Below are 121,896 nucleotides of genomic sequence, written 5' to 3' on the forward strand. Positions count from 1 at the left end.
ATCCATCAGCTTATGATGAGTTCCATTGGTTGTGTTCAGCTAGACCTTGTCTGTTAGTGTGGAGAGGAGACATCTAAAGATTTGGTTGGTGCTGATGCCTTTCAGAGGTTGAGATCTTCCTCCTCCAGAGGAGTCATTTGAGCGGCCCCTTTTTAAATGCTGCTGTAATTTGAATATAAACTGTGTTTCATATCCTCATGAGCATCTCGTTTTCTAGAGTGGTGCATACTTCTTGTGTTAATAGCATATATCAAGAAAATGGGAAATTGGGCTGTGCTGAAGCTCTAGAAACCAGATGGGTGATAGAAAGATTCAAATACACACTACTTTAGAAAAAATTGCACAGCTTATTTATAACTGTCCTGATTTAAGCCCTTACGTTTGATTAATGAATTTGTGGTTGGCAATACTGACATTTCCCTAAGTGCAAAATGTGTTGCTGAGTTCCCTATAGCTGCACATAGTAAAAAAAAAAAAAAAAATCCTGAGAAAAAAGGACAAGAATGCATTGTTTTTCCAACTGGCATTTAAAACCAACAGAGGGAACTTTAACATTTGCTCAAGATTTGGACTAGAGGGAGTGGTTTGGTCATTTAAACCAGCAATTGCTCTCAGCCAACATTTGGAAATCCAGCTGATTTGGCTTCTCCTCCAGTGCCAGCAGGGAGGCTGCATTTTGAGACTCTAGAATAACTTCATTGTTACATATAAACCAGAAAATAATGTAACATGATTCTTTAGTTATGTCAACCTGCCAGAGGCAGAGGCAGAGGCAGTGGCAGTAAAAGCCAGTGTTGGCCGAGTTTTGCAAGGAGAGTAATAAGCAGGAGTGTTTAAAGGTCATAGAGCATGTTTGGCTGAGCAGGAATGACTTTGTTCTATAGCTATTTGTCAGGGGGAAAAACCCAGATACTTTACATACACATTTATACACATTTGCTGTTTTCCTGAGGGAAAAAAAAAAGAAAAAAGAAAGCAATGTGTCTTGGAATCTTTCTTTTCATCTATTTTGCAAAGGGGACAGCACTGGATAGAGTTTTTACTTTGCTCAGTTATATTTACTCTTGCAAAGAGCAGACTGATATATATATATATATATATATATATATATATATAGATATATATATATATATCAGCAGTGGGATAATCCAAAATATAGTGAAGAGATATCTATGGCGTCTGGATCTGATTTTAAAAAGAAAAAAAAGAAGAGAACAGATCCATGAATTTGGTTCTTAACTGAGTTGTGCATTTGCTTGTGTTTTTGGTGGATGTAGTTGAAAGATTTGCCTACAGATGAGATGTGGATTCAAAGATTAAAATTCTGTGTGGAAAAGATTTTGCGGGGAGGATGGATAGAAGTTTTCACTCCCTTTGGTGCAAGAGGAGCTAGGCATTTGTTGTTGGTCTGCTGTGTGACACTTCAGGCATTTCTGTAAAACAGGAGCTTGTAGTCACCTCGTTGGGAGCTTGGGGTTGGATGTAACTTATAAAGAGCTTTCTGGCCATGGAAATCCTTTTCCTCTCTGATTTTGTCTTCTTATAAGATTCACAGGCAAGCCAGAATTCGATGTTTTCATCACTGTGTTCTGTCTGCAAGTAGGTCTTATAGATTATAGGCCCATCTGTAAATATTTCAGAAGCCAAATTTATATTGCCTGTGTACATGCATTACCTTTAGAGTGCTTTGGAGGTAATAGGGACACTTATAAAGTAGTGTCTCAGCCCTACACTTCAAACTTGCATTTTCCTGCACATCCAGGGCTCCCCAGTAAATCTAATCCCACAGTAAATCTAAGGTGCCTATGTTCCCTGAAGAGCTGCAAATCCACTGAGTTTAGAGTATCTGGCTTTTTATGTGAGTCCACATTTCCATTTTGGGTGTCATAAAGCTTTTAAATTAATTAAAATTTAATGAGTAGTGTTTTTAAGTGCAGTGAAGGAGGCATTTTAAGAAGGGCATCATTCTGACTACTGCTGGAAGCTTGAAGTGTTTTATTTAAAGCAAACTTTGTTGCTGTTGCAGCATTCTGGCCTTTCAAATTTCTGAAGATGTTGAGCACAGCCTGCCATCTGGCAGAGGTGGTGATCACATGTGTGCCTGCTGCTTCTGCTGTCATTTTGTCTCTTTGAACAGCTTTCTGTTGAGGAGTTTCTCCTTGTGCTGTAACATACTAGGTTGCTTAAGATTTTAATGGCAAAATCTTCTGTTACAAATGCTGTTAGTCTTCTTGTTCTTTGTAATTTTTCTGTAGTTTGAAAATAATGCCAGTCCTCAGGAGTAATTTTTAGAGGTTTGTGCTGTGACTTTTTCATCTCTATTTTAAAAAATGTAATTTAGCAGTGATGTTCTGGACTGATGCCCATATGAGAAATTTGGGAGAGCTCTGAGCCCTTTATGAACCAGAGGGGGATGGAGTGGGAAAGTTCAGAATTCCTGCTGCATCTACAGTTCTTCCCATCCCTGAATATTGGAGCTGCCTTCCATGGCATTCTCCTGAATAGATATGCCATTATATGGTCTCTATGGTGTACTCTTAAGTGGGGATGTGGCAGACATCATGCCTTCATGAGGCGTCTGTAAAGAAATTACCCATGATTGCAGAAATGGCAATTTTGGGAAAGCATTTGCAGCATGCTACGTTTATTTCCAGAGTGATGTGTGCTAGGCATGTCACAAAGTTGCTTTTCATTAGCTGTGTATAAGGCAGCATATATTATGGAGCATGAGTTTCTGATTTTGCTTTGTTGGAACTTTTCTCAGCAATCCATCTGGGAAACAAACACACAATTACTTACATTTGCTTGTTACCAGATTTTCAAAAAAATGGGACCACTATAGAACTTCCTCCAGAGACACCCTTTAGAAAAAAAGAGGTCATCATTGTAGGATTAGCTGTGGCTCAAAGTATAAAAAACCTAATTACCTTGTTGAAAATCTGTTCCCTAATTTAAATATGAGCTTTATGAATGTTACATTTTAAAAAGCTTTCTTGCATCTTCCAGAGCTTGTGCTTATTATGCCGAGACAAATATTTTTCTTGTTGTAACAAGTGCAGTTCCATTTCAAGGTGCTCCACGTAATTCCCCTAGAAATGGCATTCACTTATTTAAACTGTGCTTAGGAGAAACACAAGAAAAGTACTTCCTTTCTAGACAGCAACTTCTTTGGAGACAGGAATCATCATAGAATTCAGAAAATATTGACGTTTGTATTTAGTAGCAAAGTCTTTGGGGCACAAGATCTTACTGTAATATTTCAAGGCCATTAACATCAAAGTTGACTTATCACCTGAGAGCTGAATATAAGCTCCAAGAATAAGGTAAATAATGAAAGGTTAATACAATCTTAGCTGGAAGAGACTTCCATCTCTCATCAGTTGTTTACAATGCAGTGTGACACATTACTACTAATCTGCACAGCCCTCGGAAGTGGCTAAAGTCAGATTTTACTTTCGTGTTTGCTATTCTTAAACAGTAAGTTCATAAGCTTGTGGGAGTTTCATGCCTGATTCTGGGAAAGAGCATGGAAGTAGTGAGGTGAGAGACTAAACAATTTAAAGAAAAACAAATGTTGGAGGGCAGTATCTCCATTTAAGTGGACGTAGCTCTATTTACACCAACATATTTTCAAGCACTGCAGTTTTAGGACACCAAGGGTGGTAACCTGGAAGAGATGCTTATGCTTATGTTAGTAAAAGAAAGGACAAGGGGATGTATTCCACTGGGTGCTTCCATTATGCATCAGCCAAATTTGGAGTATGATCCCCTCTCACTGAGTATTTGCTTTTCATAGCAGGCATAATTTTGTCAACAACTGTTTAGTATCACAGGGCTTTTTAAAATTTAAATCAAAATTTGCTTTGATATGAGTGTTGCATGATGCTTTATAGATTTCTGCTGCAGTACAGCCATTACCTGCTCTGTAGCTTTTTTAATTGGTAATGATTTATAATTTATTTATAACTTGATACAATTCCCTCTTTCTCTGAAAAAGCACATGACTAGGCAATTATTTTCTCAGGCTTGTGATCAGTCTGGTCAAAGAAATATAGAGTAACAGAAATGCTACCACTATTGAACTGTGGTGTCAGTAACTCTCTAGTAACTCTTGCCACTAAAAGCTATTTTTTTCCTTCCTGTGAGCTATTAGCCTTTTCTCTGTAAAAGCTCATGAAGCAGGTGGTCATGGGGAGTGAGAATCTCTAGTTCTATGAATGATTTTTTGTTCTCCTTACAAACTACTTCTGAGTCATATTTGCTCTTCCTGATGGAGATAATTTTCCACGTGACACAGATAATTTTTCACCTATCAGCAACAGCACGTGTATAGAATGAGTGACAATCTTGTCTGTCTCACTGAACATCATCAGGAGAGCCATCTTATTTCTATTTCTGATTATTTGTCTTTAGCATTAATCTGTGAAGCAGTGCCGAGTTGCTGTCCGAGGTTTTTTCTCTACTCCCCCGGGCGGGGGAGGAGGCTGCACCGGCCGAGCTGTGGCACAGCAGCTGGCAGCCAGGCGGCACTGCCCAGATGCGCCGGGGGCGTCCGGGCAGCGCCTCGGCAGGAGGCAGCGCTATTCAGCAAGAAGGCGAAGTAGAAAAGAGGGACCCGAATCAGGGCAAAGTCCAGAGTTCTTTAGTATCTCCAGGGAACGCCAGCCGACTCGGGACCACGAGGCAGGGGTACAGCCGATTATAAAGGGACGGAACATACAACACTTCAACCAATGAGGGAGAACTCGGGAGGGAACAAACTCGTGACAAACATGCCGGCTCGCCAATAGGGAATGCGACAGGGAGGGACCCTTGTTCCCGATCCAGTCACCCACCGAGGAGGGGAGAACTTTCTGGAGATAGGGAAGGGGACAGTGTGTGATGGACAGGAACTCAGGGAGGGATTGACAGAGGGTAACCAGGGGAACAGGGGTGGAGACAAAAAACTGACACTCTCAAAAGGAGGGGTTGCCGGGCAGGGGGGGAACCCTAGGACCGAACCATTATAACTTCAGGGGGAAACAGAACAAACCAAATGAACCCTGCACCACAACAAAGCAGAAAAACCCTGGCTGATGGGGCAGCTGACACAGAGGAAAACCTTTTAACCTTTTTACTTTCTTTTAACAAGCAGGAAAATATGAAGAGCAGTAAGGGAATAGGCTATGATGATCTGAATTAATGCCCCTTTAGTAGCTGTTGTTCTGATAGTAAATGTCTTGCTCCACTGATTTACAACATGATTGAGTTTGCTGAAACAAATATATTACACTGAAAAAAAAAAAAACCTTCTCCAAAAATAACTAAGGCTTTATAGCTGGGACTCAAAAATTTAAATTGTAGTGTCCTGTGGAAGCTATTTCTCACTTATCATACACCCTCCACCGTGAATGTCTCCCCTCACCAACATGGTGTAGAAATCCTCATCCTGTAGTTGGAAACACTGTCTGGATTTCTGCTCCTGACTTCAGGGGTCGTCATGTGCTCCTTAGTATTGCCATGAGGGATGTGTCTCAATAAATCAGTTCTGTGTCTGATCTGATACCAGCAGAAAACATTTTGGATGGAAGCACTTCACCGCCCCAATGGGACATGTCCCCCAAAATTCCTGTCAGTGCTTGGCCCCCACGGAGCCTGGTGGCACCCGAGGACTTGTAGGAGCCACTTGGCCATGTTTCTTATGCACCGCATGAATATCAGCCTTTGCCAACAGCCTGAATTCTTTTAAAAGATGGACCCAAAATATTTGGGTTTTTAATTCCTCCCAGGTCCAAATCTGGACTTAATCCAGAGGTGAGTTTGGGCCTATGCCCGTGTAACATTAAGGGAGCTCCTGGTGGATATGCCATCATACATCTGTGTGCTGTTGAGGAAGGGGCTGCCCGAAGGTGCTTAAGCTTACAATGAAAACCTCCACTGTGAATTTTGAGGGGTTTTTTTCTCCTACTCAGCTGCATGGACTGCAGAACATAAGAATCTTATCCTTACTTACTTAGAACTGCTCACATTTTCTTCTGGTCTGAATATCTTGCAAAGCCAGCAAGTATTTGAACTCATTCTCCTAAACATGGAAAATACAAGAGTTTTGAATCTGTTGTGCTGAGCTGCAGCTTTCTTTAAAAACTTACAATTTATAAATATAGCAGTGCAATCAGTTCTAACAGTATTCTTATTTTGTACATCTGATCTTTATCTATGAGTCATTTCTGAAGCATTTGACAAAAAAAATTGTAAGATATGAAAACTTAAAAAAAAAAGGCAAATTACCAGACAGTCCAGTGGATGTCTCTCAGGGAAGAATAGAAATGTTAATAATTTTCCCTCTTTGCTTCTCCAGTTATGAAAGGAGATTGAAGGTTGACCCTGACCCAAAGCAGAATAAAAATTGAAGTATTTTTTTTCCCTGAATGCTCAGGGTGACCAGGATCAAAGATCAGAGCTCAATGTAAACTGGACAATGCTGAATAAGTTGTTAAGTGTCTGAGATTAACATTTATATTTGTCCAGCAGGTATCTCAAAGTTGATAAAAGTCATATAAAAATTGCCTTTATATAGATATGATATCCATAAGAGAGGGACTAGTTTATTAGGATGAGACAGTTGTAAATGTTTGTCTAAAAAAGACAAAATAAAAAAATCTCTTGTGACATGGGATATGTTTAGTGCTTCTCCTTTGGCTTTCAAGCAATGCCAAATGCTGAGTTTACGTTGGACTGTAGGTTTGTGTAGGCCTGCCTGAAATCAAAATAACCTTATTTATTTAAACTTGGAGTTTCTTTCAGATTTGGGGTTGACTGGCACATATTATACCTATGACCAATTTTTTCCTTCCAAATGAAGCACACAGCAAAACACAGGACAAGGTTCTATCTCCCAGCTTTCTGAAGCTGTGAAATGCTTCCTTTGCCGTTAGTGTTGTTTTCCTTGTCTCCCATGGGTCTATATTCAATTTTATATAAAACAAGGGTCTCGCCCAGTACCTGCAGGGTATTGAAACAACATAACTTTGCCCAGCTGCCACACTGCAACTCCTGCTCATATTCTCTGCAGCCCTGTAGGACTGCCAGTGGCTGCTGCCCGCTTCAGAATTCTCTCAACTGTGTTCTCTGTTAGGTCTCCATGATTTTTGAATTGTTCCACTAGAATTTACTCATCTCACTCTCTGCCGAAAAGCAGCTATTTAAAACTACACAATATTCCATATTTAAAATGAAATTATGCATTAAATTCTGGCATATGGTCATTATCTACCACCTTATTTTAGGCTATATTGCCCAATGCCCTCTATTTTGGGTGTTTTCATGTTGCAATCATTCATCTTCTATCCACTGAAATGTAAATGAAATGCAGCCGTTGTGGCTTTTTTGAAACCTGGAGAAATTAATGTAGGTTTCTTAGTATTCAGAGATTCTCAAGAAATATTAGATGAAGCAATATTAAGTAATCTAGTTCAGCTACTTCCATCTGAATTCAAAGTGCCAATTACTAATTTTTTCTTCAGGTGACAGCTGCATGAAGTGACTTTTGTGTAAGGATGTTGTGGTGTGTTTTTATTTTCTTTATTTGACATATTTTACTGCTTAATTTGTGGTTTTGAAATCCCTCTGTGTTTTTCCCTGCACTTGGAGTGACACAGGTTCCCCATTTTGTATCTTATGTCGCTAAATTTAGACGCATTCCCTCATTGTTACTCAGCTCGGTTAACTGTCAGTTCCTGTTTGTTGCCTCGCCACTCCCTGCCAAGTTGTCAATCCCTCCTGTTCCTACCTTTTTCCCTCCGAAAACCTCCCCTGCTCCTCCCCTCCTCAGATGTCAATCCTTCCCCAACCCGTCCCTTTCTTCCAGAACCTTCCCTGACAGTTTTGTATCCTTTGAAACCCCATTGGTTTACTTAAGCCTTTTCCCTCCCTTAAGGTCCTCTATTGGCTTACAGATTGTATTTCCCTGCCTTGTGTTTCACCCCCAGTTCTCCCTATTGGTTAAAAATTGTATCCTCCCCCAAGACTGCCCATGTTTATAAGCTGAGTGCCTGAGCTTGATTTAGGGTTTTGGGACCTTGGAGTTGGGGTGTGTGCTGTGTATTAAAGTCACCACAGCTCCTGACCTAAGACTTGTGCTGCTGCTTTTTGTTCATCTGTGCCGAACCTTCGCTGACAGCTGGAATTCTGCAAGGCCTGCCAAGGGGATCTGTTGTGCCCCTGTTGTCGCCATCACTGGAATGGGGGCTTAGAGCCCCCCTGCCGTGACATAAGGAAATCTTACTGTTCTGAGGAGCCATTTTAATGTGAGTTAGAAGCTTTAAACTTGTTGAGAACACACATTTTCCAAGCATACCCGTCCAGAGCTTTGTGGTTCTTCTTTTTAAGTCAGACTCATTTCCTAATATACCAAGTAACAGAGCATGCTGATTTTATCTTTACTAGTGCTGATTTGGAATGTTTTTCCACTGAGGCATAGTCTATGTTTCATTAGTCTGACACTGTGTGTTTCTGCTGACAATGGTCTTAACCCTAGAACAAGACAGGTGCAGTACAAAAGCTACAGCGCGCCCTAGCTGCGCTAGCAGGGTGCTAATTTTGGATCATCAGACTCCTGCAAGAGCAGCCTGTTACCTGTCACCGTATCCTATTAGTGCCCTGTCACCTGTTGTAAATGGTACATGGCATCTTAATTACTGCTTGCAGCTTTGCAGTGCTCACATAACTTGACTTGGATTGTGGAACTCTTCTCACCAAATATTTATGAGCCATAGTATTTTTTCGCTTTGTTTGTTCTAAGATATTATTGCAACACGGTAACAAGCTCTTTAATGTATAGGAGCTGTGTGTTTCCTGCAGGACTGATAGTCAAACAAAAAGCCACATGGCTACGACTCTTCTGCAGAAGGAATTGCCTGACTAGTGATAAATTAATCTAAGTGCTGGAGTTATTCATGTCTGTAAAACATATAAGCAGTGCTGATTTGGAAGTGACTGTTTCACTGTTTTTATATTTTATATTGGAGAAATATCAGGAAAACTGACTTGATACATCAAAAAAAAAATTTATTTACCTTTCAAATTACAATATACATTTTGATTTCTGAGTACCCTTATTCTGTGCCAATGAATCTGTAAACTACCAAATGCCATAGCTTTTAGTGCGCAACATAACTTGCATCAGAGAGATACTGCTATGTAAAAGTTCTGATTGCCCATGTAGTGTTCACACAGAATTCACAGAATCACTGAGTTGGAAGAGATCTTCAAGATCATAGAATCCAATCCATGCCCTAACACCTCAACTAAACCCTGGCACCCAGTGCCACATCCAGGCTTTTTTTAAACACATCCAGGAATGGTGCCTCCACCACCTCCCTGGGCAGCCATTCCAGAACTTTATAACTCTTTTAGTGAAAAACTTTTTCTTAATATCCAACCTATATTTCCCTTGGTGCCGCTTGAGGCTGTGTCCTCTGGTTCTGTCAGCACTGCCTGGAGAAAGAGACCAACCCCACCTGAGCACAGGCACCTTTCAGAGAGCTGCAGAGAGTGATGAGGTCATCTCTGAGTCTCTTTTGTCCAGGCTGAACACCCCCAGCTCCCTCAGTCATTCCTCATAGGACTTGTGTTCCAAGCCTCTCACCAGCCTCATTGCCTCCTCTGGATGTGCTCCAGCCTCTCAACGTCCTTTCCAAACTGAGGGGCCAGAACTGGACACAACACTTGAGGTGCGGCCTCACCAGTTATTCAGATCATGTTGCACTGACTATTACACAGTATATTCACCTATATAGGGCTAAAGGTGGGTGTATGTCAGAAACATTTCTAACATGAATGCCTTTGCAATGCTGAGAACTTTACATGCCAATAGAAAAAATGGGTGTTCCCCCACCTATGCTACATTTTCCTGATAATATTTCAAGGTACAAATCTCATATTTACAAAAACTTCTTTTGGGTTGTTTCCTTTGATTAAAAAGCTTCATTTAGTAGTTGCATTTGCCAGGGTAGCTTTCCAAATTTCTTGACCTGCTTTTTTGTTTAGTTATTTTCTCTTAGTGTGGGTGGTCTTAGTATCCCCTGTCCATGTCTGTGCTGCTCATAATAGTGCCTGACTCCTCTTTTATACATATCACAGGCAAACATTGGCTGTGGTTTCCATCAGAAAAAGCTCCTTTGGGCTCCAATGCTCCACTGATAGAGCCTGTTTACACTGAGATTATCTTGTCACCTCTACTGATCAGTAGTGACATGAAGCTGTACTTTACTTCATGGAAATCTTGCATGTATTGTCCGAGTCCTGTGACTGATGTTTTCCATTCCTTTATCAAGGTCCTTTTTATGAAATGTGCAGTCCATGTTGAAATGAGACAAAGAGCACGAGTACCCTTGCACTGAAACCAACTTTGTTCTTACAGACAGCATTATGACAGCACTCTGGAGTGCTCTGGGATAACCTTTTTCTGCTTGGACCCATCAGTGTCAAGCTTTTGTATGCTCCTATCTGCCCAACCTGCTACTGCACGGCATCTGAGGAATGTTAAAACTTTATAAACTTGTATGAGGTCCTCTATAATTTTTCTTACAGCTGTTGCCCAGGTTATGGCTTAATTTTCAGTTGGGACACATCTATGTTTTGCTCGTTCTTCTCTAGCCAAGTGTTTGAAAGGAGCCGTGCAGTGCAATAGCACTGAAGTTGCTGTTTGTCAGTGGAAGACTGATGTGACTGACAGGATTTACAGTGATGCTAGGGCTTTGAGAGTAGCACTGGCTCAGTTGCTTGCTGCAAGTTAGTCACAGCAGGGGATCTTTCTGGAGGGCTTTCTGTCGTTCCTGGGGTGGTGGTGACTTGGGATCTCTGGGAATTTGCCGTTGCCTACAAGGCACAGAGTGACCCTGTTGGGAGGGGAAGGTTGGTCATGTCCGTGCTCCCTCTGACAGCCCAGCTCTGTGCTGTGGTATCTTTCAATCTTCTCTCTCTGCTCTAGCTCATCTTTTTTTCCTCTTACAGAGCCTCCCAGGCAGAGCATGAACTGTGTAGGATTGGAACTTATACTGAGGTTTGAGTCTCCAACAATGCAGTACACTCATTTATTTTATTGCAGCTCACCCTACTGGTATACAGGCTTTGTGTGTGAGATGTGCATCCCTTATCCCACAGCACTGGCTCTCCTGGGGAGGAAATGTGTGTGGTGTGCTCACCTCCAGCAGAACTTGGTGACAGGGCAGCATCACACGAGACCTTGGCCTGTGCTTAGGGAAGGGCAAATATCACTGTGATCTCTTTCCTATTGATTGCTATTTCATTAAATCTCATTCTATATTCGTTGCAGCTTTACACAGGATTTTGGGGTATTTTGTTCCATTTCTCTAATGGGAATGGGCACGAGCAAATTAACTTGAGTTGATTGTTCAAATAATCACAACAGTGAGATGTTTCAAGTTCGTTCCGTGCCTCCTCATACTTCTAATGCTTCATATACAGGCAATTATATACTAACGCGTCTGGGGGCCAGAACTTGACATGTTAAAATATGTCTATAAAGAATCTCATTTGTAGAACTCCTTACTCTGGAATAAGTTACAGAATGAAAATCCCAATTATGTTAATAGTCTGTCATTATTTGTACCAGTATTTCACTATTTGATATATATATTTGAAAAATCCTTACATGGGCTTATGCACATTGTTTTTCAAGAGCCTAATTATATCTTATTTTTTACTCTAAACTTTATTTGCACTAAAGGAAAGGTCATCTAAAATCTTATTTTAAAATGAACAATAATGATCTATTTTGGTTTTTTTTCTACCAGCTGATGTTCAGGGGATCACATACAAGATCATATCTTTGTGAAGTTAAATTGTGCAGTGACTTAGAATCAGTAACCAATGACTTTGTGTTCAAACATTTTCTGTATTGCAGGCATTAAAAAGTGCTGTAATACTGCTTAAAATTGAAATAAACTCATCCTGGGATTTTCTTCCTAAGCTTGTTTTTACTATTAAACTGAAGAAAATACTTCTGCAAACCTCTGGTGCCTTATGCAAAGGGGGGTATTCAGGTGCAGGATTTGTTGCAAATTTCATAGTTTGTTGTATCCTTGACCATGCTCTAAAGAAAAATTTGAAGCTTAATGGGTTGCAAAAATGATTTAACAATATGCTTCTCTGTGTCAGCTCTTTCCACTATGATCTCTTATAGCTTGATACCAGAAAGTAACCCATCTACTTCCCTTTCCAGAATATTTGCAGCCCACAAGAGTGGGTGGTTTAGTTTTTAGCCAGGTGTGCTGCTGCACTGTAAAATTACATGATTTAACCTAAATCCCACCCTTCCGCCTATTGCATACAAATTCCACTAGATGTCATGAAGGAGAAGGTTTGAACCACCGTGTCCATCAGCCTCCCCCTGGGGAGGGTGAGTGTGGGTGCAGGCTCTGGGTGAGGACACTGCAGTGACACCTTTACAAATGGTCCCTTCTAGCTTGAACGACTCCTGGTGAGACTCTGAGACCTGCAGGTAACTTCTGATGGGGCCTTTTCCCTTTGGGTTCCTTGTGCTGCCAGGTGTAGGGCACAGAACAGCCCTAGGATCATGAAGGATGTGCTACACAGGAACCAGTTATTGCTTGGTTTATTCAGTGGTTTAGCTGGATGTACTTTTCCAGAAAGAAAATAAGGGAAATGGAGAAGTATCAAAATTGAGAAAATGCTTTCTTGCTATATATTTGAAAATAACCTGATAAAAAGTTAGGTTATGTGTGCAACAAAGCATCCTTTGCTCACAAGGATGCAGGGAACACTGTTCACAGCTTCAGTCTTTACAGTAGGTCAAAACAACCAATATGTTGTCTGCAGATATAGGGATGATGAAGTGATTTTTGTTTCTGGGTTGAAGTTGGCATTGCCTGCTAATAGTCACTGCCTGAGGAATTTTAATAATTTCTATATTCATGGCTTTAGGTTTTATCAGTAAGGCTGGAAAAATCTTACATTGTGACCCATTTCTGTAAACTCTGTTAACCATTGTCCGGCTGAGTGAGAGCAGACTGGAGTCTAGATAGCCCTTCTGGAAACCTGACCTCAGTTGTACTCTGTGATCTTTCTGTTTCTTTTTTTATTCCTAAAAACTGTTGTGTCATTGTGTTAGCCTGATGGTCTGCAGCCATCTCAGTAGGAAAGGAAATCATGCCACAAGATGGACTAGTTTTTACAGGAACTTTCACCCTACCCCTTCAGTCAGGCTTCTCAGAGGTGTGCTGTGGTTTGGATACAAAGCACTGTGTGCTGTGAGACACACTTCCACCAAAGCTCAGCAGTGAACAGGGCTTCTTACACCCCCTGCAGGTGTTTCCTTCTTTGGAAGATGCCAGTTCTTCATCTTGTCATAGTTCAGTGTCAAATTATTGATTATAGTGTGGGCCAAGTCAGAATGTTTGACTATGTTAGTCCAGGGCTCCCCTTTCGTCCAGATGTTTGCTCCAGTGCCTGGAGAGTTTCTGGCTGGACTTTGGGCTTTGTTTGAACACTCAGACTGTGTTCACGCTTTACTTTAGACTGACATAAGTGACGAGCATGTTGCCAAACTCATGGCTGGTCAAACTCTGTTCAATATTGGGTCTCTTCTATTTATCTAAAGCGGCCTTCTTGACCTTCATGATTGACAAACCATTTACCACAGTAAATACATTACAGACTTTTTCCATAGGTAGTATGGAAATTGTGGGGTACTGAGTTATTAGTGTTATGCAGAGAGTGTTTATCTTGTTTCATTTTTGAAGTTAGCCTTCTAATAGCAGAAACCTTCTGGCCACAGTGACTTGACAAAATCCCCAAACCTGTTGTGACTCCACTGATGACGAGTTTGTAGGCAGCTGCTGCGGACACTTCAGTACTTTGGCTGTGCCACAGATTTTGAAGAGAAGCATTGCTAATCTGCTCTGGTTTTTTTTCTCTCTGAACACAAGACTAGAATGGTCCTGAAAGGTTTACATTTCTGCATTTTGTGCTGTACTCAAGATATTTTTAACTTCATTAGTGAAAGGGACCATGTCACTTTCACAGGGCAGGTCACTGAAGTAGTTTATAGGAGTGCTTTAAAGCAGTGTGGTGCTTAGGCTGTGTTGTGCTTGAAGAAACTGAAGGAGAAGTGCTCAGCAGAATGTAAATGTTGATCATCTTTAGGGTCTTTCGAGAGGGTAATTTCTGGGGGTGTTTTGAGAAATGAGGGGGAATGAGTTTCTTTTAAAAATAGGCACATTGGTTCTTGATTTGTTTAAATCCCCTTTTAATGACTAAAACATTTGGGGCTTTATCTACCCAAGCAAAGCCAGGGGATAAACTTAAGTCCCCTCTGACTTTATTTCTGAGCATCCAAGACAATTTTTAATCATCCAATGAATATTAAGCAATAACTTGTTTTTCTGCCTCTGTTTAATGACTGAAGATTTCATTTCAAAAAGCCTCATCTGTAGACATTACACACTCTGATAAGACCAACTCATGTCTATGAAAGGAAGATGAGAGCATCTAATTTTGTCATGTTCTACTATCTGTTTTTTCTTTTCACAACCATAAAGAAGGTGACATGTGAAAAGCCTGTTGCTTAGGTGTGGGCTGGGAGGAGTGGCACTGAGGAGTCTATGGTGGTGAATTTGAACTGTTCATCGCGATCTCAGCATTAATTTCCTTCCTGTTTCACTGTTCATAATAATGCAGTGTTTCCCTGAGTGGCATGTTCAATATGTGGGAGAGATTTATACTATGCTATACCATATTTTTATTTAGGATAATATTAAAAATATCTATTTTGGTTAATTAAGTCTTCCAAATTGGAGAGTTCAAAGCTAGTCTGCTAACTACACATTCAGGGTCTGCTGGACTCTTGAGTCCTTCCATAAAGAAAACTGAAACAGAGAGAAGTTAATTCACTTCAAAAATGTACCTGAAGATGGCACAGTGATTGATTTTTCCACTGGAACATTAACAAACAATGAAAATGTTTTCTCAGGAGTAAGGTAGAATACTTAAAGAAAAGTCTGAGTCACTACAGTCAAATCTTAAAGCTTTCCATGTACTTCATCCTGTTTTCCTGTGCTGCTGTGTAGCTGATGGCCAGCCTGATTCAACTGTTTCTTTTAGAGACAGTGAACAGAACAGTGAATTTCCATTCTCTCATGGTATATCTTTTCCAAAGAGGCGAAGTGAAATCTAGTTTAAGAAAAAGGCCCAACCCACAGCTGTGAAACCAATGTGTGATGTTGGGGCTGTTCCTGAGCACGAGTGGAGGGAGATGAGTGCACCCACCTTGCACATGAGCCAAGGGTGACAGAAATCGCTGAGTCCTTTGATCTGTGTGTTCTGAGTCATCCACATCCCTCAGACCTTGTTAAAACAACCACTTTGGACAGGCCTGCTACAGCAACAGACACATAATCCCAGGCTTCCAGCATCCCAGAGCCAGGCCTGAATTTCTGCTGTTACTTGCTTGGTGAAATGTGGTCATGTTGTCAGGGGTGCTCAAGTGGGCTGGAATATCTCTGGAGTTAACAATCTGAGCAATTGACCTTTGCTGTTGCTATTAGGTTTGTATTGCTGATAAGGTGAGAGACTTGAAAATAGCCAAGGTTGTTGGGTTGTGAAGAGTGAAATACTTTCTTTTTGAAGAAGAAAAATATCTTTCTGCTCTTTCACTCTACCAAATTATGAAGTAGGGATAGATGCTTGTGGAAGAAAGTCAAAAGTCTGTTCTTCCCTTCTCAGAAACTCTGTTCTACCCTAACTGTGTAATACAGGTTGGTGCAATTGCTATGACAGTCTCCTCTCCTAGCAACAAGCCATTCAAAAATAAATTAAAATCCTACCTATCCATGCTATTAAATATGATTTTAGTCAGAAATTTCATATAGGTATGTTTGGCTAAATCATAGCAAAACTGTGAAACAGTGGGGAGCAGTGGAAGATCGGGGGCATAATAATTTGAGGGATTTACAGTCAAAAGAATAATGTTATTTGAATGCAGTGTCTGTTTAGAGGGTAGCTGATACTTCAGAGTTCTCTTTTATCTTCTGTGAGCTTGAAGTTCTGCAAACAGAGACATTTGGTCCATGTAAACGGTGTTAGAGCAAACATGGTGATGTACCTTGTGTGGGAGGCCTTGTTGTTATTCCTACTTCACAGCAATTAGATTTATTCCTAGTGATCCTGAAAAATGAATTCATGTAAGAGTGGCAACTGGAGACTGGTTTAGTTAATACAGGAGCATCCAAGTTTTGCAGTCAGACTCTCAGGAGCCTGTAACTTAAAAATGATACTGCAAGACTGGGGTCTTTTCTTCTGCATTTATTAGCTTTGAAAGGAAGATGGCATTTCCAATGGCTTCCAGCTATTACAGTAGGTGATAGTGGAGGTTGGCACTTTTCTATGTTCCTTCCAGCTGTTTTGCATATGACACAGATTTTGATTCTCCCTTGGAGGTCCAAAGTCCCCAAGGGTTGGCAATAAGAATATGGTCTGTTCTGGCCAAGAGGTGACGTCTCTGAATTTATAGCTTCTCCCTTTGGTACAGAACAGAGTGGAGCTCACAAAGCTCATGTTATTCTGGAAAAATGGGGAATTTGCATGGGTGAGATAAAATCTTGTATTGCCAACCATGTGATACCAGTGTCTCATGATGAGAACTCATAAAACCAAGGCATTCTTTGACTTATTTTCATTACAAGCTGTAATGTCACAAGGTCCCCAACACTGGAGTTTTGGGAGTGCTCTTGTTCTTAGGTACATATTTCAACCATAATCACAACTTTTCTTTTTTGGGGGTTGTGAGGATGGGTTTGTGTAAGTCAGTATGACCTGCTGCAGATATCTCAGATTATGATTGTATAAAATGGGCAAAAAGAAGGAGAAGTGGTGAAGGTAAAATTAGTATTTGAATATAGAGATGAGAAATAGTAGCACAGTGAGACTGAAAGAATTGCGTGCTTCAGTATTTCAGTAATCACAATGGAAAAATCACTTCAAATAAGATGTAAAACCACTATAAATCTTTATTTTGAACTGTATTTTAATGACGAGTTACTTATTATTTTTCAATAAATTAAACAGCAAAGATGCTACATACCTGTCTGTTGAATATCAACTTAATAAAAATACAGCTTATACAAATCTTACATAATTTAAACCATAGAGATTTTAAGACATACCAATTTAGAATATATTTACATAGCACAACAGCATTGTGGAACTCACACCTATTAACACTTCACATATTTTTAAAAGAGATGTCATTGTCTTGGCATTTTCTTGTTATGCCAAAAATTGTCAGTCATCCTCGTTCTTCTTCTGCACTTGATAATCTTTTCCCAATGCTCAGCTCACAAGTCTTGTGCTTCCTAACAATCAGCAGTACTCTGGGATCTAAGACATGGTTCAGTGTTCATAGTGCAGATCAAGCCTTGGTTTCCATGTCCTGCCTTGACTCCGTGGCGTGCGGGAGGAAGGCGTTTTCTCCCTGTGCTGCTCTCACCCTTATGACAGCATCACCCGCTTTTATCCTGCATCCTGTTGCCTGTGAAGCTGTTTGTATCTCTCTCATACTCTTCCTCCCAAGACAGGGATTTTCCTTGGCAAGATCCAACCACTGTGGAGGATCTCTTCACAGGATATTTGATAGAGTCTCCTTGGCTCTTCACGCCTCAGACACTTTATTTTGAAGTGTTGGTTTGCAGCTGGTTCAAAAGGTTCAGGTAGGATTTGGATTTTAAAAATCTTGGATATGAATCTCTTTCCATAAGGATGTACACTGTTTTCTGGGCTTCATCAAAACTTGTGTGAGTTGGGTCTTGAGCCTTTTTGGCTGTTGCTTCCCTCATCTGATAGTCAATATTGATCTGGAATATAAAAAAAATAAATGCGGTTTAAAACTTAACTTTGAATGTAGTCTCTTCTGTATATCTCTTTGTCAATACATGCATTTGCAGCCTTAGAACTCTGACAGCTCAGTGTCAGAACTGTAAGTTCGGGGAAATCAAATACCTGTATCCCAGTTAGGCACAAAATTTGTTGTTCACTATAGAAATGTAGTTTGTTCTGGAGTCAGAATTAATATAGCTCAAATTTGAGGAACAACCTCCAGTTACTAAAAGAAATCCTGTGTTGAATGTCTCCAGTTTAGATATGATCAATATACAGAACTTTAACTTTTCCAGAAGGTCAGCATATTTTAAAAGACAAGAAATGTTCTGTGGTGCTTCCACTCACAAACACAAAGATTCTTCAAAGACTATCAGCAATTCAAACTGGGCTGGCTCAAAGAAGAGCTTCATGTGCTGAGTCCTGCTGAGCTCTGCCGGGGGCTCTCCCAGCACTGGCCTGCTGCCTGTGACTGTTTCTGAGATTTCATAATGTTACCCTGCATGTAGCTGTGATTCAAGAAGGGACCTGAAAGTGTGTCTGTGTCTTCTTACGCCACTGAGTGAGTGTGTGAGCATCTCAGTGGAGCCATATTCTCCCTTCTAACTCTGCACAGGCTGGCTTTATACATACCTGCTTGATGGCATCTGACTGAACAAACTCCTCGTAAATCCTCTCTGCTTTGCCATGTAAGTGATCAAACTTGGTTTTCTTGTAATCCTCACAAGCCAGCCAGAACTCAATGTTTTCCTCACTGAACTCTGACTTCAGGAACTCCCGAAAGACACCTTGACCACCTAAAGCCAACACAAATAATTAATCTTTTACGGTATGATGCTTGTGACCAGGGAGGAGAAAATAAATAGCAGGATTTGTATTGAAATCTGATGTAAAATCTTGCCAAAATACACTCTTCTTCCCCTCTTCAATGTGCTACAGATATTCTAATATTAAGGCTGATGGGAGTCTTCCTAATTATGTTCAGTGTTTTTAGATCTAGACTCTGGGTCCTGATCCTATAACAATGGATTCTATTCCTTCCTAAATGGATTGTCTTGGGGTATAAGTGTAGAGAAAATTCCAGATTAAACTGATAATCCAAGGATTGAAGACTGTTTAAAATGAGCTATTTGGGGGTTAATAGCTATACTGAAAATGGAAAAAGACCTCAAAACCCAGTTTGGAAGCCAAACTGTAGCAGTGTCCAAGTTACACTAGAGCTGCAAAAAACTGAAGTGTACCTGTCCATTGTCTGACTGTATACAATTCTACAGCTTTGCCTGTTTGGTGAGATTAGATAAAACTTTGTTCTCAGAGTAAGAACTAAGTCATATTGAGGTAACAGACTTACTTTGGCTGGCCAAGAGCTTTTCCAAAGATTGTGACCACTGAATGACTTCCTCTGCAGAAAGCCTAAGGTGACAAGAAAAAGAAAAGGCTTTAGGGGAGAAACTATGGGGTTTTGTTTGCATGTCTGAAGGAGACAAAGTTTATAATTTATCATTATATTCCAGGAATATATGCCAGGTATTTTACTAAATTGACAGCTTTGTTATAATCTGAGATCCTGGAGACAGCCCACATCAAGAAAAATAATCAGAGATGGAAAAAATAGGGAACTATGATGTTATCTTGAATTCCATTCCCAGGAAAATAGTCTTTTACTGTAACTATGATAAAATTATTTTGTACCTGTACTTCTGTTTCCATATTTTTGTAATAAGAATGGTAATACCCTACTCCTCATTTAAGTGAGAAGCATTTTTTCTTGTAAAACTTGAGAGAACAGTTACAATGTCCCTCTGATAAAAATGGATTTAAGAGAAGTGTCTTCTCCCTCACTGTTTGATGCAAACATATCAAATCACTAATTGAAAATCCGTAATTCCATGAGTAGTTTCTAATTACTAATGTTCACCTCTCTCGTATTTTGGAAATTCTACATGATTTTACAATATTTGTTGTTCTAGAAGTAGTTTAGAAATTAAGTAATTTACTATATGGTAATCTAGCTATGATTGTATTTTATGACTTGGAGGGTTTCTGTACTTACATGACATTTCTAGAGCTGGAAGTCTTGATCCCAGATTCAATATGTGGCACCATGCACTTCAAATAACTTTTGAAATCTGCACCACTGAAACAAAGAACAGACATTTTTTAATCCATTAGAATTGCAGTAGCACTTAACTTCTTTTTAAATTTTCTTCAAACTTTCAGAGACAGCCCCATTCTATGACTGAAGTCTGGGAAATTGCATATCCAAGTAATTTTTTTAAAAAGTCTGAGGCCCCCCCCGTATCCAAATTCTGTTTTGGATTATTTAAAGTAATCAATTCATTGGTATGCCTCAGCTCAAGGTTTTTTAAATGATGTTGCAGTCCTGGGCTTTGAGCATGTTTTGTGCATTTAGACTGAACCGCAGCACTAATTCTTAATCTCCAAGATTGGTAGAGTGTTATTTTCACTTCTAATACATTAAGTTTTATACTAAGCTGTATATACTTACAAAGCCTTTTGCTTCTTTTTATGGACTTTGCCTTTTGCAAGCTTGCAATCTTCTTTCCCATTTAATTCAGTCATGTTGTTGTGGGAGAAAAAGAATCCAGGCATTTTCCTTGGCTTAAAGTGAAGCGCCCCTGGCCATGATGATCCTCCAGCCGCGAGTGACAGCTCCCTGCCTCTGCTGCCGCCTTTTATTGACGCAGGCAGCCCTGCGAGCTGGTGTGAGCAGAGCTGTTTATCATACATCTTCATCACAAACTCTGGAAGTTCCCCTTTCAGTGTTCAGTGACGTGAGTCTTTTTCGAGAAAGAAAACAGCAGTGTCTCGTGGTTGAGGTTATACCAGATGGGGCTGAATTGCTTTGGGGTTGTTATGTGTCACTCTGTATGTCTGTTACAAAAAAAAAAAAAAAAAAAACCAAAAAAAAACCACCACACCAACAAAACTCTTTAGAACTTTGAATTCTTGTCTCTTTCTGATGGGTGCTTGCAAGTCAGAAGTATTTTTTTGTTTGATCAATACAGCAGCAAATACTGCAGGTTTTTTCTTGACAAAATTCACTTGTTGCATGTCTGTGTCCTGCAATTTCATTCTTGTCAGTTGGTTAGGTGGGCTCAGCTGAAGACAAGGGGAAGGTACTTTAACATACCCCAGTAATAAAGTTCTATATGCAGCAAACTATTTGCAAGTCCCCTGTTGCTCTTCAGACTAGAGCATTACCTTAGACAGGTTTGTTTGGACAAGCTGTGTGAAAATATTAACTTGGTTAAATATTTGCAAGTCAGGTTGTTAGGAAGCACAATGCCATATTTCAGGAATACCTCCCTAATTTTTAGTGACTTGGCATGTATACATATTAATTAGGCTAGAGCTGTTGTTGTAAACAGTGTGAAAATTACAAGCTGTTTGAGGGAGGTGTGAGTTGTTTGTACATACTTAAGCTCCACTGCATAAAAGCAGCCATGGATATAAAGCAAGATAAAGAATTAAGCGTAACTCTCTTATCTGTCCAGGATGGTGATTTAGATGTTGAAATACTTAATCTGGCCCCTGAGCATCCCAATTTCTGCTAGTTTGCTTGAGTTCTTTTTGAATGTGATGTTTCAAAATTGTTGAGCTTTTGGGGTTTTTTTTGGTATTTTTTTTTTTTACTAAATAGCGTGATTACTTATGAATAGCTTGTGAAAGATTCATGCAGGGCTGCATATGACGGTGATAACTGCTGACACATCCCCAGCTGGGAGCCTGAGAGCCACCTGCAGACAGATGTGTGAGGACAGACAGTCAGCCTGGGGCTGGTTTTAACCACAGTGGGCTGCCGGTCCACTGAGTGCTGGCAGTGACACAAATGTGTCTGCAGGAAATATTTATCTCCAGGCTACCAGGCAAACACTGCCCTTTGTGCAGGGGCAGAGGTGTTTACTGACTGCTCTTACCCCTCTGAACAGGGCGCAAAAGAAAGGAAGGAAGAGATGTTATCAGTGCTGGATTTGTTTTCATATCTAACCTGCTCGTTTTGACGTTCTGCTCCCCTCAGCGTCTCATCCCGCTCCCTCAGTTAGGAGCTGTCCTCAGTGGGAGGTTCCATTGCTGGCAAGGTCAGAGGGATGATGCATCCAAACTATTCTTAGAGGAGGGCAACAAAAGGGTAAAAAACATCAGGGAAAATAATTTCCCATCTGATCTCCCAGAGCTCTGTAGCCTCCGGCTAAAAGTAGGGCAATGTCATGAACTTATAGCAGCTGGTAATTATAAGTAATCCACCAGTGAATTTCTGTGAGAGTGAGGGTACAGGATGACTTGCTTTTTTGTACCTGTTATCAATGACGGGCTGTTGACAGTTCATTTACAAGATGAGGAATGTCTTTTCTCCATTTAAAATTAAATTACTGTCTTTAACTTTGGGATTTGCTAAACATATCAATGCACGCAACCAGTGTTGAGTCAGACCTTGCTGTAGAAATGAATTCTCATTCTACTGAGTCTCATTGCACTTCACCTTCTTCCAATAAATATTGTCTAATAAAGAAAAAACAGCATTCTTGTCATTTACATCAGGGTAATGCTGCTCTTCCACAGCATTTGAATTGCTTTCTGGGTCATACAATACTTGATTTGCTTTCCAGGTACTTTATTTGGTGGAGGAGGCCAGTGGTAGTATGGGATAACTCTTAGGTGACTTGTTGCTTGCAGAGATACCATACCACTGGACCCTAGGGGAGGTGGTAAGATTTGCTTTGCAGTCTTGATGCTACTGGACTCAAATACAGTCAAAAGTGAAGTAGGAATAGGTTGAATACTATGAGGAAGTTGTGCCTGCCAAGCAGACAACCTGGAATTAGCTGATGTCCTTATGTTCTGCTGTTCTCATATCCCAAATTCATAGTGCTCTTAACACACTGGGGAGACCTTTCCAGTATTCCACATCACTAAACCCCAATCTCTTCATTGCTACTTGGGCTCATTATCCCTGGTCAAATTTGTTTAAAAAAAAACCAATCAGTGCTGCATGCCTGGTTCACCCTAATCCAGATCTATTTGTAAACTTGTGTAATAATTCATGCAAGAGAGTACATGTAGAAATGTACAAATGTAGAAAGAAGACTTGGAGTTTTGTCTGCTTTGGAGAAAGGATGAACATTTGGCGCATAGAGTCCTAGATTAGGGTCCTAGAAAGTGTAAAGACAATGTAAAGCCCCAATATCCTCCTGTCTTCCAGTAAATGCTGCTCAAACTCTGCATCCATTATCAGACATATCAGTCTGATATAATCATATGATTATCAGTCACTTTTTTCCTATATTGTGGACAAATCCTTTCTTCCTCTGAGTAACTTTGATCTTCTGGCATCCTTTTTTTTTCTCAATGGAATATTTCACTGACTCTGGTTCACTCTTTCTATGCAAGCCTACTCATCTTTAAGGTTTTACTTGTAAAGCCCAGTGCAAATTTCCCAATCTCAACAATGGGAAAAACTGTGTACGAGACTTAGGTACGTGTACAACTTGAAGTGAGAGGGAAAAGAGGAACTGTAAGATTCATAGGGCTGGCAAGAATATTTTTTTAACTGCTGGAGCAACATTCTACTTCTACAGACCACAGAAAAACCAGGAAGAGACCTGCATGGAGTTTCCTAAGTGAAAAATTCTTTGCTAACTCTGACTTCGGTTATTGTAAGCGGTTCTGCTTTATGAAAGAGTTGGACTAGATCCCACAGGTGGATTAGATGTTGACTCCCTACAGTTTTCATGATTCTATTGTCCTGAATACTCAGCCTTTACATTTCTAGTGATGAAAGTGATGCTTATTTGAACTTTAAACTTTAAAAATACGATGCTTCAAACCCATATGCATTAATCTACATTGAATATTGGGTCACTATCCTTCTTTCCTGTAGACAAAAATGTCTGGTGGGATTTAACATGATATCATAAGGAATAGTCATGTTCTGACACAGCAGAAAGCTCTTCACATAACTTCTTCACTCCTAATTTTCTGGATTTCTTTCAGTTTTATCCTGGGATGCTTGGTAACAGACCTGCCTTTTTCATCTCCCACAAACTTAATCTGCAAATATACTTTTCTCTATTTCATGCATGATAGCCAATTGCTGCTTGAAATACTTCCTCACTTAAAAACTCTTCTCTTTTCCTATTATTACAGGAAATTGCAAAAATATTTTAAGCCTTACAGTTTTAGGGTTTATCAGAATAATCCCATTATTTGATACAAAACCTTCTTTGTCTTAAGGTTGGCATTGTCTTAGTTGATTCTGTGCAGTAAAAGGACAGAGGAAAACTTCTTCCAGGAACAGCACCATAACTGGCTGTCACCAGCTGGTGTCTACTCTTTTCCAGATTTCTTCTAGGTTTGTGATGAGTAATTACTCCAATTTTATGTGCACAGAAGATGCTTAAAAATACTTGCTAATATTCAGCCTCTTTCCATGCATCATTTTCTATTCTTTCTGGAGACCACTTGGTAGAGTTCAAGTGAAAGAATTCTGAGAAAATTTCCAAGGTTACAACACTGGGCAGGTTCAGTTAAAGCAAAGAGGACAAAAAGTTCCGTAAACTCCAAGTCCCATTTGCTGGTCAAAATTATTTCTAGCTTCTGCTTCTGACTTCTTCTTTTCTGTTTCTTTTTGGTCACTCTTGTCTGGCCTTACCCTCACTCATTCTCCACTTCAGCCCCACTTTGTTTCTGAGTGTTCTGTTTTGGCTTAGGCAAGTTGTCTTCCATGGGTGGCCAATTTTCAGTTTTGCTGCACTCTTGCTGTTGAGCATAAACTTCCCTGGAGTTAATATGACCACATCTGTGCTGAGCTCGAGTGCCCAGTCAGGCAGTGCTGCCCCACTGCAGAACTCCCCTTGCCCGTCACATAGCTGAGCGTTAGCTTAGCTGTGAAAACAAGTGATTTCTCTGAAATGCGTCTGTCTCTTATGTGATCTAAAGAAATCAACTACTGATAATCCATCTCTCTAGCACTTAAGGGAAATAGAAACTACTTTCTGTGGGAGAGGAAATAGTCTGCATTAGAAAACAAAAGGGTGGTGGGTGCTTTTGAGCTGCAATGATATTATTTTGAAATGTTAACATTTTCTCTCACATTATGTAATCAGTCCATAACAGAGTAGTGGTAGCCATCATGAATTATTTTTAGAATTAATTTCTGCTACAAGCAGAAGTTTTCTGGAAAGAAATCCTGAAGCCACCAAGATCAAAATCTTGCTGCTGTTTTTAGTGGACTCATTTTTGATGTTGGACTGATTTGATTGAGAATTGGGTCTTTTTGAAGGCTGTTTGTTTGGGGTTTTTTTGAAGTTAAGAGGTTCCCCATGTTAGCTTTTGTTCCTGATTAATTCAGTGAGTTCTAATCTTGCAGCCAATAAGGCATGAGTGGGGCTGAATGGTATCCAGCTCCTCAAAATACAGAAGTAGTTCTGGATTTGAAAAATAAGTGGACCCTAATGCTAACCTGCATTGAGGAATACCACAAGCTAAACTTTGATTAATGATCCACCACTTGAGAGAGTCTTGTGGCATTGGATCTATGAGAGACCTGACTCTGAAGGACAAGGGACCAGAGCTTTCCTGAAATCTGTTTTTAGCTGCTTCAGTTCCTCACTATATAACGGCAACGCAGGAATGTTCCTGCAAAATTCCAGTCCAGCTCAAAATTGCCCCGTCTGTCTCTGAAGTATCTGCAGAATGTTTTTAGGGGACTTTTTTTTGTAGGGTTTCCCCTAGCTTCTGAGGGAACCTTGTGGAGTGTTGGCTTTTTTTTCTGTACCGAGACAGTGAAGAAGAAACCTGGCAGAAGCCAAGTCACTGTGGAGAGCACACAGTTGTGTTTTCCCTGGCTTTTTATGAATCACATGGGGATTAAAATACAGTCCAGTCCCTCCATCTGTTCTTGTAGGCCTACTGGCCCTGTAAGGAGATGACAACGGGTCTTTGCATTGTCTGTCTCAACCTCTAAATGTCTCCATGGGTGCTGTGTTCTCAGCATTTGTAACTTCAGTTGTGTCCCTGACCTCTCTGACTGCTTCACATGACTGTTGTAAGTCACAATTACCTACTGAAAGGCTTTGATTTGAAACTTTGTTGAACAAAATTGTCCTTATGGTTATTATTTTCTCTATGGCATCTTTGCAAACTTTCATGAATGGACTTTACAGAAAAATATTATCAATATTTTGTGATAAATATTGTTGGCATTAAGGGTTGTGTTGCTGTGTTTATATGACAGTCAGCGCAAGGAGTTAGATGTGTATTTCCTCACCATACTAAAGCACATTTCACTGACATGCATATCCAGTAATTCCCTCTTTTTTATGACCATTTCTTAATTCGACTGTAGCAAGCTTACACAGTTTATCAGAAACCTGATCATTTTCTTTCTGGGGTTTTCTATCTGAAATAAATTAACTGTTGAATTTCTGTGAAATCAGGGCATTTTTGGTTCTCAGCCATACTGGCTGACACCTGGGTGCAGAAAGAAAATAAAAAAGAGAAAAATCTGCAGTACAGTGGCTTCTGGGTGCCGAGGGCAATGCTTCCTGTATCTGCTGTTGAGTAGGGCAGGAAGCGTTCATCGCTCACCATCTGGGAAACGCACACGTTTCTCATTTTCTCCTCATGTTTTCGTGAGTCCCGCACTGCACTGAACCAGCACTTGGTTTCTCATCTGTTATTAAGCAAAACAGCCTGAGAGCAGGGCCTGTGGCACTGGGGTGTGAAGCAGTTTGCTGAGTTTCCACTGTCAGCATGGAAATGTGATATGTGAGCAAAATACAAGCTTAGCTTTCAAAGCTTGATAGTTTCAGTTTCATCTGAGTCTTAATGGAGGAAAATCAGATGCTTTTTCTCTGTGAGATGGTAAAATTCTGTGTCATTCAGTGTTATAGTAACAAACAATTTGATTGAACACAGCAAGCTGAAACTCAAGGTATCAATTTAAAAAAATGTTTTTAAGAACTTTTAAACAGTAAAATATTACTTGAAGCTTTTAGTGGAGTTATGCTAATAAAGAATTCTCTGAAGAATTGCACTTTTAAGTGTCTGTTTCATACTTGGTGTTATGAATTTCCTGGTTGAATTTTCACTTCAGTGCCAGCCCAGATATGGCCCTCTCTAACAAAAAAAATACCATCACAAGGCTGCATTCATACAAAGATTGCCTTTTTACTGGAAACCATTCAAGACACAAGGAGGATCTGTCCTGACACTCAGGAGAACAAGCAGATGTATCAGGAGACAATCTTGGCTAAGCAAGGAACTCATGATGGTCTCAGATGTAAAAATAAAAACAAAAAACCAAAAACCAAACAACAACAAAAAAACCCAAAAAACAAAACCCTCAAGCAAACAGACAAACAAAAAAAAGTACAAAAAAACCCCACACAACAAAAATACTCCACCCAAAAACAACACCAAAAGCCCCCAAAACAAAAAAACACGCCGAACAAAAAAAATCTTATTCAAACACCAACCAAAAAACCCAACAGCATACAGGGAGTGTAAGAATGGATATGCTAAATAGAAGGGAATTAGAAGCATTGTCCAGATCATGAATATACAGAAAACCATCTTCCCCTTCAGGGCAGTGGAGCAGGCAGCCTGCAGTGCTGGGCTGTCTCCATGCTTGAAGATTTTCCAGACCAGACTGGTTAAAGCTGTGAGCAATATGATCTAAGCTCATAGCAGATCCTGCTTAAAGCAGGGGTGGGTTAGACTAGATACCTCTTCATTTTGTTCCCAACATGATTTATCCTGAGATTCTATGTATAACTAGTGAATAATGGCTACAATATAGAAGTATAATTCAGTTAGAAGATAACTACTTGGGAAAGAATGGTAATTGTAGAAATTAATGCAGGTTTCCAGCTTGACTTTTTTGGATGAGAACTACACACTGGAAGTGTAACATTCAAATCACCATTTCTTCTGTCTCCCTCTGAAAATACTTGCTGGGTATATAGGTGAAATATCAGAAAGTTGCTTCAAGAAATGGGAAAACTGAGGATAGGTATGAGGTCTCAATTTAAACCTATAAAGATTTAAAAGCTACATGTTTTCCATTATGATCTCTGAGAACTAGCTCTTCTTGTGAGGAACCACAAAAGGAAGAGAGTTTAGCTGTATTTCCTGTCATTTACTTTGAATCTCACCTGCTTAATTTCAGTTCTATGGAACTGGAATGTTTGCAACAGAAAGACTTGAATTTCCTTACATTTATTGTATTTGCAGTTTTCTGCTATGTCACAGGGACAGACCCCATCCATCCTACTGGTGAACCTCCCTCCCTTCCACACATGACTTGCACCTAACACGCCCTGAAACACTGGGACATCTGCAAGTGCTCAAGCTCAGGCTGGGCAGAGCTCTGAGGTACCTGGTCCAGTTGAGCTGGACCAGGTGGCCTTTCAAGGCCCCTTCCACTCCAAACCACTTCAGGATTTTATGCAATGCCTGCACTGGACTGGTGAGCTGCTGGCACCTCCATGCATTTGGGGACATTGCAGCAGCTAGCTTACAGTTCCTGGGAAGAATGGGGACAAAGGATTGTTATTAAAATGCAAGTCTACTGTAGCTCTTTGAAAACAGAACTCCTCCTGGATCATACACCATTTAGTTAAAGACAGTTATTAGTAAGAAACAAATGTTTGTTTGTGTTTGTCAAACAAACATGTGGCAAGACAAATGTTCCTGAATGTATTTACCCATGTCACTAGTGCCTGTGCTTGGCACCTGTGTTCAAGAATGAGTGAATGCTTAACTATTAAAAGCCTTTAGTGTCTGAGTTTTATTGAGAACAGCCTGATCCTTCACACACCTTCTCCTGGAAGGGTTAGGAACAGAGTTTTTGTATGTACCTACAATTTTTAAATATATGTGCCTTATGTCCCTCTATAAAGTACATGGGAAATGACTCTGCTCTAATTTACATCTAAATTGCAGGACATGAGCCCTTGTAATTTAGAACTACTTCTCAGTTCCTTGTTAAATATCTATCTGGAAGCCCACAGACCTTGGCTGACAAGAGTACTTGTCAAGAATATAACCTTTGTGCAAAAGAGGAGTTGTCATATACTCAGAATGGATTTTCCTAATATGTGTCATTATGAAAAACCAAACTCCCATGTTCCACCAGTTCCTCACCTGTGGTGAAAACTCCTTATTTCAGCCTTGTTTCTCTGACCTTCACAGACAATTAAAACTGCCATTCCTGCAGTGTGGGCTGCCTGGTTTGGAATTCCCCGCCAACTGTATTCATGTATACATGTCAGTAAACCAGGTAAGCTTTGAGAGATGCGACCACTTCCCTTTAATTTTGAAATGAATTTGAAGACTAACACAAAAAAATTCAGTGTGCAAAGCAAGATAATCAAATTGGGAGGGAAGGTTTCATATGAGCAGCAGGAAACGGAACCCACTGAGTTTCGTGACAATAATAGTTCTGAGTTACTCTGAAAGAGTCATCAGACACTGATGTACATGTTCTAACCTCAAGCTGTGGGGCCTGGAAACCACAGGCTAACAAACCTTTAGAGAGATACCTGTTCTGCTGGCTGGCACTGCCCAGGCAAGTGCTGAGATGAAGCAAAAAAAAAAAAAGACTTCTAAAAATGCTTTTCTTTTTTTAAGAATGTAGATACTTGTAAAAACATGTGTGGGGATTGATACATTTATATAGAACTTAACATTATCTTCACTACCCCTTTAAACGTAATATTGGTTTTTCTCTTTCCACATGTGATATATAACTCCAGAATTCTTGCACCAGATCTGATGAATAAATACCTGTTAGGAAGTATCTGTAGATATTTACATGTGTTTTATCAATATTAAAAGCCACTTTGTAACATCCAAGTCACAAGGTTTCCTCTCAAACACAGTTTATTCTTGGTTTTCATTTAAACCATGTCATGTTTTACACTCAAGCCCTGAATTGGAGCACCTTGTGTTCAGTGACAGACAGAAGGCCAAAACCTGTTGGTGTTAGAAAATAAAACACAATAAAATTATTATTGTTCTGTGTAGAAACACAGGTGTAATTTTCTTGGAATTGTTTGGAGTTTGATTGCACCCTTCAGTTTACCATGAACTTACATAATGTAGAAATAGCCACAGCAAGTGAAGGAAAGGGAAGGCAACTTAGGTCTTCTGGTGTCACATTCTCATTTTCACATGCGTGTTAATGCCTTTGAAGTCCTAATGCTCGCTGTGTTTGCTTGGGACTTTTTTAAACTGCGATTTACTCGTAATGAAAAATCAAGTTGGGTAATGATGCAGTTTGAATTAAAGTCAGGGAGCTGGACTGATTACTGCCAAATTTCCTCCTTAACTGTGATGGTAAGAGACACTTCCCTCAGCTTGGAAGCTCTTTCTAGTTGTTACTTCTTTCCTCTCACTGCTGTTATTCAAACAGAGGAAACTCAAATTTACATTGTGGTGTTTTTTTGCTCCGTTAAACTTTGTGTGGGAAAGATGTGTTCTAGACTTTTTTTAATATACAGGTTGGGATCTATGACCAAAATAAGTAAAGACAATGGTAAGAAATAAGAAAGCTCCATTCTGAGCTGAATAATACTGCACTTGCCCCAGGACACAGATAAATAGCGGAAAATTAATTATGACTTTTATATTTCTTCTATCCATACAAAATGGGCTTTGCCTTCTTTGTTTGTGTTCTTCTAGTGAATTGGCATGCCCTGCCACTTATTTCTCATGTAATAATCAGTTATGAATGATTAGCTTATTTCCAATGGGAAAAATTTTCCTATGGTAATGTTTTTGTTTCGTTACATTTTGCTTAGAATCTTGCGTGTGGCAGCTTCCCCCTCACATAAACAAATATTGCTGCTTGGAAAATGACAAAATAAGGCTGTTTTATGACTACTGGGCAGGGGTGAAATGTATAAATGACACGGGGCCGCTCTAACTTTGGCCCTCTACGAGAGTATGAGCAGAATACACTAAACAGAAAGCTATAATGAACCTTGATGAGCATTTAAAACATCATTTCTGTGTTCTTATGGCTTATGCAAATAACCCTGTAAAGTCAGGTCCTAATAAAAGAGAGACCTGACAACACTAACTTGCGTCATTTGAAACTCAGAATACTGTTTGCATATTGTTCTCTTTTTATAACTTGCTTTGTCTGCTATTATAGTAAGATTTGTATTTTATAAGCCAACCTCTTTTTGACTCCTCTTACGTTCATTGAATAACCAGGACCACTTTCACTTGTCATCTGGTTTAGTCTCTCTGTGGGTTGCTATGGAGCATTCCAAATATTAGGGAACTGCGGAACTGCATAGCCCAAGGCTCCATGTGGTTTCCAGTCACAGAGCAAAACAACTGGAAAGTTATGATCCCTGAACCCAAGAGCCTAAAACTGGCCCAAGGCCTCAGAGCACTACAACACATGGATTACGTATTTTATGAAGCTTATGCTTTACGATGGAATGAGGATGCTGTACCTGACCTGCCTGTTGACAGGCTCAGATCTAGACCAAACATGTTTTCAGACCATTCTGCTATTTCTGCAAATGTAATTTCTGTGAATTTTGCTTTCTTGCTTTCAGTGGCTCGTACTGACACGTGTTTCCTTTTTGCTTAACTTGTGCTATGCCTTGGACTCACAAAGAAGTAGGGATTTCTTGCCTGATTTCCCAGTACTGTATATGATGCTTGCATTTTCAAGGAAAAAAGTGAGGGCTGAAGCATAATTGCCTAAAACCTGTATATTTTTATGTATCTCCTTGGACTTGTAGTTTATCTGGATTCTTGTCCCATTAGACCATCAACTTTTGCTTTTCATTCTCTTCTTTCTATGAAACATCTCTTCAGTGCCTGAAACTATTCAGATCAGCCTCTCTCTCTGGCATCTAAATGTCAAGATGATGACAGTGGTCAGAAAGGCAGTGGGGGAGGTAGGGCTGAGAGGGACTGAAACAATGGAGATGATGAAAAAGAAAAAAAGCAAAGGATTGAAAGACTGAGAGGGCACTTTTCCCATACAATCTGCTACTGTGCTGTGGAATGACTCCCAGCCCTCTACTTTCACAGGGCAGTAATGAAAAAAAGCTCTCACATTGATTTTTCTCCCTAAATTTGATAGTAGAGTTCAGCTTGAAGCTTCATGTTCTGTGAAAATAGCAATGAAAGCTCAGTGCTGTCCCAAATGCAAAACTTTCCAAGGATGTGTGAAGTGAGGTTTTAGAATATATAAAAAACCTCTCAGTTTTAAACTCCTCAGTCTCCCGAGCAGGGCAGTGGGATCTCATTCCCATGCCCTGACTCCAGGAGTGGTGCAGAAGCCCCAGCCTGCAGAAAGCTGTTTGTTCCAGAATTCATGCCAGAGCTTTAAGGCACTCCTCTCGTGCAGAAACATCTGGAGCAGCTGTGGCCACCAGAGCATCCGAGTTGCTCTCCCCAGGGCTTGGCAAAAGGAAACCACTTCAGAATGAGTGGTTTTCCTCTGTCTGGGCAATGTTTATCAGCCTTTTTCAAAGGTAGCTGATTTCATTGCTACAATGGCTGACAAGGTGTGGTAGGGAGGGCATACCTGAGGTTTAGGACAAACCCAGTGCCAGGATTCTTTGGAATAAACTTGAAAATCTGTCACATACACACAGCGCCTGTCTAGCAGTGTCACATCCCCCTTCTTTGCTTCCTTCCACATAAATGAGTCTGCCTGCCTTTGGTAGGGTCTCTGCTGAGTATTCACTTATTGCAGAATATATTGCAGAGGCAGATGAGGAAGATTTTTGCAGCATTCACAGAACTGTAGGATGCTCTGTAAGTTCAAATAAGTGACTGTTGTGAGCTTACCCTGACAGTGAAAAGAACTGATCTTATTTCAAAGGCAGATAAAAGGATCTGTAAGAAATCTGTGATACTGCTGGAGTGGCATTAGGAAGTTTATTTATCATTCTTAGTAGACAGACCTGGACTTTTTTGTTGTATTTAATTAAAAACAATACTTGAGTTGTACCTGTATTAATGAGAAAACTTTCTCAGCTTAATTTGAGATAAATTTTCTGGTTCATTATCAAATCTCCAGCTCAGTAATTCCATAATCACTGTTAAACCTGGCTAATGGTGGTTTTTCTCTTAAACACGAACAATTTGGAATAATACCATGCAAGCATTCTTATTTTAACATCCTGTCCAGCCTGTTTGCCAAGGGTGTAATTTATCTACACAGAGTTCTTGTTAGTTGTTGGCTATTTATATAGAGTTATATTCTACATATTAGAGATTTTTATTTATTTTAACTTTGCTGACGTTTTACTCAAAAAAATTTTAAAATCCCAACACTAACAAAATTACAGCCAAGAAGTTTGGACACTCTGTTCTGGGGTGTATTGATCCTAAGTCCCAACTTGTATACCACTCTACATTTGCAATGTAAAATGTGTTTTGTATATTCTTGGCACAACTGTTGACTGTAACACAGGACACGCCAGGTGCTACTGATACAGGTTTTTAAAAAAAAAAAGCAAACAAACTAAAAATGGTAGATGATGCTATATTCTTTGGGCCTTGGGCCTGCAGAAGTTGAACCCATGCGTTTTTAGATTGTAATCTCTTCAAAGTTTTGTGAAGAGCAAGTATCCAAAAGTGGAGATTCTTACGCAACCTGCCTTGTGAACCTGCCTGAATATCAAAGCACATTAAAGACATTTGTAGTTGGTGGCAAAGCAGCCTTGTGCAGACATGAGGGAAGAAAGCAGGCCAGCTTGCTCCCTCAAAATAATTAAAGGATTGGAAAATTGTGTATTTTGAATTCAAATCCATTTTGTCTGGTTTTATTTGTAAGCTAGGGTTTCCTGCTATCTGCTGGCCCCAGTTTCCCTGCCAGAGAACAGACTGCATGTGTGACGCTGCAGAATTACATTGGCAGATATGAAACCTAGAGCTCCAGAGGGGCTGAATCAGTACACTGGTCACACATCAGCATTATTTACTGATACAGCAGTGAGAACAGGACATGACACAGAAGAGAACAGGATGGAATAGATCAACTGTTGGGTACAAAAATAGCTGAGAAGTGGTGTTGAAGTGATTAGAAGATAGAGTGTGGGGGTTTCGGTGTTAGAGCATATGTGTAAAACAAATGCAGTTTCTCACCACCAGAAAGGGGTGATCTGCTTAAACAAGTTTCATTGCAGCAGTACCAGAGGTCACATAGTTCTGGGCTGAAACTTAAGTAAGCTGGGTCTAATTCCTGTGCCTGTCATGGATTTCCTGTAAGAGTTAGAGCAAAAGTTGCCCTTGCTGGGTTCTCATCAGTCACTGGGGCAGGGTGTCTGGAAAGTCTGGGCAGCACTGGCAAGTGTGACCCAGCACCTGGGGCAGCCCTGTGCTCTCCTGAAGTGCTGAGTGAAGATCCTGTGCTGCATGAGGGGTGTCAGGTGTCAATACACCACTGTGTGGGCCACAAAATGGAGTTTTTGATCTTTCTTTGACACCTGTAAAATCAGGGAAGGAGTGGTTGCTTCTTGTTCCATTTAATTTCTGTCCTCCCTAATGAGTTTATAAAATAAGTTTTCCAGGGGCTATAGAAGATATAAAGGGACTGTGTGAACTGAATATTCCAGTAGTCTTTTTCTGAGAATTCACAAAAATAATTCAGTCTCTCAAGTAATAGCAGAGAGGAAAAAAACCCCAAACAACAACCAGCCAATGCTGTCATTGTTAGTAGAGGTTTAAAAAATAGAATAGCGATGTTATATTGAGGAAAAATTAAATTTAGAGTAGCAGGGTGTAAGCATGGATTGCCACTTTATTCACTTACAGGGGAGGAGGTTTTAATCTCTTCAACAATTATCAATTTTTATTGGTGGCATAAAAAGGAACCAATTTTTTCTCTAACTTAGTGGGTAACAATTTGCCATCCTTGGCCAATACAGAGAGAGGTTTGGTCCTGTTTCCATACACCTTAGACACTGGAGAACTCCTTTTACAAGCACGGAATGTTTCTGCTGTGAGCCATGAAGGAACTTGTCTTCTCACCTTGTGTCTGGGAACAGAGGCACAGCCCTAGATCCTGTACACACTGTAAGGAAGGCAGAACCTGGCATCATTTGCATACAGGAATGAAAAGCTAGAAAGTGCTTACACTTGTACCAGCTATCCATAAGCTAAGGGGCAAGAATAGAAGTTGGGGGGAAAGGATTTGTGTGGGATTTAGCAGCTGTGCTACAGGTAGTAGAACAATACAGATCCAACAAAAAAACTTGTTAAGGAGAAAATTTAAATGAACCTTGGCATAGTTTAATGTAAGCAAAGACCAGTTTTGAGTTTTACTATCAGCATATTTGGATGTCTGCATTTCACACAACCCCCAGGCTCTGATCTAGTTTTGTTTGGGATATAGATGTCTAGCTAGAACAGGAATGCTGAGCTTAAAAGGCTGTTGATTCAACTTAATGTGGATCTGAAGTGAATTAATAAGTTTTGTGAGGTTGCCAAAGGTACTTGGCCTGGGTTTGATTGGATTTTTTGAAGACTTTAGGCAGCCTTAGACAGACAGACAGACCCTGCATCACTGCTCACTATTCACTCCTGTACCTTGATTTTGGGGAATACCTTTTAAAGTATGTTTTCTGTCTTTGCTTTATTGCTCCTTAGATAATTAAAAACACAAAAGTACTATTTTTCATTTCCTCCTTGTTTCCCTTTCTAACTTACAACATGACTTTAGCTGTTGCTTTCCTTAATTTACACCCTCTCCTGCCTTATTCCAGAGGTGAATGTGGGGGCCTGTGCTTCCTCCGTGCTGTTGCCGTGGCCCATCAGTAAAGCAGAACATCAGAGAGCTCCTGGAGCTCTTCTGCCTGCAGAGCTTTTTTATAAATCTCACCACAAGGTTACAAGGATTGAGCGCAATGAGTAAGAGCAGTCCCAGGCTGATTAGTCAGCCTTTTAAAATGAAAGCAGACAGCTTCCACCCAGCCCCATTTCAGGGGACAGGAAAAAGGAAACTGGGGACCAGAAGTCTGAGGCAGTGCGTTGGAGGCACCGTCCCACAGAAGCACACGCTGCTGCCAGACAGAGCCCAGCCCGCTCTTACGCACCGTCGTCCCCTCATATGGCCAAACCAGGGTTTACTCATCCAAACCATTTATTTATCTAACTGAATGCATGAAATAAATTCATTTGTTTATTAAAACAATATTTATAAACCACTCTCCTTTACATGAATAAAGTGACAGCACATGTCCACACCAATAGACCTTCACAAGACCAAAAGGTGCAATCTTTTCTTCAATTACACTGTAAGTCATTTTCCAAAGGGGAAAAAAAATTATTAGATTTATTAATAGTGTGGTGGACTGTAGTTCATGCTAGATACTAAACCAATAAGACTGTATATTTTCAGTATGTGTAATTCATTTTTTAATGACTGACTTTAACAAATATTACAGCAGTTAATCCTGAGAAAAAAGGGTTCTAAGCTATCTTAAAGGCCTGGTCAAATGAATTTCTACCTCACTTATTCTAGTGTTTGGATCTGAGGATGAAGTAGATGTTAAGCCTGACACTGAAGAAAAGATCTGTAATATATTTAAATGACATTTCTTTAAAATGCATCAATTATGGTATTATGACTGTGAGCCCAAGCTCAATCATGTAATTGTGATTCATGAACACAAAAGACAATTTATCAAAGAAAGAAGGACTGATCAATTTTTGATTTAAACTTCTGTGATTCCAATGTTTGTGACATTTAGTTGTGCTGTGTGATGTGACTTGTGTCTGTTTGGACTGTTGAGAGGGTGAGGAGGATTGGGTTTATTTGGTTTGGTTATTTTTACCTGACTGATATTTGCCAAAAAAAAATCATTAAGTCCCCCTAATACCACTCAATGTGGGAAAAAAAAGTTTTGGAAAGTGAAGCATTTTAGTAAAAATAGTTAATGAAAAGCCAAAGAAAATCTGTAGATTTTCTTTGTAGGATTAAGTGGATTTTACTCCTATCACAAAATGAAACAGGTATTTGCCACTGCCCCATAAGAGCTTCCATCTAAAGAGACCCATCTAATTCCACCTACACTTTTTTTCTGGGAAAAGTAGCATCTTTTGGAGAATACTATAAAAGGAAATATTTTAGACTGATCAATACTTTTTGAGTGTTCACACAAATCAGTAATTTCAAGAAAAAGATAATTAGACCAAAACACTCCAGTATCAGTTCTTGGACTTTGCAAGATAATGCCTCCCTCCTAAGTTTCTTATGTCTCCCTCCCTAAAGAAGTATGGAAAGGTTTAAAAAATACATATTCACCAAGTCACAGAGGCCTTGGAATTTCTCTTCACTGTCTGTAATGTTTGCCATGCACCAAACCCCAGGGAAGGGAATAAAGCATTTCCTGTGGGCAGACTTGCAGAAGTACCTGTGAAACATCTACCTCTAGTAATACCAATGGCTGAGAAAAGAGAAAAGGTGCTCAGCACACTAAACTGATGCAGGTTTTAGTCTTCTAAATATGTGTAGACACAATCAGGTTTATTACATTTTGCCTCGGACAAGATTACATAAAAGTTTAAAGGAAATGTTAGTCATTACTGTTATTTGTGGCTTGGGGTTTTTAAATTAGACACTACGGGGACAAGACTGTCCTGGTTCAGAGAACTATGACTCCAATTGCAAGTGAACTTGTAAAATTTAGATGCATTTATAGGCATTCCCTTCCATTTTAAATGCGCCATAACCTGGTCATCTTTCTGGACTTTTATATTAATGCTGTAGTTTAATTTCACACTTCTGATAATAAGGGCAAGATAAAATGAAGTCTCTAAGAAATAAAACCCCCTGGTTCGGTGTCTGTAGTTGTTCAGCCCTCAGACCTTCAACTGACTTCACTGGGATCTGCAAAAATGCTCCTGAGGAGTGCTCCCTAACCAAGGCAATTAATCACTGGATGATTTTCATGTTCTTACAAATCCTGCTGACAATGAAACAATACAGCTGCCAGAAGCTTAAGACTGTTTCTGGCTGTTAATAGCAACCATTGCGTATCACAGAATGAATGTCCAACAGCCAGGGTGTTCTGTGTTCTCTCTTTCTGAGCATTATTTGTTTAATTTTGGTACATTCAACTTTCATGAAGAAAGAGTTACTGAGGAGAAAACAGATGACAGGCATAATGCTGCAATTTAATGTACCTTGTGAATAGCAATAAACCAGCAACTGATCCTGCTGGTGCTGAAGTCCATGTGAGGAGCTCTGAGGTTCATGGGATTTATAGTAGACTCTAGAGTGAGACTAGATGTCAGATCACAGAGGTGTTGAGAAGATTAAAGGGCTAAAAAATACCTACAAAATAAATTCATATAGTAGATTCAAAGGTTTTTAAAACCCTAAAAGACCTAGATGACCTAGTTTGACATGCTGCAAAATAAAAGATGTACAACTCTGTGCAAGTAAAACATTCTTTAGAATGCTGTCTAGTTTGGACTTAAAGATTAGTACCAGTCTACTGTATCTTAACATGGTCTTGTCATTAAACAGTATCTCATTCTAGTTTGAGTTGGTCTTGTTTTTGTATTTCTATTATAGGCTATGATCATGTTGTTTGTTGATCTGTTCCATGACAAATTAAATTGATTTAATTTCTTTGTTTCTTTATTGGTAAGGAGATTACTGGGCCCCAAATCTGGTTCTTTTTTATAAGCCTCTTAAATTTGGAAGTGATGGTTTTAACACATGGAGATCAAAACTAGGGATGGGATGGTATTTATGTCCCACTTGATATGCAAGGGTGTTAATGCCTCTCTGTATGAATAATCAAAGTACAAAAATGAAGTCCATAATTACATTTGGAGTGCATATGTATATGCTGTATTGCATTTGGGGATGGTCTCATTCATTTTTCTGTATTTTTACAGAGTAGTTCATGTTTTTGGGAAGTATTTTTAACAAAGTTAAAATGTTGTATTGAGAGTGTTTCAGAAAGAATATTCCTTATTTGCCAGGGTTGAAAAGAAGAGCCCTTGATTTCCCTTAGTCTTTTAAAGAAGAAATCTCTTGTCCTGATTTTTAAAGATACAATAGTAGAGGTTTTTGTTAATTTGTGATGGGACACTACATAAATGTTATCATTCCTTAGTGATAAAGTGTCATTAAGTCTTGTAGAATATGAAGTCATGGAAAAGGAGAGCTATGATCAAAAATTACTGCATGAATTTCAAAATTTCTTCCTCATCCCAAGAGCCAGAGAGTGTGAGGCAGCTGCCTAAATATAGGTGCATACTGTCACTGCAGGTGCCTTAAAATTTTGAAGGTATGGGGTTGTCAGCTGTGACATTGAACTTGCAGTTTCTGCCCTTCTGAAATAGCAACTAAGGGCAAGTAGGAACCCATTCAGAATATAAAATAGCACAAAATAGCTTTAGTAAATAAAAAATAATTCTCCTCCTGGGTACTTTTGGTGAAGTAAAATAGGATGTTGTGTTTCTAATCCAAGATTGAGCCTTGTGATCTGTACTCCAGGTGTTTACTGTTGTTATCCCACAGTTCTGGCTGAATTTGAGCCTGGCACTGAAGGCAAACAGGATTAAAAACTGAGGCTTTCAGTATCCAGATGATGTAATAGCTGTGCCACGTGGATGGCTCAGTCATTTCTCAAGAAGTTTTTGATCCTGAAGCACATTATGTACACTCTTGACTTGTTCTCTTTGGAAGCCTTTGCCTAAGGATATCTAACCACTGACCAGTCTCTTCTTCCAGAGCAGAGAAGCAAATCAGTCTTTCTGCATGTATAAAGCCTTGCTGTCCTCTGCTGGTAACTAATACAAACCTTTAAGTTTTTGAAAAAAACCTTCAGGCTTGTCTGAGTCCACTTTTCAGCAAACTACTGTTTGTTGTGTCCCTTTAAACCTTGGTACATTTGGTGTTTGTTTTATTTTTGTGCCTGTGCTGGAGTGACTCGGGTCAATGAGGCCTCAGTGTGTCTCTGACTCCCCTGCCACTCTTGCCTTGCCAGAGGTCTGCAGGCAGCAGGGAGAGAAGGTGTGAAAGAGAAGTGTTGTGGGTGCAAGGAACGGAATCTTATGTAAGGGTGAGGTGGTGGGTGGAAGCAGGGTGAGACTTTGTTGTGCTAAGAATAGAAGAAACCAATTTCCATAGAGAAAAGAGGCTGCTCTGGCCTCTGGGTTCTCAGATCAGCTTGTTAAAAAGGGTGTTGCAAATGCTGAATTAGGTATTTACTCCTAGACTGGGAAGGAGATGTTTTTGAGCAGCAAAGGGGATTGTGCTCCTGCCTGGGCCAGGATGGGCAGGTGAGGAGTGGCAAGGAGGAGAACACTCCAGGATGACTCAGGCCTGCAGAACAGCTGGGCACGTTGGCAGAAACTTTCCATGCAAGTCACCACCTTCCTTTCTGGTTTTTTGAGATGGCTCTTAAACCCTACAGTTGTGGAAATATCACAAGTATACATCTATAGATAGATGGAGAGGCTCAAGAGTGGGCCAGAGTGCTATCTCCATCACCCTCCCCCAAGGCAGACAAACCAAAAAAAGCACATGAGGCCACAAGTCCACCCCCAGGCTGAGTAACATTCAGCCCCTGTGGGCAGAGACAGGCGTGGGATCACATCACCAGGAGGACCTCAAAAACCAAAGTGCTCAACATCAAGGAAAGACGCAAGAGGGGGCAATGGGAAGTTGGGGGACAAAGAGTTTGGTGTAAAAAAAACCCAAGCCGGAAATGAAAGTGTGTTCACAGAGGAACCCACACCAGTCAGACAGGCATCCATTAGTCACAAGATAAGCAGTAGCTGGAGAGAGGGAGACTTGAGATAGCTGTCCTGGGCTCTGTTGCAACTCCACACACCCCAGCTTAACTTGTTATCACTGGTTATTTCAAAAAGAGGGAGGAAATATTGCAGTCATGAAGAAAATAATTTTTATTCTTGTTCTTTCCTCTCCAACCTTATCCTGAAAAAATCTCATGACAGCTGTTTTGTAACATACATTTTAAATTTTTTTTAAGAAGTCTGGGGGCTCAATCGTTTTTCCATCAAAAGGCTTTTGTTGAAAAATCCTGGCCTTGACATACAGGAACAAAAATTTTTTCAGACTGTTCATTTGTATTCCAGGGTCTGAACTTATCAGGGTCTTGCTGACGAATGAGCTACAAATAAGTTCAGAGCAAAAAATATTCTCTATACAGCAATATCTGATGGAAACCTTCTCCAGCCCTGCATCCCTGTCACCTTTCTATGCCCCACTTTGCAGATGGTTTGTGCATAGTGTTTTACAGCTTCCTTATGCAACCTACTGAGACAGTATTCAGCCCAGTCTGTAGCATGGAAACAAAAAAAAAAAAAAAAAAAAAAAAAAAAAAAAAAAAAAAAAAAAAAAACCAAAAAAAAACCAACCCAAAAATGCTGTGTTTTCTCAAAATGTTCTCTCTCTTCCTCAGGCTTTTTCAGTGAGGACTTGACTTTCTGCTCAGCAGCTGGGAGGTGAGCACATGTTTAAACACTTTCTGAATTGGCCTTCTTTCCTGAGGAAAGGACATGTGACGTGGTCTGTTGCAAGCACAGAGTGATAAATGTGTGTAGAGGTTAAAGAAACTGTTTAAGAAACCTTCCTTTAATTAGCTCGATATATCTTCCCTTTCTGCTGCCTCTCTTGCCATGAGTTATGAGTTATTTAATGTAGCATCAGGGCACAGTCTTATAGCTCCCATAAATGATGGATATTTGGGGAGATTATTTGACAGATCACAATCAACATTGCCTTATAGAGTAGGCAGGAGAGTTTGGAAAACACGAGTCCCAGGTACATGAGTGCCTGCTTAGTGGAAAAGAGTTTTACTGTTGTAACAGGCTGGGACACTGGTAACATGGTGGTGTGAGCCTTCAAAGGGCACTTTTAAAAGTGAGAGAAATAGTCAAAAAGTACACATCTGATGGTTCTGGCAGGAGCCAGTATCCATCTGGGTGCTTCAGGAGAAAGGAGGTTTACTCCTCTAACAGCCACCTCGGCACTCTTTTGTGATCTCTTTAAATCTAAGGCAGAGAGGTAACACAGGCATAGGGTTGGAGAGATTAGAAAGTGTGACAGGAAGGTACCTACACAGAGAATGTTCTTGAAAGGATGTAAGAGCTTTTGTTCACTTCTTCTCTTACTTTGTATTTTATGCTGTACCCAAACCCATAACCATTTTGTATTTTCATATTTCATTGCTAACCTTAATCAATAGCTGCAATGCACAATCCCAGTGCTTCTCCCTTGGGAGTTCAGCTGGGAATGGAAAAGCAGGATGCTGGAGAACCAGCCCTAGCAGAGACAAAAGCTTTTGCTTCAAATTTGGTCATTCATGCCTGATTTCTGTGCCAGTTTTAGGGGGTTTTTCACACTAAACTTGTGCTTACTGTTGCGAATGAAACAGAAGCACACCTGAATTTAAGCTGGGATGTGGCAAGCTGCTTCATATTTGGAACATTAATTTGAAAAGACACAGAGCTTCCTTGTACACATAATAAACAACTTGTGAACTCCTGTTTTCAAACACAAAAAGTTCTCCTTCCTGCTCTGTGTTTTCAAATCCGTCAAAGCTGTAAGAGATTAATTTGTCCCTAAGCTTCAATACCCTGACACAGCCTTCAACCAAAGCACAAAGTGTAAACAGATGGTTCATCTTGTTTAAGGGAAGAAATCTCATTTCCTGCAGTGATACGTAAAAGAAGGCTGAAGATGGCTGTGGTAGGGGCAACCCAAAAGGTCCTGGAAACAGTATTGTTTGTTACACTTTGGAGTCTCTAAAAAGATGCAAAAGCAGGAGGGTACAGATCAGCTAATTAGCTGCTGGCTTAGCCAGGCCAGCTAAAATAAATGCTTTTTCAGTCTGGTGCCTCCAGTTCGCTTAGCAGTATCTGGGTTTCTGTGTTTTGCTTTCCAAAAATCATATTTACCATGGAAGCTCAGTTACACATCTGTTCACCTTCCAAAGCTTTCCATGCCCTCCTCTAATCTTCATCATAAGAGCAGAAGCTGCTGCCTTGCTTGTGTCCTCCCTTTGTACCTCGTACTGGCTTCTTTCTCCTTGCAAATCTGTGAGACTATGGGGGCAACATGGGCTACTCTGTTGATTGCCTCTTGTGTTGCTGATATATGCAGGCTCTCAGCATCTTCCTGAGTTGTCAGTCCTACCTGACAGACAAGCCTGGTGTCTTCTCCCACCGTGGTGCCTCAGAAAGAGGCTTCTATGTCTATATAAATGATTTTAAGTAGTGTTGGAACATTGATATCCAGCATTCACTGGAATATATTTAAAATTTGCTTCAAATGTCAGGTGTTCTAATTAATAGGAGGATACAGATGGTTCAGAACATAGCTCAAAACTCTAATGAGACCAAATGCTAGCTGTTCTAATTTAATTTTAAAATGTCATTCAGTCTTAATGCCAACAGAGCTATCTGTAAAACTGCCACAAGGTGGTACCACAGTATTTTATAATATTTTGACATTTTTGTATTAAAACAACTATTTTCTTAGTAGACGTGCAATGTAGAAGAAATGAGGATGCAAAAAGATGCTTTTTTCCTTTGAAGATAATGCCCCTTTAGTGCTGCAGAGGGGCTCTCTGCAGAACTTGCCACTGCAGCAGCACCAGCAGTTGGGTCTGTCTGACAGCACCAATTTAACCAGGCACCAATGTTTGTAATGTGCTCTCCTGGCAGAATTATGCAAGATGGATTGTTTAGGTGTTGAAATTTAAGCAGATTAATGTTTTCCTGACAATGATATCTTCCTAAATAAGTAAATTAAATTTAATGTCTGTCCTGATTTTTCCCTTTCCTTCTCCCACATGTTAGCCACTCTGAGGTTCTCCAGTTTTTCATTTAAAGACAGCTGTGCCTGGATTGAGCAAAGACATTCCCCTGAAAATGCCAGGATGTTTAAGTGCCAAGGGAGCAAGAAACCTGAATAATTCTGCTGTCTGGGAATTAAGCACCAGCTTGGTGTTCATGTCAGGTGGGGTCAGCGTCCACCTGAGTACAGGCAAAATGGAATTGTTTAGTGGTGGAAGTCCAGCAGCTGTGCCAGTGAGGATTACTCCTCTGGTCCATATCGGAGTATTGAGTCTCATGGGAATTCTTTCCCTTGGAACCAACACTAACAATCTTTACAAAGCTTCAGAATGTATTGTGTAGCTGTGAGCCCATTCCTCCAGTCCCTTGAATCACCTTCCATGGTGCAAGACACACCCTGTCCTTTGGTTTTAAGCTACTTTAAATTTCATGCTTCACATCTCCTTGACTGAGACACTGTATTTATGCTCCTCTCTTTAATGTTTCTTCATAAATCAAACCTCTATAGCCCTACTTACCCAGTCACTGACTTCCTGCATCTCTCAGATAACTGAGGTGCCTCTGATTTAAAAATGCCAATGTATGGAAATTTTAGATAGCAACAGTTCTCTGCCTGTTGCATGCTGATAGGATTTTGAAAAATAAATGAGCCCTAAATAGTTCCAGACTGCAGCCTTTTAACATGTATTGAATTCTGAGACTCTGTGTGGGTCTGTATGTGCAGATCCAACTGAACTGCTTTTGATCCTTGAAGAGAAGCTCAGTGGGTTGTTCTTAATGCAAGGCCATGTCCCTCTAATTAGATTTCTGGGCTCTGTGCTCTCATTGAAACCTAAAGGGGCATTGCATAGACATTATCTATGGCCTCAGATTGATGGCTTTGGTGGGAGTTACAAACACGTGAATAAAAAGCACAAGCAAGGCACACAATGTTTTTCAAGAACATTGCTATGAGCTATCACCTGCCCAAGGGGCTGCATTCCAAGCTCTTTCCTCAGTTATATTGGCTTAACATTTATAATGCATTATAAAGCATTTATAATTCTCTGTCATTATCCTGCTGCTGCTGTGCAGCTTCTCTGCAATTACATTGTACCCACCTCCCTTTTTAATACCAGTGGATTCAATTTGCATATGAATTTCCCTCACTTTTATATAACTGAAGAATTTATGATATCTCTAGTGGGCTGTAATTCCTTTTGTCATTTCTCTTTTGTTCGTATGGTCTGCCAACAAAAGATCAATCCCTCATTTAGTTTTAAATACACAATTTTTAAAAAATGGGTAATAATACAAAATAATATTGAAATGCATTACAAAAATAAAACATGAGATACAATTTTCTTGTACAATAAAAACAGACAATTTTGTAACACAGACTGCAATGTTTTGTAACACTTTGTGAACACTTCTGCTCTGTAAACACTTTGGTGAGAAACAGCCCTTTGGAAATTAAAGATCATCCGACAATTCCTATGCATAAAACCCTGCTTATACAGAGGATAGCAAAGTGTGAATTAATTCATATTTTCACCCATTCTAAAAGGAAACAAACCAAACTGCTCCCTTTAAGAAAGAAGCAAAAGGGTTTATTTTTGTAATTATTAAATCCATAGATACCATTGCCCTGTAAAATTAATTTTTAGGTTATAAAGTAATAATGGTGGTAGGCATGTTTTTTTATTAATTTGCTTCACAGAAACCTGGGGAGATTTTTATGAGCTTTTTTTAGAACCAGAATCTTCCATTTGTGCCCTCCTTTACCATTCATCTAATTCTAATTTCAGTCCAATATACAGACTTATTCCCTCACCATGCATGGCAAACAAATCCCGGTGTTAGTCCTGACAAAAATGGGAGAACAATCTTGGAGGATTACCATTAACAGGCAACTGCAACCAGCAAGGATATTTTTAAAACATCAAATTGTTTGCTATTTAAAATTTATGCCAAAATGCAATATTTCTATGAAAACCAATGTCTTTGTGATGAACAGCATTGTCACTGCAGAGAGATCCACATAAAGTGTGAGAAAATCTGGAAAAAAGGATAAATATCAGGAAGTGTAAAGTATGATCCAAGTACAGTTTGTTCTGGCAATTCCTGTCTCAGAAGATATAATTTCCACTACTGAGTCACTATCAACAGTGAAAAACATTTGGGGCTGTAAAAGGTGTCAGCATTAATGAGTCTGTCTAGTTTGGAATATGTTGTACTTGCCATTTGACATGAAAAGATATCATTTCACAAAAACCCCATTTTATGTCATTTATCAAGCCACAATTTTCATTTTATTCCCCTAAAAAGCTCAGCTGTGGCAAGAAATTCAATAAGTACAAGAGCTTTTTGCTAGTGCCATTTTATCCCATGACAACAGGCAAAATGACTGCACGGAGATCAAAATCCAGTCCATTTGTTCTGGAAATTAAATTCTAATCAATTTGAAGCTATTCCCATCATGCAGTTGCTGATGACACTTCAAGACAAAGTAGCACTGTGCAAATTCAAAATGGGGTTGAAGAGAGATCAGTCCCTTCATGAGAAGCCTGGGTAAGAGACCAGGAAAAAAAGTGCAGCACTTAGGAAAATGCTGGCATTATGAGCAGCAGTGTCCTAATTCCAGGTAAAATGCCATGGGCTGACACCTCCTCATTCATGTGATGTCACTTTACAGTGTCAAGAGCATTTCTCAGGTTCTCTGTTGTCCGCCCATTCAGCCTGCATTTGCCTATGCATCTTTTCTCTTGAATATAATGTTTTACATAACAAACGAGTTCAGCCTTTCAAAGGAGCTTCCCCTGTTCCGTGAGGTGAAGAATGAGCTTTCTTGAGTTTGTGATATTTACACTTCTTCGTGTTATTTCTATTTTATATAATCAATTTAGAAGTAAATGCCCCTGCAACCCTGGGTATTTCCCAAGGTTGATGGTGGAAATATCTATAAGCAGATTAGAATAACTATTAATAACATTGTTTATGAGTAGTGGGGGCTTAAAGACCAAGGCCTCTGTAGCCTGTAGTTAATGTATTACAGGTATTCTATATTTTAGAGGGATAGAACATAATGTGTTTTAAGAAAAGTCTTTTTGCTGCTGGAATTTGGTTAAGAATTGAAAGGTAAATCCACTGCAGCTCAGCCTTGGGGTGATTAACCAGTGTGGGAGACTGGGCTGGGAATTCTCCCTGTATCCTGTCTTGCTGTATTCCCCATGCAGTTGGAGTCATGGAGGGGTTTCTACAACACATTTTTTTGTCCAAAATACCAAATAATTTAACTTCATTGTTTCTTCTACTCTCTCCATGAAAACATGACATTTAGAAGCACAGCATATTTGAAATTATTGAAGAAACAATTTATTTATGGATTGCCTTCCTCCTCTTCTTCCCTGGTTTATGAGCCCGTAAGTTGTAACCATTGTATTAGGAAAAAAAATGTTTTCCCTACAGTTTTTACTGAGTACTTGCTTTTGTTTGTCTTTCCAGGACTGTTAGGCATAGTAGGGAAACTATTCATAGAAGTAAAAATAACCTCCATGCAAACCTAAATGGAAACAGATACGGATTGAGAGACAAATCCAGCTCTACTCATTTTATATGCAAATAACCTAACCCATGCAATACAGGAGAAAAAATTAAAAGGCAATGTCTCTTTTAGTGCAGAGAAATTATGACATTGCAGCTAGAAACCATAGCAACAATATTAAAAAAAGTAAAGTAGGGAAGCATTTGATCTAGTATTGACTCATGTTTCTTACTAAAGATCAAAGCATCCAGAGCCTTCTTTGAAATATGTAATAATACATTGAGTCTAATTCCCAGGGCCTAATATTATAGAAGTTGAAAATCTGGGGAAAAAGAGAAAAGAAACTTTGCTGAGAGGTGTTTTTTTCTCAAAATGAACAGCTTAAGAATACCTAAAGTAGAGCTTTTAGTGATAATTTTAGTGTCACTTGTCAGTTTGCCAAAACACTTTCTGTTACTAAATAAGTATTTCAAATAAAATTCAAAATTACCATATCAAACAATTACCATTCCTAGGCAGCACACTATTTACTGAATGAAGGTGAATATGCATGAGAATCTCTTTTTCATGACTCAATTTCATTTTGTCTTAATGAGCACAGGCTGCTTCTTGAGTTGCATGAGACCTTTAATTGGTGTCAACAACTGTGATAACACCTCATGGTTTTCTCCCCACTTCACTTTTCAGTAAACCAAAATGCAGAAAACATGCTTCAATTTCAGATCCATAATGTGCTTTAAAATTCCACCAGCACTGCAGAGTGTAATTATCCTCCAGAAATAAAGATATTACAGTGATTTCATTAATTTAATTCCCCTGCCTCACCTTTTCAGGAGTCAAATTACAAATGGTAGGTTTCCCTTTCTAAGACATAGGAGTAAATTCTAGATGTAGCACCTGCTCTCTCCAAAATCCAGGGAGTTTTTTAATCAAAAATGGTTAATTTTGGCATGCAGTCTTCAGAATTCCTGAAACTTTTATATACCTAGTTCAGGCTGGATTTTATTGTCTTGTGTCGGATCTAACCTCCACAAAGGTGAGGAGGAGCTCTTCCCCTGGCTCATGGGCATCATTTACAAGATTTCTCACAAGCTGGAGCATCTCTAAAGGTGTGTGGTGTAGACAGAAGATAAAAAACAGGAAGTCACTCACCAACTTTGACATGCACATGTAGGGAAGTTGTCAAATGGAACGTTTTGTAACTGCTGCTCACTGGACTGGTTTGGCCACACCGGTGTCATTAGTGTTTGGATAAATTGCAGCAGTTGCTGAAGCTGTTTCTGCCTCTTTCTGTGACTGGGGCTCATTTCAAAAGATGTATCCTTCAGAAGAGCTGGACCGGTTCGAGAATCAGCTGCAGACATGTCACCCAGAGAGAGCTTTATATACAGAAATTAAGGGCAGTGTGAGAAGGGCACTGTTTTCCTGGTGGAGAGCTCAGGGAGGAAGAGGATGAGCAGGATGTGGGTGAGCGGTGGGGGCAGGGCCCTGGGCTCTGACATCAATCCAAACTCCTCAGGAGAGCCTTGCACTGAAAATGGCTCATTGAAAATCCTCCGCGCAGGTTAGGTGCATTCTTAGAGTGATGATTGTCCTGCTTAGCAGCAGACCACTGCTCCAGGAATTCCACCTCCTGATCTTTTTCGTTTGGATCAAGATCCAAACAAAAGCCTAAGAGGCTCTTGTGCAAAGCCCGTAATTTTGTGTGTCTGTTCAAATACGCTTTTGCGTTACAGTGTTTGTAGAGAATTTTCTGGCAAAAAAGGAAATACTGAGTTTTCATCTCCAACATTTACAGAAATGTGCTGAATTTAACAAACCTTTGACAAGACATACCAAAGAGTGTTACATAATCCTGTCTGCAGCTGAAAATATACCTGCCTGCCTTTACTTTGTAGTCCTGAGCTTCAGAACAATTCTGATATCCATCCTGTGTTGAGGACTAATTTGCATTTATTGTCTTGATGCACATGCCTATTATTTTTCTATGCATATTTTATAAATATAAAATATATTATTAGAATGAAAACATAGATTATATGCCTTTAAAATTAAACCTGGAATGGTCCTGTCATGATGTAAGCATGATGGATGTGGTGGGATCACTGAGTCTACATATTGTTGGAGCTTTAGGATTGGTACTGCATGAAGAAATTGGGATTTTTTTGAATTTTTTTTTAATATGTGGTATTCACTTTGCATTTTTTACTCTCGTGTATATTTGGTAGGATTTTTTGGTAAATCCTCCTTTTTGTGCTGACCAAGATTGAGTCTTTTTGACAAAGTTCAATCTAAATCCTCTAAATCACACTTCTGTTCTTGGCCTTTCTTAAGTCAAATTATCAGAGCTTGTATGCTAAGCTGTGACCTTTTTTTGGTGATGTAGGAGTGTGAAGCAGCAGTTTTAAACCTAGGAAATAAAGAGAAATAAAGACTACTGCCTCCCATCTTTCACAGCTGGGTGTTTTCAAACACTTTCTGAAATAGATCTTTTATAATGCTTAAATGATAAGTTGCATCACAAAAGTTTTCAGAAATTTGTTGCTAAAATCCAAACTATTTCAATATGCTGTTGATGCTTCTGAGAAATTGCGTATGATATAGGCAGATAGTACTCTGAGTTTGAAATATTACTTGTGAATGGAAATCAAATTGCCTTTAGATATATATGAATTTATAGTGATAATTTTTTTTAATTCTCCAAGTTTCATCTCATGTTTAGCATCTGAAATAGATTAATAAAAATGTTGTGAGGCTTGATCAACAGCAAAAGTTTAATTAACTTTGTGAATTAGAAGTACCAAAGATTCCATTAAGAAGTTGTGAAAGAATTAGTACTGTTAATTCACCCGTGAGTCAGGGATATACCCCCTAGAAGTGACATTCCTGTACATTTTTTGTAAAAACCAAATTCTAAATTAATTATAAAACTAATTCTAAATTAATTGAAAATTTCTTAAAATAATTCATGGTTCTTCACAGTGTAATTATTAAAATTAATGTCATATATGAAAATGTCAAGAACTATCACCTCTTTTGACAATAATGCTGCTGTTGATAACAGAGGGTCAGCCAGACATTGTGTGGACATCATGCTTTGTGATACTGTTTTCATGCAGTTATCAGAATAATAGCACACGTTATTTTTATCATGTTTGACTATTTTATATATGCTTGTAACTTCTCCTTAAGCTGTGTTTTCAAACGGCCAGGAGCTGGAGCCCACTGGCAGCCATCATTCTGACACATTCTATCTCTGCTGGGGTAGAGCCAGAAGGAGCACAGAGAGAATTGTGAGATTTCATTACCACCCGTTTGTTTTCAAGCACTTTTTTATCCTCTTGTCCCAAAAGATTGGTAGGACAGAAATGTTGGGTTTCTACTGGCTTGACCTTGACCTACTACAGAAAGTGCTGTGATCCCACCTCTTCCTTTCTGTGGGAATTTTCTGTTCTGAAAACCTGGATGAGGTTTGTAGGAAGGGAAGATGACTTGCTACACTTTTGAGTAAATGCCATAATTTGGGCCCTCCTGGCTGTGACTCCAGGCAGCAGAAACGGCCCCGAGACTGCAGCGCAGGCAGGAGGGGTGATTGTCCCCAGAAATGTCACTGCGAGACCAGAGGCAGCGCTGGCACGGCCAGAGGAGCCCACATCCTCCTCGCAGCTTAACCTCAGCCTTCCTATTCATTTCTCTACTAACCACTGGTGCTGGTGAAGAAAGAAAAGAGAAAAAGAAATGCAGACAGCAAAAATTAAAACTAGGTGATAGACTAGAAGTTGGGTATCAAAGAATAGATATTTTTCACCCCTGCCTGCTTAAGATGTGGCAGGATTTTAACCTCAGTTCATAACCTGAGGAGTGGATTCAGGCTTTCAGGCTACTTAATATCCTTTATGGTCTAAATGACTTGGTTCCTTAATGTAGTTTGATAAAGTGGGATATTTTACATAGAGGATGTGGTAGTGTGTAGAAGGTATGAGCAGAGCTCCAAACAGGGCAGAATTCCTGGAGATTTATAGCACCTCAAAAGCATCTAAATAAAATTAAAGATATTTTTCTTCTTGAAAACTCTTATTGCTGTCTCTTGTATTTAGAATTTTTTTCCATAGCAAAGATTATTTCTTTAAAGTATTCTTTCTTCAATACCATGACACAACTCCTCCTTTCTTCTAAATATGTGCAATAAATCCTCCAAGAGCAGTGAATTTGATCCGTGTGTGCATCTGTAAACACCTGAAGATTGCAGGTTCCAATCATATCGTGCTGGTTTGAAAGATAACACCATGACTAAATCCTGATTTACATGTTTACTTTACAGCCTAAAACTGTTTCTTATGCCTACTTTTCTGCTTATCTGTATTTTATTGAAATGAAATTACTAAGTAAATTTCTTTGGTAGCAATTAATGAATTATTGCTTTGTGAGTATGTGGGGGGACAGTACCACCAATATATTTGGAAAAACAAAGAAAATTAATTAATTGAAAATATACAAAGTAAGATTTACTCAGTTGTGGTTTTCTTCCCAAATGCCCATGCAATTAATAAAAGAGACTTTTCAACTAAAAATTAAATTAACACAAAGAAACTTGAAGACCTTCTTATTGAAGACAGCTGTATTATGAAACATTAATTTGCTCTGAATGCCAAAAACATTTATTATAAAGCAGCTGCCTATTTATTAAATATAATCATAGTGTGTTATTGACCATATTTCTAGGTCTCCTGTTTTGAATTAGCATAAAACAAGTTTAAAAGAGGATTTAAAATTTTTTGCAAGCTACAGATAAGGTGACAAATGGAGGAGTAAATGTATTTAAGTCTCCTGAAAGGGATTTATTTAGGAGGTTGTACTTCTAAAGAGGAATCAACAGCAAACAAGAAAACCAAAGCATTATGCTTTAAAATCTCACATCTCTTTGAAAAATGAAGCAAACACTGGGAAAAAAACAACAATGGCAAACTTTTTTATTAGGAAGGTAGCTCAAGTGTCTAGCATATTCCTGCTTCTTGAATATTTCTCTACTGTTATTAGAAAGCATCACGTGCAATTTTTACTTAAAAACAAGTGGCACAGGTGATTCTTGAAAGTGGCTTCTGCAATCACTTTAATAATGAATATTATCTGTACAGAATTGCAATGGGAGGCATTATCAATTCCTAAAGCCTCAGTGTTTTTCCTCACAGAAACGGGAGCCATCTCTTCTGATTTCTGTCCTGGTGCTTCTTCACCAGTTCCTTGTACACTTCTGACCTCAGAAACCTGGGAAAAGAGTCCTTTGCCATGAGACAGTAGACTGAGCTCTGAGCAGCATCAAAGCAGCTGAGGGTGGGCTCAGAGATGTTCTGGGAGATGTCATTTTTGGTATGGAAGTCAATATTAATCTGTAGGAGGAAAGGAGCATGAAAGTGGTGTCAGTTTGCTTGGAAAGCTGAGGTCTGTTTGTGTCCAGGACACAAGCTGCATTTGAATTTCCTCCCAAATAACCCAATTGATGCAAATAAACAGGGACTTCATCCCTTCCTTTTCCAGCAGACTGAATTGTTCATTTTATTTGGCTCTTAAAAAGATGGCATCGCTGAAAAAAAAGAAGATAAAAACTTGCTTTTCCTTCTCATCTTTCTGCCAAACCAAATCCTGTGTAAGTACTGATTACCAAAGGTAAATTAAAAGTGAAGGTGCTCAGCATCATTTTAGACTTTGGCCCTATGTGTTTTCTAAGGATTTTTGTATTTAAAATACAGTAACAAGATGTATTTTAATCATATGTAACACATGGGAACATCTTGCTAGCAAAGGCAAAAACATCAGTGTAAATATTTAAAGTGCAGAAAGTGAATAATGATTATTAAGCAATTTGTTCTTTCACAGTAAGCCTTTTTGAAATAATTATAAAATTGAATTCTGTGATGGAAATTTTTGCATTCTCATCATGTCAAAAATACCTACACAAAAGAACAAATGCAATCATAAACCTACTAATGTTCTGGTACATTGAATACAGAAGAGATGGTGCTTAATGCATTACAAAAATTATTAGAGAAAACAAATTATACTGAGCATAAAGTTCCTTAAAATTTCTGGCAGAAATTTCAGAAGATGATGTAAACTTATTCCCAGTGTGAAGAATGTAAAGAATGTGAAGTGTAAACCATAACATCTTTGCTTCACAGAGTTGCACAAGGTGCTTACCTGGTAAATAATGGACATTTAAATGGGAGTTACAGCCAGGCTGAATTGCATTTTCGGTCATTCTTTGAAGTCTGGATCTGAACTTTCCAATTCATCCCTATCCTCAGTACCCAAAGCACACACAGAACAGACTCTTTACCTCCTTTGGAGCATCAGCTTGTATGAAGTCAGAATAAATCTTCTGGGCTTTCAAGGCAATCTTGGTGGAGGATTTGGTTTTCTTGAAGTCCTCGCAGGCCAGCCAGAACTCCACATTCTCCTCACTGAACTCGGATTTCAAAAATGTCCGAAAAGCTGCCAGGCCCTCTGGGGAAAATGCATCAGATAGTGGGTGGAGGTAAATTGAAAGGCCAGTGCTATTTATGTGTGTGTGTGTGTATTTATATATTTACAGTATGTGTATAGTGTAACCTATGTATCTGTCACTCTTTTACATGTCAGCTAGCAGTCAGGTTTGAGAAGCTGCTGCAGGGGAAATAAATAGGAGATTAAATTATGGTGCTGATAAGGGGACTACTAAAAGAGTTTTTCAGTGAGTTGCCAGCCAAATATTGCTCTCAACAGCTGCCATCTGTGGTTTGGTCTCTTTAGCACTGGTACATTTGTTAAAAGGGGATCCTAGAGGTTTTGGTCTTCAAAAGGATTTGTAGTGACTGGGAAATCAGATTTGAGGCTGACTCCTGGGCTGAGAAGCAAATAGAAATGTAGGTCACACTGTGCTAGTGTGCTTCCCCCACAGCTGAGGTTCCCTGCCCAAATGGGGCTTCTATGTCCTTGCAAGGAAAGATGAATACCTGGATAAAAGAGGGACTCCTTGTTACTTTTTTGTTCCTCTTTCTTTTTCTTTTTCACTTTGAAGGGGAAAAAATGAAAGAAATAAAGGTTTGTTTGGAATAAATGATTTTAAAATTAATCCAAATCACAAGCTCTGAGTAAAGAAAGCTGGCAGTACCCAAATTTAGTTGTGTTAGTCAAGTTAATGCTCTCCAGGAACAGTGTGGAGGCATCCCAGGGTCCAGGCAATGATATTACTGCTGGGAAATGGGGGAGGGGCAAGGACATTTCCAAGTTGCTTGTGGTTTGTGGTGTCAGGTCTGTAGAAATGGCACTTCTAGGAGAAATTACTTTAGATATGTCATTTTTTGTTTGACTGGAAGTCACTGCACAACACACATATTTCTCAGGAATACCTAAGAAAACCTTTGTGGTTTTTGTGTAAAAAATTATGAAAAATGAAACCACTGCAAGGGGAATTTAGCAATTACTTTAATAAAAACTATTTTATAGGATTTCTGCCTGCCCTTGAGCACTGGCCAGAAGGTATATTGTGTTTGCAGCTTGGACAAACCTCTCAGGACAGCAGCTCCCCCACCTCCAGCAGCAGCTCTGGTCAGTTCAGTGCATGTGGGGAGCTGAACTGGAGAGCAGTGTGAAAACCTGGCAAAAATGTTTGGTAATTGGGATGACAACTGTTTTAAAAACACGAATGTTTTCCCATCGCTTCTTACCTTTATTGGATAGTACTGTATCCACAGACTCAGACCAGGCCATGCTTCCCCCAGCATTTGACCTGTGGAAACAACATCTACCCTTGAAAATAGCATTGTGGTCTCTGCCCTGTGCAGCCTGGGGTGGCTGAGAGCCTATGGTGTGGCTGGCTGCTTGGGAGAGGGGCTCAGCCACTCCTCCTACCCTACACACAGCAAAACAGGGATATTGGAACTGCTGACTTGATTATTCATCCTGGAAATACTTGTAATGCTTGCAGCTGCTGAAGCTCTAATAAAGCACAGGAGAGGTAGGAATGTTCTAGAGAGTATACTGAATTTCTTCTCAAGTTCAAAAGGAGTAGGCATTAATTTATACAGCACTTTTTGTTTGTAATGACAGGAATTATCTAAAATGTTACCAAGCTAACACTAATAGGAAATATGGGCCTTATATGAGCTTCTCAGTGGCATAAATAATTCATAGTAAATTCATAGTTCTGGCTCTTCCCCTGCAACTTGCTGTAGGCTTCTGCTAGGCATGAGGGCAAATACTTTGTTCTGTATAAAATATTGCCAGCTTTCTTAAAGCAAAGAAACAAATAAACCCCACCAAAACAAACAAACAAAAAAACCCAACTCCGCATTAAAAAAAAAAAATCACAAGTACTCTCAAGTTCTGTAAAAAACATTTGATGTTCCTAAGGGGGCTCTGAGAGCTCAGCTATCAAAACCCTGCTCTCTGAATTACAGAGGCTGGTTTGAGAGCTGTGTTCCACAGCCATTTCTCAGCATCACCACTAATGATATTTTCTAATTGCAAATTTATAAAGAGATCATATAACAGTGTCACGATATTATGTGGCTGTAGTTATAATTATTACAAGGGATGGTGGCAGTGACACCTTAAACAATCAAACTTTTTTGTAGCTCTCCATTTACTTGTATCCAGAGTGCTTAAAAAATTGTATTTAAGCAAGAAAAAAAATTGTGCATATTTGTAAGTATATATAAAGACATACATGAGGGAAGCTGGAGTGCAAATATAGTAAGTCTGTGAAAATACAAATGAAAACTAAACATAGCATTATGTTGTACTTTGTGAGACATCATGTGATGATGGCATTAATCAGCAGAGAATTTGTTTTACCAACAATAAGAAACTTTTATCAAATATATGACAAATTTTCAGGATCTTTATTAAATGTTTACTAGCTTTCTTGTCAAGCAAAAAAGCAAAACGAAAGAGCAGGATAAACCAGACAGTTTTGCTTCTTGTTCCTATAGGTAATATTCGTTGTTTTAATATTTATTCACCACTCAGAATGATCTCACTAACCATGTGGAATTTACTTGAATGGGAATGGAAAGCAGAATTGACAACAAGGAATCAGAATAGTCATATCCCCTTCAAAGGGGGAAGGAAAATAAAGCTGTACAGATTATTCAAACTTGGTCATCCCATCATGTAAATCTTCTACCATTAAAATAGCCATAAACAGCAACTCACTTCACTGGCATTTTTTGTTCCACTGTTTGTCTGTCTGACTGTCTCAGGGAAGGCAGAGTTTCTTTTTCTGACTGATCTTCAAGCTGAAGGTACAGCAGGAACAATACAGTTAGCATGTGAATAATCAAACAGGACAATGCACACTGACAAATCTTCTCAACATATTCTTTTAAATTACTTCTTTCAGAAATGTGGCCTATTTTTAAGCAGTGCCACTCTCACCTAATAGTTGCCATAATACAAAGGGACTGGGGGCAATGGCAACACATTCCTGCCCAGGGTCATGGGTGGTGGAGCAAGTCCAGAGAAGGGCAGCAGGTGGTGAAGGGGCTGGAGCACAGGTCTGATAAGGAGCACTGAGGGAGCTGGGGTGTTTAGCCTGGAGAAAAGCCCCAGAGAGGACCTTATTGCTCCCTAAAACTGGCTGAGAAGGGATTGTAGCCAGCTGATGGTCTGTGTAATTTGTCTCTTGCTCTTGATAATTATTCGTTCATCCCCAGCTCTTTGCTTCCCCTGTACAACCCTTGCTGTCCCTCACTCTCCTTGAACAAGCAGGCTTACTGATTGATTTCTTGCCTCCCTCCAAATCTTGTCCTGAGGCCAAATCCTTTACTTAGATTACTCAGACTCCTGGTTCTCAATGTCCCCACCTGGCATAAACTTTCAGTGGTTCAGAAACTGGGATCCCAGCTGTCCCAACTTGCAGGTTTAGGGATTTTTGTCTTCTCAGTTAAAATATTTTACACCTGGTAGAGCAGTCTTAGGAGTTTCAGCCCCATTTGATTTTCCTCTGTGGTACGGTCATGAGCAAAGCTGCCTCCTGCCTGCCTGAGAATATCTTTCTTATTTTAGCCATGTCCATCTTCCAAGAAAGAAAAACCCAAGCACCACATGCCATGTTTCGCCCTTAGCAATGTTAGGATGTTATTCCTTATCCTTACCTTTTGTAGATCTGTAAAAGAAGTTTCGGGCCAATCTATTTGATGAACTTCACACGGGACAAAAAAACAGTGAATCTGGTCAATTGGGCTCCAGAAAGATGAAATCAGATGGAAACAGATACGGAGAGGTGCATTACTGGGACGAGCAGGAGAATTGAATTGTCATGCAGGAGAAGAATGAAAGACCAGTTTGTCTCTAAGACGAAAGCAGAGAGGAGCTATGATTGCCCTCTGAATACAGAGAGATAACTGGGTGAGGAAAAAAAAAAATTAGCATAATGGTTATACTGACAAAATAATAAATGTATAGAAGCAGCCAGTGAACAAATTCAGACTGAAAACCAGAATAAGGCTTCACAAACTGTTGCTCTTTGCAGTCTTCCAGCAGAATTTTTTGCCCTCTCTATTCTTCTGTACTTTGAAGATAGAGCTTCATATATTTATGAGATTATTTTAAATTGTTGTCTTCATTAATAGAACACTAGAAATTATGACCTAAGATGCCCTTTTAGTCCCACATATTACTAAAAAATATTCTTGGCAGCAAAATTCTAATACTTTCTGTAATTCCTTAGCTTTGCATCTGCTTGCTTCTAAACATTGTAGCAGAAGAACAGAAATACTAATTATCATCCTGGTTTACTGACATAATTTTTATTTTGCTTAATTGGTCATTTTTTTTTATTTAGAGAACAACTTGTGTGCCAGAGAGGACCAAAAGCCTTTTAGTGCATTGTGCTCATGAGACTAACTTCAGCATCTTACAGCTGGGAAGAAAACTTTCAGCATCTGCATTGACATCAAATTCTTTGTGCCTGATTCAGTCCCAGGTTTGAGCTTTGGCAAAAAGAAATAAACATCATACAAAATGCAATCGATATTTATTTGTGGAGCTTCTGGTTGGGCAGAAGTAAACAGCTACAATTTGAATTTTTTTAACAGTGGCATGACAGAAAAGTCAGTCCAGTTGTGAGGACAGAGGTGACACTAAATTAGGCAACTCATACTTTATGGCTGGCTCTGTTAATTTCTCAGTGTTTATCCTGTGTCTAATCCCAGTAGTTCTTCTATTTATCCACCTTAGAACTGTGACCATAAATTGATTTATTTTGCTTTTCTAAAAGAGGTTTATAATTGTTATATCATAGTTCCATTAATTCCTGTGAAACTATGAGAGGGAAGGTTGAGGAGCTGTGCCTATTTTTTCTTAAAATCATCAAATGATATACATTAATTTCAAAACAAAATTCCACATAGTGCCACACACATATTTCTAAAATTTCTACCTGATAGCCTGTTATCTGAATGAAGCAGACATGAACATCTCTTCAAGATTTTTCAGGACTGATGGATATTTTTTAAGTCAGTCTTACCAGCCACAGAACTATGCCAAAACCCAGGAATATTCTAGCACACAAAATAAATGGATGGATGCAGTCAAATAGCTTTTGCATTTTATGGAGTATGCTCACAATCCACAAAACCACAAAGAAGCTGGGAGGGACCCTTATCACTGTACAACATTCTGCGCCATCAGTTACTGCTCAGCCTATGCAAGCTGAAAATATTTCAGGTATGCAGCAGGTTAATAGAATTGTTGTGATATTTGTACTGGGGCAATGAAAATAAGTTCACTAACCAAAGTTAGGCACAGCCACTTCTTCCCATAGAAACTAGCTGGTTGTATTTCTCTGTACTTCCTCTGCTTGGAACTTAATTGTTTCTGGAAGGAAACTCTGATATTTCACTGAAATGTCATAGAAGAAAAAGTGATCTTAGTATTAAAACAAATGTATCAGCTGCTTGTGCCAGTGTGTTGGCTATCATAATAACAGCATCAAGTAAAGAAAATGAAATAAGAACATGTAGTAGAGATGGGCTGGAAATTGCACATAGAATTCGTGCTAAACTTTTTGTGAATCTGGACCCAGCTGAAACACACAGTTATAGCTTCAGTTCAGTCCTAGCTGGGACTGGACTTCCAGAATCGCTCAGGCCCTTATCTGCTCAGCTAATTGCAGGGTATTTTTCTCTTTATCTGTCAGGCCTGTGGCTTAACCTTCCAGTAACTCTGAGGACTGGCCTATGGATTTGTGAATCCTCTGCCTTTGATGACATGGGAGCTGAAACTTAGAAAAGGGAATGTGGATCTGACTGAACGTTCCCAACTTTGCCACTATTACTTGCCAAGAAACCCATGTTTATTAAATATTTAAATCTCCAGAACTTTTAGGCTCACAGCTTGACTTTTACTGATGCTCACCTTTTGTTCTTTAACTGTCTTTAGGCATTAGTTTCACTGAATTACCTTCTTTCATGAAAAGCTATTGGCTGTTGGGCCATAAGACCTGTCATTTTTTGTTCATCTGACCTGGATACTAATCACAATAAACAGTCTAAAGCAATGCTACATATTCAAACCACTGCTTTATTAACATAAGTAATCATTTCCATTTACACATGTTCCTTAAAGAGCTGCCTTGTACTCACCTGAGCACAAAGTGAGAAAAGCTCACACTCTCCAATGGATGTGCTGGTGTTTCCCAGCAGGTCAGTGTGTTAATGCTCCTCAGCACTTGGCCTCTGTTAATTCTATTCCATTCCATGCAGAGATTTGCTTGGGTATTGCTGGTTTGTACAAAGTAATCTCAGCAGAAAAAAAAAAATTAATGTTCTGCTGCCCCAAGCAGTCGAAGTCCACGGGGACTTGGGTGCATCCCTTATGTTGGGAGAAGCCAACTTGATCCAAGCACTGCTGACATCCTAAGAACATGGAAATGCCTGTCCCACGGGGATGCAAATACACCTTAATCACAACACTATGTAAATGCCCACCTTCCCACAGCCCTACACAGCATAGGCAATTCACAAAATAATTTATATTTTTCCATGTGAATAACTCTGTGTGCCTTCAGTATGCTACAGAATTGTTTTGCATAAGAAAATGAGCTGTTATTTTCCACCCAAGCAAACTATGCCCTTCAGGTGAAATGTTTTGATTTCAAGAACAAGCTGTCAAAATATTTTACAGTGCTTTGGGCTCCTCATATTCAGATTTTTAAGTGCTATACAATCACAAACCTCCATTGGAAAAGAATTGGAAACAATTCTCAAAAAATGTGCAACCAGGAAAAACTGGAATAGCATTAGCTGCAGAAATTTAAAATGAGGCCACTCAGCTGTGAAGAAACAAGAGTGTCTTCCTTATGAGCAAATTTTATGGTGAAGAAATGAGAGTTCAGAGTTGTCCTTTTTTTAGGCTTCAGCCTTATGTTCTGTCCTGCATGAAAGCTATCAAATGGCTGTGGTAGGATTCTGTTTCTTGCTAGTTAATTTTAGTTACCCTTCATGGAGAAGGCAATGGTAGAGGCTAGACTGTAAATCTGGGAATCCAAATAATTTCCTGTAAAGTATAAGGGAGAATTAGGAGGAGGTTACACAAACAGATTATATTTAGGAAATGAGAGAGAAAAGCTTTGGTATGAACCAGAGGGAGCTTTTATGAGACCAGCCCTAAGTGATAAGAGCCCAGCAAATGGAAGATAGCAACACATTAACAAGGAGAAAAGTAAAACTGGAAGCAAGCTTCGGTGTTGGATAGAGGAAATACATTTTTATCTTTGGCACAGAGCCACACAGGAGCTTAAAGGGCATTTGATTGAGGCATTTGACTAAAATGCAAAGAACAGAGTGGGATCTGGGATAGGCAGCTGAGCAAGGAGTAAGTTCATGAGCATATGAATCACTGATGAGAGGAAGATGATTTTCTGCATTTTTTTTCTCGGCTGAAGTCTTTGGCAGCATGTGTGGAAAGAGAGGGAGCTGCATTCAAAGCAGTACCTGTTTAAGGCAAGCTAAGCAGCTGGGGACAAAACGAGAGGAAAATGATCTGCTGTTTGTGAGTAACTTAAAAGTTGTAACATGTAAAAGCATGTAAGAGCCATGTTACTGATTGCCTGCTTCACTGGAAGATGGAAATCAACATTCTTCTGTGAGATTATTTATCTTAGATTTCATTCTTGTTTCCTGTCAATTGAAAAATCGGTTAAGTTGTCTTTTGTTAAATAAAAAATCCACAACTGGAAGAAAATATTTGGTCCCATGTATTTCCACCTCTCTCAAATTAAACAACAGCACCTTCAGCCAATTTAAAGCATCTAATTAGACTGAAGTGTTGAAACAGGAGGAAAACCTTGGTGCCACACAAGTCAGCAGATTGTTTCCCTTATGCTTTGTGTCTTGAGACTTCATCTATGTAAGGAGTAAAGTGCAGTGTTTGGGTAGAGTAAATTATTGTGTTGACAGGAAGAATATTTTGGGAGCTCTTGCTGGATCCGGAATGGCATATATAAATATAAAAAGCTGCTACATAAAACAATAATAATACTTGCTCAACAGGCTTTGTATATGTATTATTTGCATTATGGTGGCTCAGCGAGAGGATTTACATAACTGTGACACGGATTCTGCCAAAACTAGAGAAGCCTGACTGTGTTCTCTGCTACTACCCTAAGATTTGTGCTGTAAATCCATCTGAGCAGGGTCAGTCCTGAGTCAGATCAATCCTGGAACAGCATTACAGACTTGTGCTAAATCCATGCCTACTTCATCTTCAGGACTGCAGCACAGCACTAAATAGTAGATGCTCATTTTCCCTCACTAAAAGGACCCTCTTATAGAAAAAAAAAAAATTGCAGAATAATTATGTCATTTTGGTTTATCTTTGTGTACTTTGCCTTCCTTTCTCTGAGTTTATCTTGACTTTCTTTTTACAGTAGTTCCCATGGCACTAGTTTGCTGTAAATTCAGCTAGGGTTCATAATTATCTCTGGAAAACACACACACATAAATAGCTACCAGGAATATCTTATTTGTTTGTTTTCATTATGAAACTCATAAGAGGCACTAGCACTGTCAGTACCACAGAGTGATGGGTTTGAGGAAGGCCTCCCTGGAGATAAGCAAAATTTTCCATGTGTCTGTGAAATGAAATAAAGGGCACCTGCTGACTTTTATTTATCATTGCAACCCTTCTGAATAGCAGCTGGGATTTTGCTAACAAGAAAAAGTCTTACTCAGGGTACTGTATTTGTAATTTGGTTGGATTTTGGAACAGTATTAAATATATGTATTTTTTTCAGTTCTTTCCTTCATGGCAATCCATCCAAAATATGTATTCTCTGCTGATATGAAGGCACACAATCACACCAGGGCAGAATTTAGCACAGAATTTATGTCTGTGTGGCAACAAACCCAGTGCCAACATTTGGGTGGGGCTGTTCTCAAATCTGCTCCCTTCCTCCAACACAGATCCTCATACACAGCACAGGAACATGCATATTTTAAATATCTGAGAACTGGCATTCAGACACGGTTGATGATACTGGAGACTCCCTCATCACAGAATCCCCAAGGCTGGAAGAGATCTTCAAGATCTAATCCAACCATTGACCTTCCCCAACCACAGTCACCCCTAAGCCATAGCCCCAAGCGCCACAGCCAGAGGCCTCTTGAATTCCTCCAGAGACTGTGACCCCACTGCCTCCCTGGGCAGCTCATTCCAATGCCTGACCATTCTTTCTGTGAAAAAAAAACCCCTTTGCCCAGGTCCTGACTGCTTTCGCTGTCAGAAAGAGCCTGTGCCTGCTGTTTTGAGATCAGGGGAGGGTGATGAATAAACCATCACAGATCATCATCACAAATGTGTTTCCTCTCTGTTCCCCAGGTAAAGGTAAGAGCTTGGAGATGGCTCCTGGGTCACTGTGCCTCAGCAGCATTTCCACGGGAGTTTGGATCTCTGTGCACAGTAACGATTAATGTGGCAGTGATTACAGCTAGATTTGAACCCTAGGTGAAGTCTTCCCATCTTCCTCATCCATGTACTGATGATAAATCGAATCCTGACAACTCTTTAAGCAGATCATATTTATTGGAAGTTAATAAAGCAGACAGGGAAACCTGCAGATCCAGAGTTCATATACACTCCAAATTAACAATGAACACAAAGTCCCATCCTCAGGAACTGCACCTCTTCTCCTTCACCACTTACAGAAAGGGGAGGGAAAGGGAGAAAGCTTCAATTCCGCAAGAAACAATGCCAATATATATACAAGTCATAGTCACAGATAAATCCTGCAGCCCCTTACTAAACTGAACCGATGTCTAAGATTTCAAGAACTGCCCCAAGCTTCAAGGTATGTCTGCATCAACTGTGAAAGAAAAGGACAGAATGACTGTGTATTCTGACTATAAAAAAATATGTCTCTCTTTGATATTAAAGAAATAAAAAAGAAGATTTTTTCCTTCCTCTTCTCTAACCTACAGAGAGGATATTAATGATCAGTGGAACTGACACTTGCCCTGCCTGAGTCCAAGAGCTGTTAATTTTCAGATACAGTTTCAAAACAAAAGGCAGAAAAAAATTAGAATACAGTTTAGTAATAAAGCTGGTATTTATAAATAAAAGTAGAAATATTTTATATTTATATGCATAGACATCACCTGGTATTTAAGGATACACATTGTGTTAAAATAGCATTCTTGTCCCTTAGCTGCTGTTCATTTAGTTGCAAAAAATTAGAATACGTGTATTTGATGCCAAAGCTAATATATACATCATAACTTAAAAATAGACAACAGACATGTGGAATAAGAAAAATGTACCCCCAAAAATTAAATAGGTATTTTTATGTTCCTCTTAAAATAGGCAATGGCTACATTTTAATTATAGATTTAATTATGCCGTTTCTTTAGTTAAAATTCATGTAACTTTGCATTATACCTAATAATGCTCCTGTGTGTTTTACATTATGAGAAAATACAATAAATTCTCTGTGCTTAGTGTAGGAAATACTGCAAAAACATAAATGTGTGCAAAGACTGGATACAGAGATTCTAACTGTGATGAAACTCTGGCCTAAATGGTACAGGCCCAGGATACATGTTGGGTAATATCAAATGGCACTATATGAGACATTTTTAAGCAGGAAAATAAAATTTTTCTGCCAAATCTGATCACAGCCTTTGCCTGAGTTAAAAAAAAAATCCTATATGAAAACTCCACATGCTATGACTTGCCAATACGTCACCTAGTTTTCTATGAAAGTGAGATTCTGCTCCAGAACCCTGACCTGGTGTAAGTGAATTTTCTTTTGCTTCACCACAGGGCTGAGCTGGGCTGTCACTGCACGGTGACACAGGGGCTGAGGAGGGCTGAGCTGGGCTGTCACCACACAGTGACACAGGGGCTGAGCAGGGCTGAGCTGGGCTGTCACCACACAGTGACACAGGGGCTGAGCAGGGCTGAGCTGGGCTGTCACCACACAGTGACACCAGGGCTGAGCAGGGCTGAGCTGGGCTGTCACCACACAGTGACACCGGGGCTGAGCAGGGCTGAGCTGGGCTGTCACCACACAGTGACACAGGGGCTGAGCAGGGCTGAGCTGGGCTGTCACCGCACAGTGACACCGGGGCTGAGCAGGGCTGAGCTGGGCTGTCACCACACGGTGAGGTCCGGCCGCACACCCTTGAAGTCGCTGACGGTGAAGGAGCGGGAGCGGCGGCGGAGCGGGGCGCGGGCCGCGGGCCGGGCCTGCAGCAGGCCCAGGTAGGGAGCGGAGCGCAGGAAGCGCGGGTAGCTGTCCTGCTCCATCAGCCGGTACACCGTGCTCTGCGCCGCGTCGAAGGTGCTGCGCAGGGGCTGCCCCATGCTCTGGCTTGTGACTTCCTTGGTGTGAAAGTCCAGATTCACCTGGAGGACGAGGAAAAGGGTATTTGTTTAACGTACATTCATGCATATCCAGTGTTATTATCTACAGCACCAATACTGTACGCTGGAAAAATACTTTTCTGATAAGAATGAAGCCTTAAATTTGAGCTTTCATATTTTCCAGATTCTGTACTGCATTAGTTTATAACTCTGAACTTCATATAAAGTGTTAGCAAGTTCTCTCCACAGCTCAGTCACACAAACCAATCCTTTTCCAGCCCCAGAACCAAGGACACCGCTGCAGCTTCAGGCCCAAAAAGTGCAACCAACAGGGAATGGAGGAGGGCAGACTGGGAGGGTGGGACTGCATCACCTGAGCTGTAACTGGACAATGAACCCCAGTATGGAAATGGACCAAAACTTACAAAAGTGTGAAAACTCATGACTCATCGTCCATCTTGGGTAGCCATGGTTCTTGTACTGCCCAAGGTGCATCCTGTGAAGACCTTTTAATAAATCCCTACTTTATTCCTTTCTTCCTTCTCTACTTCTGCCCAGCCTCTGTTCTAGCAGGCATCAGGAGGACCTTGAATCCCCCATACAACAGGATATTAACACCACAGAATTGGTGTGTTCGCCTTCAGTGGTGGCTTTCAGAAAGTCTCCACAAATGTGTCATTGGTACCATGGAAAACTGGGGAAACAGAAGAAAAACTCTGATATTTGACTAAAAGTAACTTTCTAACAGTGATCGCTGTACAGTCACAGCTTCCCAGCTTTGCAATACTAGACTATTACAGATCTCCCCTGCTCATGTGGGATTAAAGTAGAACTTGTTCTAATGAGATGATATTAGGCAATAGTTAAAATTTCTGGTTTCTGTGTAGTTTGTGTAGTAGGAAGGTGATAAAATTCTTAAAATTCTATTTTTTTTTGTTTGTTTGTTTGTTTTGTTTTGTTTAAACTTAAATGGGTCTCGAGGCCTTACATTGGGAAAGCATATAAAAATTACTATTTACTCCATGTGCTGCTGCATTCACCCTGGGAAATATTTAATAGTATAAGAATTTTAATGAAGTGACAGGCACTGGTTCAAGCACGTTATTTTGAAAAATAAGGTAGAATATATAAAAAAATTGTTGACTCAATCAAAAAGTGACTTCTATAATGTTTTTCTTTTCCTCCCTGAGAGGCACCTATCATTTCCATACAACTAGTTGGAACAAATAGTCTAGATCTAAGAGCTGGAGGGCAATTAGTGATCAGAGAAGGGTCCACTCATCCAAAATTTTATGATCCCATCAAACTGTAGGCTTAGAAATTTGTGTGTAAAAGAGTTTTGGTGGACAGGAAGTCAGAGGAGATGTGCAAGCTCCAGAGCTGTGTGGTCTCAGCTGAACCCAAGGGAGGAAGTCACACCAAAGCCAAGTGTCCAAGGTGAACCACAGCACCCACCCTGCCTGCACCAAACTCAAGCATGGCAGAGAAAGAAATTGTTATGTTACTATGACTTCCTGCCCTGTCCTCTCCTCAGCTTTCTCCTGCTCAACTCTGCTTTAATCAGTCTCAAGCACTGACAGTGTCAGCACTTGTTACCAGTCCAGGGCTGCTTCTCCCCAAAGGCACACAGCAGGAAAGGAATGGAAAGGGACATAAGTCCTTAAAAGTAGGTATTTCCTAGGAAAAGCAGATATTAATCTTAATGCTATCTATGAGAATTGCAGGTGGAAACTGCACTGCTTTCCAATCCTCTCACTAAAATGAGAACTACACTTTTTTCACCCTCTTTACAAGGAAGCAGAAGTTAGTGTTTAACTTCTGCTATTCTGGCAAATAAAAAAATGCAGGTATTGGCAAGTGACATATTTGATCTGCTCAAATGTGATAGAATTACAGGAAACTGTAAGTCAAAAAGACTTATTCAAGAGGCTGCTTGTGATTTCACTAAAAAGTTTATGATCTCCCAACCTGTTCATCTTCTTTTTAGGGCAGGCAAAAAATTATTTCTTTTGTTCATTTATGAACCCTTTCTAACACACTGCAGTAAAATGAAAAAGTTGGAAATATGAAAACTTTTTTCATTCTTAGGATACTAAAACAAAGCCTTAGTGTTCGTGAGGACTGTCATAACAACATCATTTTGTGCTGACAGTAACACCAGGGATATACCACTGGAGGTGGAGGGGTGGAAAAGGGAGAGGGAGTCAATCAAGACAAGTCCATGCTCCTTCCAGAGTTTTGACTTTTAGGAAAGTCTTCTTATGTCAGGGGACTGCAGGATTAGCTCTTGAAGCTTCTTCTGGGCATGCACTTCTTAAAAGAAAGTTTCACCAGATGCAGTTGTGTCAATCAAGCACTGTGTATAATGAGGAAGGTCTACCTCTTTTGGAGCATCTTTCTGTATGAATGTTTCAAAAATGGTCTTGGCTTTTGGCAGAAGTTCATGTGCATTTTTGCTTTTCTTGTAATCCTCGCAGGCTATCCAGAACTCGATGTTCTCCTCACTGAACTCAGTTTTCAGAAACTTTGTGAAGGCATCCAGCCCAGCTGCAAAAGGGAAAGTTGAATTGCATTAAAAAATATATCCTTATCAGACAGTTACTCTTTCAAAGAGTCTGTGCATGGTAGTAAAATATGTTTTTCTCCCTTGGAATAATACCACATTACAGATAATTATCCTAGAATACATAAATGCTTTAAAATAAGTGCAGTTTCTCCATTATGATCCTGCAAATTTCCTTACAGAATTCTCAGCATCAGTAAAAAAATGCTACCAAGATCTCATAAATTTAGAAAAAAACATTAAGCAAAACATGTGGGAGTATGTGGAAGTGGTGGAGTTTATTCCAGCTGAATATCAATACAGGTTGATCAAAAGACTATTTGAATCTTTGCTCATAAGTAAACTACTCTTCAGCAGCAATTTAAAATTCATGGCTTTCAGCATCTCTATAATTTGCTTTATCCTGCTGTTATTATGCTGAGGATATTTTCTTTGCCAAGCATGCTTCATCTGTGGAAGTAATGCAATTGTGTGGATATGAACTGTTCAAGGAACAGATTTGAAGAGCCCAGTGTCCAGCACTGTAGCTGAAACATACGTGTGGCCCTCCAAAATGAAGGCAGGAACATATGTGCATTTGATAATGATGGGAGCAGCAGGGCCTCTCAAACGATGGCCAGCTTGGATCCAATCACTGTCTTAGAAACAGACTGTCAGGACTGACAAAGTCTTTTCTTAAGTACAGGGAGCATATGCAGTCAGGAATATTTGAGCAATATAAGGGGCTCTTTTCTGTCTGCTATATTACTTTGTTCAATAAAACACCAAGTACAAAAATGATTTTAAACTATTTTCACAAATTGACACCAAGCTATAGCTGAAGAAGACAAGAGAGCAGGAAACACATGCTGCCATAAATGATCCATCATACCTAGTTTAGGTAACTGGCATGTCTATTCAAGGGCATAACTGGATTTTATAATTTTCCATCTTTTACCATCAATTTTCCATCCAACAGTCTGCATGGAGAGAAAAAACTACTGACCTTTCTCAGAAAGCAGTTTGTCAAAAGACTCTCCCCATTTCACTGCTTCTTCAGGAGACACACTGCTTAAGAAACAGAAAGAAATTTTGAAGAATTGTTCATACTGTGCATTAAAGAAGCTGTGTAACACACATTAACTGTCACCATTGTGGCTCAGGACTGTTCCACAAAGGTTTTGATTAGATCACCTCACTAAGTGAGATCATTCTCTTAGGGGCTTCAGGAACATTTGCTTTAACTCACTCTTGACATTTTTTCCTGCAGTTATACTTCTCTTTTTATAAAAACATAGAGCAGTGGCTTTTTGTTGTGGTATTTCTGTTGTCCTACTAATTTTTAAGGGAATTGAGACCATGTAGCATGGTAAAACTCATAAGGGAAGTAGGTCTTTTCAGCTGTTTAAACTAGAGACAGTCATGCAGAGGTAGTTTTGAATATATTCACTCTGAGGCTGTTACCACAGTCTGCTTTTAATGAAATATGCAGAATTCTGTAGCCTGAAGATAAAACTGTAGCAATATGGTTTAGGTGTCAGTCTTACAGGGCAATAGCACGTGTAGTCTGGTTTGTTTACCACAAACATTTCAAATGCCATGCTATTCTGAGACACTGTGCCTCATTTATAAAAATCCTCATGTTCTTCATCAAGTATGTCAAGTTTCACTTCAATTTTGAAAAATCTGCCCTAGAAAACAGCAAAGAAAGGGGGAAACACCACCAGTTTTTATCAGTTGCTTTGTGGATGTGAATGTTTAGAACCATTTTCATTCCAGGACAAATCACAGGACACTGAAAGTATCAGTAAGTGACAGGTCTGGGATTGGTTGATCAGATTAACTTCTTATAGACCAAACGTTTCTGGAATATGATCCCACTTCCTCATCAAGACTTGCTGTTCTGTTTCCTGATTTACACAGTTTGGGCTCCCTTGGCAGGGAGGAGGCACATAAAGTTTAGATGAAAGGAAATTCCAATCTCTTTGGTAAGGAATTTAAGCCTATAATGAGGCGTTTGGTTTTGGTTTTTTTTAAATTTTGATAGGTGTCACATGTTTCATAGCTGAAGTAATTTCCTGCAGGAATGAAAATTTTAACTAGGGAGAAGAAAGCAGTTTGTGAGGAGAGGTACAAAGGCTGGAGAAATGAAATTCAGGAGAGCAGGGGGATTCTGGATTCAGGTAAAATGAGACCTCACTCCCTTATAGCGTTCATTAGTTATGAGAATTACAGAAAGTACAGTGAACTCTGTCAAATGCAGGTTCCTGTACCTACAGAAATTATTTTGGTCATAGTGAAAGATAAAGCCTTATGACTTCAGACCACATACTCAGTTCGCAAAGGCATGAAGTGCTGGAGAGGGTCTTTGCTGGGTTTGGAAACTCCTACTTGTGAGTTGCTTGTTTTCCTTCAGCATCTGCAACAACCCAGGAGCCTCACAGACCCCCAAGACCTGAGTGCAGCAGTGAGCTTGTGTAATAATAGACAGAAACCAAGACTTGTTCATCTTTGCCACTTTCTAAATATGAGAAGAAAATAATTTAAACTAACGGTTAGACATTTCAACTAAAAGTGAACTATTCAATGAACAGATTAATTAACTTTTCTGCTATCACTGCAATTTCCACCTGCAGTGTTTCATTAAAATCTCTTTCTACTTATTTTAGTAACTGTGTGGAAAATGGAAATCATAAAACCTAAGTAAATCACTTAATAAATTTCAAACTATTATCTCACTTTATTATTTGAAAAAGAGTAAATTTGGTTGGTTGTTTTTTTGTATTTTTTGACAAATATAATTGTCACTTTAATCCAAATATAAGACCAACAAAAATCTACAAGTTTCTCTTCCATACAAGAACAGTCAAATCTCTGTTAGTAAGACACCAGCTGACAGTAATGTGGTAAAAGACAGCTGGCTGAATGAGGAAATGATGTTAAAAGGGAGAAATTCTTCAGAGAATTGTTACTGCTCTGAAAGTGCTGTCTGGCAGTTTGTAAGAATGCAGTGAATGGCTGTACTTTGTATTAAATACCTGGGGTATATGAGCCACCCAGCGCTCTCTGCCTCTGCTTTCTCTTTACAGATGCAATCTTAGAATGGTTTTACATGTCTGCAACCAGGGTATCTCAAAGCATGAGCAACAAACACAGCCTGGTTACTCAGGTGCACCGCTGGGAGTGTTTAGATACCCCCTCCCCAGCCACTTTTCTATGGGTTCTAGAAGCAGAGTTTGGGTCCTTAGATGACCTCTACCATGTGCTCATTAATTAGCACATTAATGGTTTGTAGAAGCAGCTGTGGTCAAAGCAGGCAGCTTGGTTCGGAAAGTGGGGACTGCTGGAACAAGGGAAAAGGCCGTGGTAAGCACTGAAGTGTTCTGGAGTGATCTGTGGTGGAAGGAAAGGGCCGATACATATTTTAGGCCACAGTGTTGTAGAATTCTACATATTCCTTCTTCTCAGTCAGGACCTACAAATGCAATTCTTAATACAGCAGTGAGATCTTGGTACTCCATTGAAGTGAGGAATTAAACTCTTGTGGAAGTCAATAAACCCAAGATTGTACCCTGCATCTTTATGGTAAATACTAGGAACAATACTACCAGAGTGTATGAATTTTGGAGACAAGAGTATTCAACCAATTACTGCAGTTACTAAGGAACTATGCATTCACTATTTAACACAGCTATGGCATTTGTACATCACAGAAGTCTTTGGAAAACCTGCTTTGCCAGGAACTGTATGATTTTCCTGCCAGCTGCATTTCTGAGTGGATTATTGCTCTGTACAATCAGTGGACTCGTACCAAGGCTGCTGGCACAAGGTTTAAACCTCTCTGTAAGTGTATGGGCACCAAGTGGTGTGAAAACACTGCTGATTACCTTGATGCATACCAGGTAATTCTGTAGTGTTTGCATGCTTGGGTTATACTGATAAATTTTCAAAGGGTTGCTCTGCCCAGTCTGAATGCACACACATGGGTACAGGAGACATCCTGAGTCACACAGGTGCTTCTTGTGGAGGGAATCCCCAACCAACCCAGTCTTTTACAAAGTTTACCTTGCTGCTTTTGTCAAGTTTCCAGGTTTGCCAAGGTGATCACTTTCATGGAATTCAGGTTTCTGCAGGAGCAGGCTCAGCCTATTTCTCTTCTGCTTAGCTCTACGACAGAATTGGAGTACCTTTTCAAGAACCATTGTAGAAAGTTGGTTTTTCCCTCTCAAGCATTCTCTGCTTCTGCATTATACAACTCCCTATTTTCACTTACAGTAATGTTGGTGTTACTTCTCCTACATATATTTTTCACATTAATGTTTTTTTTCCTTCATAGCTTAGCACATATTTTACACTGGCAAAGAAAAATAGAAATCCTTTAATTTTCAACATCCTTTTAATTTATTTTAAAGAAGAGGGGCCAAACTTCCCATTAGAAAATGTAAACAATTGGCTCAGCATCTTCTACTTTTAATGTTTCACAAAGAAAAAAGGAACTATTGCTTCCTGTCATTTGAAATTTTTGAAAAAAGCTTTCCCGGATGATATTCAGGCTTTAGAGAAGCATTTCTCAGAACTTCTTGCAACCTCTTTTTCTTAGTATTTTTAGATCATTAATTTGGTTTGTTTCTTGTCCTCAAATAAAACGATAGTTCTTTGAGATAACTCTTCTAAAAAGAGTTAATATTTTACACATATTTTACACCATTTCTAGGATTGCAGTTCATGAGATCTCATATATATGTCAAAAATTAAATTAGCTGTGCCCTAAATTCACCCCCACAAACTATGCTAGAAGAATCCTCCATGTAAACAGAACACGCAGAGGGTCAGCGTGACCTCAACACTTACCCAGGCTTGCTTGCTTTGTGTGGCTCTTCCTTAATTGCTGATTTTGTGACTTTGTAATAGGGTTTATCCTTTGAAGCAGATATGTTGAGTTGGGGGAATAAAAGAAGTGGGTTCTCCATCTTCCTCTAGAGAAGCTTCCGGCAAGGTTCCCTTTGCTCATTCGCCCCCGGTGCGTGCTGGCTCGGGCTCTCACATGCTGCAGCAGCCTGGACTGCCCTGGCCAGCCCCAGCCCTGTGTCCAGAGGAGGTGGTGGCAGGAGGTGGCTCTGCACTGGCCACGGTCTGCAGCTGTGCCCACGCTGGGCTCTAAGGACAGCTCTGGTTGTGCCCTCGTCCCTTGGGGAAGTGACACTGCAGCTCCACAGGGCTCACGCTGCAAACCACAGCCCAGAGCTGCGGCTGCTCCGCGCAGCTCAGCTCCTGCTCGGGATAGGGTGGCACCAGCCCGTGCTCCCAAACATCGTACATGCCCTAGGCTCCTAAAGTTAACCTTAATGACATTGATGTCACATGAAATGACATACAGCCTTCTCTTCAGCCCCCAGAGGCACTCCATCCGCCCTTAAGCTGCTCTGTGCAGCCTCAGTGCCATGTGCTGCACACAGCTTCATCCACAGCACCCTGACTTCAAACTCAGAGTTTCTCAGCGTGTCCTTCAAGCTTTGGCTGATCAATCATTTTGCAAGCAGATATTTTAATTTTTGCACCATTCTTCAGAAATTACAACCACCCACTTCTAATTTCCAGTTTGTCCACTAAATGCTCCCGCTTTCACTTCTTTGTCTCTGGATTTATTTTTACTTGCAATCTCCCACACAAGATAGACAGTCTTTAGTTCAGAAAAAAAAAAAAAAAAAAAAAGGGTTTTTTTTTTTTAAATTTTAATTGGTTACTAAATAACCCAAAACTTCTCATTTCAGTTTGCATAAGGTAAAAATTTATTAATCTTTGAGGTTTATCAGCACAGATTATCTCTTCGCATACAAGTCTGATGTCAGTTAAGTTTCTTGGGTTTAAGTTCAGTTTCTGTTGGAAGTGTCATAGGAACAATACATCTAATAAAGAAACATCTTCAATGTTAGCTGAATGAGGCACTGGAAAGGTTAAAATTACTGCAGTAATTAATTTATTAAGCATTCAATAGTTCTCATGTTTTTAATGGCAGTATCTCATTTTGATTTCTCAGGTAGGACACTGAGCTTTGAGAAGACATGACCTCATTACCTCCCATAATTTTGTTGTGTTTTACTTACATGGGTACTTCTGGTGAGAGTTCCACTGTGGCCTTTTTCTTGTGGAGCTGAGAAGGATGGGAATGGGAGATACTAATATTCAAAAGAAATTTTAAAAACCCAACTCTGCTAGGAATCCAAATTTGTGAAGCATTAAAAGAAGAATAAGATATAATCTATCATGATTTTTTTTTAAGAGTTAACTGAAAAACTCTCATGTGCTACATGTGTGATACAAATTTTAAAATCAGACAATGGGAAACAGTGCAAACTGCCTTTTGTAACCCAAGGGACTTTAGGAAGCAGAATTACAGTTTAAACCTAATTTTCAATTTCAGAGAAGGCTTATGCATCATATCATGCATATTTTAAAATGGCTTTAACCGCAGCTGTGTTTAATAATTTATTCTGCCTTTTACAGATAAGTAAATAAATATAGACTGCATGACTTTATTTCACTTTTCTGCAATAGTGGTGGTCACATGAGCTTTTTTTACCTGTTATGTCTGTAAAATACTGTCCGTGCTCATCTGCCATAATTTTGTTACCTGCTGATTTCAGCTCCCAGAAAATATTTGTAATTTTAGCCTCCACATTCCATCTAAGCTGATTTAAGAAAGATTTGGAGCATGGAATATAATTCAGAGGTGAATTATGAGGGGCCACTGTGCCAGGCAGCTTCTAGATGGGGATGAGTGGCTGTGTCCCTCTTTCAGCACCCACCAGCCATGGTCTGAAGGGCCTGTCCCACTCACTCTTCAATGACCCTAAATGGGTTTTACGCCTTAGATGATTGAATTATTCCTGTACTACACAGCAAGCAATTGTGTCAGTCCTGACTGCAGCAGTGTGCTGTACACCTCCTGAGAATTCACTTGGAAATCTGAAGGAGTGTGGAGAGGGGTGGAATAATCACATACAATCTTTCCCCCATTCACCCACATTTTTCCCCCATTAATAGAAAGCTTATACTAAATCTAGGCCATGAAGTAGCCAAATTGCCTCCAAGTCAGTCTCTGTTTTGTCAGCACTGCTGCTGGTGCTAATGAGCATCGCTGTTTTGAATTGTAAGCTACAGTAGTTATAGTAACAGTATTAATGACCCTGTAAATGCTTCTGGGCTATTTTGGCTGCTGCAAGATGACGATACAGGAAAATGAATAAGTTATTTTAAAACCAGATAAAGCAGACACAGAATATTATGTTGATGACATGACTAGAGATCTAGAAAGCTCCAAAAAAAATTTCTGATGAGAACTAAATGTCCTGTTTCCCAACCATTTCTCTAACCACTGAAAAATGTTGGGAAGGAGGCTACTGATTTTTAAGCCCTCAAATCAAGATTCTCTCTGAAATGTGAGAACAATATTGAGTTAATGTTCTATTACTTGCAGAAATACATTTTTCAATGGTTAGATGAATATTACATGTATTTTCATAACAAACTCCATGTGACATAAAAGTCACATGGAGTTTGTTATGAAAATTGTATAGAGAATAAAGTGCAGGATGATGAGGTGATGTCCTGATCTTTGGGCCTTCCTGTTCTTTGGCTGAAAATTGTCTGCACTGGTTTCTGTTTGTGTTTGATAAGGTCCTGTCACAGCTGATGATCAGGTCATGCTTGATTTGTATACACACAGTAGCTGTCCTCCGTGAAAGAAATATTGACTGCCAGTGTTAGCAATAAGGCCATGGTATTGTACACTGAGAATGTCATGTTTTCTTTTTACAGGGAGTCTCTGAGAGATTCAGGCTTTCAGTCCAGCTGAAGAGAAGTGCAGCCCTGACTGAACAGTTCAGCTCAGCACAAAGGGAAATCCTCCTTTGTCAGTAATCCCACAGCATCTCTCTCCAAAGCTGTTCTCCTTACTTCCCAGGTAAATGCAAACTTTGCTTCCTCCATTTCCATTCTCATGTTCTGGCACTGCCCGGGCTTCTCCACTGCTCCAGCACTGTTCTTATTCAAATCCAATCTTACCGGTATGGCTTTTGTTGGGTTAGGTTTCTGCTGAAGGGAAGCAATATTTATGAGAATAAAAACAAAACACCTAAACCAATAGTATTTTTACTGTTTTTTCTTACTGGAAAGAATAAGCATGGAAAGAATCTTCACTGAAGAGCATGGGCTGAAAACATGAATTTCCATGTAAAGACATTTGAAGACTTGAAAATTAAAATTGTCTGTTTTGAACTAATTTGGTTTTAATTAATAATTCTGCTCTTCAGTCACTTCTGACCAATTTATCACTCCTCAATATTTTTGTTGTTTATTCCTATTTGGAAACAATAATTGTATGTAAAATTTAATAATAATATGATCCAAGTCATGGTTGATTTTTTATCTCTTCCCCATGAAGCAAATCCAGAAGGAAGAGAGTTCTATTGGAAATGTAGAGGATCTTGCTGTCTGCTAATTCAGGGAATTTGTTTAGTGGTGCCCTTAAAAGATGCATCCCAGGGGAGGGGGTTGTTGTGTGGGGTTCTTCAGTTACATAAGGAGAATCATTGCAACGCCTGCACACAGCTCGTGTTGAAAACCGTGGTTTTCTCCTTTGTTACTGCTGCTTAAAAGGAAGGAAACAAAATTGCATTGTTTCAGATATGAAGCACTGGTCTGCTAGCCAGGCATTGCTAAAGGATTTTTTAAGCCATCCCTGATGAAAACTCAAGAGTGGCACAGGCTTGGGAGTCTTTGTAGCTTCATCAGAACTTCTGCCGGGGAAAGTGTTTACATCCGTGCTAAACTGAATTAATTTATTTGGTCGTTTGAAAGGTCAGAATAAGAAAGTGAGTCTGCAAAGTTCTCAGCTGTATTCATTTCCTGCCTGGCCCGCGGTTCCCGGCCGGCATCTCTGATTAGTGCTGTTTACAAGTGACATGCATCACTGTCACCATTAATCTTCAGGCAGTCGTTTCCTCGGCTGAGCCCTGCGGTGTTTGCAGCCAGCTCTGACATCAGTGCTCATTAGACAATGGCGTGTTAATGACCAGCTTCCGGAAAGACTCACCTTTCACACTCACAGGCCTCTTTAAAAAGTTTTTTTCGTTGTGCTATTCACTGGAAATGCTGAAGGCAGGAATGTTCTCTAAATGCTGCCCAAAATATCCTTCCTACTGCCGTTCTGCACTACTGGATTTATTTCTGTCTTACAGAAACCCAGAAGGACTCCTCACATGACAACCTGGTCTTGGGGGGTTTTTAAAGTATTTTTTTTTAAAGACAATGGAGCAAACCCATGGCAATGGAGCAAACACTCGCAAGTATTGGGCTGAGAATTTTCTGGTCCTTCTGGGAAAGATGTGGGACTGTTGTTTGGTCATGCACAAGAGAGCTGTGACTCCTAGTCCACTGACTATTAACCGTAATATCAAACTCCCTACAGAACAAAAGGGAATAAAATCTGTGTTGCATCAGGACTGAGTCTACTATCACTGAACTACTGGGTGGTTTAAGCAGAGCTAACACGTTTAATGCTGGGTATGTCCTTACTCTGCTTTTCCAGTCAGAGTATCAGGAACATCTCAGGACCCTGAAACCAGGCTGTTACCAGAGCAGGCATTGTCAAACCTCCACAGCTATTCTGCAATATCTTTTTTCAGCTTATATGTTATTCTATTTTATTGTTACTTCTTCCTGATAACACTTCGTTCTTGTGTCCTGAATTTAGCTGAGGCAAATAGTCCAATGGTTTACAAAGTGGTATGGTGGATTTCCCATCAGAGCAGTAAAAAATTGGTACCCAAAAAACTTGAAAATATATAGCTAAATTTCCATATGAATATGTAAATATATTATCTTCAAAGTCTGTCAGAAGAAGACAGCATCTGAAGATATAAAAGCTACATGTCAGTCTGATCTTTCTGTTCAGTAATTACCCAAGGACGTTCATCATTAAAATTAGGTAAAAATAATAATGTTACATCACATTTCAGTGCAATCTTCAGAATGACTGAAAAATTTTCCAGGAAGGTTCAACTGATTTTTGAGGATTGAAAAAAGCTGTATTCAAAAATGTAAGCTGGGACAGTTTTATTTCCTAGATTATGGAAGTTTTGCTGTTGTAGTTTTCTTTTCCTCCTCCCAAACTTAGAAATCTAATGAGGAGTTTGGCTTTGAGGCAGGGACACTCCTTGTCAGCCTTTACCAGTCAGTCATAATCTCTCTTTTTGCTAATATCAGAATTTCCAACAAAAGCCTTCTGTCACCAGGCATCAGGGTACCAGCTTTCCCAAAACTGCTATCCAATTTTTTCAGATTTGCAGGAACCCTCAAGAAAACTTGCTGGTTACCTAACACAGTGAGAGGCTGAGGGCTATGAATCCTAGAGAACCTTCAGGGAAGCTTCAGGCATAGCAGAGACAAGGTCTAGTAAAGTCCTTGTATGAATGTTTAATTCCAGTCGTGCAAGAAATCTTATCTGATTCATTTGCAGTGTTGTGTTGGAGCCTGTGTGATTTGGCAAAGATCTGAGGCATTTTGGGACCCAGCAGATGTGAGCAGCAACAGCAGAAACAATTGAACCCATCCTTCATTCTGCTAGGCAGCAGGATGGATTTTATGAATTCCACACTGTCACCCTGTGCTGTTATTACCATGACAAAAGACCTTGCCATTTGGGCACTGTCCATTCCTCAAATTTTTCAGGCTTTTAGCCTGAGTCATGGCATGCTTCATGATTATTGTGGGTTTGATTATACACTTCTTAGCTTTTGCACGAGTTGTCCTTGATGACCTCTGGTTTTCACACCAGATTTTCATCAGGCCCAATCTGCTGCTCCTGTCTTTCTCCTCTGTGTTTTTCTGCCACAGCTAGAATAACTGGAATCACAAAAATAAGTTTTGCAAAGCTTGCCAAAAATGCTTCCTCAAAACAGAGGAAGCATGATATTTGCAGTTATAGTATGCACACTAGGAAGGGAGCTATTCTAGTCTCTCTGTTGAGTGAAAACAGATGATAATTTATTAGCTTCTGCTGTCAATTTGATAAATATGAATCTTTAATAAATTTGATATTGCCGTGGTCGCCAAATCTAATACAAATGTTGCACTTCATCTGTTGCTGATCAGCCTAGATTGCCTGAGGACAGACTATTGATCTGAAATGTGTCCTTGTGGCATGTATAAAACAATTTCCATTCCAGTTTGCAGTGACCACAAGCCATTTTTTGCAATTCCTAGGGAAGGTCTGCAGATCAGGAGATCCTTTGCTTTACTTGATCCACAAGCACCTTTCAAATCCTAATTTAGAGATTTTCACTGAGGCTAAGTTTGGGGGTTTTTTCAACCCAGAATGATCTCCAAGTTTAAAACGTTTGCTTTCTGATTATCAAATTCCAGTCTCATCCTGACACTGTAGATACATGTTGCCCAGAGGATGGGTATATGGGCACCCAGCCCTTCCTGCACCAAAATAAGGCACCTCAGCTGGTGGCTAACTGTAGCCACGGCTGTCCCGGTGCTCCCTCTGTTGGAAAAGTTCCGACATGTCCTTTCTCCCTCTCAAGGACGTGAACACCTCTGCCTGGGAGTCAACATCCCATCCTCCAGTCAAACCCAAAAGAGCAGAGCGCTGTGTCCCTCTGCTGCTGGTACCTTCCATCCTCCCCAGCTCAAAAGCTGGTGAGGGGGACTTGGTTCAGCAGCAATGAACAGAGCAGCCTTTATTAAGGACTAAGAAATAATCACTGCAATAGTCTGACCTTTTGGAAATATTCTTCCCAGGTGATTCCCTGGTGAAAGGAGTCAGTTGTTTGAGGTTTTCCAGGGAACACAGAGCCTGATTTCCAGCAGAGGGCACAGGCTGAGGGACAGCCGTGGAGGGTGCGGGACTACAGCTCCTCCCGGCCCTCCTAGGCTCCTCTCTTTCATTAGCACGCTCTCTTTCTTCTCTAGATGTAGTTTAGCCACAGCTTGCCTCGGATTTCACCCGAGGCTCAGAGCTTTCTGTGAGCAGGGTCAGACCTGCAGACAGCAGAAGGAGCAGCTTTGGTACCCCCATGTGTCCATCCCACACCTCCAGCAGATCCCTGCTGAGTCACACAGAATCACAGAATCAATTTGGTTGGAAAAGACCTCTGAGATCAGTGAGTCCAAGCTCTGGCCTAACAACACCTTGTCACCCAGACCATGGCACTGAGGGCCGTGTCCAGTCCTTAAACACCTCCAGGGGCGGTGACTCCACCACCTCCCAGGGCAGGCCCTTCCAGAGTCTAATCGTCTTTCCTGTGAAGAAATTCTTCCTCCCCTGGCACAGCTTAAAACTTTGGTCCTATCACAAGTAGCCTGGGAGGAGAGGATGGACCCCACCCGGCTCTAACCTCATTTCAGACTTCCCTTGTATCTGCAGTTTCACACCAACTCATCCCAGACATGTGCCATGATGTGAAGATCCTTGTCAGCTGCCAGACCTATCAATGACAAATCTTCTTTGGTGTTGATGGCACAGGCACTGTTTATTTCTGTTTCTGTTACTTTTGTGGCAGGGCTGTGCAGACGTGGCCAAAGACACAACTGTTCTCTTGATGTTTGCACCTGTAGTCATTATGACAGCTGAGTGCATGCAGGAACCCACGTCATCTCAACTGTAAAAAAACAGGTGGGCTGGGACCTGGGGTCCTTTTATGGCTTCTGAAGGATCATTTGGCACTGCTTTGCCCCAGTGCTTGCCATGCTGCACTCATTTAGCTGGTGTGATGGTTATCTAAGCAGAGCTGAAAACAAAGGACCCCAGCAAGCCCTAAGGGCAGAGCCAGAGCAGATACTTCAAAGCAAAATCCCGGGCTTGTGCCTAGGACATGTGAGGGAAAGCCTCCTGTGCACAAGTGAGCCTCTCTGAAGTCTCACTCCAGCTGCTGCAAAACGTGCTCCTCTTCAGGTGCCTTATTTATCTGCACTTTCTGCTTATCATCACTTGAGGGCAGTTAAGCTCATGACAGGTCTTGCTCTAGCCAAGTGTGATTTGATCGAATGTTAGCATTTTAGCTGTTAAAGTAAAATGCAGCAAAGCCAAGGAAAAAGTCATTGCTTTGGGGCTGACGGTGTCCAGATTGTGCCAGGGAAACTGTAGCTGTTAATCACCATCTTCCTGGGTGGGAGAGGATGCTCTCCTTTTGCTTGAATACACCCTGCTTCAGTAGATTGGCTGGTGCCCCTAAGATCAAAAATACTACTTGTGAGATTATCCTGCAGCATTTCTTGACACAGTCTGGCCTGGCAGGGCTAGAATTCTTGGACAGAATTTGCTAGCAAACCATGTTAGTCATAAGAAAAAAAAAATTGTCGTCCAGTGACCAGTGTCCATCTCTCAGCGTGTAACTGCACATGAATGCCACAACAGTGACAGGAGGCTGAGTAAGTCCAGCCAAAATCAGTTTCTTGGAGAGGATAGACATTTCCTGTCTCTCATTCTTGGTCTGAGTGACTCAGTGGCTCTGTATGGACACTGTGCAGGGTGTGTTCTGGCACATGAGAAATAAGCACCAGAACTCCCAAAGAGAGGGGCACAGGGTCCAAGAGGGAAGGCCAAGATGTGTGTAGGGCCATGAGCCTTCAAATCCCACGAGGTGTGTGGTGAAAACCAGCTTGCACCAAAGTGATGCTCAGTGGTGTGTATCTACCCTACAGCAGGTACACAGCTGACTGCTGCCTCCTTGCTGCCCTTCTGGCAGCCCTAGTAGTCCCTGTGCCATCCCTTCACCTTCCATATGACACTATTGTAATTTTTCTCCTGAGTTTTTCCTCTCCCTGCATTAGCAGCTGTGAGCTTTGGCAACAGAGGTGTGGGTGATGGACGCACACAGCTCCTGACCCTGGCCTTAGTGATAAACACTGGGATAAAATATAAGATAAAATACAAGGTAAAATACAAGTGTGATCTGAACTGATACCGAAAGAATAAGCAATATTCCTGTGGCCCTACAAAGCTCTGAGTAGGCTAATTAGCCGGGATGATGGCATGGCTAATTGGACGAGGCTGGGTGTGGTGCTGGTACAGCTGTTTTGCTCGTATATACAGGGAGGAAGCCTTCTTGATTGAACTTGAACTGCCTGTGGATCCTTCCTAACATTCCTGATTGAAGTTTCCTTTTGGTGGGACCAGGTGGCACCTGATCTATAGAAAAGATATAGGATGTCCTATCTCTCCTTGCTCTTTGTGAGTGTTGGACCAGATGGGTTTTGACTCCCTTCCAGACCTCATTTACTCTGTCAGGAAGACTTCAGAGTCCTCCTGAAAACAAACAAGCCAACAAATTGCCCCAGCAAACCAGAAAATCATAGACCAACACAAACCCCACCTTGATGTTTGCCTCAACCTAGCACAGGAACTGAGGAGCTGTACCTTGGGCTCTCTACCAGTTTGCTCTGGGATACATGTTCCAGGGGCTGCAGCTGCCTGGTTTGGCAGGGAACGTGCATGGCTCTGGCTGAACCAGGTGCTACAGATGCTGCTGCTGTGCCTGAGTAATGGCCAGAGGCTTGTGTTCCAAGGAGCAGCTGTTAAAGAGATATCAGGGGACCATTTAGCTGAAGTTACAGCAGAATCGAACAATAAATCCTCTGCCCGATCAGCTGTGTTGCTGCAGGCAGGGCTGTGCTGTGCAGGCCAGCAGTGGGCAGTCGAAGTCCATCCCAGTGCCCACCCAGTGTTCACCCCACACCCGGGGGTGGGGGGCCTGGAGGGGTGTCCCCCACAGTCCTCAGGAGAAAGCAGGAGTTTTGTCTTGTGTCAGATTTCCCCTCGGTCTTTGCACTGCCCTTAGCATCTGAGAGGAGTCTGCTGGCCAGGCAGGAGCTGGGAAGGTTTCAGTGTGAGGAGGAAGGTAAAGCAGCTTTGCTTTGTTTTCTGAAATGAGTGAGGTGATTTCTTCCCTCCATGTCCCAGTCCCAGGCTCTTGTATTTTTCATACTTCATTAAAAGTGTTTGTAATCATATGAGTGACTTCAGAGGTCAATTAAGCCTTCATTTGGAGGCTGCTCTGGGTGCTGGAAGCCCTCCATTAGGCTGGGCTTCTGCCAGGGAAAAAGCACTACATAGTCTTTAACAACTGTACCAGCTCCGATCTGCTTAATGTTGATTTTCCTATTAAGTTCAGCTAATACTTTTCTAATTGTGTGAGCTGGGCCTGAAGCCAGGCCTGGTGACTTTTGCCAGCTGCTTTCAAGGCTGAATCAGAGATGAGCAGAACCCTCCCAAACACTTCACTGCACATGTGCTCGGCCCCGTCTGAACAGCGGCTGCTCTCCCCAAAAGTGACTCAGTCCCTGCTTTGTGCCCCAGGTGCTGTTTCCCAGGGCAAGCCCCATGGAGCCAGGAGATGTGGATGCCAGGGAGCATACTCAGCAGAGCACCAGGAGCCTGGCACTGCATGGAACTTGCCCAGGAGGTGCCAGAAGGGATGCCATGGGCTCAAAGGCCAGCCCACATCTCTGCCTGTTGATTAGCCACAAAGCAGGAATTATTGTGTGTGCTTTCTGAGGCAGGTTATACACTACAACCTGCACAAGAGGGGATATTTGCAAATAGAAGGACATTCACAGCTCTTCCACAATGTGGAAGTCAGGATGCTGGTGTGTTGGTGCGGTAGGAGACTTCAGTCAAGGAGCTCAGAGATGTCACTCACCTGCTGTGAATCTGCTGCTCATGAGAGGGTGGTATGACAAACCTTCCAACCCAAACCATTGCTTGATTCTATGAAATTTAGGCAGATGTATAAACTCATTGCTGGCCAGCAAGGAACCTAAGCACATCTGATTTTATTTAATAATTGAATTGCTTTCTTTAATTAAAAATGACAAGGCAATTAAATAATTTCATTTTTAAAATCTTATTTAATTTCAATTAGCTCTGATTAATGGCTATTCCTTCGAATCAAAATATCAATATGATAGAAAACACTAGTTTGGAATTTTTCATTTCAGGAACATTACTGTCTTTTAACTTTAAAACCCTTGCAGCTCTAATACAATTATCATGTGCCAGTCAAGTTTTAATGCCTTATTACATCTTAACACTGACAAATACAAGAGACTCTGAGCTTGTGTTTGGAGCTGATTTGCTTCTACAAAGTCCCTTGTTTGGAGCCCCTGTGGACTGCAGCCAGCCACTCCCAGAGAGCCTGGGCTGTGTGACCAGGTGCTAGCCAGGGCCCTGGGGTGACAGCAGGCCACCAGAGTTCACTGACAGCCACAGGATTCCCACGTGCTTTGACTCTGCAGATCTTCTGGAGCATTTGTTTTTCAAGGATTTCTCTACTAAGGCAGTATTAAGAATTACATGTTTGAATTAGGAAATAAGGTCTGGAAGCCAAAACTATTTCTTTTCTTGACGATAAAAATTAAAATTTAAAAAGCAGCCATATGACAGGTTCAAAACCCAATTCATCGTGGAATTTCTGGCAGCAAAACATGGCTTCTGTGTAAGGTGTTTGGTACACAGGGAGGGAAGTTTAGAGAGCTTGTAATTCACTGCAACACAGCACTAGACGTCCAAGGAAGTCATAATTGTAAATGGTTTCCTGGTAGCAGAAAGAAGCAGGAGGGAGCCAGGCTGTTTCAGAGCAAAGCTGAAAACACTAATTGATTTTTACTCACTGGGAAAGAAGATGTGGCATGACAAATGGCTTTGTGGTTTGAATCATTAAGGACCGAGGAGAGAGTTGCTGGCTAATGGGGCTGTACTGGGCAGAAATGGCCATGTTGGGCAATTTGCAAGGTGTGCTCCTAAAGCATAGGAGGAGTCATCAGGACCCTGGCTGGCATGGCGTGGTGTGCTAGGGGGAAGAGGGGCTGGAAAGGATCAGAGAGGAACTGGCCAGCATCTGCTGCTTGCTATGACCTCTGGGCAGAGCAGGGCTCCTCATGGGAGGGCAGAGATGGCTCTGCCCATCTGGGAGCAGGCTCAGGGTGCAGGGCAGTGTATCAGAGCCCCTGAGAGCGCTGACAGGCCTTAGGTGTCCCAACCAGCCCCACCTGGGCTCCCACCCACACCCTCTGTGCATGGACCAGGGGCTCCACTTAAACTCAGCTCTCAAGCTCTGTTGTAGGCTTGTCTGTCTCCAACGCCATCTCCTGCTAGGCCTCTCTAAATGTTCTGATCCATCCCAGGGCTGTGGATGGCCACTGGTTGGTCCCTGTGTAAGCTGCTTTGCTCAGGTGCTGTGGGATGGTGCCTCAGTGAGGACACAGCCAATGCTGGGGTTGTCCTCAGCTCCTGCCTTGTCTCCCTTTGAGCAGCATCTCCGCTGCTGCCACCTCCTTACATAGCACGTTTTGCAGCACATCCTCCTGAGAAGGTCACTGGAAGTCTGCTGAGCAGCAGAGGGGTCACCAGACAAGCTCTGGGAGGAAAGGACTGCTTATGTCTTTGGCCTGTCACCTGGAGGAGAGGTGCCTTCTCCCTAAAGCAAACACATTTCTTTGCTGAAATAATAGGGTATGGGTCTGGTGCTCCTTATTTCACATATCATATACACATCAGGGTTTATTCTGGCTCTTGGAAGAAGTGAGCTCAGAAAAAATCCAAGGGTCAGTTTTCTAACATTAGGCTGGAATTGTCTTTATTTACTTCTACAGACCTGGCCAAAGCTCAAGGCACTCTAATGCTATGTATTCTTCAGTAAACACAATTAACTGGAAACTCAGAAACACTGATATCATCTTTTCCCTTGTGACTGGTCACTGTGAACTGCTGTCTCCAGCCAGAAATTCAACTTCCTTTTCCCCCAGGGTCAGAGAGTAGGTGGAAATCCATTTAGCTTTAAAAAAAAAAATTTAAAATTTTATTGATGATGACGCAGCTTAGCTTGGTTAATGGCAGTGGTCAAAGGGTAACAAAGCTTGGGAAGAATGGGAAGGTCAGGATTGTACAGAGACAGTGGGTCCCTGCTATTCAGCAAGAGATGGGTTTTTGTCCCTGAGGCATTCAGGTGGGATCATTAGGATCAGGACATGCCATGCCCCCAACATTCAGCCACAAATCTCCACCAACCTGGAGACCAAAGCTGAATTTTAAAGTCCTGTTTTACCATCTCCCCAAAAACCCTCTCTGAAAGAATGCAGAAAGGCCCTCTAGAGCTTCACCAAGCTCCAAGGCAGAGGCAGATAAATTATATTTTTAATGGGAGCTCTTTGATGTGGTGTTAAAAGCCCTTCTCCAGATGATCCAGCCTAGTACTTCATGATCTTACAGCTGGAAAAATCTTGTCTGCTGCCTAATCTAATCCTTATTTGGTGTAATTGAGGGCAAACATTTCTTGTCCTTACCCAGCATGGACACACTAACAGTTTATCATCTTCCTCTCCATAACTGCAGCCTTTTATGGCTGTGATGTTTAGGTACTTCATGTATCGTTACCCTGCGTTCCTTCGGTCTGCCCACTTCTAGATTGAACAAACTCTCATTCTTCCATCTTACCTTTTAGGTCTGCACTCTGGGCTCTTTCCAGTCAATCTGCAGCCTTCTTGAAGAGCAATATCCATCTTGCAACCTCTTACCAAATGTCTGAAGGAGTCAGAGTCCTGTGATTATCCCACATGTAGGTGTGTAAGGTATTTGTAACAGAAATACTAAGGTTGAAGTGAAGCCTGAATTGTAGTGTATGTAAAGAATGGACAAAAAGCAACAGGGTGAGGATCAAATGAATGACCTGTACTGGTAAGGTAGAGCACTGCTCCCAGAACTGGGTTTGTAGGGTGCCATTCCTGGTTGTAAAACTGAAGAATGTGTTTATGGCATGACCAAAAGACCTGCAGTCTGGTCAGATCACAGCACAGACCAGGCATCACAAGATCCCAGGTCTCACCAAGAGAATGGCAATTCACACACCACTGCATTTCCTGATGGGCCACCAGGAAAGCAAACGTGTCCAGACTAGGAGAAGCAGATAAGCCTCAAATCTGAAGAGTTTAGCCTGTGCTGTTGGTGGCAGGAAGGGCAGCGTGTACAGTTTAAGGCTCCATTTCTGCACGCTGTCCTGTGCTCTTGGCGCATGGTCCCAGCCTGGTAGCCTTTTACCTCCTGGGAAAAAAATTTGTCTGCTTAGCTGTGATTGAAAGCTTCTGTGTCTCATCCGTTCATCCTGTACTGACTTCCAGCAGCCTGTCTGTGTGCATGGCACACTCTGCTCTCCCTCCCCTCACTCCCTGTGCAGGATTGCTCATGTTCTAAATCTCCATGCTTTTCCTCATTTCAGTCTGTAGTTAAACTGCTGCTAAGCTCTTACATGCTAGGTTCACCACTGCTCTTCCATGGCTGCATATTTGGGGATTCTGGACTGATTGGAAAGGGTGAGAGTGTCTCCAGACAAGCCCTGGAGGTTTGATCAGATGTACTTGCTGCTAAACAAAGTATTTGCTTCACTGAATTGCAAACCCTGGATAGTTAGGCCAGTTATGTCCATCAATGGAGGCTGGTTGAGATAGTCATGTTTCTATACCAGTACTGAAACAGGTTAACTGAAAACACATTAGCAGCTGCAGAACACAGAATAGCTGGATAAAAATATGATGGAGTTTTGCTTGGAATAATTTCCCTGTCCTTATATAATAATTCCTGATTTCGTGCTCCAGGTCTGTTACTGTTTTGTTGTGATACTGTGAAAACAGAGTTCAAGATAAAGAATTTTTGTAAAGTTTATTAAGGGATAAAATAGACAAAACTCCAGTGCTGGGGTGCTCCTGGTGGACAGCCAAAGAACATGCCATCACCTGAGGTACATGCATATTCATGTGTTTCATATATTATTCAAGCATTCTTATAAACTTTCTGATGTTTTGGGAATTTCTTTGTTTGGGTTCTTCACATTCTGGCTTATCACCATAACATCCTGTGTGTCAGGTCAATATATTTTATTTCTTCTTCTGTGTCTCCATCCTGCTGTTTTATATTCTCTGATAATATTTTTGTATGTCCTCCTTAAATTTAACATGGTATTCTTTAATTGTCCTCTGGTGCTTTGGTTTGTATCACAGTTATCTTATTACTTGCAGGATTCAGTCAACGGAAAGGAGAACATGATCACTTTACACCATTTGTTTGGTTACATAGAGGTATTTTAACACCTAGTGTACAGCTAAGGTCTATAATATAGTATATTCACCCTACTACTATTTCTATAAACTGTGCATTACATACTTAAACTTATAGATTTTGTTATACTGACAAAGAGCTAAATAAAGGTGACATGATATTATATCTGAATACTTACAATGCAAATGCAAAAAATAATATTTATAAACATGAAAGCCAATATATTGCATTCCTCTTTTTTTTAAACAATACTAAGCAGGCATTTGACTGAATTATTTGCTGCAAGATAGTTGGTCTAGGGCTGAGGGAAGAATATCATGCCCTCTTATGAACAACTCTAGGCAATATATGAGAGGGAAATTGCAATGGAGGAAGAAAAATCCTGCTTTTAGAGCTGCCCCCATTTCCCTTCCCGTATATACTGCATATTACCTTGAGTGACTCAGACAGAACAGACAAGCAGGATTTTAGAGGTAATTTCTTCAAAATTTGAGTGTGCTTTGGTCTCTGCTGCTGACAGAGTCCATCCTGCCTCCTGTACTGCCCTGTTGGGGTTTAGACCAAGTATGCATATACTGGAGAATTTAAAAAGCACAGTGGGGTCAGCCTCTATTATCCAGGAGCTATAAGTAAAGGCAATCCACATCTGGATGTAGGAAAATGGAAAAATACAACAGCAAACCCACTCTTGTCAGCACCAGATTTCAAGCAGCAAAGCAATTGTGAGAAGCTCAGCAAGATCACAGTGATGTACCTTGGACATGAGCGTACACAATGTGGGTATCGTCTGTTGTCAGCTCCTGTTCCCTCCTAGTATGAGCATGGTGGGAAATACTTTTTGAGGACCATCCCTGGGGAGTTGGCACCAGGCTGAAGATGCTGCAGTGGGATATGCTGGCTCTAGGACAGTGGATTCTTGAATGGGAGCAGTCTGAGCCTTCATGAGAAATGCCTTGAGCCATGCCTTCAGGGGTTAGGCCACTTCTTCAGCAGGTCGTGCCCTTGGCCACAGCCCTGTGACTTTAACGTTGTGTGATGGGGATACAGCTGGCAAGACAGCTGGCCTCTGTGCCTCCTGCTGCCTTCCTGCACACCTCATGGAGCAGTCTGCTCTGAGAGGTGCTCCTTAACCCTCAGAGAGAAAAGTCCTGTTTGAGCACAGTTTTTGCTCGGTACAGAAAGTATCCCAGTGCTCACTGGGAAGCTGCAACAGAACAGCTCACAGACCAGGGAAACATGCTCAGGGTGGTGCCTTCAGACTGCTGTAGCACAAGGATCTGAGCACAAGCGATTAGCAGGGAAACCAGGCAGCTTCGGAGCTTGTTTTGATTTCTGCTGCATCCTTCCAGTCTAACACACTTAGCACACATCAGGGAGCAGGGCAAGGAGACGCTCTGTTCTCATATCTTGTGAACTCAATCAGTTGCATAATATGAAACACAAGCAGCAGGAACGTGATCAAGTGCAGAGAAGGGACACATCAAGCACTTTATTGCGGCTGTGGGAGGGGTGAGCCAGGCCTCTCTCTACCCAATTTATCTTTTCCAAACTGCCTTTGTGCCTGTTTTGCATCAGCTGCCTGTCACTCTAAATACAGCTCGGATTTCAAGGTAGCTTCCCTGGAGCCCTTGTCTACGAGAACAGGAGGGGTAAGCACCCCCTGAAGCCCCGGAGCGATTCAGAGAGTTTAGATGAGCCACTTCCTCTACATGGTACTCGCAGCGGGGCAGGGATTGCTCAGCGGCAGTGCAGGGCTGTGCAGAGTGTGGGGGGAGCCAGGAGCCAGCACGTGTGTGAGGCAGGTGAGAGACAGCACCAGGGCAGGGGTCACCGTATTCAAAGGGCTCCTACGAAGGGAGGGAAATTACCTTTTTTCTTAAGATAAGGCTTAAACTTTTTTCCGTGTATGTGTCCTGCTGCAGCCAGGAGAAATTTTTGCACCATGTGAAGGAGTGTGCACCAGGGATCGGGGTATCACGGCAGCCTGAGCTCTTGAGTGTTTCCACTCTTGAGCCTTCTGCTTGTCTCTCATCAACAAGTTCTTAAAGATTTTACAGATCCGCAGTGCTTATTCAGAGATGGCGCTGCAGATGCACAAGCCCACATCAGAAGGGACAGACCCTCTGCACGTGGCAGAAACTGCAGCATCCTGAGGGCGAGCCTGAAAAAAGACAGGGAGAGTTGCCTTGTTGATGCCGACTTAGAAAATTACAGATGCCCATTCTGTTGTGTGCCAGTGAAAGATTTGATGTGATGGTTTACCAGATGCTCTGCATGCCTGCTGGCAGCTCAGCCTCATAGATTTTGGTTGAAGGAAACAGGGTTAAAAGATGGAGAGCAGCAAGGTATGTTGAAGAAAGAGAGGGCAAAAAGAAATCACTTCCAGGCATCTGCCACTGTCACAAGCCATTTGCCCCTTTGCCTAATAAACAGCAACAGCATTTGCTGTTCAAAGCATGTCTGAAAGCTATGGGAGTATATAAGGACTGTGAGGGGCTTCTGGGTTTTCTTGCTCCATTTTGAAGTTCATCTCTCATCCTTGTTATATTAGCGCTATTTTTAGCTGCTCCTGCTCCGAATATAAGTGATTCTCTATGATGCATCTCAAACACAAGATGACAGTAAAGATGGTTGGGTGTTGCTGAGCTGAAGAATCATTCTGGAGCTCATATGTGACACAGTTCTCTTAGAGATCCTACTGCACTGTCCCAAAGCACTGGAGTGCTGCTTTCAGCTCACTGTGACCTCCCTTGCTGGTCAGCAAGGCCACTCAGCACATGCAGATGCTCCCTCCAGGGACAGATGAATGTCCCTGGAGATCCTTGGCTGCTGGACAGTGTTCCCAAGGATTGTTTTGTCCAGATGCTGTGGGATGTGTCCCCCTCCTTCCCATGGCTCATCTCAGGGCCTCTCCTCACAGAGTTTCCTGCCCCTTGTGTACATCACTGGCTATTCTTTCCCTTTCCAGCTCTCATGACCCCAGCCTTTCCTTTCCCAGGCAGTGTGTCTCCATCCCATTTCTCAGCCTGCCCCCCCCCCTTCATAGGCACCATAAGATGCTGGTGCTCACATAACAGGGAGAAATACAGCTGGTGTCTGGTGGCAGCACAAGGGCAGGACACAGCCCATGGAGCAGAGGTGAATGCACAGGGCAGCATGGCCATGGTGTGCAGCTGTCCCCGTGATATGGGGAGAGGACAAGCAATGCCCAGGAAGGATTTCCTGGCTGATGGGATGTTGGGCATATTTTGCTTGTTGTCTAGTGCTCAGTGTAATAACCCAGGGCCTGTGTCTGGCAATCCTTTCCAGGTGGGACCAGTCCATTAGGGAAATTAAACTGAGTGGCAATCTCATGTTAGATTTCGGTGGGTGAGGTTTAGCTGGACTGACTGGGACTGCAGCGTTATTTCACAAAATGGGGAAATACAATTTCTCACAAACTGCAATTTCTTATGATGAACAAATAAGATAAACACTCTGTTCTTATGGAGTATAAAACTCTTTGTGCATGATTTATACCATGACAATACTGAGCATTGCTGCTCCTTTCAGTGTGATGCATATCTTTACAGCTGACTTGTCTCTCCAGTGATCAGAGACACGTCCTGGAGCTGAACATACTTGATCTGAGGAAGTCCAGGTCCATAATGTCCCTTTGTGGCTCCGTTTATAAGGTTGTCAAATGTAGTATCTCCTTTGATTTTTTGCATTACATCCTTAGAACCACAAGTCCTTTGTCGATGACCATTTAGGATTGCTGCAGTAAGTGTTGGTCAGATTCCTGGATGATCCAAGTGATCCTGTGTTAGATAAGCCAGTTATGGATACACTGGAGGCTTGATTCAAAACATGTGTAGAAGCCCATATTTTTTCCTCAAAACCTATTTCTAGCGGAAACACCAAAGCATGAATGTGCCTTGGGATAGCAGCTTACTGGAAGCTCATCTGCTGAGCCAGTAATTGCAGTCTTTAGCATCCAGCCTGCATCTGGAGTACCAGAAAGACGGGTTTCATAAGAGACGCTAAAATCTCAGGCGCTTGCATCCTGCTGAGAAGTTCAGAAGGATAAAATGTAACAGCATGAAACAGTTGTTTCCTTTTTTTTGAAAAAGCAGAAGTTTCTGAGTGATAAGGCATTGGATGTTGTCCCTCTGAGCTTCAGCTGCTGGGCACAGCCATGTGCCATATATTTTGCTCACAGCTCTTTCTCTATCTTTTTAAAAAATCTTTCTCTGTGGCACAGTGCAACTCAGGTCTGCCCGGATTTTCAGCACTCCTGCAACATATATTTTAAATAGCAAGATATCCTGACAAAACAGGACTCAGCAAGCAGTGTCTGTTTTCCAGAAGTCTCTGCATATCTGTTATACAGGGTATGCAGTCCCATGCAACCGGTCTCTGCAGCAATTTACATTTGCCCGCTGTAGTAATTTCACATTTTTTGCTACACTGGATGTTTGCCACTTGCAATTTAATTTGTCCGAGCCACTTCCAAGACAGAGGTTAAGAAACTTCAGGCAAGAATCAACTGGCTGTCAACGTTTCCTCTTCTCCTCTCCTCAGTTTGTGAGGTTTGAACTAGTTGCACATCAGGCCCTTGAGCCGACTGATCTATTGGATATCTGGCACCTTTTAGAATTGTCCCTCAGGATGGGGCCCGCATGAAGACCTTTTACTTCTTCTCAAGTCATTGTATGCAGCACGCTGGCATCACGCAGTGCCTTTGAAAAGGTGCTCTCTGCTGCAGCTGCTTGTCCTTGCTTTTGTGTTTCTTTAGCCTGAAATCGTGATTCTTGCCACCCCATTCACAGGCTTGTAAGATGTTTCCTTTTAAATAACAGGCATACCCTTGAGACAGGCACTGACAGATGCTTGCTGCTTCCAAGCTGCCTTTTGTGAGCTGCCTTAGAGAACTCAACAACTAAACTGTGACCGGGGCAGCAAGCAACGTACTTGTGACACAGAGCCATGACCTCACTGACAAAACGTCCCTTGGGCTTTTCACGAGCCAATAAAGCTCTAGCTTTTGTTCCCTGGCATGGGCCTTGTAGCATGGCACCTCTAATCTCGCTAAGCTGCCACTGAGATAAGAGGGAAGGGAGCAAGAAAGGTCCATTTGAGGTTAAGAGAGTAGATCCCTCTACATCTGCAGTGATGAAAGATTTCGTTTTGTAGCTTGTAACTTCTCATCCTGCAGTGCTTGTCTAGGCAGAAGATAGCTCATTCACATTGAAGGGTTGGGCTTTTTAAAGCTGGAGAACAGGAGCCGCTGCACAGATGGGTTGCTAGGGTGCAGAAAGCACAAGAAGTGGTTTTGTTGCACACTGTACATAAAGACATCTTAATTTCTGATGCATCAACTCTCTTCCTGCCTCCCTTGATGCCTCTTCCTACTCTATACCTTAGGGTTAAGCAATCGGCTCAGGAATGAGGTGTGTGCCAACCACTGACTGTGAGCAAGGAGAGATTGATGGGCCCCACAGGGTCACTCTGGGCAGTCCCACCACCACCCATCACAGCTCCTGGCTGAAGGGGATTTCCCAGTAAGCCTCAAGCAGTCAGTGCAAACAGCTCGTGAAGAGCAGGAAGGAACACAGGACTGTGCATTTAAATAAACAGCAGCTCAGTGTCCTTTGTAAAGACAGCGAGTGTCTCCCTGCCTGGGGCTACACAGCCCTGGGAGTGACCCACACAGTCTCGGATCAGCTAAGTGCAACTGGCTTGCAGTAGGATTCTTGGAGTAATAGACCAAAGAGCTCTCAGGACAAAGAGTGGTTCTTTTCCATTCATTTAAAAATAAAACAGTACTGGAATTGGAAAGCCATGCTTTCTGATTTTCCCCACAGCATTTTCCTGGAGAAGCTGGAAGCCTGGGGCTTGGACTGGTGCACTTTTCACTGGGTTAAGGACTGGATGGCAAGGCCCAGAGAGCAGTGGTGACTGGAGTTACATCCAGCTGGTGGTCAGTCAGCAGTGCAGTTCCCCAGAGCTCACTGTTGGGCCCAGTCCTGTTTAATATCTTTATCTGTGATGTGGAAGAGGTGATCGAGTGCACCCCCAGCAAGTTCACAGACACCAAGCTGAGTGGGAGTGTTGCTCTGCTGCAGGGCAGGAAGAGTCTGCAGAGGGATCTGGACAGGCTGGATCCATCAGCCAAGGCCAGCTGTATAAGGCTCAACAAGGCCTGGTGCTGGGTCCTGCCTTTGGGTCACAGCAATCCCAGGAAATGCTCCAGCCTGGGGCAGAGTGTCTGGGACACTGCTGAGCAGAAAAAGACCTGGAGGTGCTGGTCAAGAGTGGGTGAAAATGAGCCAGCTGTGCCCAGGCGGGCAAGAAGGCCAAGGGCATCCTGGCCTGGATCAAGAATAGTGTGGCAGTAGGACTAGGGAAGGGATTGTTCCCTCTGTACTGGGCACTGGTGAGGCTGCACCTCAAGTGCTGTTTCCAGTTCTGGGCCCTTCGCTACAAGAAAGACACTGAGGTGCTAGAGTAGGTCCAGAGAAGGTGCCGAAGGCTCTGGAGAGTACAAGTCCTGTGAGGAGCAGCTGAGGGAGCTGTGAGTGTTTAGCCTGGAGAAAAGGAGGCTCAGGGGTGACCTTATCACTCGCTACAACTGCCTGAAAAGAGATTGGAACTAGGTGGGCTTTGGTCTCCTCTCCCAGGCAGCTAGTGACAGGATGAGAGGAAATGGTCTCAAGCTCCACCAGGGGAAGTTCAGTCTGGACATCAGGGAGAATTTCTTCACTGAAAGGGTGGTTAAGGATCAAAATGAGCTACCCAGGGAAGTGGTGAAGTCACCATGATCGGACGTGGCACTCAGCGCTATGGCTTAGTTGGGATGGAGGTGCTTGGTGAAAGGTTGGACTTGCTGATCTTGGAGGTGTTTTCCAACCTTAACGATTCTTCATGATTAGTCCTCATAATTAAAGTGGTTCCCTAGGAAGGGGTGAGCTGTCCAATCACATAGCTGTTAACCTGTTGATGAGTTCAGGAGCACTATTAATACAGACAATAGGGGGCACACTGGAAAAGGTGGTGATGTAATTGATACCAGCTGATGTGATCTAATGGAAAAATAGATCTTTTCTAATGAGCTTAATAGTTTTTTCATGAGGAAGCTATGGTGGTGAAATAGATTCATAAGTGAATATGACGTGCTATCAATATTTGGCTTAAAGGGTCATAAAATCCATACTAAATGCATTACAAGTGGCTAAATGAGACATTTTGAAGTGATTTTTGTATGAGAAAGCATCAGTGAACAGCCATATGTTGACTGGTTTGTGGTGCAGTGTTATTCAGACTGTCTTAGTGATTAGCAGGAAATGTTTAAGGACCTGTTAATCAAAATGGATGAGGAGACAGAGATTTGGAAAATTGGAAGGCAAGTTACTCAAATAATAGATTTTCCTGTGGTCTGATGGCCATGAGAAAAGAACAATAGCCAGTCCAGAAAAAAAAAAAGCAAAAAAAACCCCAAAAATAAACATGACAAAAAAACCCCAACCAATCAATCAACCAAAACACAAAAACCCCCCACCAAAAAACCATGATATGTAGCGGTTCGTTTGAGGGGGCTCTCCAGGGAGTCCTGGAGGGTCCCCTAAGCTGAGTGTTGGCTGGCAGCAGCAGGCAGGCACGGAGACTCCACACGGCTTCTGAGGGTGCTGATTAGATGAGGGTTTACTGGGGGTCCCATCCCCGGGAGCAACATGGTTACTGAAGGGAAAAGGGGGGAAGGGGGAGGGAGGGGGAGAGAGGGAGAACCTAGGGAGAAAAGGGACCATGAGAGAATCTGGTCTCCTTCGCACAGCTTAACAGGGAGATTCAAAGTGGGCATGGAATAAGACTTGGGCCAGTGGGATTACAGATACACGAGACTTCAGGGGAGGATCACAGGCTTGGAATAAACTGTACATTTTCAAGGGGTGAGACAGAGTATACCATTTGACTAAAATATAACACCACATTTCACCCTTTTTTGTTATAAAGGAAAGATAAAGAGAAATATAACAATTAACAATTTAAAAAATGAAGCAGTAATTACACAGTTTCACAGCATAAAAATAAATACAATTGCAGTGAGGATTATGTTCTAAACAGTCCATTTGACTTGATGCTTGCTTTTGGTGGTAGGCAGCAAAAATAAAATGAGCATTTAATTGTAATAAACAGGTTATGTGGGTCCATATTGCAGATCTTAAGCGAATTTTAAGCATGGGTGAGTGCTTAAAGGGCTTCAGCCTTTGGCACTAAGCTCATATGAGAATTTTGGGATTGGCCTTCTCAGCGTGACTGGCCCAATGGTGTCTAACCTTTTCCCACTGGTTTTTCAGATCACCACAGCCCCCAGTTTTAGGCTGAGGTGCCGACTTCTGCTCCCCCTCTCACGGACAGAGAATCACCTGGAGCCCCCTGGACTCCAGGCAGGTTTACGGCCTCAGATTCTCACCCTTGGATCTGAGCTTTACCACAACTTTCACCTTCCAACCGGTTTAACCCAGAAGACCCCTGGTTTTAGGTCGTTAAAAGAAAAGAAAAAAAAAATAAAAGAAATTTGGCTTCAGCTGCTACCTCTACTCAGGGAGCATTCACCACAAAAACCGTCAAAATAATCTCCCAGACACCATTTTAGGTTATCAGTCACCCTCAGAACCTACTGAGGACAGCATAAACCCAACAGCGATTTTGATTCAGCAGTCTAATACTGTCTGAACTGTTGCTATTAAAGAAACAATCAAAAACTGCTTCTCGTTGGATCTGTCCTTGTGACCTGACAGGGCCCCGCTTTCTAAAACTGAAAACAGGGCAATCTGCAATATGAACACACATTTAAACTAGAAAAGCATAATTGGAAAAACTTCTTCATGGGGACAGGAGCGAAACAGAGAGAGGACAGGTATTGGATAAGAATGATGAAAGGTTAGAGGGTTTTAGGATAATGTTCTAGCTGATGAGCTCTTTTCATCTAGAACCAGTGGATAGGGATTGGGAATTGGGGAGGTTACGGGGACCCAGGGACTCTGTGGAAGAAAAACCTTTTTGGGGTGCCCTGAGCCTTCAAGTGGTTTGCTCCCAGTGAACTACCCAAAATAAGGAAAAAAGGGGTATGGATTGCAGAGAAGGATATTATCCTGCTCTTGGAGTAACAGGGGAAGGAGATCATAAAGTAGAATTTTCAATTCAGTGAAATGCTGAGGCTTAGCCATGTGGCTGCTGTGCCGGGTTTAGCAGGATGGGGTGGACTGCCAGGGGTTTGTTAAGGGGAGGGCGGGTTAGGGATAGAGTTAGGGAGAAGGAGCAGTGAGGGGAGATAGTAAGATTGAGGAAGGGGGTCACAGAACTGATGAAAGCAGGAGAACAGACTCCGCAGTTTTGGGGGATGCGGAGCTCGGGCAAAGCTGAAAACTGCTTCTAGCTGGTCTGGTGGCTCCCCCGCAGAAACTGGTGGGCTTGGGTTCCTTCTTTCGCCGCTGCTGTGGTCCAGGGCATTGGCTGCTGGGGCTCGGCGATCCGCACGGCCCCGCTCTGTGGGGTCCCCTCTCCCCACCTCCGGGCAGGGGGCAGCGGCTCCCAGCTCCTGTCATACAAAAACAACACACTTCATTAGCAAATCCAAACCAGGAGAGGGAAAAAACCCATCCATTTGGGCTGAATAAAATTCTTCCTTTGACACAAGTTGAAATATTTTTTTCTGGGTCGTAACAGGACAAGTAGGCAGGCCAAACCTTGGGGTTGAAGGAAAGAAAAATATAACTCCCACCACTCCCTCAGAATGATTAAGAAATTCCAAGCCCATAGAAATGACAAGAGGCCACTGATACTGTTGTAGGTGCACGTATAAGTAGAAAACAACTGAGAAGCATGGGGAAATTGTCTGGATTGCTTATTTGGTTGTATGAACTGCATGAAGCTGGAGCTAAGGGAGGTTCCAAATGAACGTGCTAACGTCTGCAGAGCATAATTTCAGAGTAGAGCAGGCTCATCAAGAAACTATGACAGCAGACTAAAGCTGCTTTCCCTTTAAGAGTTCCATTTTGCCTCGTGCATGCAGAGCAGAAAGGGGACTGGGTCAGCCTGGAGGTACATCCATGCGCTCCAGAAATTGTCCATGTGAGCGGCAAATGACCCATATCGCAGAAGGGTGACTCATCCCTCCTGCCAGGGCTGAGCTGGGAGGAGATGGCCACTCCTCAGGCTGTCTCCCGGGGCTGACCATGAGAGCCAGGGCCGTGGTCACGCGTGAAGTCACACAGTGCATTGCAGAGCCATGTGAAAGGGCAATTCCCTCAGACTGCTGTGGGACACTGTTTCTGGGAATCCCAGCGCTAGCTGGGGGACCCTGTGGGGATGAGTGTGGCCTCTCCATGTGTCTCTTAGGGAGGTCAGGCTGCAGTCAGTGCCCTGGGATAGGAAATGTGGCTGCATGCAGCATCAGGCTCAGACACAGCTGAGTTCATCCATCCAAGCTCAGATCCCAATGGTCTTTCCAGGGTTCTCTGCTCCCAGCTCATTATCTCTAATTCGCTCAAGCCACATGTCTGTGTGGGTAAGATGCAGCCCTCAGTGCTGGAAGGAAATCTTCCCTGCTAACAGGTGTACAGGTCCCCTCCCCACAGCAGGGCTCAGCTCTGGGCCCACTCGCCTGGGCAGAAATGTCCCCAAAGTGACTACATGTGGAGGGCTTCTGCAGCCTGGGGGCTTGGGGACCAGGGCCACCCTTGTTGATGCTTCTCAGCTGGGTGGGAGCTGCTCCAGTTCCTCACCAGTACTGTCTGCCAGATATGTATTGGATGTGGATGGCCATGGGAAAAATGTGCTGTGCCCTGCCCAGTGTCCCCTGTGCACAGCTGGGCATTTGCTCGCCCCTTCCCAAGGTGCCTGGCTGGCTCTGTGGGCGATGGCAGGGGAGCAGGAGTGGTTCACAGCCCCCGTGAGGCAGGCTGGGGAAGGCAGCTGTGGCAGGAGCGCCCCGGCCCAGCAGCACATCCTCGCAGCCCCGTGGCACACCCTCCCTGCTCCCAGTGACGCAAAGCAGCAGCATCTTCCCGATGCACTCCCATCCCACGGCAGCTGCTCTGGGGTGGGAAGGGATGGGACTGGGGCGGGAGGGCAACAGCCTCAGGGGCAGCTCAACTCCGGACAATGACCACCGTGGCAAGGAAGCAGCGGCGCTCCTCGTGCTCCCTGCCTTCTCCCACGGGCTGCCTCTGGAGCCCAGGGACACATCCCACACGCACTGGTGTGCGGGGCTGAGCACACGTGTGTGACGTTCTTCCCTGGCAGTGGGGGAGGGAAAGCTCCCATTCGGAGCTGTCTCCAGCTGCTCGAGATGCAGCAGGGATGAAGTGTGGGGGCGAGGGATGCCATGGTGCGTTCCACAGACATTTGCAATTGTGCAGGCTCCTGAGAGCCCCTGGGTGCCTCCAAAGCACTGCACAGCACAGGGATGGCCCAGCCTCACCCCCAGCCCTGCACCCAAGCCGATCCTCACTGCTGAGTTCTCCATGAGCAGGTGAAGCAAGCCAGGGATGACGTGCCAGGCATAAAACATGGCGTGAGCTGCTGCTTCACTAGCTGGCAGGGAGGAGGAGGAGGAGGAGAGTTTGCTGTTGAGCACAGCACGGTCTGTACCCTGGGAGAAGAGGCCTGCCTGTGATGGTAGGAGATGGAAGGGATACTTTGGATTGGAGACCAGCTGGGGTAGCTGAGAGGATATTAAACTGCAAGAGCTGGGAAACACAGCTTAGAGGAGAAACAGTGCACAAGCCCAAACTCCTTTCATGGGGTCCATGCAGAGCCAGTCAGTGCTAATGAACTGGAAAAAGGGAAATTTCAGCTACAGCATTTCTAGGAGTCTCCATGCCCGGTCCAGGGAGGATGGTTTTAATTTTAAAGCCCTTTAGGCTGGCTGTTGTGATGGCAGTGCTGGAAATTCCTGATTACAGCCTGCTCACACAGAATTTGGGGAATGCAGAAGGTGACCTGATGTTGACAGCACCAGCATGTGAGTGTCATTACAGCCATGCACCAAATGTGCTTGCAATCCACAGAGAAGTGTGACATTCCTAAATCTGGTTGTACAACATTTTGCAAACAAACTGCACAATTTTTGTGTTCTGCATAGAAGTTCCTTTCCGTAGCAAGCAGCCTTTGTGACCTGCCTGAGCCAGAGCTCCAACCTTGCCAGAGAGAGGGGCAAGGTTAGAGCTTGTAAACACCTTGATTGTGTCAGCCAGATGAGCTCTTGAATTGTTTGAATGTCAGTAACATTGCACAAGTTTGATAGTGAAATTAAATTAAATAGATATTTAGTAAATAATTAGTTAAGTTTTTTTTCTGTTGGCCATATTCTGCAATTCGACTTCTCCCCAGACAGAAGACACCACAGAGCTTAGGCACCAGCTCTGCCAGTGCTCAGTTGCTTCTTACAGATCCACCCAAGCACTGTCAAGTCACCAACACTATAAAAGGACGAGGGCATTCACTCAGGTAAAGTTTTACACTGGCCTGAGTTGGAGCTGGTTTTTAGTCCAAACAGTGCAGGACTCGAAGGCTCATTGCCTCAAGTTTGGGAGCAGGACAGTACAAAAGCATTTTACAGTTAATTAGAGGATTGTCTTTCAGCACAATTAATGATCTGAGAGAATGCAGCATGCAGAGGCAGGTAAAGTCCTTGGGGATTTGGACTCGATGCTGCTGGCTGTAGACTCTAGAGACACAGAAGGGAAAGGTTCATCCTGCAACTTCTGCAGATCGTGAGCAGAGCACTGAAAGGTTTCTGGGAGAGGGGATGCAGCAGTGGATAGTGTGGGCATGCAGCCTGCTGCTAATCGGAAGCTCCTTTATTTCACAGTGGGAGCAGGACTTAAAATGCAGCAGCCCATATGCACCTCCGTCTGCCCAAAGCCTTCCCCTCTTTGATAAGGATGGTACAGGTTGTGCTGAGCTGAAACTCGATAAATATCAGCCAATTCTCTCTCTCCCTAGAGGGGCAGGGAGAGAGATGCCTTTTGCACCACCCAAGGGCTGAGGACAAGTAGCTGAAGTAATTCTGTTCTTGGAACTACAGCAGAGCCAGGGCTGTACAGGCACCACAACAGGTGTTTCGTGGGTTCATTCTTTAGCATAAAGTACCCTCAGAACTGCTTCAAAGACTTCTCTGGGCAGGCACAGTTAAGCCTTTTACTTTAAGTAACCATCTTTCTTTGGTAATACCAGAGTCCCCGGGTCTGGCTTTTGATTTTGCAAATGCAAATGGAGAAGGTGTTGCAGTGACACCCACATCTAAGGCAGATGTGCTGCCAGTCTCCTAAATTTCTTTTTTCCACGCATGTACTTGAGCTGTCCTCAAATTTATGTGCTGAGACATGCACATTTGATATTCCAATAGTGCCTTGCACCCCCCCAGCCTTTTGTTGCAGCCTCACCAAAAATATGTATTCACATGACTCTGGAATAAAACAGGAAAGTCTCATCTGCCTGGGTAGTTCCCTGGTGAATTTACATTCTTCTTTTCTCAAGAGCTTTATTTTCTGCATTCATTTGGATTATGGTAACCTTTTCTGTTTAAAATTCTTATCCCTTTCTTGATCCAGGTTACTTTAAATAGAAGAGGAAAGGAAATTAACAGAGGAACCAGCAAAGCTCATCTCACTTCTCAGAACTGATTCTCTGACCTTTTTTACTACCTGTGTCCCCCCGCAAAAATCTGCTTTTCATCTGCACCATTCCAACTTCCTGCAATAGAGGAAATCCCCGAAGCTTTTTGAGCCTTTTTCAAAGATTCCACCTCTGCAGTCAGACACCGAGCTTCGTTTCTGGTAAGGTTTTCAATCTCTCTCACCCCTTTGTCTGGGTTTTATACGTCACCCTCTTCCTCCTGGGTGGGCAGAAAGGGGACGGGTGCTGCTGCTGCGCTGACTCCTGACTGGGTCACCCAGCGCTGCTGGGCTGTCGGGCAAGGCTATAAAACAGAGGCGAGGCAGCGCAGCAGCCTCGCACACCGGACCGAGCCCGCAGCCGCGCAGGACCCGTGCGCAGCCTCTGCCGCCTCCTGCCTCGTTGTTTTTCCTGGAATACCGATCCGACCTCGGGAGCAAGATGTGCAAGGGCCTCGCTGCGCTGCCAGCCACTTGCTTAAAAAGGTACTGTTTATTTCTGAGCATCTGGTAATGGTCTTGTTAGCCCGGAGACACGCTGATGCATTGCGCTTTGTGTCCGAGGCAGGAGGAAGGATTTGGCTCTGATTATTTTGCAAGATTAGATACAAATGACTGCTTAGAGGCTTTTGTGGTTTTTTCAGCTAGAAGCAGAACTGCAGAAAGGTTTTGTACGGAGCTGGGGGAACTCTAAAGCCTTCCTTCCCATCATTCCCATCATCAAAACCAGCAGCTTTTAGCATTGCGATATTTTGATATTCCTGTCAGCTGCTTCTGCTGCAGTCTTTGCACCCCTTTTCTCCTTTGGCTCCTCTCTACTAAATTTTCTTGATTCTTTTGAGGGGAAAGCAAAACAGACAGGATATAAATTAAGGATTATCCCCTGAAATGCATTTCAAATGCAGAATTGCAGCCTGGCAGGACCAGAGACCCATGTGCCAGCAGGCAGGGATGCAGGGCATGGTGGATGCGGCACCAGCTGGTGCAGGATCAGCCTGAGTTCCCTGGGTGAAGGTGAGGCGCCAGGTTAGGCTGTACCCCAGTGCACGGCACTGTGGGGCTGGTGTGGGGCTCGTCACACCCCTGCCATGTAGTGCCAATCAGGATGGGCTGAACTGCAGCCCTGCAGGACCTGGCTGCACCATGGTCTGAGGGATCAGCCGGGCAGAGCCTGCACAACCCCAGATGTGCTCTCGGCAGCATGGTCTGCCCTATAGCCCAGCATGAGGGGTCTGTGGGCTGGCATGAGCCCTGCCTGAGGGGTATTACTCCCTTTGAGGTGCTCTGGAGTCTGGAGACGCTCAGGAGGGAGGCACAATGCTCCCTTCTCTTCCAGCCTATCCAAACTCTGCTGGTGCAGTGCTGCCTTTCTGCCCACCTGTCCGTCAGCAGCACTCCCGAGGCTGCTTCCTGGCAGCTGTGCAGTGGCTTGGGAAAATGCGAGCACAGACTCAACTGGCTCCTATCTGAGAATAAAGCTTCCTGCTCATGGTTGGATTTAAAAACAGGTGCTGAAAATACAAAGAAAAAGTGTTGACACTTCCAATTTGCAGGAATATTTGATGAGGATAAAAAAAAAATTTAAAAAATTGAAAAATGCAAGGAAAAAATAGTTCACATCTTTTAAACACGTCTGTCCAGGATTCCCAGCAAAATCCCTCCCTTCCAGAAAGCTGTGTGACTGGCTGCAAGCAGCAGTGTCTTGTTTCCTCCTGCTGCCACCCTCCTGCAGACCTGAGCAGTCTCCTTCTCCTGGGCAAGGAGCATGACAGCACTAGGCAGCCCAAGCCTGGCAGCACAGGGTCCCCACGGGTGCCTGGACAGAGCCTGGGTGTTGGTGTTGGCCACAGGCACCCTGCTCTAAAGCAGCTATGAGCTCCCTTTGCTCTCTCCAAGTGCTGGAGCTGTTAAGAAAACATTTCTGAGGCAAGTAGTGAGATCAGGTATGGCCAGGACCCCTGACAGGGCACTGGAGCAGAGAGCAGTGCTAGGGGGCTGAGCAGTTACCGGAGCTCAGCCCTGTAGCACAGCCTCTTGCTCTTTTCCAGGCTCAGATATGAGGAGGAGGAGAAGAATTTCCTGCTTTACACTATCACTGCACCTTGGGGCAGGCCAGGGCTTGCACCCCTGAGCAAGCAGGCATGGTTTACCCACCCCTCGTTCTTAAACTGGAAGGAAACCCAGAGAGGTGCCAAGGCCAGTATCAGCTGCGTATCTAGAAGCTGCTGTGAAGAAAGGATTGTCCTGAGCTGGGAGGAATTAAGGATGAATCTTCAGAGGAGCTTGTTTTAGAGCGAGGGAGTAGCTTGCAGCCAGTGTGGGCTGGTTGTGGTGGAGCTCTTGGCTCATCCCCTGACCTCAACCCACAGTCTTGCTCCAAGCCATTAACTTCCTCCCTTCCCTCTGTGTCATGGGCTTGGTGGGGTGGCCTGCATGGCCCTGCTGTTCCTGTGGCCAGCTGATGAGGTGGGGAAATGGCAGGGGATGCAGGAAGGGATTAGTAAGGAGTTACCACACATTGGCAGCTGGGCAAATCGGCTCCAGGAGAGGTGACACACAGAAAAGCATGGTGATGCTTTTCTATCACAATATTTTTACTGTAAACAGTAGGAAAACAGCAGCTTCTCCCCCTTTGCCACCTGCTTCCAGGGTGATGACCTTCTTAGCAGATGTGGTTGAACATGAAAAATTACTTCTTTGGCATTGGTTTGTTTGTCTAGAATGCAAAATGTGCATTATGCAATGAGTGGAAAATCAGCACTGGAGTCCCTGTCAGTGACCTGCATTTGTGTCACTGAGTAATGCTGGAGAAGCCTGTGCAGTGAGGAGGCTGCAGAGGGAGTGCAAAGCATCGTGTTCATCTCCTCCTTGATTTTTTTCTTTCAGTGCCAAAGACATGAAGCACCGTCTGGGCTTCTTGCTGCAGAAGTCAGATTCCTGTGACTACAGCTCTTCCCAGGGCAAGAAGGAGAAGTTATCTTCAAGCCAGAGGTAAGAGCAGGTGCTGTCACCTAGTTAATCCCAGACTGGCTGCAATGTTGTTTATTCCTTCACCGAGCTGGACTCCATTAGTGTTTCTGCTGCTGCTTCCCAATTCTTCCTGAACACCTGTGCTTGAATCTAGTGTAGCAAGAGCCCTCAGGTGTTGATAGTCCTGTCAGCTGACTATCAACACCTGAGGCCTTCAATTTCCATGAAGAATGCTGAACTATAGGTCCCTTCTGCCACCACTTCCATGATTCAAGATGAATGAGCACAGGGGAGGATGTGTACAGTGTTTGGCACAGGGGAATGACTCCATTCCAGACCCAGTGCAACTGGACACATTGCACAATCAGCGTGCCATGCCTCTTTGGGCTGGATTTGTGAAATGGTCCACACAGCTGCACAGAGGTGTAGGCACACAAACCAGCCAGCAGCCTGTCAGGGCTGCCCAGTCTGCAAGGAGACAGTGTTCTCTTCAAAGAGGGCTCCAAGAGCCAAGGTTTGCTACTGGAACAGATGAACCCTAGGGTGTTCTCAGTGTGGTAGAGGGAATGAATGCAGCATGTGCTCCCCATGTGCTTCCAGTTCCCACGTTCCTTTCTTCCACATAGCTACTGTTCCCCTTACAGGTTAAAGGAACCAGCCCTTTGCAGTTCACTGATATGACCTGTAAGAGTGATTCCAGGTCTGTGCTCCAGCAGGAGATGCAGTCAGGCACAAAATAAATATGAATTCCATAGCAATTTTTTCCAGAAAAATTCATTTCTAGCCCCTGTCTGGTGATGAGGATTGCAAACCAAAATTTCTGTATGTTAGATCTGGGATCTCTGGGGCTATCTGTAAAACAAGCTCATATTTCATTCTCAGTCTCATGTGAATGCTCTTCCAACAATCAGGGAAAAAGATTTTTCTAGTGATGTTGAGAAACAACCCAAATTTGTCCTTCCTATTCTCTCTTTAACTCAGTCCTGTGTTTCTCTCTTTGTCACTTAGGCTTAGCCAAGAGGAAGTCAGAAAATGGGCAGACTCTTTGGAAAATTTGATCCATCATGACAGTAAGTGAAGAGGGCTCTTATGCTTCCTGCAGAGCATGTGTGCTCTGAGCAGTCCTGGGAGGGGACACAGGACATTATGTTATTGTCTCTTAGGGGCACACAGGAGCTCCTTTGGCCACGCAGACCTCTGGGAAGGGACCTCTTGCTCAGATCCAAAGACAAGGGACAATCCCAACGCATCATGAGTGTGGTTTTGGCCTATTGCTGAGCTGTCTGTTTTGTAAGCAGCTGGTTTAGCCCTTGTGCAAGAGGAGGGACACACAGTTAGTGGTGGGTTAAACAAGAGCCAAAAGGTGGAGATATTATTTGCAGATGAACCCATGGGAGACTTTGTCTTCCCATCAGTTGTGGGCTGCACGGATGTCCTTGAGATTTCCTTCACATTGTTCCCATGGTCTGAGGCTCTGTGGAGCATGCTGACTGTCTCCTCGAGGCCTCCTGGGAACACACAAGTTGCTTGTGTTCCCCTAGGAGGGACACTGAAGGTCATAGTGGGGGAACAGGCAGCTGGGGCCCCACGTGTGACATCCCCATGGAACCTTTCTGCATTCCAGCCTCCCCAGCATGCACGAGCTCCCCACTGCCAGCCCCAGGGCAGCTCCTCATTCAGCTCTGGGAAAGAGAACCCACAATCACTGTTGCTGGGATTCAGGGGTGCCACTGTTCGGGGACCAACACTCTTGCCTGACCTGGTTTTCCTCTGAATAATCCGTAGGAGGACTGGCTGCTTTCCGTGCTTTTCTCAAATCTGAGTACAGTGAGGAAAACATCGAGTTCTGGGTCAGTTGTGAGGAGTACAAGAAAACCAAGTCACCAGCCAAGCTCAGCCCCAAGGCCAGGAAGATCTATGATGAGTTCATCTCAGTGCAGGCCACAAAAGAGGTACGTGCACTGAACATTTCTTGGGCAAAGGCACCACCCTAAATTCTGAACCAGCAGTGCAGCCCAGCAGAGGTCAATAGTTTCACAAGAGATGAAGGCTTCTGCTTCTCTGCCAGTTAGCAAGGACCTGGTGGGTTTTTAATTGATTTTATATTAAACTTGGATAGAGAGAAAGTGTGTGTAGTTACAACCACATGGCCATTCCATGGGCACACTGAAATGGGAGAAGCCCAAGAGGACCATGATTCCCAACGTTTCAGCTGCTTCCATGCAGTTTAAGTTTCCTGGCTAGCTGCATCCCAGAGGGATATGTGTCAGTCTCCCCTGACAGCTCTTCTGGTAGCAGAGATGCATTGGTACCCAGCTGCACAGATTCTGCTGAGGCTAGAGGGTGTCAAATAGTAATTTTGGACAACTGCTCAGCAAGCACACATGGTAGAGAGACACTTGGGTTTTCCCTTTCCTATGCCCCCTCTGGGACAGGTTCTATTTACACTGTCCCTTTGGCCCTTTGACAGGTGAACTTGGATTCATGCACACGGGAGAAGACGAGCCACAACATGCTGGAGCCTACACTGTCCTGCTTTGATGAGGCTCAGAGAAAAATATTCACCCTCATGGAAAAGGATTCTTACCGTCGCTTCCTCAAGTCCCCTTACTATCTGGACTTGGTCAGCCCACCTGGTGCTGGCTGTGGGCCCGAAAACTGCAAAAGAAACCACACTCACAGCTTAGACTGCAACTCCAACATCATCTCTCAGTGTGCCTGAACCTGCAGCAAGGCAGGGGTGGGCTGGGCTCTTGCAGAATATATGGCAGCAAAAGCATTCATTGGCATGAAGCAACAGAGCTGTCTCCAGTAGCTGTCTAATGTTCCAGTTGTATCCCATGTCATGCAGCAGCCAGCATTTGTAACCCAATCCAGGCTCAGTGTGTGTAGCAAACCCTCCTCTGATGGGTCGGTGTAGGAGCGCTGGGGTGTGTGTCTGGCAGGAGCTGGGGGCAGTCTCTGCGTGTGCCAGGGTGAGCCCAGCAGGGTGCTGGGGAGCTCGGTCAGCCCTGGCTCTGCCCACGGAGGGACCAGACTGTCGAGGTCACCGTGCGACACCCAGTGAGGTGCAGGGCAGAGAGGAAGCCAAAGGAAGTGCTGGGGACTGCGATCTCCCCTTTCTAATCTGCAAAGGTTTAGGTGAAAAGGGCTGGCTCTGGTTCTTAGCTGTTCATAACTCACAAATGTCCAGGCTGTCAGGAGTGTTTGCTCAGAGCTCAGGCTGTGCTGCATTGCAGTATCAGGCACAGGAAGAGCTCCTACTCTTTCTTGAAGAGAGACCAAAACTTTTCGCACAGCCTCCCTCAATCATCACAGCCACAGTCACAGAGAAGCTCAGCCTCCTTTGGTCATCATGGGAAGCTCTTCCCTCTGGCTGCTGCTCCCTCTGTAGCACCCCATTTTTGCTGGCCAAGGATCTTCCCTAGGGCTGTGCAGAGCTGTCACTTTGGGGGAGGCTCATTATTTCCTGTGTTATTAATTGTGACCTTCATGCTCCCAGGTTAAATAGTCCAGCAGAGCAGAACAGAAACATGTTCCTTCTCTCCCAGACAGGTGTGTATTCCTGACTCTGGGAGTGCCATTTCAGGTTTGCCTGTCCTGGCTTGTAAGAAGCAGATTGTGAGGGAATAGGACCACCATATCTGAGGAGGAAAGGCCCTGCTTGGGAGTATTTGAAAATGTTGGAGTTTTTAAAGGTGTTATTTGTGTATTCAGTAGTAGCATGGCACACTTTTCCTGAAGATGGTAGGAGGAATGTGTCTATCTCATTACTGCTCTGGGGCTTTGCTAGAAGGCAGCTGACTTTTTAATTGCTGTGGTGAGGCACAGCCTTTGCTGTGGGCTTTGGCACACACCCGCAGTGGGAAGCACAGGAGGCAGCTGCAGGATGGCTGCTGTGAGCTGCAGCACCAGGTGTCTCACTGTCCCTGGCCTTGGTCTCTCCTTCATTAGGTATTGCTGCTCTGGCCACTGTGTACCCTGTGCTCTGCATCCCAGTCCAGACAGCAGCTCTCACACTGGGGTTTTGGCATGGCAGGAGGAGGCTGTGGCTCTCCAGGCCCATAGAGAAACTTATTTTTTAACATGTGCTTTATTTTGTATTTATTCAATGTAATAACACCTATCACCCTGCATGCTCAGCTAGGAGATGGAGAGGCTTGCTAAAGCGCTGAACATAGCCAAGCATGTGGCTATGTTTTATTTTCCCCTGGTACTGGGAGCTCTTGGTAACTATTGCAAAAACTGTATCAATATTTAAATAATGATGAATGCAGTCTAAATAAAAATGTTTGTGTTAGTCCCTTCTAAAATGCTATTATGTGAACAAAAGAAAATGCACAGAGGTCCAATTCATTGGACAAGGTTGCTCTAAAAAGTTATAAGTGGCTTCACTCAGAGATTGTTTTAAGTCACAGAAAGATGAAACAGCAGATGAAGTAATAACAATTATATTCTTCAGACACCTTCAGCGCCATGAGCCTGGGGAATTCGGGGTTTTGATGGGTCTATGCCTTGCCTGACCATCAGCTCAGCATGGGGATTAGCCGTCCTCAGCAAGAGTCTGGGGTGAGTGTGAGGTCCCCCTTGACAGCTTTGGAGCAGGGAACATCAAGAAGCCCTTCCCTGATGCAGATGCTTTGCAACCCTGAGCAGACAGAATACATTTTATCTCAAAGCTGAGCCTGTCCCTGGGCCATGCCCTGTGGGTGCAGAGAGCAGGGCTGGCGCTGGCTCAGCCCCAGCCCCTGGGGCACCGCAGCTGCTGGAACCTGAGCTGACCCTGGGAGCGAGAGCCTGAGGCAGCATGGGACTAGGGGTGCCTGTGCTGCACCGACCTGGGGGTGTTTCTTCTCGATCAGCACTCCCTGGGGTCGTTCCCTTTCCAGTCACTGAGAAACCACTGCATCATTGCAGCAGAAGCTTCCAGAGGCTTTCGGTCTTGTCAGGGCTTTTGGGCACAAGTTTTGCGGGTGCTCTGTAGTGGGTAATAAAGTGCTGCACCTTCAGAACAAAGAGACAAAATGAACAGCCCATTGAGACAGTAGCAGAAATACATGTTTATGTGTGGATTACTGAGTGGTACATGAATATGGATTAACACAACTCCTCAGTGCACACTGGAGAGCTCCAGACTGAAAACCTGCTGCTCATGGGTGGGAGGAGCTGATGCGCCCTCCTGCCTTTGCTCCAGCCCTTGGGCACAGTGTGCAGCACCCTCCAGGGAGTGACCAAGGCCTGAGGGGAGCCTGGAAGAGCTCTGGGACACTTTCAGCCACTGGGCTTTGGTAGTGCCCAAGTCTGGGACTGGGCAGTCCTGGTGGTGCCCAGCCTCAGCATGCAGGGCAACAGCTGGGTGGTTCACCCTGTGATTGATGAGGTGCAAGGTTCAGGGTTGCTGAAGTCACCCAGGGTTGCTGAAAACACATCAAACCATCTTCTGGTGTTTCTCTGGAATATGCAGCTGCAGGGAGCCATTTTCCATGTGCCTGTGGCAGGGAGTGGGTGCCAGGGTGGCGTGGAGGCAGTGCCTGGTGCCCCATGCCCCTGGCTGCAGCGTGGGGTTGCCTTGCCCCACGGCAGAGATAGGGGGTCCCTTGGGGGCACAAGACCTGCCTCCTGCACCAGCCCAGGTGCCAGGTGCCCATGCCAGAGGCCATGGGCACAGGGTGATCCTGAAGGATGCACCTTTGTGTTCGCTCAGCTGGATGGCCAAGGTTTCCCTCAAGAGGGTCTGGAACAATGCAAAACCCATGCACGCTCCTCTCTGTGATGGATCCCAAGCACCACATCCAGAAACTTTGCTTTTTGGCTCTCTGACTCTCAGGGGGTCAAGATGCTCATGTTACAAGTATATATGTGTGTGTACATGTATATATGAATACAGGAATAATGTTGTGTTTATATACTGCTATATATGCCAAGTTTCACAAGAGCTAGAGTGATAAAATACCTTAAGTATCTCCTACCTGAAATATGATGGTTGGCATCAGCCCAATAGCAAATACCTCTGGGCTGGTGAAAAGCTGGGCCATGGGATTGGTACAAGTGTTGCCACCTTTCTGGGCAAGTCTGCTCAAGTAATTAGCCAAATGGCCCTTCTACACAAACACAACTTCCCTAGAGCTCCAAAACACTTCAGTGACCACATTTCTGCCCACCCAGTAGATCACGGGCAGCCGCCAGCGTAGACTTCTAGCATTTTAACAGAAATTGAGCCAGGGAGGGGTTGCCAGCAGAGCTGCCACATTTCTCCTGAATCCTGCCTGTAGCTTTCATTTCAGCACATACATACCCAGACACCTTCTCCCTGCCCCATGTGTCACTGATGCAGCAGTGACGTCCCAGGGTTTGATGGTGCATAGCAAGAGCCTCCAGCAGCATCCCGACCTTGTGGCAGTGGTGGTGGTGGCATTTAACTGTGAAACATGTGCGCGAATATGGAAATAGCTGACAAAGGATTGAGCAGAAATGAAAGATCCAGGTCTTCCTGCAGGGAAGCCTGTTAGGTTTTGCATTTCTGAGTCACGCTGTAAATGAGGAACTTTAACATGCTGAACCCACTTGTATTGATACCAGTTCATGGAGACTTTGGGAGGGTGCAGGGAGCATGTGCAGGCAGAGGTGGGGGGAGCACCCTGCAGCAGAGGGGCTGCCCAAGGCCCCCATCCCACACCTAGCCCTGCTTCTGCCTCCCCCTTGCTGCCCACCTAAACGATGGACACTGCTGGGGGGTCCTGTGCTCTTTTGATGGGGCCCTCCTGCTGCTCATGGGCTCCTTTGGCCTCTTTAGGGCCACCCAAGCCACCCTCTGCATTCACCCCAGGGGAATGCCTGTAAGCATCGACCCTGCTGCTCCAGCACCGACTTTCCCAGGCCTTTTGCTCCAGAGCTTAAAAAAAGAGTCACATTTGTGACCGCCTCCATCCTTTCCCTGCCTCCCCACTCCTGCCTGGAAAGCACAGCCCATTTCCTGCAGCTTGGGATGTATTTTTCTTCATTGCCATAGTGACAACTTGTAAATATTTGGGGCTGGTGGGGTTTTGATCAGATTTTGAAAGTCTTGAACAGGCTGGCAAATCCATTGTTTATGTTACTTCATTTTGCATAGAGTCCCATGACTTGCAGTGAGGCAGAGCAGCCCAGGATGCCTGTGAACAGCAGGGCCATGGATGTTTTGCTGGCACCTGCCAGGTTGCTGGCTGAAGCAGCTCTTTGCAAGCCATGACCCTGTGGATGATGCACAAGGAAACCAACACAGGGATGAACCACCCAGGCCCCATGGAGCAGGGGTTTATCACATTTCCCTCAAGGCTGAAATGAGACCCTGTGGGCTGCTTTTCATATATGCCCTTGCCCCATCCTCAGGTGTGGTTTATTCTGTTAGCAGAGGGCTGGCTTTGAATTGTTAGAAAGCAGCTAGTCCTTTTTAGAAACAGCCTATGGAAACACATGGCCTGGTCAGATAGGAGGACACAGGAGAGAGAGATTCAGGCTACACAAACTCAGCAGGGGGAGAACACTCTGTTCTAGAAGCCAGGGGGTTATTTTTCATGTTTCCAATGATGGGTTTGTTTTGGTTTGGATTTTTCAAAGTGGATCTGAACAGCTGGGATTTCAGCTTTCTTTTCCCCCATCATGTCTTCCCTTCCTCCTGTGCTAGACGCTGGGTTTGTGCAGAAGCATTGCTTTGGGGTGCCTACTGCAGAGAGAAGCAACTGAAACAGGAGAGCCCTGTGGCAGCCCCTGGAGCTGCATCCCAGCACACCACGAGGGCTGTGCACTGAGATGTGGCACAGGATGTGCCCTGGCAGCTCAGGGCGCCGTGCAAAGGCTGGAGTGAGCAGGAGCTCTGGGTTGCTAAGCAGTCCCAGTGTTTTGGACCAACAGGTCTCATTTTATCCTCTTGTTTTGGAATTAGAAAGAAGCAAACAGGCTGACTCCGAGTGGAGCTGCTGGGGAAGCGGTGCCACAGGCTCGCTCTGCTCACCCCTGGTGCCAGCCAGGCACACCCTGCGGCACCTGCTCCTGCCGTACAGCGGTCCCTGCCATCCTTGTCACAGTGCCATCCTTGCTGTACGTGTCAGTGTCACTGGTGTCCCTGCTGTGCCCCCAGCCCTGGCCTGCTGTCACTGTGCCTGCTGATTGGCTGCTTTTGGAAGGAAGGTGATGCAAATCGGGCAGTGGATGTGTCCCATGACATCTTGACCAGGGAGGGGAGCACCTGCAGAGCACCAGTGCAGTCTCAGCAGCACCCTGAGAAGTTGGGAGAAGGGAGCCAGCCTGGGCCAAACCAGCAATATGGGCAACACTGAGAAAAATTGTCATGTTCTAAGGAGTCACAAGAAGGCAAAGTCAGGACCTCTGAGCCTCCAGCTAATGCCAAACTCAGCAGCACCAGGGATGTGTCAGCTGGCCACATGGCTCCTGGTCACTGCAGAGCTGGAGCTGCTCCCTCACTCTTTTGGGTCCCAACTCCAGAGAGTTTCTGCAAATTGGTCTTTTGTGGGAGAGGAAAGAGATGGTAAGAGAGGAAACACCAGGACATTGGATAGTCCAAAGCATGGGGGGAGGTGCTTAGCAACACCTCAGGGTGCTCTAGGTGGTATCGAGAAAGCAAAGCGGCTGCAGGAGAAGGGGCAGGTGTTTAGACAGAAGCAGTGGGGATGCCTCGCACAGCCCTGCTGCACTGCTACTTGATTAACTCATGATAAAACTCCGACCGCACAAATCTGGGCAGGGAGTCTTTTTCCATCAGGGCAAAGATCCTCTTCTGGGCCATGTCAAAGCTGGTTGGTGATGGCTCCACCAGGTTCTTCATGGTCACAGCCTTGGTGAAGTGGTCGATGTTCACCTGTCATGAAAGTGTAAGAGGGATGGGCGCCTGCCTTCGGAGGGCTGAGTGATGGTCTCCCCTTGCCTGCTCTGTCCCACCAACAATCATGCAAAGGGCGAGGGAAGAGACTGAAGCAGATTAATTTCTCTGGTAGAATTATTGGTGGCAAAGCTGTCAGAATGAGCTCTGTTCTGCTGCAAAGCTAACTTGGGGAGGAAGATTACTGTACGTTGTCATCCCTTATGATTGATGTCATGCCTCTGTGGGGAAGGGGGAGACAGGCATGTGTTGGGGGTACCCAACAGAGGCTGAGCATGCAAACAGGGGCTCCAGGGTTGTGAAGGATGGGAGTGCAGCATCCAAGCCCCTCATCCATGGCATGAGGTGCCCTGCAGCCATCGCTGTCCTTCGGGGTAGAGACTGACAGGGCTGCAGCCTCATCCCTCCCAGTACCATCTCCTGCCCCATGGCCACTGACCTCTTTCGGTGCCTCAGTCTGGATGAACTCCTCATAGATCTTTTTGGCCTTCTCTGCCATCTTCACAGGAGACTTGGTTTTCTTGTAGTCCTCGCAGGCCACCCAGAACTCGGCGTTCTCCTCGCTGAACTCGGAGCGCAGGAAGCTGCGGAAGCTGGCGAGCCCATCTGGGGAGGCAGGGGGGAGGTGAGCCCCTGCTTGAGCACTGGCAGTGCAAGGGGGGCCAAATCCTCACTGAGTACCCCAGGGGACGTGGAAAGAGGAGAGGTGACCAACCACAGGGGGATGTGAACTTACAGGGGTTTTGCAGGAGCTTCTCCAAGGAATCACGCCACTGCAGAGCCTCCTCCAGAGAGGGCCTGAGGAGAGTAAAGAAAGCCCAGGTGGTCCATGGTTACTCCACAGCCCCCATCTGGGCTCCAGGTTTTTTAATAATTCCTTTTGAAATGGGGAGGAATGGAGTAACAAGTTGCAGAGACTTTCAGAGCAGAGGCAGTGGTCTGGGGATAGAATGGGGATGCTGCTGCATCACAGCACAGGGGAGGGTGATAGCCGAGTGCAGGAAGGGTGAGGATGGTGTGGGGAAGGCGAATTCCCCCGTGCTTGGGCAGAGCTGTGGCCGAGCTGCAGAGCGAGTCCTACCTGCAGCCACAGGGCTCCTCCTGCCCCAGCGCCCACACACAGGAGGGCAGCGCAGGGGCTCTGCGGGCGGCTGGGAAGCATCCCTGCGTTTTCCTGCTGGGGTGAGGGAAGATGCTCCGCGCTGGCCGCAGGGGCTGGGTCATAGCCGGGGTCAGGGCCCTCGGCTCCCACGGCCTGCCTGCCCCGTTCCCACGCCCTGCGGCGGGCCGGGTCGCTGGCCTCGGCACCCTTCCCATTGGAAACCTCCACTGTTTTCCATCTCCACCGTTTTTCCTCTTTTTTTTTCTTTAATATAGTTTTCAATGTGATGTTTGCAGTGAGATTGAATGATTTTGTGTGTGGTTTTTTTGTTGTTGTTGTTATTGTTTGTGGTTTTTTGTTGTTTTACTCAAGCCGGGAGGAGTTTGACCAAGCTGCCCTGGGCTCCCAGATCCTTCCCTGCATCCCTGCCAGCATTAGCTGGAGGGCAAGGGAAGCCCCCTGCTCGGCACTGAGTGCTGGGCTGGCTGTGGACCTTCTCCACTCCTTGAAGGCAGTGCTGCACTCTCTTGTTTTGCTGCTGCAGGGGCCACACATGGGGGCTGAAACCCCTTGTCTGAGCAGAGCATCCCTGGGAGCAGGGAGGGAGAGTGGGCAGAACAGCCCATCCTGGTCCTGGGGCCCCAGGAGCTTCATGGTCCTGGGTGCCCAGTGGTGGGGCTGGGGAAATACAGGTGCTGATGCCCGGTCATGTCACGCTGTCCAGGTGGCTCCAGCAGGGAGAGGAGAGTGGCAGAAATACCAGGCTTGCTCAGGGTAGGTACCAGCCCTCACTTGTCACCAAACCATCAGCAGTAGGCACCATGACAGGGGGTTCTTATCCTTCACTTTCTGGATCTTGAACAAACACAGTTTGCACTTCTGTCAAGGATCAAAGCTATCCTTGCCCCCGTGTCCCTGTCAGGTGACTTCTCACCCCACTGAGGAGGAGCATCACTGCAGCAACCTAACGCAATCCAGATTTCCTGGAAACCACCAAATTCACTTTCCCATTATCTGAATGTCCCTGGGATGATATTAACTGCGAGTGAGATGCTGACAGGTGAGTGATGCCAGGGCTACACAGCGATGCAGTGTAGGAGAAAACAGCTCCTCCAGAGAGTGGGGAGTGGAGATGTTCTCTGGCTTTCTGTGGGGGTGGCTAATGGAGATAAATGTGTCTCTGTCACAGAGGCATCTGGGGCACAGCAGCGATGGAGTGAGAACCACAAAATCCACCGGGCTCTGCCAGCCCTCCTTGGCACAGGCAGCTCTCATCGGGGAGTGCCGTGTCAGGCAGGCACCATGCTGGCAAACGTCCCCCTGCATATTACCCCCTGCACCCTGGATTGGCAGGCAAAACAATTAATGTTTCATGTGCTTTAAATAATGTTGATAAACCAGTATTATACACCAGCTTGGTGCTGGGGAGCAATGGTCAAGCCAAAGACCATAGGGTGAGGAGGTCCTGTCACCATGAAACTGGCCCGAGCCAGACATCATGCCATGAGGTTGTGCACCCAGCTCAGGGACACGCTGCCACCCCAAAGCCAGGTGGCTGCAAAGGCCGGCACCTCTGGGTTGAGGCAGGTGACTCAGAGAAGTCCAAGTGCCATACGCCTCTGGGAAAACCTTTATCGAATAACATGAAATCTCACCAAAAGTAAATTGAGCTTCCATGGGAAATCTAGTTTCCACAGAGCTGTATTGCCTGACATGTCTCATGCTGCCCTGACATAACTTCCTGAGCCTGCACCTAGTAGGCAGGTCATGAGGAGTGTGCCACAAGCTACCTGCCATGGAGACCCTACTGTGCCAGCCCTCAGCAGGGCTCAGCTCCTCTGCCTCCCAAAAGGGCTTGTATCTACCCCGGTGACTGGGCACATGTACCGCTGCAGCCCAGCCCAGTGCAGTACTCACTTCTGGGCCTTGGGTGGCTTCTCCGGCTTCTCAGGGTAGGGGATGATGAAGTCAATGGTTGAGTCAGGCTTCTGGAGCAGTGTGCCCAGCTTTGTCTTGATCTCCTTGGCCCTGCAGCAGAGGAGGAACAGACACAGGTCAGGCAAAGGAACAGTGGGACACCCACAGTCCCTGCCCTGCACCCACTCTCTAATTAATTCCAGATGAACAAATGGACCCTAATGCTGTAAATGCTGTGTCTGACTGCGGCATTTCTAAACAGGCGCTGCACATTAGCGGCAGCTCTTGATCTTGATCTCCTCCCTCTGTCCCCATCTGTGGCCAGGATAATTGTATCAGCAGGGCTGTCAGGCTGCCCTGGGGCTGAATTAGGGGCGTGTGTGCAGCACTCAGTCTCTATAGAGATGAGCTTGAGGAAGGGCTGGTGAGGAGGCGAAGGAGCTGCCTTTGGAGCAGAGGCTGTGCGGGTACTGTGCTGGAGGGTTCCTGCGCCATGGTGCCATCCCATGCTGTGCCACCAGTCCCACACTGCTGACAGCACTCAGAGCCCTTTTACAGATATATAGCATGTTTGTCAGTAATACATAAGCCTTATATCTGCAGTGGGAAGGGTCCTGTAAACAGGCACCTCCTGGGTGCTGCCTTCTCTGGGCAGAGAGGGAAAAAAGGTTTCAGGAGCTGAAGACTGCCAAAGGCTGACTGCCACTTCCCGTTGCACCAAGGCCATGCTCCAGACCTGCATTTGGAGGATGCAGAGATAAGAGGGGGTCCTGGGGCTTGGCAGCAGGCCCAGCTGTCTCCCAAAATGTTCCCTTTCATGCAACACAAGTAGTAATTCGGTCCTGAGCATCTAAAACTGCTAAGGAGGCTCCCCTGCAACCCTGCTGCAGCTCAGGGATGGCAGCAAGAGCAAGCTGAGCTTTTGCAGGGAACACTCAGGTGTGCTGTGTGAGGCTGAAGAAATAAAGGGGTGAAAACAGACAGACACACAGACACACCCTAATCCCCATCTTTGCAGGGCAGGGCTTTTCCCTGGCACAGCAACATTTGGTGGCTTCCAGGTTATCTTGCTGGCACAGGAGGTGAAGGAGAGGGGACAGACTGCTCCTCACAGGCTGACTGGGCTGAGCTTTCAGCATGGCTGGCTAAGCTGGACAGCAGCTCCCTGTCTTCAGGGCTCCCTGCAATTTTCCTCTCTGCTGTTTATTTTCACAAGCCCTCTGTGGAAGATCACTCCATTGCTATGTCTGCTATTTCATTTCAATTCCTTTGATTTTTTCCCTCCTTGTAAAACTCTCTCTCTGTGTTTTGGTTTCCACCCACCAGTCCCCATGGGTGACATTTGGAGACCCGGCACAGGACTGTCTGCTCTGCTCTGCTCCCTGTCTCCCATTTCTGCTGCAGAAACCTGCCTCTGAGCAGCCACCCTTGCATGGATGTGGGCAGCAGGACCAGGCAGAGAGAGCAGCCCAGCCTGGGGCTGCAGGGACCGTCCGCAGCGGGTGTGCAGCACAGGGCAGCACACCCAGAAACACAGCTGTTCTCATGGACAGGGTCAGCAGCTACAGGGACAGTTTCCATTGCTAGTGCTTCTGAGAAAACCTGAACCTTGGAAAGCTCAGGACCTCAGGAAAAAGGTTACAAGGTCACCATGCTCCCACATGGAGTGTCTGGGACAGGGATGCAGCCCTTCATCCTGCTGTAAGTAAATAGGTGAAATGCAGACAAGTGCTCTGAGCCAGAGCTGGTTCTTGATGTCCTGGGGCCAGCTCTCCGGCAAGCCTCAGCTGCCCCTTGGCACCTGCTGGCCAGTGCTGCTATACTGGCGTGGCCCTGACCCATGGGGATGGCACAGCGGTAGGGACAGTGAGCAGGTGAAGTGGGCAGCCCCCTTAACACCAAAGCAGTGGGTGGGTGCAGAGGGAGCCGCAGAAAAGCTGAGGGGACAGGCTGGCCTCTCCCTTGGCTCTCCTTTCCCAACATCTGCACTTGTGGCCACAGGTTTCTGTGGGAAGGGGACACATGAGCTCAGGGAGCATCTCTCAGGAGGGGCTGAGCAGAAATGCTGGGTGCCACCTTGTCCCTCTCCCAGTGCTCAAGAGGGATGAGTTGGGATGAGTCAAGATGTTGCCACGATCAAGCCCCTGCCAGTGCCAGGTGCTGTGCAGCAGGGACAGTCCCTTCCAAGCAACCGGACTACGTGTCACATCATGGGCGGTTCATCCAGCAGGAGCAGGGGGGAAGAGCAAGGGGCCGGGGACTGCCCACCTCGGAAGCAAGGACAGTGGATACCAGGAGTTCCTGAGCAGGCAGAGATCCCTCTGCCTGCTGAGCTGTGCTGTGCTGTGCTGTTAGCAGGGGATCGAAAGTCAAACTTAGCCCATGATGACCCAAGGAGCTGGGAAGAGAGGAGCAGGACTCTGCTGCTGTCAGAGCAGCACCTGGGGACTCCATGCCCTGGTGCGGATGAGGCCAACGCCTACATGAGGTCTGGATGCAATTGATGGTGGCTTCCACAACAAGTGCTCAGACCTGACTCAAAACCTTGCTCTCTGATTCCCATCCTCTGGCAGTGACCTATGGCCCAGAGCTGTCATGCTCCAGAGGCACTGAGGCCCTCAGCAGTCCCATCCTGCTCCATCCCATGGTGTTGCCAAGGGTCCCCAACAGCTGCTGAACCCCCTGGAGCCCTGCAGGTGTGGGGACAGCAGGAAGAGCCTCCCCCCTGCACCAGAGCAATTCCCTGGCAGTGGGACCTTCGTGACATCTGTAGAGACAGCAGAGATAGGGAAGGTTGTTAAAAGGAAGCAAGGAAGTGCAGGAGCAGGCTGAAAGCCTGTGGCTGAGGGAGGGAAGGGCTATTTAAAGACACCATCCTGGCGTCCTCCAGCAGATGGATTACAAGCTATCAAGGAAGGCTTCAGAGAAGGCTAAACAGCAGAGGAAAAAAGGCAGCTATAAACAAAAAAGGCATCTTTAAAAAAAAAAACAACCAAACCCCGGCCAAGTGAGAAAAAGCAAGAGGACTGTAAATGGTGGAAGGTCAACTGTGAGAACATATGGGAGCAAGCCAAGAAAAAGTCTGAGAAATAGCTTCCAAGAAGCATTAATAGAAAATATGGGCTCTGTCAAACATATCAAGAGCAAGAAGGGCTGCTGGGGAGGGCCAGGAGAGACTCCAGCTTTAAAAGCAAAACAAAAATAGAAGCTCAAAGGAGCTGAAAGCTAAAGGTGATGCTGTGCCTGAGGGCAGGAAGGTGCCAGAGGAAATGCCCCTTCACATGCAAAAGCCTCCGGAGGGGATTTGAGGAGCCATAAAGCTGCAAGAGTGGTGCTGCATGGGCATGTCAGTGGCAGCTGTGTCAGACCCATGGTGGACACATGGACAAATATGGTCTATTGGAGAGGAGTCAAGGCTCTTCTGGCTGTACGAAGAGATTCCTTTCAACCTATCATCCCTCTCTGAAGAGGCCAGAAAACACGTGCTGTGGGGAGAGCCAGGGGAGCAGCTCCTTGGATGGGCAGGGCACCTTGGATGGGCTCTGCAGACCCCAGGCAGCGGCAGGGGAAGGTCAGGCCATGGATGCCAGCGTGGGAAAGGTAGCACACACCTGTGGGGATGGTGCTGGGGGAGTGTGGGCCGGGAGCGTGCCGTTCAACAGGCACTGGGGGAGGGTCAGAGCAGCAGATATCGCAGTCTATGTGTGTGTGTGGCACTTGGGGACGAGCTGTGAGTAGCTGCAGGAGGGTCTCGTGCCACAGCAGTGGAGCAGCTGGAAAGCCTCAATACAATGGGATGCACAGGAGACAAATGCAGTTCTGACTCTGCGTGTCAAAGTGTGAATGAGGCCTTCAAGAGTGAGGATTTGAGGGCATAGTAGATGAAAACATCAGCATAGCAGGAGTGGGAGAAAATCTTTATTAAGAAAATTTACTGTTAAAAAGCGTCAGAAGAGCGGCAACAAGGGTGATAACAGAGCAGAAACATGTGGATCACCCACATGAAACTAGAAGAGTGCTCTTGGCTGCCCATGGCACAGGAGACTGCAGCAGAGCAGGAAGGTCAGCATGGATTCATGAGCATTGCAGAAAGACAGGTTTCCAACAACAAAATCATCCCAGACCTGTACTCCTGTTTGTGTCTGTGGTGAGAATTTGCCTTTTGGGCAAGCAGCATCAGCCCCCAGTGGCGCAGTTTCAGCTGGAACTTCTCTGGAGCTCCCCTCAGGGCAGTGAATTTCCCGCTGTCAGTCTCATCCAAAAACCAGTGCTAAGGCATTTGCAGGTGTGAGGGAACCCTCACTGAGGGATTCACTTGAGTCTATTCCTAAGTTTCCCCCTTAGGTGAAGCACTGAGTACCCTGATGCTGCAGTGAGACCTCAGGTGCTTTGCACCTCTGCTTCTCACTGGACGCCCTCCAAAGCTGTGGGGGCAGAGGAGAGGACAGGTTCCAGTCAGCATGGAAATGGCCGGGGGCTGGAGACTGCCTGAGCTCCCAAGGGTTTGAGAGGAGCCTCTGCCACCATCGGGGGCAGGTTTTGGGGTGAGAACCAGGGTGGATAGGGATGAAGATGAGGATGGGTGCCACAAGGGGGGCAGAGCTGGTGCTCTGTACAGGGATGAGCCTTGTGAGAGAGGCCAGGTCTGGCTATTCCATGTGTGAGCGATACGCAGGCAATTAAAAGAAGATTGTGAGGCACTTCGGAGACAGGGTTGTTTCCACCTCTGAAAAGCAAAACCTCTGTCCTGATTTTTTCCTCCTCTCCTCCACGTGTTTTGCGGAAATTAAGATCTGAGGATGAAGCACTCCTGCCCAGAACGGTGGAGGGCTGGGTTTGGAGCAGCCCAAAATCACCCAGCAGAATGAGCCCCAGGGCAGAGCGGGGAGTTCAGACCGAATCAGCACTCATCCTGCCAAGGATCTCAGCCACTTGCAGCACCCACTAGACCACCCCCAGCAAGCTTCCCTTCCCTCCCCGTTCAGAGCTGGATAATGCCAGTCCCCATGAGAGATGCCCATCACGGGGGTGTGCTGCAGGAAGAGCCCCTGTGCCCCCAGAGCCCTGCGGGGAGCCAGCCCCTGGCATCCCGCACATCCCGGCCGCTCTCACCTCTCCAAGCACGTGTGGGGCAGCGCTGCTAATCCTTTGCACATCTTGGCAGGCTGTAGTTCCCTCGGCCGTGAGCAGAGTGTGAGTGATGGCCAGAGCGGGCAGCAGAGGCTCTGTCTGCAGCCCAGCTGCCTCCCTCGTTCCTATATAGCGCCGGAGCTGGAGCCCCGCCAGCCCCGTATCCAATGCCGGCCGGCCTGCTGCAGCTGGCCCCAGCCCCGGCGGCTTCTGGGCTTTGTTTTCTTCTCTCTAAGCTCACACAGGGGGAAGAAAAATGTGGATTTGCTGGGGTGAGATCAGGTAATCCAATTGGAAGAGCCAAGCTGATGTTTAGGGGGCTTCAGGAAGCCCACAGCATTTCTTTGAATGATGCTCTAGGTCAGTATTTAGAAGAGCCAGGTAGAAATGCATCATTCAAGTGAGATTTTTCCAGTGAAAAATTGAACTTTCAGAAGAATAAAAGTGCTTATGAGAAGTCTTGCTGTTGCTTTCAAGGCCAT

General features: G+C 43.4%; 6 protein-coding genes across 14 annotated transcripts in view; 1 reads left to right on the plus strand and 5 right to left on the minus strand.

Moving 5' to 3' along the window:
* RGS13 (regulator of G protein signaling 13) overlaps positions 1 to 6,057 on the minus strand; it is a 6,788-nt gene extending 731 nt beyond the window's left edge. Inside the window, 3 exon segments of the mRNA XM_039699290.1 lie at positions 1,459 to 1,625; positions 2,800 to 2,861; positions 5,993 to 6,057. Coding sequence (XP_039555224.1) covers positions 1,459 to 1,625; positions 2,800 to 2,861; positions 5,993 to 6,057 — 294 coding nt within the window.
* A 10,958-nt stretch (positions 6,058 to 17,015) lies between these two features.
* RGS1 (regulator of G protein signaling 1) lies at positions 17,016 to 48,626 on the minus strand. Of its 2 annotated transcripts, XM_039699274.1 has the most exons (7): positions 48,416 to 48,626; positions 21,905 to 22,023; positions 20,402 to 20,787; positions 19,946 to 20,029; positions 19,244 to 19,305; positions 18,526 to 18,689; positions 17,016 to 17,870 (listed from the first exon to the last, which is right to left on the minus strand). In XM_039699274.1, exons 3-7 carry the CDS (start codon positions 20,647 to 20,649, stop codon positions 17,685 to 17,687), a joined length of 744 nt encoding a protein of 247 aa, XP_039555208.1. In that variant the 5' UTR covers positions 20,650 to 20,787; positions 21,905 to 22,023; positions 48,416 to 48,626; the 3' UTR covers positions 17,016 to 17,684. The 2 variants fall into 2 exon arrangements, with proteins under 2 accessions (XP_039555208.1, XP_039555209.1); XM_039699275.1 differs by lacking the exon at positions 21,905 to 22,023 and having other exon boundaries at positions 20,402 to 20,693.
* Positions 48,627 to 52,336: 3,710 nt separating this feature from the next.
* RGS21 (regulator of G protein signaling 21) lies at positions 52,337 to 59,962 on the minus strand. Its single transcript, XM_039699289.1, has 5 exons — positions 59,887 to 59,962; positions 57,397 to 57,592; positions 54,967 to 55,028; positions 53,598 to 53,764; positions 52,337 to 52,650 (listed from the first exon to the last, which is right to left on the minus strand). Exons 3-5 carry the CDS (start codon positions 55,007 to 55,009, stop codon positions 52,447 to 52,449), a joined length of 414 nt encoding a protein of 137 aa, XP_039555223.1. The 5' UTR covers positions 55,010 to 55,028; positions 57,397 to 57,592; positions 59,887 to 59,962; the 3' UTR covers positions 52,337 to 52,446.
* Positions 59,963 to 64,772: 4,810 nt separating this feature from the next.
* On the minus strand, positions 64,773 to 72,906 carry LOC120497582 (regulator of G-protein signaling 18-like). Of its 2 annotated transcripts, none has more exons than XM_039699276.1 (5): positions 72,498 to 72,906; positions 71,712 to 71,813; positions 68,653 to 68,717; positions 67,485 to 67,651; positions 64,773 to 65,146 (listed from the first exon to the last, which is right to left on the minus strand). In XM_039699276.1, exons 1-5 carry the CDS (start codon positions 72,614 to 72,616, stop codon positions 64,892 to 64,894), a joined length of 708 nt encoding a protein of 235 aa, XP_039555210.1. In that variant the 5' UTR covers positions 72,617 to 72,906; the 3' UTR covers positions 64,773 to 64,891. The 2 variants fall into 2 exon arrangements, with proteins under 2 accessions (XP_039555210.1, XP_039555212.1); XM_039699278.1 differs by having other exon boundaries at positions 68,653 to 68,714; positions 72,498 to 72,904.
* Positions 72,907 to 75,480: 2,574 nt separating this feature from the next.
* On the plus strand, positions 75,481 to 108,703 carry RGS4 (regulator of G protein signaling 4). 7 transcript variants are annotated; one of them, XM_039699282.1, is made up of 6 exons: positions 75,481 to 75,609; positions 101,358 to 101,582; positions 104,307 to 104,411; positions 105,399 to 105,460; positions 106,176 to 106,342; positions 106,861 to 108,703. In XM_039699282.1, the coding sequence occupies exons 3-6, from the start codon at positions 104,317 to 104,319 to the stop codon at positions 107,110 to 107,112; spliced, it is 576 nt and encodes a 191-aa protein (XP_039555216.1). In that variant the 5' UTR covers positions 75,481 to 75,609; positions 101,358 to 101,582; positions 104,307 to 104,316; the 3' UTR covers positions 107,113 to 108,703. The 7 variants fall into 7 exon arrangements, with proteins under 7 accessions (XP_039555216.1, XP_039555217.1, XP_039555214.1 ...); XM_039699283.1 differs by lacking the exon at positions 75,481 to 75,609 and adding an exon at positions 100,759 to 100,862; XM_039699280.1 differs by lacking the exon at positions 75,481 to 75,609 and adding an exon at positions 101,112 to 101,256.
* A 723-nt stretch (positions 108,704 to 109,426) lies between these two features.
* RGS5 (regulator of G protein signaling 5) lies at positions 109,427 to 121,547 on the minus strand. Its single transcript, XM_039699286.1, has 5 exons — positions 121,397 to 121,547; positions 116,285 to 116,395; positions 114,002 to 114,063; positions 113,705 to 113,871; positions 109,427 to 113,244 (listed from the first exon to the last, which is right to left on the minus strand). The coding sequence occupies exons 1-5, from the start codon at positions 121,438 to 121,440 to the stop codon at positions 113,083 to 113,085; spliced, it is 546 nt and encodes a 181-aa protein (XP_039555220.1). The 5' UTR covers positions 121,441 to 121,547; the 3' UTR covers positions 109,427 to 113,082.
* Positions 121,548 to 121,896: the final 349 nt, after the last annotated feature.

This window comes from Passer montanus, unplaced genomic scaffold, assembly GCF_014805655.1.
Source record: "Passer montanus isolate IOZ18808 unplaced genomic scaffold, ASM1480565v1 scaffold131, whole genome shotgun sequence".
In the NCBI taxonomy this organism is placed as follows: Eukaryota; Metazoa; Chordata; class Aves; order Passeriformes; family Passeridae; genus Passer; species Passer montanus.

Excerpts from the sequence above, each read along its gene's own strand:
- LOC120497582 (XM_039699276.1), bottom strand. The coding sequence starts at position 72,616 with ATGGAGAACCCACTTCTTTTATTCCCCCAACTCAACATATCTGCTTCA. Across the intron at positions 71,814-72,497 it reads CACAAAGCAAGCAAGCCTGG|AGCTAAGCAGAAGAGAAATA; the intron begins GTAAGTGTTGAG and ends ATTCTGTCGTAG. Across the intron at positions 68,718-71,711 it reads AACTTGACAAAAGCAGCAAG|CAGTGTGTCTCCTGAAGAAG; the intron begins GTAAACTTTGTA and ends CTGTTTCTTAAG.
- RGS1 (XM_039699275.1), bottom strand. The coding sequence starts at position 20,649 with ATGAAGATGTATGATAAACAGCTCTGCTCACACCAGCTCGCAGGGCTG. Across the intron at positions 19,306-19,945 it reads TCCAGCTCTAGAAATGTCAT|GCTTTCTGCAGAGGAAGTCA; the intron begins GTAAGTACAGAA and ends TTGTCACCTTAG. Across the intron at positions 17,871-18,525 it reads AGTCAGATGCCATCAAGCAG|ATCAATATTGACTATCAGAT; the intron begins GTATGTATAAAG and ends TTTATATTCCAG.
- RGS21 (XM_039699289.1), bottom strand. The coding sequence starts at position 55,009 with ATGGCCTGGTCTGAGTCTGTGGATACAGTACTATCCAATAAAG. Across the intron at positions 53,765-54,966 it reads TACAGTACTATCCAATAAAG|AGGGCCTGGCAGCTTTTCGG; the intron begins GTAAGAAGCGAT and ends CATTTTCCCCAG. Across the intron at positions 52,651-53,597 it reads AAGCTGATGCTCCAAAGGAG|ATTAATATTGACTTCCATAC; the intron begins GTAAAGAGTCTG and ends TTCCTCCTACAG.
- RGS4 (XM_039699279.1), top strand. The coding sequence starts at position 101,863 with ATGTGCAAGGGCCTCGCTGCGCTGCCAGCCACTTGCTTAAAAAG. Across the intron at positions 101,907-104,306 it reads CCAGCCACTTGCTTAAAAAG|TGCCAAAGACATGAAGCACC; the intron begins GTACTGTTTATT and ends TTTTTCTTTCAG. Across the intron at positions 105,461-106,175 it reads AAATTTGATCCATCATGACA|GAGGACTGGCTGCTTTCCGT; the intron begins GTAAGTGAAGAG and ends AATAATCCGTAG.
- RGS5 (XM_039699286.1), bottom strand. The coding sequence starts at position 121,440 with ATGTGCAAAGGATTAGCAGCGCTGCCCCACACGTGCTTGGAGAG. Across the intron at positions 116,396-121,396 it reads CCCCACACGTGCTTGGAGAG|GGCCAAGGAGATCAAGACAA; the intron begins GTGAGAGCGGCC and ends CCTCTGCTGCAG. Across the intron at positions 113,872-114,001 it reads GAAGCTCCTGCAAAACCCCT|ATGGGCTCGCCAGCTTCCGC; the intron begins GTAAGTTCACAT and ends CTGCCTCCCCAG.